A 107040-nucleotide genomic window follows, 5' to 3' on the forward strand; every position below is an offset into this window, starting at 1 on the left:
AGGGGTGGATAGTTCTATTTTTTACAGGCTCAAACATAAAGGACTAAGGAAGATGACGCAGGTATTTGACCCTGGAGGAAAGGTATATTCCATATCTGAACTGCAGAAAATGTTCGGTTTGCCTTTGAGCGGCTCCTTTTCACTCCTCCAGCTAAGGCACTATGCACTTTCGCTACCCAAGCCTGATATACAAACCACGAGGTATATGAAACTGAATAGCTCTGTTAGTAAATTTCAGACAGGGACGTTCAAGAATAAATACATTTATGACCAACTCTCATCCTTACCTGCTGAACGAGTATGGAAAGAAGTCACAAACAAGTGGTTAAAAGATATCCCTTTATTGGAAAACTGTGAAACTATATTTAAACATTATCATAAAACGTTGAAAATATTAAGATCCTCCATCCTTCAGGAGGTACACGTGAAGTTTGTTCATAGGGCTTACATCTCACAACAGCAGAGGAGTCATTTTGTCCTTGAAGTGCAAAACAGGAGTGGGCTCCTTTTTTCACAACTTTTGGTCCTGCAGACATATACAAAAATTCTGGTATAAATTGTTGTATTTCATCAAACTTAACTTTAATATCGGACTGCAGCTAGATCCCATCCCCATGCTGTTTGCTAATTTTGAGAGTTGGAACATCACACCAGCGAACTCACATCTGTTGCCCCTAATTACCCTGATAGTCACAGTGGCTAAGAAAGTGATTCTAAACTCATGGATCACACCACATATTCCAAAGGTAGCAGAGGTGGAATCGCTGCTGTTGAAGTATATGTTTTATGACAAATATGATGTGATAAAACACCCATAGGTATCTTCATCAAGATTTTACCAGGTGTGGAGACCATTTATAGATAGTCGCCCACAAATACTGAAAGAAGCTATCTACAAAACACTGGAAATCCGTCCAGAAGGAGCTAGATAATTACATTTCCCATATATAATGTACGAAACGTGATGCTGAACACCCCCCCCCCTATCCCTATCTCTCCCCCTCTCCCCCCCCACCCCATAGAAAAAAACTCTTATATTAAGTTAAAGTTATTCGTTTAATGTTATGTATAAAGAAAATGTCAGACAAAATGCTAATCTAACAAGGCGGGCTTACGAGATTTAGAGGCAGGCCTCTTCATCAAGTTACTCGAACCCCATGCCTGCGAAACTCAAGTATAAATATGTACAACTTGGTTAGAATTGATATCATACATTGTAATATTTTATTACTCATGTTCACTATTGTTTCATTTGGCATATGTCTGAAATAAACAGAATTTGAAAAAAAAAAACTGGGAATAAAATACCAACGAAAACAAACGTGAAACGGAAAACTTCAACATCCGAGTCCGAGTTGGCCCCCTCTAATTCGCCGTGCGAGCTTAATGTCCTTCACGTGCAGCGTGACCCTGTGTGCATGGACACTGAACAGGTAAGCGTCTTCGAAAAGCCACACCAGGTAGGCCTCAGCTGCCTAAGAAAGAGATGTTACACTGAAACCGGAGGTTTACACAGGAAAAGGAACTTTGGGCTTAAGTCAGTATGAATCGCTATTTATTCACAAAGCAGAGTGATTGCGCATTTAGACCGCACACAATGCGCAAGGAAAAATAGCGTCAGAAAACACGTATAGATCGTAAACACAATGCAGCTGGATATTGACCGTCGGTAAGCTGCTGTTTTGGGGTGGAAACCAGACTATTTCTGGATGGGTCCGAAAAAAAAAATGCAGGTCTGTGACAACAGCACTGGCCTTGTTCAGCCTGTGTCAGTCACAGATTAGTCTCTTCCATGTTCCGGAATTTGCGTACAGTCCTGGCCAACCTGTGGCTCTCCAGATGTTGTCAAACTACAAATCCCATCATGCCTTGCCACAGTTTTGCTATAAGGGAGTATTAAAACTGTGGCAAGGCATGCTGGGATTTGTAGTTTCACAACATCTGGAGAGCCACAGGTTGGCCCTGTCCTGGCATATAGATTTGGGGGGGGGGGGGGGGGAGCAGTAACCGGGTGTTTCCTCTTCATGGGTGGCGGATACCTACTTCTCAGATTAGCGATTCATGATGAATTAGGCCCTTATCACAAATACGATTCATAGATAGGAAAAAATAGTTACAGACAGATAATTTGAGAGGCAATACATGGTCAAACAGAGCAAACAGATCTTTCTTCCCCATAAATTCTGTAGGCCACTATTAATCATTCATTCACACAGATATGCCCTCATACGTACAGCCCAATCCCAGTGGTGCGTACTTGCACTTTGTGTTGCTACTTTTTTACCTCAGCTTTGCGCCTTTATCTTCATTGTGTAATTTCCTCGATTGTGCATTTTAGAGAATACTAATTGTATTGCTGTAGGAGGTATCTTGGGTGAAATTTAAAAGGGTGAGAGATTTGGTAAGAAATCTCCATTTTTTTTAAAAGCGGCAATCATTTACACGGCAAAATGAAACTGGTTCTGCAGTGTAAATGATTGGCGCTTTAAAAAAAGCTGGAGATTTCTTACCAAATCTCTCACTTTCTGAATCTCTCATCCTATTAAATCTCACCCCTTGTGTCAATAAACACCTCCTGCCGACTTCTGTGATCCACTGCTGCAACGGATCACTGCACAAAAACATGGTCAATCTGAGGGAGCCCGAGGCTGGTCATATTGGCCCAAGCTGTTCTGTAGCAGAGGCCAGGAAATCTGTGCTGGAAGATCCAGATCTGGGAGCTCTCAGAAAACACCCCCGTTTCCGGAACCTGCCTATCCTGCCCCCCTTATCCCGCTTCCAGTTTGCAGCAGGGAACTGCGAGAAATCTCACAATAGAGGGACGTTTCGTTACCTAGGCTGGTAACTTTATCAAAGGAGACTCTCCTTTGATAAAGTTACCAGCCTAGGTAACGAAACGCGTCAGGATACTGTCAGTTTGGACTCTGAGCTCTATTGCGGGACACTCCCAAAACCATATCTTGCCCAGCCTTTATATTCGGATTAATTTTCCATCCGTTCTTCACCCACTGGAAGAGAGCCTTGGGATACCACCACCAGCATACTCATTGGGAAGCCTACCTTCAGCCTGTGCATCTGTCTATACAACATCCAGACAGCGACATCCTACACAGCGGCATCGAATTCCCAGCATGGTATATGGACACCCAGCCTCCACAATCTCCAGTTAAACTACAGGACGGACTGGCTCAGGACATTTGGCAAGCGGGAGAATGCATAAGTATAGTGCTCAGGCCAACTATTCTTAAATTCTTTTTTATATGTGCTGATTTAATGTATTCATTTATAACCTCTTCATGTGTCTAAATGTATCAACCATTTTTACTATGTTTATCAGTGTTGAATAAATTTTACTAATTGTGATACCCAATTGACCATACTCAAACTAAGAATTTTTTTCTAATACCAACCTAGCGCTCCACTACCCTTTTCTTTTTCCTCACGTTTGTTTTCAAGGAACTGACCTTCCTTGGTGTGAGCTGCTTGGATCACAAGGCACTCCTTCTCTGTCGTCCACCTCCTACCTTCTGGTAGGAAACCAACCTTTTTCCAGTGTTATCAGGAGTATTGGTTTTGAACATTCCTTTATGCCTTGAGAAAGGTCGCTGTGTAATGCGTGTCTGTCTAATGAGCTCGGAGCTGAGCTGGGAATTCTAATTATAGTGGTGTATGATGTGATAAAGATCAGAGAGCGGGGACTGCGTAATAGGAGTTGTCTGGTACAGTGAGACTGCACTGGGGCTAAACACGGGCATCATGCCCACTGAAGTCATCAGTAAGTGGCCTGTACGGGATATACTATGTGCCTATTTGCACACAGACCCAATCCTGGGATGTCGCTCAGAGCCCCCCCATTGGCTGCAGGATTGCCGACATGCTGCAATGTTTAGAGGGTGAAACTCGACTCTGTTCTGCAAAACATGGGCACGCCGCTTGAAGGCATTGCAGATCCCTGTTATACTCAGGTGTTTGAAGCAGACGGCCAGCCTGCTTAAGTTTCAGCTTGTTGGCTGGTGCTTTAAACCATTCCGAATCGCAACCGATGGCTATGATGGAGATCGAGCATTAGCGCTGATTCTAGTGACACGTGATGGGATATACAGAGCAGAACACGGCCAGGATATGGGTGAGGTATACATGGCCGCATCAGATCTTAGTACAATACATAATTCTAAGATTACCCCAAACAGAATACAGCGAGCGTTTATGCCGCTAAGAAGCCTTACCTCCTGCAATGCCATCAGCGCTTGGCTTTGCCAGCTGAACGGCACTCCGTGGGAATACTCCAGGCAGACCTCTCTCACCTAAAACAGAAAAAGCAGACATTACTAGCAGAGCACAGAGTAGGGGAAACTGTTAGATGCAGAACAGGCAACACCATCTCACCAGGCGGTAGAACGGGGCCTTCCTGATCAGCAGCTTCGTTGATTTCTGGTACTTGCGTATTTCCATCAGTGCCCGAGTACCTGGGCGGTAAAACCTCCGTATGGGCAATGGCACTCTCTGGCTCGTGTCTGGTTTAAATTAGATAGAAGACAAAGAACAGAGTTTAACAGTCTCCCCTTTTTGGACTTCTGTAACCCGTTATCCAATACAATAAATGCAGCGAACATTCTGTGGACAAGCGTTGGACACATTACTGGTCACCACAGCAAGCTCAGTCCCACGCATCTCCTTTAGCTTTCGTTATTTATTCCTTACAAAAAAAATATATAAAAAAGACGCTTTCTCTTACTCTGAGATGTACCAGCCGAGGCTGCAGACACCTGCTGAGGATTGTTGGACTTCCTGCGGTTAACACTGGCTTCAGACACTCTCTTTTCCATTTTTAGGACTATAGCGCACCACTCTGCAGAAACAAACAATTTATGGGATAGCTTGATTGAACATTTAAAGCTTATCTTCTAAAAGCAGAGCTGATTGGGGGGTGGGTGGGGGGGGCAGTTGCATATGCCCTGTGGAAATGGGGCAGCATCTAATGCAGTCAATATAAAAATTATAAAAAAATAAATAAAATTTAAAATGATAATTTTTTATTTTTTTCCCAAAGTGCAGATTCTATTTTGGAAGACTTTCACGTAGCACACCACCGATTATCTGGAATTCGATGGTCTGGAACCTTAGACTGCGGAAGGGAGTTAGCTTGCGGCAGATTTTCATCATAATAACGATGGAGAAATGATCTGCAGTGTATGGGAAAAGATCTACAATCTGATCTGCGAGCTCAATTAAAACATTCAGTGCAATTACAACTCACAAAAGAAATGTAGAAAATATGCAAACGCCCTATTAATAAAACGCAACGGGTGTGAATTAAATAAACAAAACGAGAACGCAGCCAATGGGGAAACAGACGTCCCTTAGCAGCATCCGACAATGGTAACAGAACAGATTGGAATGGATTTGGAACAACAGGAGCGCAATCAATCAGGAGTTTAATAAGTTTGTCATATTTTGGTTCCAGAAGAGAACGTGTGCCTAACACATGTATGAACCTTTCCCCAAAGCACGTCGCTCCCTCACTCGCAGTACTGCTGCTACATACCAGCAATGACACAACTCACAAGTAGCGGACGTACATTGGAATGCAAGCTCACGTTTTCAAGGTAAAATGCTTCTGCGTCACTGATTGGTATTTCTTTCTGGAAGGATTGCTATAATGTGAAGAACGGTCTGATCTGCGTTACAATGATTAAAATTTTTTAAAAATAACACCGCAAAACAGCATCAATTGATCATAAAATCTATAGAAAGCATAATGTACCCTAATGGTGCCTACACACGTTGCAATCCCTGGGCATTTTCTAAGCGATCTCACCAGATTGATCCGCCATAGCGATAGCTCATCGCTATCACCCCGTGGATTAATATACAGCACGCTGGATAAATCTATTCAACCACCAGGGTCCCTGGGGTCTAACTCAAACTAAAAACATAAATTCCAAACGTAACTCACTTCATAGTTACCAGGATAGGAGAATTCAAATCAGCGAATCCTACACTAATTTATACTGTAAGTGACTCCAGGGGGGACTAATGCAAATGTAATATAATGCATAGGTACTTATATGTTAGTTGGGCACCCACTAAGCTATTTGCTTAGTGGGCTATTCTGCGTAGGAAAATCGCATCGCATGGGCCATTTTAAGGGCCGTGCGGTGCAATGCTCCTATGTAATTTATTCACTGCTCTCTTAGCCCCGGGGGATCACATCTACCGCAAAATCGCATGCAATTTTATAGGGTGTGCAATGCCATTAAATGAGCTACACAATAATATCATTGTATGATATACAATGATGTTTTAGGCACCCCACCACTATCCACGCCACCCCGAAGCGTGGCGAGCGGCGGCGGAACGCATCCTCCGACCTTTTCATACCCCCACTATCCACGTCGAGCCCGAATCGTGGCGAGTGGACGCGGAATATATGTAAAGTAATCCGCATGTGCTCGCCGCGCTTCGGGATCGGTGACTCGCTGTGCTCGACACACTATATAAAATCAACTCAACGCCGACGTGGCTAGTGGTGGTATGAAAAGGTCGGAGGACACGTACCGCTGCGCTCGCCACGCTTCGGGGTGGTGTGGATAGTGGGGGGGTGGGGTGCCTAAAACCTCATTGTATGTCATACAATGCTATTGTATAGCTAATGTAATGGCATCGTACACCCTATAAAATCGCATGCGATTTTACGGGAGGTGCGATGCGATCCCCCGGGGCTAAGAGAGCAGTGAATAAATTACATAGGAAAATCGCATTGCATCGCCCTTAAAATGGCCCATGCAATGCGATATTCCTAAGTTACCTTACGTATGCTAATTGGGCGCCCAACTAACATATAAGTACCAATGCATATAATGTTAGCGCTTATATAAATAACATTAATGCAGGTGACTCATCAGCAGCACTGACTGGCAGGAATAGGTTTTACTGCATTCACACACTTTGTGGTTATGGTAGGACAATCGCCCCATTGCTGTATATACAGTAGCAGGGTTATAGTGACACCTGGAGGCCAGAGGCGACACTACATTAATAGTGTTTAACCAGTAAATTGAAAAGGAAGATTTCTATTTAATCTTACACTACTGTTCGTTAAGAGTTAATGCACAGTATTTATAATAAGGGGATTTTTGTAAGAACTTACCATTCAAACCCCTTTCTCTGAGTCCAGTCCGGTGACACAGCTCACGATGGGATGTAGGAGGGTCCGCCAGGACCCAGGCACCTATGCTTCTAATTCTTTGGGAGCAGGCTCCTCCCTACTGCATCCCATAATGCCTCAGTTAAACTTCAACAGCACACTAGGATACACAACTCAGTACAATGCCTGAACATCATATATGCGACTTATAACACATAACATGGCAACCATGAACGGTACAAATTACTGAGCGTTAGGGAGGGATCGCTGTGTCACCGGACTGGACTCAGAGAAAGGGGTTTGAACGGTAAGTTCTTAAATCCCCTTTTCTCTTTCGTCCAGTCCGGTGACACAGCTCACAATGGGACTTTCACGAGCAGTCCTTTGGGAGGGTACACTCAGACTGCCAGTTCTCATCACTGCCCGTCCAAATGAAGCGTCCTCCGAAACAAACTCATGAAACCTGTAGAATTTTGTAAAAGGTGTGAACAGAGGACCAGGTGGCTGCCCTGCACAGCTGCTCAGCTGTGGCCCCATGCCTCACCGCCCATGAAGAAGCAACTGACCTTGTAGTATGGGCGTTTATGCGAGATGGCACAGGCCTACCTGCCTTACAGTAGGCAAACGCAATAGTTGATCTCAACCAGCGGGCTATAGTCTGATTTGAAGCAGGCCACCCAATCTTATGTACTTTGTACAAAACCAACAGCAAATCTGATTTGCGAACATCCTTTACTCTACTGATATAGATTCGCAATGCGCGAACCACATCCAACTTTTTCAAACTGTCCCTATTCCTCTTTCCCTCAGACGGGGGAAAAACTGGAGCACAATGTCCTGATTCAAATGAAAAGAGGAAACCACTTTAGGTAAAAATTTTGGTACTGTCCTGAGCACCGCCCTGTCATCGTGAAAAATCAAAAATGGTGACTTGCAAGACAAGGCACCCAATTCTGACACACGCCTAGCCGAAGCAATGGCCAATAAAAAAGTAAGCTTCCAGGTAAGGTACTTGAGATCAGCCGATCTCAGTGGCTCGAAAGGAGGTTTCTGCAGCATGGACAGAACAAGAGACAAGTCCCATGGTGCAACCGGCTGCCTGTAAGGAGGCTTAATCCTGGCCACACCCTGCAAAAACGTTTGTACCTCCGGCAGCAGAGCCACTCTCTTTTGAAAGAAAATGGAAAGTGACGAAATTTGCACCTTCAGAGACTGCAAACTTAACCCCGACGACAGGCCATCCTGTAGGAACTCCAGTAGCCTCGCTACCTTAAACCTGGAGGTATGAACTCTCTGCCTTTCACACCATCTGATGTAGATCCTCCACACCCTGTGGTAATTGGCCGCAGACACCGGTTTTCTGGCCCTTAGCATGGTCTGTATGACCTCTTCTGAAAACCCCTTTTTTCTCTCAACAAGGAGGATTCATACGCCATGCCGTCAAATTTAGACGAGCTAGGTCCTGGTGCAGAAACGGTCCTTGGCTTAGCAAGTCACCACGATTCCGTAGATAATCTCAGTATGTCTGAGTACCATGACCTCCTGGGCCAATCTGGTGCAACCAGAATGGCCGATACTCTCTGGTTCTTTATCCTCTTCAACACCCTCGAGATCACTGGGAACAGAGGGAAGATGTAGACCAGATTGAAAGACCAAGGAATTGTCATGGCATCCACCGCCCAAGCCAACGGATCCCTTGACCGGGAACAAAATCTCGGCACTTGACAATTGGTCCTGGACGCCATAAGATCTATGTCTGGCAGTCCCCATCTGTCTACCCCCTCCAGCAGGTCCGCCCTGCTGAGATAGTCCGCCTCCACAATCCGGATCCCCGGAGTGAAAACGTATGACAGTGCTGGAAACTGAACCTCCGCCCAGGTGAAGATTCTCACAATCTCTGCCATCGCCATCTTGCTCCGAGTACCGCCCTGGTGATTTAAGTATGCCACCATAGTGGCATTGTCGGATTGTACTCGTACTGGCAAACCCCTCTTGCCCCCAGTAGCCTGCTTGATAATGGCTTCCAGCTCCGAGCCCCACTGGACCGGCAAGGCAGTGGCTTTAGACAGTCTAGCAACTGATGCATCCACTAATGGGGCTTTCTCCCACAATTTGGTATGTTCCTCTGGCAAAGGGTACATATTAGCGAGGAGGCGTGGTTTGGCTGAGCACAGAGTAGGCAGCAGTTTCTCTTCGCTCCTCCGTACATCCTGAAATTTATCCTGTTTTGCTGTCACCGAAGTCCTTGGCCTCAGCAACGGGTGTGAGACATCACTCCCATTATCCTATCACCCTGCTGAGCTGTTTTTGGGACTATTTGGCTGCTGGTTTGGGATTATATACAGCCGCGGCCTGCTTCTCTGCTAAGATCCGGATGACGTCGGTCTCCTACTACACTAACAGTATTCTGCCTGCCGCCTCATCGCTGGGTGCTTTGTCAGGCAGGGTGAGAAGTGGCGGTGGCTCTCCGTACCTTTGAGCGGTGGAAGCGGGAAGCTGCCTCCTCTGGGGCGCAATGCCGCGGTCCGCGCCATCTTGTGCTTGGGGCTGAGGCTTCCACGTTTGCCCTGCATCGTGTGTTTAAGATCTGCAGTGACGGTCTTCTATCCTCTGCTGGTCTCCTGCTGTGCCACAACATAGCCGTGACTAAAGCGGTGAGCATTACCTACATCCGCCATTTTCTCTGACTGGTCTCTTCACCATCATTTTGGTGGCTGGAGCTGGGAGCTTTTAGCTGGATTCTCCCACTACTTCAACGGCTGGCAGTCCTTTATTTGTACTTAGTGGCGTGCTAGCCGCACCTAATTTATTCTCTGCTACATATACTGCCTATAGCTGGTCTTTCTGTACCTCCTGTCTATGATTATGGAACCATCTGCAAATGCTATCCTGCGTGCGCTCCATGCCTCATCTGCCCGACTCCTGCAACTGGACAGAATTCGGAGTGATATTCTAACCTCTCCTATTCATCCCACTCCTATTCATCCTGGACACTGCGATGTTATTGATAATGGAGATATTTATGTGATGTATGCTATGAAGGCTCTGCCTGCACCTATTTCAGATTCTATCCTGGCTATATCTACACCTGTCGTTGTGCCCGAAATCAAGGACAATAGCTGTGATACTCTCATGCACACTGATTGTGCTGCTACTTCCCTACATCCTCCTTATTTGTCGCTGGTGACTGTGATGAAAGCCTGGACTGTATCCACATATAACTGTACACTGTCCTTTGTTTATCTGTTATGTTTTCCATATACCTGCTGGTGTACTTCTTAGGGTCGCCATGTTTTCTAAGGACACTAAGAGCTGGCCAGATTAATGTTTTTGGAAATATCCTGTAACTGTCATCTTAACCCTGCTTGTATAAGTTATATTCTGTGAGTTTACATGCATCTTTATTGCTGAGCGAGATACCTTACTTTGCTTCAGGAGATTGTTGGATTCAATATAGCTGTTCTTAGGTCCATGCGTCTATGGCCCTCACTATATCCTTCTTTTGGTATTCTCTGTTTAGTAATTTTTGTGATGGGGAAGGAAATATATATCCTGCCCTTCCTTAGGGTCATATCCTTATAGCCCTCGATATATATCCTGCTCTTAATTTACAATCTGGGGGGGGGGGGGGGGGGGTGTTAGTTTATATCTGGGTGGGTATAGATTATAGATTAGACTTAGGTTTAGTAGTATAGTTAGTAGGCTAGGGGGGGGGGGGGATTAGAATGGGTATAGAGGTAATAGTGTTACGCGTTTATAGGGCTCCAGGTACACCTAAGTTGGGGGTGGGTAGTACAGGGTGGGGGGTTATGTGGGAGGTTTGTTTTGGGTCCTTGCGAGGTTTTCTTTTGTTATCTTATTTTTTTTTTATTAGGATTATGGGTCTTTATCTACATTGTCGGATATTTATTATATGATATACATTCATGGTGTCACACGCCGCCGTCCGGTATCTCCAGTACCCGGACGGTCGGCGGATGGAGAGCGGGGCTGTGAGGCTGGTGACGCTGCTCGGCAGCGTTCCAAGCCTCCCTCTCAGTCCGGGTGTCGGGGCGTTGCTAGGCAACTTCCCCGAACTTCCGCCCAGCAGCAGCACTCGCACGGCGCGCCTGACGTCATGCAGGCGGCGCCAATTTTGAATAAGAAGCCGACGTCTGCTGGGCACAGACGCCGGTTATAGCGTCTCCATACGCCTGCCCGGTCCCTGGCTCATCCCAGCGCTGCCCTATTTCCTGGATCCCTTCCAAGAGATCTCCTGTCTCAGCTGGATGTCAGCTTCTCAGCGGTTTCTCCAGTGACCTGTTCAGCTCCGCTGTAGGTCACCCGGGGTCAAGTAAGTGCTCCTTTGGAGCCTGGTTTATTTCTGTGGAGCCGCCGAGCTCCTTTTCTCTTATCAGGCTGTACCCATATTGGTTCCGCTCCCTTGCTGGGGCATTGGACCTGCTCCGCCGTGGGCCTAATTCAGAACATTATTCTTTCTGTCTTTTACCCTTGCTCTGGCCATCGCTTTCCTTTTCCTATCTGTCCTAGGCAGGGCCTTCCCTACCTATCCACTCCTGTTTGGGGTTTTGGGGATTCGCTATCTAGCATTGTATTGTATTCTTTTGGAGATTCCCCGTCAAGTTCTCCTTGTGTCTGCGACTGGGTCGTATTCCCGTTATTGGCCTGGTGCCGGCAGACAGGGGTTGTCTTTCAGTTAGGCCCGGTAGTTAGTATTTCCTTTTGAGTTACCCCTGACGATCACTTCTCCTTTGTCCATTCATAGACCTAGCTGCATCGGGGTTGGAGCGGGCTTAACTCGCTCCTTCGAACGCGGCGGCCACAGCTGAAGCCTAGTTCCCGCAGGGATTGGTCATCTGCTCGGGGTACTCAACAGAGTTAGTATAGGGTTCGCTGTGGCCGTCCTAACCGGCGGTCCCGGCTGCGGGCTCACGCCTGATCTCCCGTTCCCTGTTCCAGGTTACCAACACACTGTGCCTAGCGGCAAGCATAACACATGGTGCTTCATGTTGTGATATGTGATATATCCATGTAAATGTGCCTCCTCCTACTTCACTGTTTCCATGGACCTGGATGGCGCCTCCGGGTACTGGATGCATAGTGTGTTTATCTATATCCTGAAGGGTTGGCACTTACATATATGTCAAAAGTATACTTTGCTTATCTCTACCAATGTACATATAATATCCTGATTACTGCATATCTCCTGTACGCACCGTATCCTACTTAGCCGTCTGTAATATTAATATCAATGTTTGTCTTTTTCTTTTCTCTTCAAAAATTTAATAAAAAATACCCAATTTAAAAAAAAAAAAGGTTACATATTAGCATACCTTTTTGCCATCAACAATCTCTTATCAGGAGTCTTTCCTGCCTCATTTAAAAGAGATGACATTCCCTCATCAGAGGGAAAACACACAGGGTCCCTGCGACTCTTTTTAAACACACAAGAGACAGGAGTCTTTTCCTCCTCTGCAAGATTCAAAGTCTGCTTAACAGCCACAATCAAATCCTCAATGCCTGAAGTTAAAGCCTCAGTTTCATCACTCATGTCCCAACTCCAGTTCTCCTCACACCCACCATCATCATCATCCAAATCCTGTATAATTGGTGGTGTAGACACAGGGTGCCTAAGCACACTCTTATCAGAGGATTTTGTAAACTGCTCCATCAGGGCAGTCATCTTATGATCTCCCTGGGCAGTATCCTGCATAGCCTGCAGCAAAATGGGGTCTCCCTGAGCCGGGGTAAGTGACGCCCCAGACACCTGAGACGAAGTAAAGTGGCCAGGAGACCCTATCAAGGAATCCTTCTGCCTATTCAAAGCCTCAGTAAGAGCATTCATAGACCTGCCCAGCGCCAAAGCCCAAGCAGGTTCAGCTATCTCCGCTCTGGGAGTGCGTGACCCACAGGGAACAGCCTCACAGGACGGGCATAAATCCCCCTGATCCTCATGTTCACATGTAAATTTAGCATCACACTTTTTACAGTAAATAAACATGTCCAACGCTCCCTCCTCCACAGCACAATGCAAATGAACAGGCACCGCACAGAGCAATGTATCAGTGTACTTATCTGAGCTGCAATGGGGGAGAGGGGAAAGTGGACTCTTTTTTTGGGGCACTCTTGTGTTTTGATAGTAGTGTTAAAACTTAACTTTTAATGTATTTTCTTTAATATATGGCGGACCTACTTTGTCCAACAGAAAACATAAGACAGACAGGGACAGACAACATTTGTTTTGCAGTGAGCTTTAAAGAAATATGCTATGCAAATATATGTGTTCGGTATCCGAACAAATAGTTCTGGATGTCTCTAGCGAAGCTAATTGCTATGTCAGCTAGGTATCGTCTGAAGGGTGTTTATAGAAAATTAAAGGGAAAAGTTCCCTGTTTAGACTGAGATCTGCATGTTAATAAAATTTATATTCTTTTGACATAGTTTGGTATATAGGTTGTTTAAACAGACTGCGTTTATGGCAGGAATTGCTTGCTGTATTATGCGTCACCGTGGTTTAAACAAAACTATTTGTATATCTATAATTCTTGCTACCGAGTCCTTTCCTTTTGCAGTTATTAGATACTGTTTTTATCAAGTTTAGGAATAAGATAGGTAGAACAAGAATAAGTTGCCTTTCTCACACAATTACAATAGTAGGCACTAATATTCTGTCAGGCTGTTATACACAATTCGCAAGTTATTATAGGTGTATTAATGAGGAGATCCTGGAAGGATGTCGTCATATACACGTGTCGACTGAGGATGGTCAGGAGATCTGAACCACGGTTTGTCGGCTATAGACACAGATTGAACATAAACAGCTACTCCCGGCTGTTGCCACAATATTTAATCAAACCGACACAAGTATCTAAGTGATTAAGTGCAACCTGAACATGGTCAGCAACAAAAAGCTGACACTGAGACAGAATTGGCTCATTCAATCAGACTGTTCGACATCAATTGCACAGGCTACAGTTGGTACACTCAATAAGGGGATGTCACAATAATTTTTCAGTCAGCTGTGGGCAAATTGGAGATCCATCGAAATCATCATCGAAAGGAAACGTAATAAATTCTCTAGGGATAAAAAAGACTTTGCAACAGGTAACATCTTTCGTTGGAGAACTACACAGAGACCAGGAAGATCTCAAGAAACCCGTGAAGACTACACATCATCAGAATTTGAATCATCCGGTGAAGAACAAAGCGACACTCGAAACTATCTCCAGTCCAGAAAACACCAACCCTCTGGTGTTCATTTTTTGGACTACGCCAGGGGCAACTCGGGAGCCCGATACAATCCAAGAGACGGACCAGGAGGGCTAACAAGAAGAGAAAGACAAAGGAAAAGATGGGAATCGCCATCACCGAGCAATCACCAGATGCATACCAGACGGGGGAGATAACGGATCAACTTAAAATTATCAATTTATCTGACCGCATCCTGAATGCAACAGAAAAGAAAATCCTGGAGAGAGGCCTCTCATTCTCGCCATCAAAAGAATTCGACAGATTCCAATGGGAGAAAGACCTTAAATTATTCACCAGAAAACTTCTACTCAAAAAACATTTCAACAACATGGAAACAGATACCAACCGTGATCTACTCAATTCCTCACAAGAAGAAGAGGCACTACAAGCTTTGGAAGATCTGGCCGAAGAATCAGAAGACATCCCCACATTAACCTCTGTCAGGCCAAAGTGCAAACCTAAATCCAATTTTTTCCCCCCTGAGCACAACTGTCCAGAATTTCAAGTCTTTTCCAAATTAGTCTCCAAGGACCTTGACAAATTATTGGAAATCAAGAAAGTGTACAAAAAACGTGACAACCTCTCAAGGGAAGAAAGAACTGCCCTCAAGAATATCAAAAGCTGGACTGAAGTCGAGATTAAACCATCCGACAAAGGTGGGAATATAGTCATATGGCCTAAAGAGGAATACATGAAAGAAGCCCAAAAGCAACTGTCTAATAGAAACTGCTACAAACCCATTCTACTCAACCCTATGGAGAATTTCAAAATGGTGTACAAGAGACTCATAGATGGGGGACTGGACGAAGGAATTATTACTAAAAAGGAACACCAATACTTATGGACGGAACATCCAAAAATGGCTACTTTCTATCTATTGCCTAAAATCCATAAGAACCCCACGACACCACCAGGGAGACCCATTGTATCTGGCATAGGGGGAATAACAGAGAAAGCCAGCACCTTTGTAGATCTCCATCTGAGAAGATTCGTCCTACAACTACCATCTTATACTAAAGATACCTCCGATGTACTCAGAAAACTCCATGACACCAAATTGGAGGAAGGCCAATTATTGGTCACACTTGACGTCGAAGCATTATACACCAGTATTGACCACGAGCAAGGGTTGGCAGCAGTCCGCTACTTTCTTAATATGGAGACACAGGACGATTTCCAAGACTTTATCATCAAACTACTTAACTATACATTGAAATACAATTTCTTTACGTTTGATGACAAATTCTACTTACAGGTGAGGGGCACTGCTATGGGGGCAGCATGTGCCCCCACGTATGCAAATTTATTTCTAGGATGGTGGGAAAACGAGCACATCTTCCATGAAAGAAATGAGCGGTGGACCAAACATGTCATCACATGGCACCGCTACATAGACGACATCCTACTCATCTGGGATGGCGGTACAGATCTACTTTTGGAATTCATTCACAGCATCAACAACAATAAACTTAATCTCAAATTGACCCATGAAATAAGCACAGAGTCCATCTCCTTCCTGGACCTTAGAATCTATAAAGGGCATAACAACAACATCGAAACAGAACTCTACAGAAAAAGTACCTCTACAAACAGCTTATTACACCAGACAAGTTCCCACTTCCCGCCAACAATTGAGAATATTCCAAAAGGGGAATTCCTCCGCTTGAGACGTAACTGTTCAGATGATAAAATCTACAAACTTAAAAGCCAGGAACTCACTAAAAGATTAAGAGAGAGGGGCTACAGCCACAACTCCACCAAGAAAGCACAAAGATTCATACAAACAGTTAAAAGAGATACCCTTATTTTTCAATCACCCAAAACAGTTAAAACGGCAGGAGACACACAAATTCGATTTGTCGGTAACTTCAATGAAAACTGGAGAGATATTAAGAGGATTATCCAGACACACTGGCACATCTTAAAATCTGACCCAGATCTATCGCAACACCTGGAGGAAAAAGTAGCAATGAGTTGGAGAAGATCCCCCAATCTCAGGGACCATTTAGTGAGCAGTCATTTCACACGTACTAAACCCAGAACCCCAACCACCACCGGATCATTCCCATGCGGCACATGCAAAGCATGCAAACACATGCCCAAAACAACAGAAGTAGAAGACAGATATGGCAAGAAAACCAAAATCAAGGATTACATTAATTGTAAAAGCCAAGGAGTCATATATTGCATCTCTTGTGACTGCGGACCAAGATACGTAGGGATGACATCAAGGATGCTTAAACAACGCATACTGGAGCACCTGGGGTCAATAAGGAATGCAGAACAGGACCGCAAGAGAATGAAACAACTCACTACTGTTGCGAGACATTTTCATTTTAAACATAATGGCAACACCAGCACCCTCAAAGCATTCGGTCTGGAGCAAATACACCTTGGAATCAGGGGTGGGGACCTTACACAAGAACTCTTAAAACGTGAAAGTTTCTGGACATTTGAACTAGGAGCTCTGACCCCGGGAGGACTCAATGAACACATCAATTATAGTGTCTTCATCTGAGTACACACAACCTCCCAGCTATACACTCAGAGCAAGCATAAACCTCTAAATAAACTTTATAGAGTTTAACCCTACCAGATCATTACTACCCATACACTTGTGCCACACTATGAGTCACACCTAGTCCAAACAGTCACTCACTCATGGCATTACAAAGCCACAATACCCACTGTAAAAATAAGTTGGCAAGTACAAAACAAGAAGGACCTACTCACTGAACACATATATGATATGAGAAGGATCTCTCCCTCTAAGACCACCCTTTCATTTGATCATTACCTTGGCACCTTTTTTTCACCACCTAAGAAACACTCACGACTTAAATAATTTCGTCACTCCCCAATCGGGGGGTACACATATGGTATTAAACAGTCCATAACCAACTCATAGGCACACAAGCACAGCCTTAAAACATAATCATGTCCAATATCACATTACTCACTAGCCGTACACTTACTAATAATAAACTTACTAACATTTAAGCAGTCACTTAGTGTATTATTACTTTATCACCCCTCTCACCCTTTGTAACCATTCACTCCTATGATTTACACTTTGATTATTTCACCCCGTTACACCCCCACCCCATATATATGTAAGGAATATTATAACCTGCAGATACCTCGCTTGATACCAATCATTAACCCTTATAAACCGGGTTAGAGACAAGTCCCCCTAAAACCCTCCTTTTCCTCTTTTTCTTTACCAGTCATGTCAGTTCTGACTCCGCTTCTCTCAAGTAAGAGACTCAGTGACGCCATCTATCTTATCCCGTACACTTATATGTTTCTCTATGTATAAGATCACACGGCAGTAGGGTTACGGAATCCCCATTTGATTGCATAAACCCATTACATAAAAACTTGTCTTCTTCCTCCGGAGAAACATAGCGCTGACCTAATTGACGCCCCTAGAAATGGTCAGCCTATCACAGCGCAATACGTCACAGGGGAGTCTTCTAAGATATAGGGATTCCCCCAGACGGAGCTAGCGGTAATTCCATATCAATGGGGCTGACGTCAACGCAGACGATCAGCCAATCACCAACATACACCTCGAAGGGGAGTCTCCTCCCCAGGGGTTACTTTAGGAGACCTCACCTTCCTTACGGCACTCGATGTGAACAAGCCGTAGGAAGGCGAAACGCGCGTTATCCAGCACTCTGCCCGCCGGCGCCGACGGGACAGAGTCACTTAGACTGCAGGGCAATTCCAGCCACAAGTCATCTGCATGAAAGGGGATCCCAAACATGGAGGAACGCTGAATGGAGCTAACTACACACAGGGAATCCTCCTCCGTTGTACAGGTATCCCACCACCACTGAAATTGCTGATCTACACCGTCTGCCATGCTCTGTTGTATTAACAACATGGTAGCAGGTACCTAACAGCAAAAGTAGGAATGGTGCTTTTTTACTTATTTCCATCACACTGAGAACCAGTGCCTGTCCTCTCTCATTATTAGAGTCCGCTGCTGGAGCAAGACTTTTTTAAAAGCAGAAGGTGACACTGTTTCCATGTGAATTATTCTTTTGATATCCCCTATCCTTTCTCACACTCTCTTGCTAAATGAGAACCTATACTTTTCACTTCTGACACTCTCTCATTGGGAATACTGCGTGGCATTCTTGCATTGCAATGCCAGCATGATAACAAGGTAACTTTGCCCGCAGTTTACCCAACAGCAGAAGTGCAACTACTCTATCTCTCTCTGACCCCAGAGCGCAGAGACGGACTCTCTCACCCTGAGTTCAATGCACGTATGCAAAACTCAGGGAAATTAGTTGGTCCAATCTGACTTGCTGAAGGGGCCAATACTGTAAGACTGCAATTATTGCACAAACTGTATTTACACACAATTTATCGCTCCAGCAGAGGAGCAGATTGATTGAGTTAAAAGTGCATACCTGGATGGACCACTAATCAGCCATTGTTAATCCAGATATAGGATATTGTGTATAATTACTAACGTGTCATCGGCTTTCTTGATGAAAGACATTGTGTCAACAAATGGGAGAGATTGTTAAACGCCCAGTTGTTCATAATTGACTGACCTATTATTGAGGTGCCCTCTCATTGAATGTACTAACAGTAGCCTGTGAAATTGGTGTAGAACAGCCTGATTGAATTAGCCAATCCTATCTCAGTGTCAGTTTTTTCTACTGCTGACAATGCCCTGCTTTACTGAATTACTTGGATACTGTCGTCATTTTTGATTGAAACATTGTGGCAACAGCCGGGAGTAGCTGTTTATACCCAATTTGTGTCTATAGCCGATAAACAAATTGTTTAGGTTTCTTGACCACTCTAAGTCGACACGTGTTAATGACGACATCCTTTCAGGATCTCCAATTTGCCCACAGCTGACTGAAAAATTATTGTGACATCCCCTTATTGAGTGTACCAACTGTAGCCTGTGCAATTGATGTCGAACAGTCTGATTGAATGAGCCAATTCTGTCTCAGTGTCAGCTTTTTGTTGCTGACCATGTTCAGGTTGCACTTAATCACTTAGATACTTGTGTCGGTTTGATTAAATATTGTGGCAACAGCCGGGAGTAGCTGTTTATGTTCAATCTGTGTCTATAGCCGACAAACCGTGGTTCAGATCTCCTGACCATCCTCAGTCGACACGTGTATATGACGACATCCTTCCAGGATCTCCTCATTAATACACCTATAATAACTTGCGAATTGTGTATAACAGCCTGACAGAATATTAGTGCCTACTATTGTAATTGTGTGAGAAAGGCAACTTATTCTTGTTCTACCTATCTTATTCCTAAACTTGATAAAAACAGTATCTAATAACTGCAAAAGGAAAGGACTCGGTAGCAAGAATTATAGATATACAAATAGTTTTGTTTAAACCACGGTGACGCATAATACAGCAAGCAATTCCTGCCATAAACGCAGTCTGTTTAAACAACCTATATACCAAACTATGTCAAAAGAATATAAATTTTATTAACATGCAGATCTCAGTCTAAACAGGGAACTTTTCCCTTTAATTTTCTATAAACACCCTTCAGACGATACCTAGCTGACATAGCAATTAGCTTCGCTAGAGACATCCAGAACTATTTGTTCGGATACCGAACACATATATTTGCATAGCATATTTCTTTAAAGCTCACTGCAAAACAAATGTTGTCTGTCCCTGTCTGTCTTATGTTTTCTGTTGGACAAAGTAGGTCCGCCATATATTAAAGAAAATACATTAAAAGTTAAGTTTTAACACTACTATCAAAACACAAGAGTGCCCCAAAAAAAGAGTCCACTTTCCCCTCTCCCCCATTGCATTTACATATTGGACTCAGGGGAGCACCACCAACACACTCAGACCCACTATCCCGTAAGGGACATTACGTCTATCAAGTTGGTTATAGGCAACCCAGGCCAAACCCCACCGGAGTGGTGAAAGGGGTCCTCTTTGACCCAATTCACACTTGGCGGGAAGAACCTTGTGCGGCTCCCAAACCCCTTCTCCCTGATATATATACACATACTGAGCTGCCTCAGTCTCAGGGAGCCTGCACAGGCTGGAATAAAAGAAGAAAAAAATAACCTTACTAATCACCAGTGAATTACACAGATACCAAGGACTACACAACCAACAGACTTACCTAGGAGTGATATACCATGACAACCTTCAATCTCAGAGAAGAGCTATCAACAAGAAGCAAACGTAAGGAAGACACCAGTGACATCTTCTCCGAAGATAGTAACCCCACAACCTCCAACATCAAATGGGAAGAAGATCTACGTAAACTCAAACAACTATTGCAAAAACAAACCCGACTCAATTGGGACTTAACCACCTTGGAGAACTACCAAAAACAGAAAATAAGTCCCAGAGGCCTAAGACCAAGAGTTTTTCCCGCATACCCACTCGCTACAGAACAACTTAAACAGGACTGGGAAGCGTGTTTACTAAAGTGCTCTCAAGAACTTATCGGCATCCTCCTAAAACACAACCATCTCAACTTGGAGGATTGCAGCAAAGAAATTGACATTTTGGGCAAAGAATTAGTAAAGTGGGAAACAGACAGTGATTTCCAAAAGAACTTCGAAAAAAGCAAAAAGGACCTAGAAGAATACGAAAAAATCATCATCGAAAGGAAACGTAATAAATTCTCTAGGGATAAAAAAGACTTTGCAACAGGTAACATCTTTCGTTGGAGAACTACACAGAGACCAGGAAGATCTCAAGAAACCCGTGAAGACTACACATCATCAGAATTTGAATCATCCGGTGAAGAACAAAGCGACACTCGAAACTATCTCCAGTCCAGAAAACACCAACCCTCTGGTGTTCATTTTTTGGACTACGCCAGGGGCAACTCGGGAGCCCGATACAATCCAAGAGACGGACCAGGAGGGCTAACAAGAAGAGAAAGACAAAGGAAAAGATGGGAATCGCCATCACCGAGCAATCACCAGATGCATACCAGACGGGGGAGATAACGGATCAACTTAAAATTATCAATTTATCTGACCGCATCCTGAATGCAACAGAAAAGAAAATCCTGGAGAGAGGCCTCTCATTCTCGCCATCAAAAGAATTCGACAGATTCCAATGGGAGAAAGACCTTAAATTATTCACCAGAAAACTTCTACTCAAAAAACATTTCAACAACATGGAAACAGATACCAACCGTGATCTACTCAATTCCTCACAAGAAGAAGAGGCACTACAAGCTTTGGAAGATCTGGCCGAAGAATCAGAAGACATCCCCACATTAACCTCTGTCAGGCCAAAGTGCAAACCTAAATCCAATTTTTTCCCCCCTGAGCACAACTGTCCAGAAATTCAAGTCTTTTCCAAATTAGTCTCCAAGGACCTTGACAAATTATTGGAAATCAAGAAAGTGTACAAAAAACGTGACAACCTCTCAAGGGAAGAAAGAACTGCCCTCAAGAATATCAAAAGCTGGACTGAAGTCGAGATTAAACCATCCGACAAAGGTGGGAATATAGTCATATGGCCTAAAGAGGAATACATGAAAGAAGCCCAAAAGCAACTGTCTAATAGAAACTGCTACAAACCCATTCTACTCAACCCTATGGAGAATTTCAAAATGGTGTACAAGAGACTCATAGATGGGGGACTGGACGAAGGAATTATTACTAAAAAGGAACACCAATACTTATGGACGGAACATCCAAAAATGGCTACTTTCTATCTATTGCCTAAAATCCATAAGAACCCCACGACACCACCAGGGAGACCCATTGTATCTGGCATAGGGGGAATAACAGAGAAAGCCAGCACCTTTGTAGATCTCCATCTGAGAAGATTCGTCCTACAACTACCATCTTATACTAAAGATACCTCCGATGTACTCAGAAAACTCCATGACACCAAATTGGAGGAAGGCCAATTATTGGTCACACTTGACGTCGAAGCATTATACACCAGTATTGACCACGAGCAAGGGTTGGCAGCAGTCCGCTACTTTCTTAATATGGAGACACAGGACGATTTCCAAGACTTTATCATCAAACTACTTAACTATACATTGAAATACAATTTCTTTACGTTTGATGACAAATTCTACTTACAGGTGAGGGGCACTGCTATGGGGGCAGCATGTGCCCCCACGTATGCAAATTTATTTCTAGGATGGTGGGAAAACGAGCACATCTTCCATGAAAGAAATGAGCGGTGGACCAAACATGTCATCACATGGCACCGCTACATAGACGACATCCTACTCATCTGGGATGGCGGTACAGATCTACTTTTGGAATTCATTCACAGCATCAACAACAATAAACTTAATCTCAAATTGACCCATGAAATAAGCACAGAGTCCATCTCCTTCCTGGACCTTAGAATCTATAAAGGGCATAACAACAACATCGAAACAGAACTCTACAGAAAAAGTACCTCTACAAACAGCTTATTACACCAGACAAGTTCCCACTTCCCGCCAACAATTGAGAATATTCCAAAAGGGGAATTCCTCCGCTTGAGACGTAACTGTTCAGATGATAAAATCTACAAACTTAAAAGCCAGGAACTCACTAAAAGATTAAGAGAGAGGGGCTACAGCCACAACTCCACCAAGAAAGCACAAAGATTCATACAAACAGTTAAAAGAGATACCCTTATTTTTCAATCACCCAAAACAGTTAAAACGGCAGGAGACACACAAATTCGATTTGTCGGTAACTTCAATGAAAACTGGAGAGATATTAAGAGGATTATCCAGACACACTGGCACATCTTAAAATCTGACCCAGATCTATCGCAACACCTGGAGGAAAAAGTAGCAATGAGTTGGAGAAGATCCCCCAATCTCAGGGACCATTTAGTGAGCAGTCATTTCACACGTACTAAACCCAGAACCCCAACCACCACCGGATCATTCCCATGCGGCACATGCAAAGCATGCAAACACATGCCCAAAACAACAGAAGTAGAAGACAGATATGGCAAGAAAACCAAAATCAAGGATTACATTAATTGTAAAAGCCAAGGAGTCATATATTGCATCTCTTGTGACTGCGGACCAAGATACGTAGGGATGACATCAAGGATGCTTAAACAACGCATACTGGAGCACCTGGGGTCAATAAGGAATGCAGAACAGGACCGCAAGAGAATGAAACAACTCACTACTGTTGCGAGACATTTTCATTTTAAACATAATGGCAACACCAGCACCCTCAAAGCATTCGGTCTGGAGCAAATACACCTTGGAATCAGGGGTGGGGACCTTACACAAGAACTCTTAAAACGTGAAAGTTTCTGGACATTTGAACTAGGAGCTCTGACCCCGGGAGGACTCAATGAACACATCAATTATAGTGTCTTCATCTGAGTACACACAACCTCCCAGCTATACACTCAGAGCAAGCATAAACCTCTAAATAAACTTTATAGAGTTTAACCCTACCAGATCATTACTACCCATACACTTGTGCCACACTATGAGTCACACCTAGTCCAAACAGTCACTCACTCATGGCATTACAAAGCCACAATACCCACTGTAAAAATAAGTTGGCAAGTACAAAACAAGAAGGACCTACTCACTGAACACATATATGATATGAGAAGGATCTCTCCCTCTAAGACCACCCTTTCATTTGATCATTACCTTGGCACCTTTTTTTCACCACCTAAGAAACACTCACGACTTAAATAATTTCGTCACTCCCCAATCGGGGGGTACACATATGGTATTAAACAGTCCATAACCAACTCATAGGCACACAAGCACAGCCTTAAAACATAATCATGTCCAATATCACATTACTCACTAGCCGTACACTAATAATAAACTTACTAACATTTAAGCAGTCACTTAGTGTATTATTACTTTATCACCCCTCTCACCCTTTGTAACCATTCACTCCTATGATTTACACTTTGATTATTTCACCCCGTTACACCCCCACCCCATATATATGTAAGGAATATTATAACCTGCAGATACCTCGCTTGATACCAATCATTAACCCTTATAAACCGGGTTAGAGACAAGTCCCCCTAAAACCCTCCTTTTCCTCTTTTTCTTTACCAGTCATGTCAGTTCTGACTCCGCTTCTCTCAAGTAAGAGACTCAGTGACGCCATCTATCTTATCCCGTACACTTATATGTTTCTCTATGTATAAGATCACACGGCAGTAGGGTTACGGAATCCCCATTTGATTGCATAAACCCATTACATAAAAACTTGTCTTCTTCCTCCGGAGAAACATAGCGCTGACCTAATTGACGCCCCTAGAAATGGTCAGCCTATCACAGCGCAATACGTCACAGGGGAGTCTTCTAAGATATAGGGATTCCCCCAGACGGAGCTAGCGGTAATTCCATATCAATGGGGCTGACGTCAACGCAGACGATCAGCCAATCACCAACATACACCTCGAAGGGGAGTCTCCTCCCCAGGGGTTACTTTAGGAGACCTCACCTTCCTTACGGCACTCGATGTGAACAAGCCGTAGGAAGGCGAAACGCGCGTTATCCAGCACTCTGCCCGCCGGCGCCGACGGGACAGAGTCACTTAGACTGCAGGGCAATTCCAGCCACAAGTCATCTGCATGAAAGGGGATCCCAAACACGGAGGAACGCTGAATGGAGCTAACTACACACAGGGAATCCTCCTCCGTTGTACAGGTATCCCACCACCACTGAAATTGCTGATCTACACCGTCTGCCATGCTCTGTTGTATTAACAACATGGTAGCAGGTACCTAACAGCAAAAGTAGGAATGGTGCTTTTTTACTTATTTCCATCACACTGAGAACCAGTGCCTGTCCTCTCTCATTATTAGAGTCCGCTGCTGGAGCAAGACTTTTTTAAAAGCAGAAGGTGACACTGTTTCCATGTGAATTATTCTTTTGATATCCCCTATCCTTTCTCACACTCTCTTGCTAAATGAGAACCTATACTTTTCACTTCTGACACTCTCTCATTGGGAATACTGCGTGGCATTCTTGCATTGCAATGCCAGCATGATAACAAGGTAACTTTGCCCGCAGTTTACCCAACAGCAGAAGTGCAACTACTCTATCTCTCTCTGACCCCAGAGCGCAGAGACGGACTCTCTCACCCTGAGTTCAATGCACGTATGCAAAACTCAGGGAAATTAGTTGGTCCAATCTGACTTGCTGAAGGGGCCAATACTGTAAGACTGCAATTATTGCACAAACTGTATTTACACACAATTTATCGCTCCAGCAGAGGAGCAGATTGATTGAGTTAAAAGTGCATACCTGGATGGACCACTAATCAGCCATTGTTAATCCAGATATAGGATATTGTGTATAATTACTAACGTGTCATCGGCTTTCTTGATGAAAGACATTGTGTCAACAAATGGGAGAGATTGTTAAACGCCCAGTTGTTCATAATTGACTGACCTATTATTGAGGTGCCCTCTCATTGAATGTACTAACAGTAGCCTGTGAAATTGGTGTAGAACAGCCTGATTGAATTAGCCAATCCTATCTCAGTGTCAGTTTTTTCTACTGCTGACAATGCCCTGCTTTACTGAATTACTTGGATACTGTCGTCATTTTTGATTGAAACATTGTGGCAACAGCCGGGAGTAGCTGTTTATACCCAATTTGTGTCTATAGCCGATAAACAAATTGTTTAGGTTTCTTGACCACTCTAAGTCGACACGTGTTAATGACGACATCCTTTCAGGATCTCCAATTTGCCCACAGCTGACTGAAAAATTATTGTGACATCCCCTTATTGAGTGTACCAACTGTAGCCTGTGCAATTGATGTCGAACAGTCTGATTGAATGAGCCAATTCTGTCTCAGTGTCAGCTTTTTGTTGCTGACCATGTTCAGGTTGCACTTAATCACTTAGATACTTGTGTCGGTTTGATTAAATATTGTGGCAACAGCCGGGAGTAGCTGTTTATGTTCAATCTGTGTCTATAGCCGACAAACCGTGGTTCAGATCTCCTGACCATCCTCAGTCGACACGTGTATATGACGACATCCTTCCAGGATCTCCTCATTAATACACCTATAATAACTTGCGAATTGTGTATAACAGCCTGACAGAATATTAGTGCCTACTATTGTAATTGTGTGAGAAAGGCAACTTATTCTTGTTCTACCTATCTTATTCCTAAACTTGATAAAAACAGTATCTAATAACTGCAAAAGGAAAGGACTCGGTAGCAAGAATTATAGATATACAAATAGTTTTGTTTAAACCACGGTGACGCATAATACAGCAAGCAATTCCTGCCATAAACGCAGTCTGTTTAAACAACCTATATACCAAACTATGTCAAAAGAATATAAATTTTATTAACATGCAGATCTCAGTCTAAACAGGGAACTTTTCCCTTTAATTTTCTATAAACACCCTTCAGACGATACCTAGCTGACATAGCAATTAGCTTCGCTAGAGACATCCAGAACTATTTGTTCGGATACCGAACACATATATTTGCATAGCATATTTCTTTAAAGCTCACTGCAAAACAAATGTTGTCTGTCCCTGTCTGTCTTATGTTTTCTGTTGGACAAAGTAGGTCCGCCATATATTAAAGAAAATACATTAAAAGTTAAGTTTTAACACTACTATCAAAACACAAGAGTGCCCCAAAAAAAGAGTCCACTTTCCCCTCTCCCCCATTGCATTTACATATTGGACTCAGGGGAGCACCACCAACACACTCAGACCCACTATCCCGTAAGGGACATTACGTCTATCAAGTTGGTTATAGGCAACCCAGGCCAAACCCCACCGGAGTGGTGAAAGGGGTCCTCTTTGACCCAATTCACACTTGGCGGGAAGAACCTTGTGCGGCTCCCAAACCCCTTCTCCCTGATACTTATCTGAGCTGTAATCCTGTCAACGCTTCTGTGAAGAGACTGCAGACTGTGTAAAAATCACCCTGTCAGCTCCGTAGCACGGTGAAAAAGGCGCCAAACACAGGGCAGGAAGAGACCAAGTCTCTGCATCAGCGGGGAGACCAAACCATATGGTGCTTTCTCCCCCTTCAGCCGCTCCCGCAGATGTCTCTCTCACCTCCTTGTACCTCCCTCCATGGGACCACAATGGAGTTGTCCAGCAGCGCCGGACTCCTGTAAGGGACTTCACTTCCCTGGCGGGATTTCTGTCCCTAAACCCTTCAAGATGGTGGGCGCCATCGCGGGGGGTCCGTCCCCCAAGATCCCCTTCTGCAAGGAGCCGGTTAGGACACCCCCGGGGCGCAGGAAAGTCTCTATCCTAGAGAGACTAAGCACTGTGCAGAGGGAATAAAAAGGTGTCCCTCTGCACACAGAGAGCTGACAGGACGCGCTTCTGTCAGCCTCTGCTGCGCCTCAGTGTGTATGCACTTCTGTGAGAAGCGACACACTGGCAAACCTGCTCTAGCTAGTGCATTCATAAAATAACAAAAAACCTAACTATTCTGAAAAAAATCCAAAGAAAAAAGCGCAGCTGCAAAGCATAGCACCCACTCCTGTGGGCACCTAAAACTAACTGGGGCATTATGGGATGCAGTAGGGAGGAGCCTGCTCCCAAAGAATCAGAAGCATAGGTGCCTGGCTCCTGGCGGACCCTCCTACATCCTCCCATCGTGAGCTGTGTCACCGGACTGTTTCACCGTTACAGGTCCAGAGTCTGCATTTACGCTCATAGCTTACATTTTAATGAAAATTTAAAAGCGAGGTGTGGTTTTTAAATCAGAGCCGGCTCTAGCCTAGTCTGCACAGACCTGGGGAAGGGGAGAGGGTGAAAAAATATGGTTTGTCACGAGGGTGACATAGGCAGAACAAAAAGGGTTTTTGGGGCACACTTTTTAAAATGATAATGAATGGAAAGTATTTAAAATTTAACTTTTAATGAAAAACTACTACTAAAATATCAGTACGTATGAAATAACATTTCAAATATGAACTCTAAACATGATGCATAACAAGAATAAAGATCACAATTTGAACATTTGGTGGCGAATAATTTTTTAATTACACTGGCGTGAGAAAATACTGGGGAATCCTGTAATGGATTCTATGTACCAGGCAAAATGGCCGCTCACAAACAATATGTTGCATTGGGGTGTACTTGACGCATAACACTATCCCCCTTCGGAAGGATCAATGTGGATAAATAAGGCGGAATGACTTGACTGGGTTCTTAATAGAAGGAGAGAGAACAGAGTGTTAAAGGGTAGATAGCTCCCTTGGCCAAGTGTTTTTCTGCAATCCGGTGTATTACAGTTCCGGGTATTCCCCGTCGGTCACCCCTACGGGTACTGGCCCGGCCAAACACTGCTTAGCTTCTGAGTTCGGTATAAGAATCAGGTGTGCCAGTGAAGTACAGTATGACCGTAACCACACCATAGGATGAGAGTATAACCTGGTTGTCAGGAGGCTTATATGTGCTTCTGCTTTTTGCTGAAAAGTAACACCATGTCCTTTGTTGCCGATGGCCTTGCAAAGAGACTAGGTGTACCCCAGCAAATGAGAGGGCAGCGTAGAAGGTATAGGGTAAAGTGTGGGTACCGTGAAACCCCTCTTCTGCTACTCACCATCTATCATTTAGACATTGAATGGTGATTGAGAGTGATAGTGGTGTCACAGGAAACCCAGCGGAGTGAAAAGAAGATGGTGAAGGAATGTACCCAAGTCTCCAAGTAGGAGTAGTGAAATTGGTCTTCGTATTGTAGTCACTAAAGACCAAATTACACCCCAGGGAAGATATTCAATGGGTGACAACGCATGAATCTTTGAATACACATGCAGATGGATATACTGTCACCAATATGAAAAAAGAATATTTATTGGTACAGTATATAAATAGTCACAAGATTAATCCGAAGACAATATATGTGCGGTATAATACCATCTGCGTTAATACTGACACTATCAGCGTTGACACGATTGTTGACACTTAGCTCAGACTTCTCAACTTCAACACTCAAAATATGAGTGGGTGTAGTTACCTATACAAATGATGAAATTAGTGTCCAAATGTTCACAAGGTTATTGAAGCAAAATACATGCGGGATATAGCAACCCTGGATACTGTAATAGTACCGGATCAGTGTTGATACAGTTGTCGACACCCAAGAAACATTGATTGTACAGGTATATTAGCTGACCTCAGTTGATATAACAAGACCTGAGTTTTGAGCTGCCAATGTATTAGTGTTGACACGGTTGTCGACACTCAGGGAACATGCACGTTATCAAATTAAACAACCAGGATGTAAATGAGTGTTGTCACCTGTCCGATGGATTGGATTGCAGTGTCTGTATGATCACACGGTTAATAAGACAAAAAACATGTGGGGTATGGCAGACCCTAGGTGTTTTACTGGTACCGGATCAATGTTGACACGGTTTGTCTACACACAAAAAACATTGGTTATGCAGGTGTGTTAGCTGGCCTCTGCTAATCCTCAGATACTGGGGGTATTATAATGTTTGCAGAGTCAGTCAGGTGGTTCCAATAACGGTCAAGCTGTTTGACAGTGGTAATTAGCAGAGTATGAACAGACTGTTTCCCTTTAAGTCAAATCTGCTGGGTAGGTCTGGTCTTAAAGCAAAATAGGGGCAGAGTAACTCTGTCTCAGAAAAAAATCATACAGTGTAGTCAAAAACAGCAGAAACCCGTCTTTTAGTATGCGGGTCAGGCTGTTTGCACATTGATTGTCAAGTCAGATTTTGTTAAAGATGCAGGTAGGACTGTAAATAGCAGACAGCAGCTGGTGGCAACGGGGAGAGTGTCACTCTGGCCGGTCTCCGCTCGATGAGGTGTCTGAGCTGACAGTGACACGTGAGTCACGGCAGCTGTACACTCTCACTTGGATGGCGAGAGAACCGGGGTGAGACAATCTCAACCCTATGCTTGTGCCGCCGATACCTGATTTCCCGTGGGGGAGACAGAAGAACCGAAGTTTGCTCCCGTTAGCTGGCTGTCTCGTCCTGCAGTCAGTAGAAGCGGGGGGGGGGGGGGGGGGGCGCGCGTGTCAGGGGCGTCTCCTTTGACACGTGTTTCGCTTGAGGGCTTGTTCACAGTGAAGGGGAGGGTGTCACAGAGTGTGCCATTCACAAAATGAAGGATATCCATGAGTACAACACCCTAGTAATACTTAATGCAGTGGAACTTCTAAGATGTCACCGCCACACTTTCATATTGTGTGTGAGTAAACCCACCCAAGCACGAGAAGAATATACAAACTCCACACAGTTAGGGCCATGGTGAAAATGGAACCCATGACCTCAGCGGCACTCCATGGGATTTTTCAGAGTGCTTTTAATATCCCGATGTTTCGGGGTGTGAAAACCCGTTTTCATGGTGTACATAAACGGTTTATGTACACCTTGAAAACTGGGTTTTCACACCCCGAAATGTCGGGATATTAAAAGCACTTCGAAAAATCCCATGTAGTGCCGCTGCCTGTGTATGCACCAGTGACTACATGATCCTCCAGAAGGCACCCGGGTAATTGCTATCACTTCCAATGAGTGCCAGGCTGACTGGATGAAAATATATATATAGTTAGTTACAAATACCAACAGTGGAGGCTATGCCATTGGGGATGAGAGGTCCCATTACAGTTAATTATAGTAAGTATTAAGTAGGGTGATAGGCTCCCACACACTGTGGGGGTTATTCCCGTTCATTCTTTCTGACAAATTCCTTCTGATAGATAGATTAACCCCATAGGGGACGTTGCATGTTTGATGGACACCTGTATATATATATATATCCATAGATGCCTTCACAGAAGGCAAGATAGACTTTTATGAAAAGCAATGTTATTTGTACACCACAATTCCCCCTGAAGGGATTGGACTGTGCCACCCGGAGATTGCAAGAATATAAGGCCAAATCAATTGACCTTTCCAGAGAGCCTCGAGGACTGATCTGAACATAACCCTGCTTAATAAAGTTTCCCTGCACGCGCTGGGAGCGGGAAGGCAGAGGATCGCGTGCCAGATAACTATAAATAGGAGTGAGTTACCTGAGGAGAATAAGGGAACACTGCAGAGCTACGCAGCCGGATAAGCGATAGAGAGCTGTACTGGGAATGGCTGAGAGACTGACCAGCGTGTCCGGGACCTTCAGGGAGTGATCGGCGGCAGCAGGAGAGACCTCCGGCGGAGTTGAACTGAAGAAGCCGTCAGAGAGTTCCGGAGTCAGCCGCGTCATCGCCGGGCGGCATCTGAGGAGATCCCCGCTGCGAGATCCGGTCCGGCGCGTCATCGAGGAGGCGGAGGAGAGGTGAGAGATAGGACGGCCCTGTCAGAAGGAGGGAGCTGCGTCTTGCAGGCGGCCGCGTCATCCGAGGGGAGGACGGAGGAGGCCGCATCATCCAGAAGGCGGCACAGAGGCGGAGACCAGGCGGACTCTGTGGAGACGCTGACCAGCCTCAGCAGGAGAAGATGGGGTGTGGTGAGTGTTACCCAGCCCCACCATATTGAAGCCAGGTCCGCCCCTAACTGCCCATAATAAAGTCAAGGGAGGACTATGAGAACTGAGTGACAGGCAATGTAGAAAATGCTCAGTACAGGAGAAAAGGAGCAGTGTAATAGCTCAGCACTATAGAGGGAGTTATCCACTATAACACCAGCAGTCTGAGTGAGACAAATAAGCGCAGTGTATCCCTTATCAGCCAGAGTTAACCCTTAGGAAACCAGCTGACAGGAATAGAGTGAAGAAGCATTGCTGCATTCAGACACTTCTTACCTTTCTGCCTCTATATATCAATTTTAAGACAGTACAGCTGAGAGCAAGTACTTAGTATGCGGTACAGTGTTGCAGACATTACAGTTCAGTAGCTAAAGAACTGTCAGCATTAGACCTTTCAGTGGAGGTTACCTCAGGAACGCAGTAGTTATAGCATATAAGTATTCGACTGCATAAAAGAGACTAATTGTTACACATTCAGGCAGCACAGCGCATCTTAAAGGGATACTTCTTTATGCCTATTCGTTTCACACCGTGCAGCAAATTAGGTTGTGGAATGTATGCCCGTGCAACCCTGTCATAGTACCTATTAAATATTCAGCAGAGCAGCAGACTTTATGTAAGAAGAATTACCTCATTGGATACAATTGTTAAATCTTTCCAAGCTACTTTGTCATTACCAACTACACTGTGGGATTACAAATATTTGGTTATCACCTGGCATTTAAAAGGATTCAAAGAACTTACTTCAAGCACGTCGTGGAGACTTGTAACTTCTAAAGCCCCTATGTACTTGAATGACTGTGGAGTTCTAAAATAAAAGAAAAAAAAAAAACGTTAATCCTTCCAGCATTATAGATAGAGACTAGTGCACTTATATAGTATTCATATTATTGCGCAATAATAACTTGAAAGTATTGCAGGAGTTGTCATTGTAAACTGCGATGTAATTATTTTGTGAAAGTTAATAACCACTTTATTGGTTTTAGAAACAGCAGGTAGGGTTGCCTAATGATTTGTTTTAGGGCCCTGCAGGAGTGAAACAATTGAATTAGAGTCACCGGCTGTTGTTCCAGATCAATAAAATCTGAGTTGCAGTTGTTCTTGTGATTTATGAATTTGATATTTGTTTGTGAATAGCTATATTTGCTCTTTCTGTAATAAATTGTTTAAATCTTATAACTGATTGGAAGTTCCCGTGTCCTCTTCAATCCGAACCTGTAAAGAAAAGGATACTTACCTGCAAGGAAGAAAGAAAGGTATCAAAGCGTTAAAACGAGTTCAGAATATTACAAGTTCAGTTTTGGCGTCTACGGACAGGATAGAAAAATGGCGGAGTCAGAACCCCAAACCCCCAAATCAGCGAAAAGAAGAGTCCTCCCATCCCCGAGCGACATTGGAATAAGAAGAAGAGGAGAAATGACAGAGAACTCGACCATTACTATGCCTTATTACTTCGGGGCCCCATGGTTGCCCGTATACTCGGGAAATAAACGCACGGCGGGGACAACCACATTCCGAGACTTCAAAGACAGGATGAAGTCCATGTTTGATTTGGGTCATGTAAGCAATGAACAGCAAGTACAAATGCTGCTAGGACAGTTGAAAGGACCGGCAAGGAGAGAGGTGAAGGCGTGGATGGGAGAAAGGAAGGTCACGGTACAAGACATTTTCAAAAAATTGGCCAGTGTATTTGATGCACGCACCCCTGCAGATTTAAAGGGACATCTATACGCGAGGAAACAAAAACCACAGGAATCATTGAGGGACTTCGCCCTGGCGTTGCAGGAAGCCTCCCATGCGATTCAGGTGATTGAGCCAGGAGACAAGGATCAGGAGAATGAAACCCTGATTAACCTTTTCGTGGAGGGAGCTCGAGAAAAAACAATACGAGCACAACTCAGAATGTGGAGGAAACAAAATCCGGGTGGCACTTTCTCAAAATTTAAAGAGGCAATCTTCCAAATATTAGGGCTGAATCAGTGTGACGATGAGGAAAGCCAGGCGACAACAGATACGGAAGATGAAGAGGATGAGGTGAATGAAGAACCTGCACCTAAGATTTCCACCCGCGGGGGGAAAAGAGCTGTCACCCAGCAAGTACAGTCAGGACAAGAGATGTCCGGGCCTCTGGCAGAGAAGCTGGAAATGATTCCCAAAAGTTTGGCAGAGATGGGGAGAGAATTGAAGGACCTCCGACAAGAACAGTTGTTACTCAAAAGTAAGGGAAACAACGCCGGAGCTTCGGGCAGAGGCCGAGCACCCTGGACGACCACGGCCGGGAGAGGGAGACGGGCCACTGACCGATTCGACGCCCATGGGACTGTTCGAATTTACCCGGATGCCCTTCGGACTATGTAACGCCCCGGCGACATTTCAGAGACTGATGGAGCACTGCTTGGGCCACAGAAACTTTGAGATGATCCTTCTGTACTTAGACGATATTATCATCTTTTCCGGCACCTACGAGAAGCACTTGGAACATCTCGGGGAAGTGTTTGCCCAGTTGATTAAGAGTGGCCTGAAACTAAATCCCGCCAAATGCCACTTGATGAAACCTGAAGTGCAGTACTTAGGACATATCGTCAGCGCCAAGGGGGTTCACCCCGACCCAGAGAAGATAAGAGCAGTCACAGAATGGCCCACGCCAAAGACCGTCAGAGACGTCAGGAGCTTTTTTGGCTTTGTAGGCTACTACAGAAGGTTCATCCGCCACTTTGCCAAGATTGCCGCCCCTTTACATGTGTTGCTCCGAGGCTGGTCCGGTGCAGAGAGAAGAGGAAACGCGCCAGTCGAGTGGTCCGAATCACCCCAGCAGGCATTTGAAGAGTTAAAAACAGCTCTAGTTAGTGCCCCTCTCCTGGCGTATCCCGATTATGAACAGCCGTTCCGTGTGTACACAGATGCTAGTAACGCCGGGTTAGGTGCCGTGCTCGCCCAAGTGCAGAATGGACAGGAAAAGGTCATAGCTTACGCTAGCAGGGGCCTGAAAAAAACAGAGAGGAATCCTGAAAACTATAGCGCGTTCAAACTCGAACTGTTGGCATTGATTTGGGCGGTCACGGAGAAATTCCGGAGTTACTTGACGGCCGCCTCTTTTACCATTGTGACCGATAACAACCTGCTAGCACATCTAGAGACCGCACACTTGGGAGCTTTGGAACAGCGTTGGATGGCTCGACTGGCGAATTTTCGGTACACCATCACCTATCGCAGCGGGAAACTGAACACCAATGCGGATGCATTATCCCGTCTGCCTAATACGACAATCCCGGAAGCCGAGGACAAGGAAGAGAGAATTGAGATACCCACATTCGCCCCTATGCCTGCGAGCAGTCGTAGGAAGGCAGGACATTCCAGTCTGGTCACAGTAGCCGGCACCGAGATGGTGGAATCAGGCCCTGTCTTCGATTGGAAAAGGGTGCAAATGGAAGACCCAATCATACGAGAACTGATTGAAATTCTTAAAGCGGGACGAAAATTGTCCAAAGAGCAACGTGCACACACACCGCCTGAACTACTCAAACTCCTACGGCAGCGAGATAGATTGCAACTGAACAAGGATTTACTGGTCCGAACCCGATGTGACCCCGGTACGCATGAAAAGGTCACGCAAATTGTAATACCCCGACATCAAAGTCAGTCCATCTTGCAAGCATACCATAACCAGTCGGGGCATTTCGGAACCTGTAAAACCGAGGCAACTTTACGAAGCCGGTTCTTTTGGGTTGGCATGAAGGAGGACATTGACAAATGGTGCAGAGACTGTGCAGCCTGCACTTTGAAAAGGCGCCCGGATCCAGGACAAAGGGATCCGCTATGTCCAATCGAGACACAATGACCACTAGAATTGGTGGCCCTAGACCATGTCAAGTTGGAAGCTAGCACCAGCGGAATCGAATACGCATTGACCATAACGGACCACTTCACCAAATTCCTAGTGGTGGTCCCAGTTCGAGACGCTACTGCCAAGACAACAGCTCAATTATTCCTCAAACACTTCCTACAGCCGTACGGGACCCTCGATAGAATCCTTACTGACCGTGGACCCGCCTTTGAGGCTGCTTTATTTCACGACTTGTGTACCTTATACGGTTGTAAGAAAATACGCACCACCGCGTACCACCCACAGTCGAACGGCCTGTGTGAGCGGGCCAACCAAACTATCATTGGAATGCTCCGGGCACTGTCCAAGGAACAACGGAGCCGGTGGCCAAGCCTAGTGTCCAACCTTGCGTATATATATAACAACACCAGCCATTGCTCCACCGGATACACTCCCTTTTTCCTTATGTTTGGCCGCCATGGCCAATTACCAAAAGATTTGGAACTGTATCCTGAGTTCACAGAGACTAAAAGACCCACCAGTGACTGGGTCGGTCGACACCAACGTCGAATGGAATCCGTCAGAGAAGTTGTGGGCAAACGACTAGACAGCACACAGCAACGACAAAAAAGGAACTACGACGCTGGGAGGTGCGAGATCCCGCTACACATTGGAGAACAAGTGTGGAGGAGAAAAAATCGTAGGGAGAGCAAATTGGACTTTCGATGGGAGACTCAACCTTACACGGTTGTCAGCGTACCGACGGACGAGTTTCACAGTTATCAAATTCAAAAGGGGACCAGCGGGTCCCATCATCACTGTCGCCCGAGAACAGTTGAAACCGTGCTTAGCTACAGCCACGCCTGAGTCAGCCGAAGAAGTACTCGAGTCAGAAAGGGACGAGTCTCCTACAAATGCTGTTATACCCGACCCCATGGAGATCCTCATGCTTGTCTGTGGTCCAAGTATCAAAGTAAAGAGACAAAATAACCGCCTTTCGTCAAGACAAGAGCTTACCCCGAGTTCAGAACTGGAACAAGTAGCCCCGCCAGAACGAGACGAAAGGGAGGCTTCCACCTGTCCCATGGAAAGACCATTACGAAGCACTCGAGGAGTATTGCCCCTACGTTATCGTGTTTAGATAGACACAATTGTGTACTTTCCGAAAAAAAAAATAAGTGGACTTCCCGTGGAAAACCGGTGACCGGTGCGGGGCATTGCGCTGGTCCACCAAAAGGTGTGACCCCCTGAGGCTGGGTGGTCCCGGAGCGGTCGAGGTCCTGAAGAAAAGAACAAACGGAAAGCACTTTATTGGGATACAGATACTCTATTGGGAAGTGGAGAAGACTATATTTTAAGTCCATTGGAGTTATCAGTCAGCATAACTTGTTGCATGGGGACATGCAATATTCCAGCCGGGAAGAAATGTAATATCCTATAGTTATGATATTATATGTTGTTAACATGAACCCACTGCTTGCACTGTGATAGATAGATTAACCCCATAGGGGACGTTGCATGTTTGATGGACACCTGTATATATATATATATATATATCCATAGATGCCTTCACAGAAGGCAAGATAGACTTTTATGAAAAGCAATGTTATTTGTACACCACAATTCCCCCTAAAGGGATTGGACTGTGCCACCCGGAGAGTGCAAGAATATAAGGCCAAATCAATTGACCTTTCCAGAGAGCCTCGAGGACTGATCTGAACATAACCCTGCTTAATAAAGTTTCCCTGCACGCGCTGGGAGCGGGAAGGCAGAGGATCGCGTGCCAGATAACTATAAATAGGAGTGAGTTACCTGAGGAGAATAAGGGAACACTGCAGAGCTACGCAGCCGGATAAGCGATAGAGAGCTGTGCTGGGAATGGCTGAGAGACTGACCAGCGTGTCCGGGACCTTCAGGGAGTGATCGGCGGCAGCAGGAGAGACCTCCGGCGGAGTTGAACTGAAGAAGCCGTCAGAGAGTTCCGGAGTCAGCCGCGTCATCGCCGGGCGGCATCTGAGGAGATCCCCGCTGCGAGATCCGGTCCGGCGCGTCATCGAGGAGGCGGAGGAGAGGTGAGAGATAGGACGGCCCTGTCAGAAGGAGGGAGCCGCGTCTTGCAGGCGGCCGCGTCATCCGAGGGGAGGACGGAGGAGGCCGCATCATCCAGAAGGCGGCACAGAGGCGGAGACCAGGCGGACTCTGTGGAGACGCTGACCAGCCTCAGCAGGAGAAGATGGGGTGTGGTGAGTGTTACCCAGCCCCACCATATTGAAGCCAGGTCCGCCCCTAACTGCCCATAATAAAGTCAAGGGAGGACTATGAGAACTGAGTGACAGGCAATGTAGAAAATGCTCAGTACAGGAGAAAAGGAGCAGTGTAATAGCTCAGCACTATAGAGGGAGTTATCCACTATAACACCAGCAGTCTGAGTGAGACAAATAAGCGCAGTGTATCCCTTATCAGCCAGAGTTAACCCTTAGGAAACCAGCTGACAGGAATAGAGTGAAGAAGCATTGCTGCATTCAGACACTTCTTACCTTTCTGCCTCTATATATCAATTTTAAGACAGTACAGCTGAGAGCAAGTACTTAGTATGCGGTACAGTGTTGCAGACATTACAGTTCAGTAGCTAAAGAACTGTCAGCATTAGACCTTTCAGTGGAGGTTACCTCAGGAACGCAGTAGTTATAGCATATAAGTATTCGACTGCATAAAAGAGACTAATTGTTACACATTCAGGCAGCACAGCGCATCTTAAAGGGATACTTCTTTATGCCTATTCGTTTCACACCGTGCAGCAAATTAGGTTGTGGAATGTATGCCCGTGCAACCCTGTCATAGTAGCTATTAAATATTCAGCAGAGCAGCAGACTTTATGTAAGAAGAATTACCTCATTGGATACAATTGTTAAATCTTTCCAAGCTACTTTGTCATTACCAACTACACTGTGAGATTACAAATATTTGGTTATCACCTGGCATTTAAAAGGATTCAAAGAACTTACTTCAAGCACGTCGTGGAGACTTGTAACTTCTAAAGCCCCTATGTACTTGAATGACTGTGGAGTTCTAAAATAAAATAAAAAAAAAAACGTTAATCCTTCCAGCATTATAGATAGAGACTAGTGCACTTATATAGTATTCATATTATTGCGCAATAATAACTTGAAAGTATTGCAGGAGTTGTCATTGTAAACTGCGATGTAATTATTTTGTGAAAGTTAATAACCACTTTATTGGTTTTAGAAACAGCAGGTAGGGTTGCCTAATGATTTGTTTTAGGGCCCTGCAGGAGTGAAACAATTGAATTAGAGTCACCGGCTGTTGTTCCAGATCAATAAAATCTGAGTTGCAGTTGTTCTTGTGATTTATGAATTTGATATTTGTTTGTGAATAGCTATATTTGCTCTTTCTGTAATAAATTGTTTAAATCTTATAACTGATTGGAAGTTCCCGTGTCCTCTTCAATCCGAACCTGTAAAGAAAAGGATACTTACCTGCAAGGAAGAAAGAAAGGTATCAAAGCGTTAAAACGAGTTCAAAATATTACAAGTTCAGTTTTGGCGTCTACGGACAGGATAGAAAAATGGCGGAGTCAGAACCCCAAACCCCCAAATCAGCGAAAAGAAGAGTCCTCCCATCCCCGAGCGACATTGGAATAAGAAGAAGAGGAGAGTTAGGGCCATGGTGGAAATGGAACCCATGACCTCAGCGGCACTCCATAGGATTTTTCAGAGTGCTTTTAATATCCCGATGTTTCGGGGTGTGAAAACCCGTTTTCATGTTGTACATAAACGGTTTATGTACACCTTGAAAACTGGGTTTTCACACCCCGAAACGTCGGAATATTAAAAGCACTTCGAAAAATCCCATGTAGTGCCGCTGCCTGTGTATGCGCCAGTGACTACATGATCCTCCAGAAGGCACCCGGGTAATTGCTATCACTTCCAAATACCAACAGTGGAGGCTATGCCATTGGGGATGAGAGGTCCCATTACAGTTAATTATAGTAAGTATTAAGTAGGGTGATAGGCTCCCACACACTGTGGGGGTTATTCCCGTTCATTCTTTCTGACAAATTCCTTCTTAGATGGACAAAACCATGTGCACTGCAGGTGGGGCAGATGCAACATGTGCAGAGAGAGTTAGATTTGGGTGAGTTATTTTGTTTCTGTGCAGGGAAAATACGGACTGCTTTATTTTTACACTGCAATATAGATCTCACTTTGAAGTAAAACCCCACCCAAATCTAATTCTCTCTGCACATGTTACATCTGCCCCACCTGCAGTGCACATGGTTTTGTCCATCTAAGAAAGAATTAACCAAAATAACCAACCAAAATAACCTCCTGTGCTACTTCTCCGAGGGGAGAAGATGCATCCAATACCCCCGTGGTCCACCTGGCAGCTCCCCAGGAGGCTCACATGCAATTTTGGAACTTGATGTGACATTTTTTACATTGATTTATCACATGTATAGCAGTGGGGGCAGGAGAATAAAAAAAGAAAAGAAAGAAAACAGTTCATAAGAATGGGCGAGCACTGATTAGCTCTCTCAGCCAATCAGCAGCCCCCATTCTTTTCAATGTTTTTTTTTTCTTCTTTCAAATCTCCTGCTCGGAGGTCAGACCTGCTGGCACATACGTATGGAGGCACTCGGACACTATACGTCACCGGTGCTAGAACGCACCCGCCATGAGCCCCTGACAGGTCAGATTCCATTTTATCTTATGTTCTGCAGGTCTGACCTCCGACTCTGGTCATACACATGCGATTTGGTATGATTTCTCAGCACAAGGCGGAATCGGGCCCAAATTGCAAATTACTTTCAATGTCATCTAGTGTTCATTTTAGCACCTTGAGTCTTTCAAAACCACTGCAGTTCCTCCTCCCTGCCTGGGGTGTCGCATGCACTAAGTATCCAGTCACATTGCAGAGTTATATCGCCCTGTATGTATGAGCCGCACGCTCTCACAAGCAGGGCCCTCTCTCCTCATGTGCTCTTCTATCCATTCTCCCGCCAATGGCATTACATGGGATACCTACACCAGAACGGCGTTTAGTATTCCGGCAGTCATTATAGAAACCCCTACAGCGCTATAGTGGAAATGCCAACAAGGGCTCGGAAGGCACCCTAATCTTCTCCCCTACCCCCCAAACCCTCCCTTCTAGTATCCAACCCCCACCCCCTGGACTCTCACTGCTAGTGCCTCCCCCTCCGGACCCTAACTTCTAGTGCCTAACCCCTGCAACCCACCACGTAAGCCTAACCTTAAGTCCCCTTCTCCCCCACTAATACCTAAACCTAACCACCCACTCCCCTTCCTCAGCTGGCCACTAGATAGCCCCGCATTCTTACAGAGGGGGATCCTAATGAATTTGAAGTCCTGGCAATGGTATTGTGAGGGCAGTTGGGATGCTGGCATTGGTATACTGAACACTGGCATCCTGACCCTGTATTAGCTATATATGGTCTTGAAGCTTTGAATAGTTATGTACTCTGTAATTGGGCGCTGCCAATCCTGTGGTGCCATCTAAATGATAATAAAAAAATTTTATATATAAGTTTATACATCTACTGTAATGACCGGAAGATTGAATAAGTCATCCCTGGATAGACCTCTAATTAGGGATGGACATCGATGGTCTATATTTCAGAAACATCAATGTTTTTCTTCCAATGGTAGTGTTTTTGGCATTTAATGGTGCCCTTTCAATGTTTGTCGCCATCGAATGCTAATCATTTGATGGTGTTCCAATAGTGGCTTGTTTTTTCTAATTCCCAATAGCGGTGTCTGTTCAGGGAAACTTCCTAGGTTCCTTGGTCGCTGACTCTCTGCTTCAGTCAGGAGCCGGCTTAAGCTGGGTACACATCTATACAATCCCTATTTCTGGCAACCGTTCGGCCGACCGTACTCCCGTCGGACCACAAACAACAGCCAACATGCGCGTACACACCTGTACAATTTTACTTGCGACGTCTGATGTACTCCCGTCCAAACAGTCGCAAGAAAAAGATTGTACCACCGTACACACTGTCTCGATTTGGGCTATTGACACGTCACATGTGACCAAAATTATCATAATGGCTGGGTTAGGGCATAATTATAGCTGTCACCCTTTTACCTATTAAAAAAATAAAAATCGGCGTGGGGTCCCCCCCACAGCCGTGACCAGCAACTCTGCAGGATTGCTGATAGGCAACAGGGCCCACACTGACTCCGAGAACCAATCAGAGCACAGACTTCACCCTACAGCAAGAGCAGTCACTCACACACAGAACACACCACAGACACACCATCAGGAGGATTCAGAGGAGACAGTGAGGTCACAGAACTTTATATCAGCTCAGACTTTTGCGCATGCGCTAGTCATAACTTATTTTCACCATTGAATATTTTTGATGTGATGGTTAGTTACCATCGCATTGAAAGTTTCACTGGTAGAATACAAGCCATCATTTGATGGGGGGCTTCAGATGTCCATCCCTACCTCTAACTATAATATCATGGTCTGGATGAACTGGGGCTGCAGCCACGCAATCTATACCACGGCTTGGAGTGAGATCTGACCTGAACACTGGGCTACTGCGCCCCATGATCCTCCAACCATCAGTGATGATGGGCTGTAATGAGTGACGGTAGCAGGGTGGAACCTTCTCAGATCATTATAAAGTTACTATAAAAAGGATATAAAATAAAAAAAAAACTGAAACAGTTACCGGCTAACGTCATATCAAGGCGGCATCACCCAGCCGCAGAAAGCAGATATACAGGAATCAGAACGCACAGTCCACATAGCAGCCTATCAGGGAAGGGGGGCGGTAACATCAGGAATCAGAGCTCACAGTCCACATAGCAGCCTATCAGGGAAGGAGGGGGGCGGTAACATCAGGAATCAGAGCACACAGTCCACATAGCAGCCTATCAGGGAAGGGGGGGCGGTAACATCAGGAATCAGTGCACACAGTCCACATAGCAGCCTATCAGGGAAGGGGGGGCGGTAACATCAGGAAACAGAGAGGAACAGCAAGATAAACAGAGATAGGTCTTCTACCAAAAGAATAGAACAATAGGGTATCATTGTTTATATTGACCGGGAAAAGAGGGGTCATGTGCTTAGCTTTGGGGAGAGATGAAGTGAAGATAATGAGGTTTATTTCATGAGCCTTGGTGAGAGATAAAGTACCAGCCAAACTGATCCTCTCATTTTTCAGCCTGTAACATGACAGGAGCTGACTGGGTGGGACTTTATCTCCCTCCAAAGTACATAGACCCCCATAGGGGGTCATTCAATCGTCCGATAAAGTGCAGTTCTAGTGAAGCGGCATTTGTACCCTAGCAATGCCAGCCCAACTCGCCCCCTCTTCCCAGACGATACTTCCCCGTTTTACCCCAAAACGCCTCCTACCCTTATGGGGTAGCAAATACTTGGGCGAGATCCCACTGCAGTTCAGCCAGGGCAAATCAGTACTGCATCAACTGACTTCCCCCCCAAAGAGCATAAGTGCCACTGGCGCAGGGATTGGGGTGAATGACTGACACACTCTCCACACTGTGCTGCAGTATACGTGTGTGCTACATTATAAGGGATGGTTATCGACTTTCGATGTTCCAAAAACATCGACGGTTGGGACCTAGTGCTCAATGTTTTGGGCATCAATAGTGGAGGGTTGAATAGTTTTATACCATCGATGGATGGCTTGCGATGGTAAGGTTGGGGAGTGCATGCGCACTGGGTGCACAGCATTCAGCAGCATCGCTGCGAGCGGACCGCCCTGCCGGGAGGTGCGCACATGCGCGGAAGAACCTTAAACTGGATGGATAGTTAAAACATTTCTTCTGTGCCTGCACGCACATCCTGGCCAGTCCCGTTGCTCTGCGCATGCGCGGCAAATCAATAGAAGGAGCCATCGATGGTGGGTGGTAGAATATTTTATAACCATCAATGGTACTTGCTTTAAAAGCCAATGATGGCAACCATCTATGAGGGATGTGCCGATGTCCAGCCCTAGTTATAATCGGTTTACCCAGTTGTCCCCCTGTCCAAATAAGAGACAGCGATGACATATACATTACACACCCCTTAATGAGCAGAGATGCAACAACCTTTCAACAAAAGACTTCGGAAATAGCCCACGCATTGTAATGCATTATGACTTACTGTAGGTCGTGACTGAGACGTCACAACGTGGAGAGGGTGTGGGACGCAGGACGCCTGGTGCTGGAAGGGAGGAGGCGAGCGGAGCTCTGGGAAGCGGACCATTTAACGCTGCCGCCCGTTGCCGCCCTGAGCTGCTGTGCTGACGGGGAAGCGAGGAGCATCCGGAGAAAGGCACAGAGCTGCCCAGCGGCGCGGAGGAGATATTGGCAGCACAAACCTGGAAGCAGCAGAGTGCTTGGACACGAACGCCCACCCGCCACAGCACAGAAAGGAGACGCTGAACACCAAAGCACGTGAGTGCAGTACAGGCTGGAACAGCTGAACCCAGACAGGGGAGCATGGATTAAGGTTGGCTGTACTGAGGGAGCCTACAGTGAGATCCGAGGATCCGAGGAAAGAGGTGAGACTCTCCTTTGGAATATATAAGAGACTGCATATATCCTGCTACCTTAAAACCAGGTGTTATGTACGGACATGCTATCAAGCCCCATAATATGATTATGTATGGCACCTACAGTGTTCTGCGTCACCCCTCCCCAACTATGCATTCAACTGGTTACAGGGGAAAGATGGCTGGATACCCTCTGATAAATACACAATGCTAGAATAAAAATGTTGTGCTGTTTCACCCCACTCCAAAAGTCTTAAAATGCTAAAAGCTCCCTCTCCTGCTTGCCCCCTGTAGGACTCATCACCTGTGATCCAGATAAGAGATACTGTAATACTGTCTATACTTAAAAACTCCTGCCTATACATCCCTACTGGGAAACGCCTCTCCCAATGCCGACAAAAAAAAACAAAAATGGCGGTGAATCCACCAGCAAGTATTTTTAAAAATGTACAAACCCCGACAAATAAAACTAAAGATAGAACCTCCATCTCACCAAATATACAGAGAAATGCTGCTCAAAACAGCTCAAATCTGTCGGTGGCCACAGAAGAAGATAGCTTAGATGATCCTATTACTCTGCGTAAGATGCTTCAATTGATGTCAGAATTAAAATCTGACCTGGCAGGGGAGTTTAAAACCCAGTTCCAAGAAGTAACAAAAGAGGTTGCAGCATTGGGAGAAAGGACTGACCAATTAGAGAGAAAATTGGATATAACAGTTGAAGCACATAATGAGTTAAAAACAGCACATGAAACCCTACAAGGAGAAGTGCTTTTTCTCAGAGAGAAACTGATTAATGCTGAAGATCGTGCTAGGAGGAATAATATTAAAATCAGGGGGATCCCTGAAAAGATTCTAGATGCCCAATTAAACAAATACGCCTCAGATCTTTTTCACAATATTCTCCCAGATGCTCCAAGAGAACTTTTCATCATTGATAGGATACGCAGGTTACATAAACCAAAAACAGTGCAAGCTGAGCTACCGCGGGACGTAATTCTGAGACTGCACTATTACCATATAAAAGAACAAATTCTTTTGGCATCTAGAAATGAGGCTAGAATGGTAGAGGCACTGGGTGACCTCCAAATAAATGGGGCTTCCCTGTGAAGCTAATAGTGTCACACGAAGGAACGGTGAAAGTCTGGAGAACAGAGGAAGAAGCAAGAGAGGGTATAAATCAATGGAACCTGCAAGCAGCGAACAGAGGTGGAGAAAAACTAAGCTCGCTGCAACAAGAATGGACTACTGTAACTTGTAACTGCTACTTAGAAGAAAGAGAACGACAGCCTGTCTTGGTACAAAGTTCTGCTTATCCGTTCCTCATTTCAGGACTGGACATTGGGGGGGGGGGGGGGCGGGATGGTTGTGAAGCACCCTTGGTTTTTTTTTTTACTACAAGTAACTGCTGCACCTGCGAAGGGTTAATGTATATAGCCTAGTGATGAGTAGATCTAAAATCCGTAATCTTATGCTCAATATTATTTAAGCGGACAATATTTGGTCCTCAAGAGAGATACAAATAGGGCTAAAGATCTAGACCTCGCATAATATAGTAGGCAAAGCAGTTTATCTTGGTTTTTTTTTTTTTTTTTTTAGAAGTGACCTTTTTCCCTTTTGAAATGATTAACATGTATAAGTCAAAGATGGGTAGAGGTAAAAATTTGCAAACTTATGCTCAGTACCATGGCATAAGTGGACAGCATCTGGTCCTTGGTAAGGACCCATATAGGGCCTAAGAATTGGATCGTGTAAAGTAGAGCATGCCAGACTCTCTGTTCTCTTCCTTTTTTTTTTTTTAAGGCTCATAATGATTCTCACATCTATACGGCGCTCATATATGTAGCTGATGATACAGATAAGCTATATCCTGGGATCTTAGTATAATTAGGATAATATTCACCTTTCACGATTTAATCTATACTTCACCTAATAAGGTACAGGCTTTTCACTTAGAGGTATTTCCTTGTATGGAAATATATAGATAAGCACCTCTTAGAAAGATTTTTTTTTTTTTAGAGTGTGGATAATATCCCTTCTTTTTTCTCTTTGTACAACCCATCGGTTGGGTTAGATAAAATAGGTAAAACTCACTAAAAGGCACAAAGATTCTCACATTTAAAAAGAGATCCTGGTAGGATCAAAACACTTAAGCTACGTATCATGAAAAGATACTCTAAAATAAGCTATTTGGATCATATATGGATAAACACGATTGCCGAGCTTAAAAATAAGAATTAGAAACAGTATGGTAGAAGAAATATTGAGCCCAGCAGAAAAAAGCACATATCTGCTTCGTCCCCCTTTTTTTTATCTTTTCCCTCCCTCTTTCCTCCTTCCCTACACCCCTCGCCCCTGTTCGCCCGCCCCCCCCCCCCCCCCCCCCTTCATCACCCGTCATCGCCCTGACTTCTCTCCGCTCTAATGGGGAAGGTTGGGAGGAGACTGGTTTAATTTAGAAAGGAGCAGGTTTTTTTTAGGACCAGAGCAGACTTGGACTTAGGAGAGGGGGAAAACATGGTTGCTACCCCCTAATAATGTTCATGCAACTCTTCTTAAGAGGGGAGTTCTATGGTGCGAGAGATAGCACCTTATTGTGTCGGGTGATGGGAAATGTATGTTTTTTATGTAATGTTTGTATTGACAGGAGGGAAACTAATTTCAGAGATAGGAACTATGCAACAACATGGGTAGTTTGATAAAACTGATGTCCTTGAATGTAAAAGGCTTAAACTCACCACAAAAAAGGAGAATCTTGAAGTACTTAAAAGATCAAGATGTTGGGATCGCAGCACTTCAAGAAACACACTTTTCAAGGGCACAGCAACCCAACTTGTGTAATGGTAAATATACTGAAGCCTATTTTTCAAGTGCACTAAGGAAAAAGGCGGGAGTTGCTATCTTGATTAAAAAAGAGATTAAAATGGAAATAGAGCTAGCAGTAACTGACAAAGAAGGAATATATCTAATACTAAAGGGGAGCATTAATAATAAAAAAAGTCACAATTGCGTCGGTGTATGCACCAAATACTGCACAGGTTGGTTTTCTGAGAACCTTTTGGCAAAAGTTTAATTCAATAGCAGAGGGAGCTTTGTTTGTATTAGGAGACTTTAACTTAGTAAGAGATCTTAAAATGGATAAATCAGAGCAGAAAAACTTAAAATCAGGTGACAAATATAAAAGAGCGGTGGATAAATTTAATGAGATCACACACAGAGCTGGAATGTATGACATCTGGAGGGTACTTTACCCAACTGTCAGGGACTATACGTTCTTTTCATGTGTTCACAAATCTTATTCAAGAATAGATTTTGTCTTTACAGATAGAATCACTCTTCAAAACATAAAAAGAGCAGATATCCAGCCAAGAACGCTCTCTGACCATGCACCCCTCCTAATCCTATAGCAACAAACCCCTAGAAGTTGGCGATGTCCAAATTATATTTTTTCCTCACAAGATACCAAAAATGTAATAAAAGAAGCCTTGGAAGAATATTTCCTCTTTAATAATCCTCAACAAACTAATGCGACCAATATATGGTGCGCTTTAAAAGCAGTAATTAGGGGGAAAATTATCCAGATCACTGCCAGATTAAAAAAACAGGAAAGACAAGCCCTGATAGATTTTGAGGAACAAATTAAAGAACTTGAAAGAATCCATCAAGTACAACCAGATAATGATCAAATACTAAAGGATCTCCTCAAACTAAGAGAAGATCTAGAATTACTAAACATTAAGCAAATTAATCGGCAAATGGATAAATTTAAACAAAAATTCTATGGAGAGGCCAATGAAGCCAATAAATTTATGGCGAGGAAAATTAAAGGGACAAGGCTCAAAAGCTCAATAACAGCGCTATTCAATAAGAAAGGGGAGAAAATAATTAACCCAGCGGAAATGTCTAATATATTTGCAGATTACCTGGGAAAGCTGTATAATTTGGGTGAAGATAGAGAGACATTTCAACCGACCCCTCAAGAAATAGACATCTTTCTCGAGAAAATAGACCTACCGAAATTATCCCTGCAACAGAAAGAAAAACTTGATGCCCCTTGGAATCTGGGGGAGGTAATGGAGGCAATTAAAACCCTTAAACTAAATAAAACACCTGGGCCTGACGGATTTATTAATAATTTTTTCTTAGTATATCAGAAGGAAATAGCGCCCACCCTACTCCAAGTTTTCCATGAAACAAATAAAATGGGCAATTTCCCCGAAGATATGCTGGAAGCAAGGATAGTCATGATAGCGAAAGAGGGAAAATACCCCACAGTCCCCACTAATTATCGACCAATAGCATTACTTAATAGCGATATTAAAATTCTTGCCAAGGTGATTGTTAATAGGCTCACCCCAATTTTAAGAGACTTAATAAAGATAGAACAGGCAGGGTTTGTAAGGGACAGACAAGGCACACGTAATATATATAGAGCAATTCAGATTATGGAATACGCATCTAAGAAAGAGTTTCAGATGGTGGTTCTGTCACAGATCACAAACGGGACAAGACAAGGTTGCCCGCTCTCTCCGGTAATTTATGTACTGGCGATCAAACCACTTGCTGAAACAATTAGGCAATCATCAGAACTCACGGGACCGATAATAAATAAAAGTCAACATAAAATATTACTATACGCAGATGATGTGCTTCTCTTCCTTACAAACCCTAAACATACTTTGATCCCACTTATGAATATCATTAAAGAATTCTCGAGAGTATCATATTATAAACTGAATACAAATAAATCCGAAATTCTTCCATTAAATCTTGAGCCTAAAGACCGGGATGTCCTAAAAGAAAGATATAAATTCAGATGGAAAGAGAATTCATTGCAGTATTTGGGTGTCCATCTAGTATCCAAAGAAAAGAACCTGATAGATTTTAACTATACCCCCCTTCTTCATCAATTGAATACAAAAATTAATAACTGGATGAACATAGAAGTATCAGTATTGGGTAGAATTGCCATGTTAAAAATGTTCCTACTCCCTAAGGTATTATATCTATTCCGTGCCATACCAAAAGCTCTCCCCAAATACTGGATTTCTAGGTTTAATAGCATATTTAATAAATACATCTGGAGGAATAAACGTGCTAAAATAGCTAAAAAAATATTTGATGCTCCCTAAGGATAGAGGTGGCCTAGGTCTTCCGAACCTAGAGATGTACCAAGCGGCTACATTACTGGATCAAATTAAGGCAGTCTGTGGCCCTATGGGAAGGGACTAAAGATCAGACCCAGAATTAGATAATAGGCCATCAATCCTCTTTGACTACTTAATATGGCTCCCGCCCTCAGTTGGAAATCAATGCAAGGAGCTATCGAAGGGTATGAGAACTATACTTCACAATTGGTATAAATTTTTAGACACGATAGACACCCTGGGTTCCCCGATGGGTCACCTACCTTTGGGAGCTTTAACAAAATTAATACCAGATCTTAATCTGGAGTTATGGGGAAAGCTGTCCATAAAAACACTATCAGATCTGTTTGATAATGGACAGCTAATGTCATTTGACCAGATTAAGAATAAATTCGGAGTCCCAAACTCCGATTTTTATAAATATCTGCAGATCAGGCATTGCCTACAATCCGATATTTTTACCTCAAAGGAATTAACAGCTCTCCCTATAGAGTATATACATCAAATTTATGGGGTGAAGAAGAGGGGTGGAATCACCTTTTGGTATAAAATCCTATCACAAGAAAATAGAGAATATAATAGGAAAACTAGATGGCAGCAGAAGTGGGAAAAGGACCTGAATTTTGAATGGGACAATTCGCAGTGGACACAATTATTCAATACAGTCAATCATATGTCCAATTCTAAAATGCATATTGAAAGGTACTTTAAAATCTTCTATCAAACTTATTACACTCCAGCCAAGATAAATAGTTTCTCCCCGGACCAGCCAGATGGGTGCTGGAGGTGTGGGGAAAGAGCGGATATAAAACACATCTTCTGGTCTTGTGTGAAACTAGAAAGTTTTTGGTTAGATATTAAATAAGGAATTTGGTACTCACCGATAATTCCCTTTCTCCAAGGCAGCAGGGGACACTGCAGAGTCATGACGTATGGGAATAGAGTTGGTGCTGTGGAGTCGGCACTTTAAGATGCTTTTGAAGTGGCTGGCTCCTCCCCCCTCTATCCCCACCAAGCCCCAGTCTTAGTAAAACTGTGACCGAGAGAGGAAGAGAAACAAGTCAAGAAGAACTAGAAGGAGGAGGATATACAACATACAACATGTAAAATTTAATCAGATGAACGATCTGAGTTAGTAAGTAAGGTATAGATAACAGAATCATCCAACATAATAACAACATGAATGATATACTCATAGTAACTGAGTCCCCCTGAGGAAGGACCAACCTGTAGGAACATGTAGTAACCTATATAACCTGGTCAGAACACAGCGCTGGGAGGGCGTGCAGTGTCCCCTGCTGCCTTGGAGAAAGGGAATTATCGGTGAGTACCAAATTCCTTATTTCTCCCTCGGCCAGCAGGGGACACTGCAGAGTCATGACGTATGGGAAGAATACCAAAGCACTACTCCCGGGTGGGAGAGCGCTGAGATTCCCCCAGAACAGCCCTGCCAAAGGATGTTTCAGCCTTGGCAAAGGCGTCGAATTTATAGAACCGGGCAAAGGTGTTCGCACTTGCCCAAGTCGCAGCTCTGCACACCTGAGAGAGGGAAACCCCTCTTGCCAGGGCCCATGATGTGCTAACCGATCTTGTTGAATGAGCCGTAATTGTTGAAGGGACATTCCTGTCTGCATGTCTGTAGGCCTCTTTAATGGTGATGCACATCCAACGAGCCAACGTTCTTTTGGACGCAGGCCATCCCCTGCGTTCATGACAATAGAGAATAAAAAGACTATCAGTCTTCCGCAAAGCTGACGTTTTCTCCAAGTATATTCGCAATGCCCTTACAGCATCTAGGGAAGCAGAGTCTTCAGTGAAAGCTGGAATGATAATCGGCTGGTTAAGGTGAAAAGAAGAAACCACCTTAGGGAGAAAGGAACTATTAGTCCTTAATTCTGCCCTGTCAGTAAAGAACTGTAGGAAAGGAGCCCGACATGATAAGGCCCCTAGTTCCGAAACACGACGCGCTGAAGCTAATGCAACTAGCGTAACAGTCTTCCAGGTGACATATTTTAGATGTACCGAGTCTAACGGTTCAAAAAGGTCTGATTGCAAGTATCGCAAAACCACTGATAAGTCCCAGGGCTCAGTGGGTGATCTGAAGGGAGGTTGAAGCCTCAACACCCCCTTTAAGAACGTTTGTATCTCTGGAATGACCGCTACCCTGCGGTGAAAGAAAACAGATAGCGCCGCTAGTTGCACTTTCAGAGAGGCTAAACGAAGACCTTTGTCCAGTCCTTCCTGGAGAAATTCTAGTAACCTGGGTAGGCTAAACACCGCCTTAGGATAGCCAAGCCTTTCGCACCAGGAAATGTAGGACTTCCAAATCCTGTGGTAATGTGCCGAAGTCACACTCTTCCTAGCATGGAGCATTGTTGGAATAACCCTGGATGGGATACCTCTGCGTTTCAGCAATTCGGCCTCAACAACCATGCCGTTAAATGCAGAAGCCGTAAGTTTTGGAAGGTGAACGGTCCTTGGAGAAGTAAGTCTTCTCTTTGAGGCAGGAACCACGGGTTGTCTATTGACATTAGTCTTAGATCCGAGTACCATGCCCTCCTCGGCCAGTTCGGGGCAATTAAGATGGCTGTTGTTGTTTCCCTTTTCAGTTTCTTCAGAACTCTTGGAAGTAACGGGAAGGGTGGAAAAATGTATACCAGTTGGTAGTGCCATGGTATTGACAAGGCGTCGACTGCCACCGCTCCTGGATCCAGGGACCTGGCACAGTAGAGAGGGACCCAATGATTCAATCTGGAGGCCATCAGGTCTATGTCGGGGGTCCCCCACCGAAGCGTCAGTTGATGGAAGACCTCCGGGTGAAGGGACCACTCCCCTGGGAGGAACGTTTGGCGGCTTAGATAGTCCGCCTGCCAATTCTCTACTCCCGGAATAAATATTGCTGAAAAAGCCCTGGAGTGGGCTTCTGCCCATTCTAATATGGGACGAACCTCTCGCATGGCTGCCCTGCTTCTGGTGCCCCCTTGTCGGTTTATATATGCAACTGCGGTCACGTTGTCTGATTGTATCCTGATCTGTAGACCTTGAAGCAGGCTGTGAGCCTGTAGTAGAGTTAGTCTGATTGCTCGTAGTTCTAAGATATTGATTAGAAGCTTTGCCTCCTGCAGCGACCAGCGTCCTTGGAACCTGTGGCCTAGGGCGACTGCTCCCCAGCCCTTGAGACTGGCGTCTGTTGTGACCACTGTCCATGTGCAAGGGCTGAAACTGCGTCCTTGAAGCAGGTTTGGGGTGTGAAGCCACCAAAGCAGGGAAGAGCGGGCCTTCTGAAACAAGATGATGCGCTTGTGAATTTGAAGGTGTGAGCCCGACCATTGTGATAGTAGATTCTCTTGGAAAGTTCGAGAATGGAAGCGACCGTAAGGGACCGCCTCGAACGCAGCTACCATCAAACCCAAGAGTTGAGTGCACAGATGTGCTGAGAGTCTTTTCTGATGCAGTACCTGTCTGACCTTTGCTTGTAGGGCTATGATCTTGTCTGGTGGAAGAAAGATCCTTTCCTCTACTGTGTCCAATATGAGACCCAGAAATTGTAGGCGTTGTGATGGGTTGAGTTGTGATTTTTTGAAGTTCACAACCCACCCATTTTTCACTAAAAACTTGCAAGTTGTCATGGCATCTGCCATCAGCTTTTCCCGAGTTGGAGCTTTGAGGAGGAGGTCGTCTAAGTAGGGTATAATAGTTATCCCCTGCAGACGAAGAGCCTTGGTCATACATGCCATTATTTTTGTAAAAACCCGAGGAGCGGAAGAAAGTCCGAAGGGTAGTCCTCGGAACTGGAAATGGCGATCCTGTAGTGCGAATCTCAAGAATCGCTGATGAGGTTCCCAGATTGGGACGTGCAGGTACGCATCCTTTATATCTAGAGAGAGGAGAAATTCTCCCTTCTCCAGGGATGCAATAACTGACCGAATTGATTCCATCTTGAATCTGTGGTAAATAACAAATTCGTTCAGGGGTTTCAGATTTAAAATGGGTCGGACAGATCCGTCTGGTTTTGGGACCACGAAAATGCTTGAATAGTATCCCGTGCACTGCTGATGGGCAGGCACCGGGATAACTACTCCCGCCTCGAGCAGGGTTTGTATGGCCCCAACTAGGCTCAAACCTGCCTCTACCGATGGAGGTAGGCCTATTGGGAAGAACCTGTTTGGAGGTTGTGTGGCAAATTCCAGTTTGTACCCCTGAGAGATAATCTGGAGAACCCACGCGTCGGTGCAATGAGACCTCCATTCCTCCGCGAACAGTAACAATCTGGCGCCCACCTTGGGATCCCTAAAGTGAGCCGGTAGGCCGTCATGCCACTGGCTTGTCTGTGGTCTTTGGGTTGAGAGAGAGATTTGCAGTGGTCTGGGGGGCTCTGGCCCCTCTGCCTCGGCGGCCTCTGAAGGAAGAGAAACCTCCTCTGGCTCTCCCCCTGAAGCCAGCATTACCCCGAAAGGACCGAAAGGAAGGACTTACAAATTGCCTCTTGGGTGCAGGAGCTGAAGAGGGCAAAAAGGTCGACTTCCCCCCCGTGGCCTGGGAAATGAGCTTGTCCAATTCTGGTCCGAAAAGCATATCTCCTGAGAAGGGGAGGGCTTCCACCGCTTTTTTAATTTCCGGTTCGGCCTGCCAAGAGCGTAGCCACACAGTGCGTCTAGCCAGGACGGCAGAAGCTGAAACTTTTGCTGCTAATGTGGAAACATCAGAGGCTGCTTCCCCAACATAGGTAGAAGCGTCCCTGATACATTCTGCCAAGGATAGTAATTCCTCCTTGGGAGTATCCTGTTCCAGGCCCCTAATCAAATCAGCGGCCCATGTCTCCATTGCTCTGGCTACCCATGAGGAGGCGAGAGCTGGACGTAATATAACACCTGCGGTAGTGTAAATATTTTTGAGAGCACTATCAAGACGTTTGTCTGGTGCTTCTTTAAGCGATACCGCTCCCGGAATGGGGAGGGTGGTTTTCTTTGATAAACGTGACAATGAGGCGTCTGGAGTGGGGGGAGTCTCCCATTTAGCTCTCGACTCAGCCGAAAATGGGTATAAGGAATGAAATCTTTTCGACATCTGAAACTTCTTATCAGGTGTCTTCCAGACTTTTACTAAGGGGTTATCTAATTCCTCAGAGTCTGGAAAAGTTATTGGCTGTTTCTGAACCCTGCCAAAAATAGATACCTGAGGCGGTATAGGCGAGTCAGCAATATTAAGAGTAGATCTGATCTCTCTTATGAGACCCTCAATGCCCTGAGCATCCTGATCATCTATATCATCAGTAGGTACATACTGGTAAGGTTCGTCTATGTAGTCAGGGTCCGGTTGGTTATCATCATCTGTGACAAAAAACACTGAAGTAGCCTTCCTTTTCCCAGTTCCTGGAGAGGATGGCCTAACCTGTACTGAGGCAGTCACCGACTGCTGCAGGGAATCCACTGTGGAGGAGATTTGAGTCAATTGGGACTGAAAAACCTCCCTGTCCCTTTTTGATGCCGCTAGCTCGGCTGTGAGGTTAGCCAGAATAGCCTGCAAAGCCTCTGGGGACTGTAAGGGGGACTGAGGTAAAGGTGACTGGCTTACACTGTTTCCCTGCTTAGAGGCATAGCATGACTCACAGAGGGATACTCCCTTAACATGCTGAGTGTATTGACCTTTACAAGTCTTACAGGTGTAAACCTTTTGGGCTGCTTTAGAAGAAGTGGTCCTGTCAGCCATGACAAACAGTGTATAACAAGTAACACACACTCACACAGAAATAGCAAATACAGGACAGCTGAAGGATAGCTGAGGCTTGTGCTTCGATAGGAAGAGAGGAGCCACAACCCTCCCAATAAAGGCTGCCAATATATATATAATGGCGCCCCAAATTCACCCCCTAAGACTCACAGTGTCCCTGTGATCGTCAGGGAGAGCGCTGACAGTCGCAGATGCTGGAAAGCCAGGTGCTGCCGGTCACAATGCACAGCGTGCAGGAGACTTGCTGCTGGTAACAATGGCGCCGCCGGAGAGAAGGAGAGTAAACTCCTCCTCCCTTCTGGCGTGTCCTTCCCGCGCTGAATCAATGGCGCCAATTTTAAAGTTAGCAGTAATGGAGACCGCCGCGAGCACTGTACGCTGCGGCTGTCTCCGTCTCCGTCGCGGCTGACGCGCTCACTATCAGCCGGCCCCCTGCTAATGGCGCTCAGCGCCGCTTACCCGTAGGCAGCTCCTGGAGTACGGGGGATAAGCCCTGGACCCGTCCTGCTAAGCTGCGTGCAGCCGCTACGGATCCCCAGAGCGGTGGCTCTGGTGGCCTGGGTACCGGAGGAAACACTGCGTGCAGTGTCGACCGGACCCCTCCAGGTCCCACGTAGCAGGCAGATGCCTGTCCTCAGTAAAAATTAAAAGTTTAAAAGAAAAATTATAAGAAAAAAATTGAGTCTCCCTAAGGAGACTCACACGCAGTGACCGACTCCATCGGGCACTTTTACTAAGACTGGGGCTTGGTGGGGATAGAGGGGGGAGGAGCCAGCCACTTCAAAAGCATCTTAAAGTGCCGACTCCACAGCACCAACTCTATTCCCATACGTCATGACTCTGCAGTGTCCCCTGCTGGCCGAGGGAGAAAAAATTGCTTTCTGAAAGTTTGAGCACTGCGGTACAATTAACACCACATCTGATATTATTACATATTTTACCATCAAACTTAAACGCCTCGAGGAAATACCTCTTGAATCAAATAATCTCCGCAATAGTTGCTACTATTGCCCAATTATGGAAACAGGAACAAGTACCATCCTTTCAGAAGTAATATATAAGATTGAATATAGCTATACGATGGAAACTTTAGGGAAAAGTTATGGGGATAGAAAAATAAAATTATGGTCAGACTGGGAAGCCTCTCGGAGGAGAACACTAGATGTGAATCTCCAAATTCAGGGTATATAGAAGAGGATTGGGGATAGAAACTCCCTTGTTGTTGCATATACTCTTACATTTATTTATTTATCTATTTAGGTATCTATCTAGATATTAAAAGAAATTCTGAGAATTAAATGGAAGATAAGATATAAAAACGATCCACCCTGTCAATAATATGTGTAGTTTGTTTAGGTGTATAGGTGTTGTAAAACTGTTTGTATATGTCAATGTCCTAGTGTTGAATATTATGTAATGTCTTTGTTTGAAAGGCCAAGATTGGAAGGCCTAACATGTTTGTCATAATCTTTTAAAAATGCAAATAAAAATTTATAAAAAAATAAAAAAAAAGGAAATCGCCCACAGCAACCAATCCTCTTCTGGCTAGCATTTACGAATTGCATTCTATAAAATGAGAGGTAGACGCTAATTGGTTGCTACAGGCAACGTCCCCACCATTTTAAAACCCAGAGACAGCATGGAGTCCCTGCCTAGCGTCATACACGCAATGTCCCTATAACTGCGGCGTTATGCCGGAACCCGCTACCTGTGCTCACCCACCAGAGCAGTGACCCCTCCCTCCAGCCAACGCTCACTACGTACCTGGCGCCGCTGACTTCCGCGCTGCTCCCTTTGTATATAAACATCTGCCCACAACATGCTCTGCCCGAGCTGTCCGTCATCGGGGCAGGGCCCGCAGGCAACCAATGGGAGAGGCGCTGCTTTTTTCCTCTTCATGAACTTGAGTGCAGCGGGCGGGGTTGCACAAACATTCGCGAGCAAGGAGTAAAGTAAAAAGAAAACTAGAGCTGGAATTTGACGAGGCTGAAGTTGGCTTCTTATTCGTAAAACCCACTCACAGCGTATCTAAACAATAATTTGATGTTATAGGGCTATTTCACACACTCCGGCTCCTGACGGACAGCAAAATCCCGCACGGCCAGGAAGCCGTGCTGCACACATCAGTTTAGAATGGAGCGGATGGCCACAGCCCGGCAGCCGTCCCTTCCAGTGGCGGGATCCAGCTGCAACCGCACGGCCGGGTCGTGGCCATCCCCTGTGAATGGACACAATAGTGTCCATTCACAACTACTGTGCACGGCACGGCTTCCTGGCCGTGCGGGATTTCGCCGTCTGGCAGGAGCCGGACAGTGTGAAATAGCCCATACTGTTCTGCACCAACACACAACACTGCAAGCACCATTAGCCCGAAGTGGTAACCCATAGAGATATTGAAGGGATATTGATCCCCCCACTCGGAGCAAAGACAGTGGGCAGTATTCAATGAGGCTGATTCGCCATGTTTTATGGAGATTTTGTGCTATTTTCGTGCTGTACGGCGATTTTTTTACTAAAACGGTGAATCACCCTATTCAATGACCAGATGGCGAATACATTTCAAGGTTTTTATCGCCATGATTCACAGAGTAGCAATCGCTATCTTTTTATGGTGAAGTGGAATGTGAACTTTTAAAATAAAGTGTTTTGTTTTTTACATTTGGTGTAAAAAAATCAGGAATTTTATTCTGAGGGGCATGCTATTTTTATTCATGTGCAGTAAGCACATGAATATATATTTAATTTAAAAATATATATATATATTTTTTTACACAGCAGCCAGCTGGGAGCCGAGCCGCTCATTAGATATTCATATATTCACTGCACCCGATCATTACATATGCACGATCGGGTGCAGTGAATACCTGCTCCCCTGCTGGCTATCCCGGGGGGGCAGCCTGTGCTGCCTGGCTCCCAGGGAGCCCACCTCCCCCCCACAAACGTTCTGGGGCAGGCAGGGAGACTTCCATCTCCCTGCCTGCCGCCGTCCTCAGGCTCCCTGCGGCATCGCCGCAGGAGTTAAAATTCGCCGGTCTGGGGCAGTGAGCCCCTGACTCGTTGAATACTGTAGCCGGCGAGGCTCCGGAACGCGGCGGGCAGTGGCGAATGTGCAGCGAATCCTAAACAGGAATCGCTGCACATCGTCAAAATTCTCATTGAATACTGCCCAGTGTGTATACAGCTGCTTCAATTGCTAAATTGCACCAATTTTGTGTAGTGCCAATCTTGGATAGTGCACACACTGTGGCTCTATCACACTGTGACTCAAGAATTGCAGATGACTGAATTAGCACACTGAAAGTAACTGACTGAGAGCATTAGATGCACAGGCCCCCGCACCAATTCAAGTCTATATATAAACAAGTTGAATATGGTACTCACAAATCGCTGCCTCCTGTTATAATATTGGTCAGAGCCATCAATTTGGTAACTAATAGAGTGATTACATATGCATGCATGCTGGGGAGGAAATGGGCGGGCAGCTGACATCCAGTGATGTCAGCTGGCTGCCCCCACCCCAGCGTCACAGCCTCTAACATAGGTCCCCGTGCGAACGAAGCGCCGCACCAAACAGCATGATCTGCTGCCACCAATATTTTACTCTCATTGCTTTCTGCAATCACATGCTAAATTTTGGTGTGCTAAAGCAACACAGCATACATGGGAATAAAGCAGCACATGTATATTTAATCACATTTTTTGTTCTTTTGGGATAAGCAGAACCAAATAAATACTTTCACACATGAAAAGAACAATTATGGAAATGTTCATTAAAATGGTGACAATGACATTGTAAACAGTGAGTGGAGCAGACAAAACTGCAATCCAATGAAGGACAAGTTGTCCCACTCTACACCCAGTGATAGCTCCTTCCCCCAAGTAACATACAGCACCAGCCCTAACCCCTCCGCAGCGTAATACACTAACCCAGGGGTTACCAAACTTTTTGAAATCACGGCACCCGGGAGTATTAGAAATTTTCCGTGGCACCCCTAGGCCAAAAGTTTCTTATTGATTACTTAAAATATATATTAAATTAAATAAATTGTGTTTATATGTGATCCTTAAGCCCAGTTATGTTGTGAGGGACAGTATACACTCCGGTTTGTTCAAATATTTTATGATTGGAAGCCACAAGCACTGATTTTCCCTATTACATTGACCATAAATAAAATGAATTGGACCTAGACCACCATCCCAGGGCACCCCTGCAAGTGTTCTGAGGCACCCCAGGGTACTGCGGCACACAGTTTGGGAACCACTGCACTAACCCCTTACCTGAGGTAGTGCAGTCATGTCCAAACTATGGCCCTCCAGCTGTTGTGAAACTACAAGTACCATCATGGCATGCCACAGTTTGCCAATAGGGAATGCTAAAACTATTGTAAGGCATGCTGGGATGTGTAGTTTCACAACAGCTGGAGGGCCATAGTTTGGACATGCCTGCACTACCTCAGGTAAGGGGTTAGTGCAGTGGTGTGGGTGGGGTAGCGGGTGGGTGCTGTATGTCACTGGGGCTGGCAGTTGGGTGGGTGCTGCGTGTCACTGGGGGGGGTTGCACATATGATCATGGGGGGGGGGGGGGTGTAGAAGGGGCTACCCAGTGATCATATATACTCCTCCCCCCCCGTGAGACACAGCATGACCCACCCCACTCCTCAGCCCCAGTGAGTACTCCCCCTCAGCGACCTACAGTCAGTAACCAACTTGGGCTCCCCCCTGCCCCATCTATGTAATCCCACACCCAACCAGCATCAAACATATGACAAGGACAATTGGACAAATTACCCATTTTAAACTAGTCCCCCAGGCACCAAGAAAATGGCGCCGGAGCCCGGAGAAAAAACCCGCCAAAACCCCCCCCAGGCGGTTGAAGCACACACACACAGCACTCACATTACAGTCCTGGCTGGGCTCCCGGCTACTAAAATAAGCCTCTGTCTTCTGCTCCAACCTACTCTGTCCCTCCAGAGGCAGTGAGTGAATGAATGATAGGCTGCGCAGCGTGCGCACTAGCTGGGTGACGGTCGGTCGGTCAGTGAGTGAGTGACAGCCTGCGCATAAGCCTGGATCCCTCCTCCGTCCCATGGGTGACCAATCCTCATAGCAGGAGGGGGAGGCACTAAACTACCTGTCAGTCACAGACTCACACAGTGCTGCACTCCACCGCCTGGTCTCCAAGGCTCCCTCTATGCTCCGCCTCCACCCATCAGCCAGCCAATCCCCGCCCTGTGTGCCGATCGGCACTCACTCACAGTCACAGTCGCCTGTCACTCAATAATATAGACTTTAGTGTCAAGCGGCTGTGACTGTGAGCACCGAGCGGCGCACATAGAGACTCACTGACAGCCAGGCTCATCAGCGGCAGCATTGAAAAAAATGGGACGAGCCGTGCAGCGCCCCGGGCAGTTGCACGGCTCGTCCCCCTGTAAAAACGGCCCTATTAGTTAGCACTTTTGTTACCCAAACTCCTGGCCATCTAGTCTTCTCTGGCGTTTACATATATTTTTATTAAATAGAACTATCTTAACATACAAATAAATAAATAAATAAATATGACAGACACTAGCTAGTTTCCCTGAAAATAACGTTTAAATGTTGGTAAGTACAATACATCATACAAAACATTAACTGTTGGAAGTTCATTTATAGACACTGTCTTAATTTTCTGAAACATTATAATTGAGAGCGGAAGCTGTAGTGAACACGATTAGTATATCTGCAGCAACAATACCAGTCATCATTACATACACAGCTGTGCTGATCCATGGAACATGGAGAAGATCCACTGAGTCTGAATCAGTGGGCAAATCACGGTGACGGCTGTGCTTTCAAGTTTTTGTGAGGTATGCATACATGTACACATACCCTCCAACTGTACCGAATTTGCCGGTACAGTACCGTTTTTTAACGGTCTGTACCGGCAAATTAACCCTGTACCGAATGTACCGATTTTATTGAATTGACAGCTGGGCAGAGGGCTGTCTGTGCGCTGCCCGGCTGGATCTAGTTTTTGCCATATAATCAAACAAGCGGCAGCAGCCTGGTCCGACGCTGTTATTATCAATTCTCCCTAGGGCCTAGTCTGGACGGCCGCGAGCCAATAGGAGCTCGCGGTCCGGCAGCCGCTCATGATTGGCTGACGGACCGCAAGCTCCTATTGGCTCACTGCCGTCCAGCCGCGGACGAATTGAAAATAGCAATGAACCAGGCTGCTGCCGCTGTTCAGTCGTACCGGCAGCCATCTTACTACACCCACCTGTGCCCTGGGTATCGTAAACAATAACACGCGTGACGTGGGGGACCGGCCAGAGCCATGAGCACCAGACACGTGACATGCCGGTAAGGGAACGGGGCAGTATTATGTGGGGCACGGTAATGTCACGCAAGTGCGTGCGGGGTTCCTGCAGTTTGCGTATGGGGAAAGTGAGGGCGCTCCTCGGGCTCCTTTGTGTGAATGCCTGCCCAATGCAGAGAGCTGTTGGTGACCTGTGTGAAAGCAGGAGGCCGGGGGCACAGTGCTGTGGGTGTCCTATGCGAGAGCAGGGAATATTGGGGATCACTGGTGCAGTATCCACTGTAGTGGGGGTGTAGGGAGCTGCCCTATGTGAGAGTTCATTGGGGAAAAGTATTGGCAGTGGGTAGGTGGGACCTGGATATTTTATTTTAAATGGCCAGCCAGTACACATACAGAGGGATGGCCACGCCCCCTTTACCAATGGTCACACCCACTTTACTCATGGCCACACCTCCTTTCTGGGTGTGTACCGATTTCCACCCTTCAGATGTTGGAGGGTATGTGTACATACTGCATGCACACATATAACATACATACAGAAACAGCATAGATACACACAAATAGCATAAGTACATACAGCATGTACACAAAGAAAAACATAGCATAGATATACACACACACACACACAGCATGCATGTACACATAGTTTTACACAGATAGCAAAGATACACAGACACACATAGCATAGATATTCACAGCATTTGCACACATACAGGCAACATATACATACAGACACATACCATGTACCCACATACAGTACATGCATCATACTGTATACATAGACACAAAGCATGTAAAAAACACACACACAGCATATACTGTACAAACAAACACACACTCAGCATTCACCCCGTCCCCCTATTAGATCTAAAAAAATTCTGCACATTGTACTTGCCCAGCTGATGAGCACAGTCTCTGCTTCCCCCCGGCCAGCAGCTCTCCTCACAGCACAGTTTTTCTTCCCCCGTCAGCTCTCCTCCACACACAGCAGTCACGTGGGTGGAGTTCAGCCTTCGAGGAAGTACACGCTGCATGTGCAGCTACAGTATCTCCCCCTACTGTCAGCCAGCCTGGCCCCAGCGACAATCATTGATGGTGCAGTGGTAATATAAATGTAAACCTCCCAAAACATTGGTAGTGCAGTGGTATTCTAAAAAAAACGCCCCACAAATCATTGGTGATGCAGTGATTATATAAATGAAAGCCTCCTAAATCATTGGTGGTGCAGTGGTATTATTAAAAAAACGCCACACAAATCATTGGTGGGGCAGTGGAAATATAAAGAAAACCCTCCCAAATCATTGGTGATGCAGTGGTATTTGTTTAATATACTTACCAGCCTCAGAAGACTTCGCAGGCTGTCCCAGGCTCTGTGCTGCTTGCAGGCTGCTTCTCTTTCCAGGGCTGTAGAAAAGAAGGGCGGGGATGGGAGTGGCTGGCCCGGGAGATCTCATCTGCATCACATTGCAAACAGATAGGAAACCTCAATACAGGCATCCAATCTACACTATATCTGAACAATCTGCACTATATAGACTGGGCTGCCCTGTCTATCTGATTTTCGATTTCTGCTGACACGGGGGCGCGCATCGGGATAGGATCTGGATCGCAAGGGTTAAAAACCCTTGCGATCTGCATGCGATCCAGATAAGATTCTGACTATATAGTCAGAATCGTAAAGAGATTGTACCCGTGTGTACACAGCATCAGTTTTATTTTCTAGCCCCTCGGTATTATGGGGGCTGTAGTCATTCTGTTCCTCAAATGGGTAAGCATTGAAAGAGAATCACTACAAAGGCCACAATGCTGTGCTCCTATAATTCCTGTTGGCTGATGAATTCCCAAATCACTGGCGCTCACCAGACGGATTTCCGCCCAGACAGGTAGGGACCAGGGTCGGGGAGTCGGGGACTGTCTGTGCTGCCTGCCGCAGCTGCGGTCAGGTGTGGTTAGCGACTGTGTTAATATTAGAGTGCGCCGCCGGGTGCTGTGCTCGGAGAAATAGCGGAGCCGCTGTCATGAAAATGGTCCCAGCATCCTCTGCACGTCTTTTGGTCGCTGGGATTGCTGGGACTTGTAGTAAAACCTCTGTCGGCAGCCTCCACCGTGCAGTGGTATGTTATCCTCCGCTGTAACTCATAGATACCACATTGCCATAAATGTAATGTGACACATTGTTCAACCCTTGTTTGACTCGATATAGAACTAATAGTGGTCAATGTAAAACTATCAGAAGTATATCTCCCCGGCCTATATCATAAAAATAGGTTTCATTATGGAAGTTATCGCTCTTGGCACAGTATAGCAGTTTAGCTGATGCTGGTTCAGCATAAGGGTGGGGACCACTACCATCAGTGCATTGTGTATTGCATCTGCATTCTATAGATAGTTAGCTTGCGAGCAGGGCCCTCCTACCTCTATGTTGGTTTGTTACTACCCAGTTTGTTTTATCACTGTCTCCTATTGTAAAGCCCAGCATAATATGCTGTGCTATATAAGAAATTAAATAATAGTGTTTTTATTATTACTAGGAGTCAAGTCTAAGGCATACTTGCCTACTTTTGAAAAGCAAAATGAGGGAGATTTTAGATGATCGCAAAATGCACTGAGAGCAGCGTCGCGCATCATTATATACATACATATATAGAGATCAGTGGACCGGCACTCTGTTTCTGCTGCCGGGGTCAATATGCTTGCCTGGGTGCCTGCTTCAGTGTACATGTGTGCCAATGTAGATTGCCGTAGAAAGCGTCACTCCAGGGCTTGTGATCAAGTTAACATTTATTGGGTCAACGCCGTTTCGGGCCTCCTGATGACGGGCTGAGGCCCGAAACTGCATTGACACAATAAATTTCCCCTTGATCACTCGATCACAAGCTCTGAAGTGACGCTTTCTACAGCAATCTACATATATACATACATACATTATATATATATATATATATATAGATAGATGAAATTATAAAGTCGGAGTATGGAACAAACCAGAGGACTTAGTTCTGCGCGCGCCGAAGGCGCGCGCTCTGCAAAAGGGGGTGTGGCCACGGGAAAAGGGGCGTGTCTTTATGTGAAGTGTACCACACCACATACCACTTATACACCACACTAGTCGGACTCTTTATACTATCTAGTACTAGTGCCCTTACACATTGTACCACACAGTATGAGACAAAATTCAAGGACAAAGGGACAGGGAGAGTGACATCAGAGAGACAGGGGAACACAGAGAGAGTGACAGCAGGGACACAGACAGCCACATATGTACTGTATATTGGGCATCATGGTATGTGGCATATGCTCATTATACATATGCCACACACAGTGATGCTCCATTATACATACATGCCGCACACCGTGATGCCCATTATAAATATGCCGCACACCATGATGCTCATTATACATGCCGCACACCGTGATGCCCATTATAAATATGTCACACACCGTGATGCTCATTATACATATGCCACAGACCGTGAATCCCATTTTACATATGTCACACACCCTGATGCCCATTATACATATGCCACACACCGTGATGGCCATTATACATATGCCACACACCGTGATGCCCATTATACATACGCCACACACCGTGATGCCCATTATAATCCCAACTGGCTCCTCTCCAATCTGTCCTCAATGCTGCAGCCAGGCTTATCTTCCTCTCCCGCCGCTCTAACTCTGCTACTCCCCTTCAACAAAATCTGCACTGGCTTCCATTCCCCTACAGAATCCTCTTCAAACACCTCACACTCACATACAGGGCCATCTCTAATTCCATTGCTCCATATATCTCTAACCTCATCTCCATTCATACACCCTCCCGCCCTCTACGGTCAGCTGACGACTGTCGTCTCTCCTCCACCCTGATCACTGCTTCCCATGCTAGAGTACAGGACTTTGTCCGTGCTGCACCCCTTCAGTGGAACGCACTCCCTCGCTCCATTAGACTCTCCCCGACCTTGCAAAGCTTCATACGGGCACTGAAAACTCACCTATTCATCAAAGCGTACCCTTCCACTGCATAAACTAGCTGGTTCTCCGACCCCTTGCCTGTTTACATCCTGCTATCTAACCACCACCCCTCGCTTGCACCTCTTGTAATCCGTCTGTCTCCCCTTCCTACTAGATTGTAAGCTCCTCCGAGTAGGGCCCTCATCCCTCCTGTTGTCAAAGCCCTCTTCTCTTCACATGTCACTCACAGCTCTCCTTTACTCCAACACTCAGTGACCATCTTTGTCCACATACTCATCTCCATCATTGGCCTCAAGCCTCTAGTTGTATGTTGATTGGGTCCTCACTACTTACATTTAAGCGGTAATGTGTATTGAACTGTGGTGCTCTTTATTTGTACTGTATTTTTGTTATTTATTCAATGTTATGCCAAGTTTTGTCTCCCTGTATTGTTCCTTTGTACGGCGCTGCCAAACACTTGTGGCGCCTTATAAATAAAATTATAATAATAATAATAATTATAAATATGCCGCACACCGTGATGCTCATTATACATATGCCACACACCCTGATGCCCATTATACATATGCCACACACCGTGATGGCCATGATACATATGCCACACACCGTGATGCCCATTATACATATGTCACACACCCTGATGCCCATTATACATATGCCACACACCGTGATGGCCATGATACATATGCCACACACCGTGATGCCCATTATACATATGTCACACACCCTGATGCCCATTATACATATGCCACACACCGTGATGGCCATTATACATATGCCACACACCGTGATGCCCATTATACATATGTCACACACCCTGATGCCCATTATACATATGTCACACACCGTGATGCCCATTATACATGTCACACACCGTGATGCCCATTATACATGTCACACACCGTGATGTACATTATACATATGTCACACACCCTGATGCCCATTATACATATGTCCCATACCGTGATGCTCATTATACATATGTCACACACCCTGATGCCCATTATACATATGTCACACACCGTGATGCCCATTATACATATGTCACACACCGTGATGCCCATTATACATATGTCACACACCCTGATGCCCATTATACATATGCCACACACCGTGATGGCCATTATACATATGCCACACACCGTGATGCCCATTATACATATGTCACACACCCTGATGCCCATTATACATATGTCACACACCCTGATGCCCATTATACATATGTCACACACCCTGATGCCCATTATACATATGCCACACACCGTGATGCCCGTTATACATATGTCACACACCGTGATGCCCATTATACATGTCACACACCGTGATGCCCATTATACATATGCCACACACCGTGATGCCCATTATACATATGTAACACACCGATGCCCATTATACATATGCCACACACCGTGATGGCCATTATACATATGCCAAACACTGTGATGCCCATTATAAATATGCCACACACCGTGATGCTCCATTATACATATGCCACACACCGTGATGCCCATTACACATATGTCCCACACCGTGATGTCCATTATTCATATGCCAAACACTGTGATGCCCATTACACGTATGCCGGACACCATGATGCCCATTATACATATGCAGAACACCGTGATGCCCATTATATATATATATGCCACAGACCGTGATGCCCATTATACATATGCCACACACCTTGATGCCCATTATACATATGCCACACACCGTGATGCTCTATTTTACATATGCCACACACCGTGATACCCATTATACATATGCCACACACCGTGATACCCATTATACATATGCCACACACCGTGATACCCATTATACATATGCCACACCATGATGCCCATTATATATATATATGCCACACACCGTGATACCCATTATACATATGCCACACCATGATGCCCATTATATATATATATGCCACACACCGTGATGTCCATTATACATATGCCACACACCGTGATGTCCATTATACATATGCCACACACCGTGATACCCATTATACACATGCCACAGACCGTGATGCTTATTAAACATACCAAAATAGACGGCTCCGGTAGTCAACCACATGTTCTTGCCAACAGCTGTCCTACTGATTTGAGAAGATTAGCGATATAATATAGTGGCTTAGACCGTGCCCGCCCAAAAAGCAGAAATGACAGAATGACTATAGTAAGCTATCCCATGTTCATTATTATTTCACATAACAGTAGTCATGGGAACATGACAAACAGGTGACAAGCTGTATGAAAGCTTGTCAGTGGCACACACTGCAACCTACATACACTTACACCATATATATATATATATATATATATATATATATATATATCTTTTAAGTGCCCCTTGTAGGAAGGCAGGCCGGCAGGCAGCTAGAAAATTAATGTGGCATGACGACAGGAGGAGTGGAGCATGTCTTGGGACGGAAGCCAGTCGGGGACCAGTGGTGGGGGGAGAGGTGATCGATAAGAAGCAGGCGTAGTGAGTGGGGGAGAGGAATGCAGCTTACAGTCAGTTAACTTTAAGCTTTTACTTACTGGCTGCTGCGGCTGCTGCTCCATACACAGCTGAGACGTGTCTGACTGTGACACTCTTGTGTGCTCCCGGCTCCTGCTGCCCGACTCACTGTCTGCCAATGTCTAAGTCCACTGCCGCTGCCAGTGCCGCTCCTGCACGCTCAGGCCAGCGCTACCCACACAGCCCCGCGGTGGCCTTCCTAATTACGTCACGGCGTCGCGCATTTAGGCCCCGCCCCCACAATGACGCGTTCGCGCATGCGCATTACGTTTTTATTGGAAAGGGGACAAAAAAGCAGGAGAACCCCAGGGATTTGCGGGAGGCGGGAGAATGATTGGAAAAACGGGAGACTCCCGCTAAATGCGGGAGGGTAGGCAAGTATGGTCTAAGGTCTGGGCTCTTTGCCTGCCTTTTGCATGTGGGAATGGTGTGGTAGGGGCAGAACATCTGCAACACAAACATGTCTCCATGATATTGCTAAAATTCTGCAGAGGACCAAGAGATGGCACCGATAGTAGTGGGCCCCAGGTTCAGAACGTGTATCTCAGCTGTGTTATTTTGGAATGCTCTGCTGTACTGTATGTCTGAATGCATTTGGCTGACACCAGCTTTGCATGTGTCATGGCCACAGAAAATGTAACAATGCTTGCTGTTGCTGCAACAGATTGTGGGCGGGATGTATTAAACCAGAAATGCTTTCAGGGATTTTACCGCATTTTCAAATGTACTAAAGCCCAGGCAAAGTGGCTCCAATTCGAAAGTTATTGCTAGCCTATGAGCTGCTTTCCCCATATAATACTATTGGAGAACGAGTCACTGATTCTACATCCAGTCTGTGCATACACACTTTTTTTGTAGATCTCCAATCTGCATTTGCTGAAACAATCTACTGAAAGGAGGGTAATTGTGTATTATCAGGATGCCCAATTTGCCTACATACGCCGGCGTAGAGATCGCATCGCGTGTGATCACATGCAATGCGATTTAGCACACCTCCACTATGCACGTCACCCCGAAGCGAGGCGAGCGCACGCGGAACGTGTCCTCCTGACTTTTCATACCCCCACTATCCATGTCAGCGCAGAGTTGATTTTATAAAGTGTGGTGAGCGCACGCGGAATACATGTAAAGCAATCTGCGTGCACTCACCACACTTTATAAGATCAACTTCACACCGACGTGGATAGTGGAGGTATGAAAAGGTCGGGAGGAGGCGTTCTGCATCCCCTCATGGGGCACGCTGTGCTCGCCATGCTTTGGGGTGATGTGGTTAGTGGGGGTGTGCTAAATCGCATTCGGGCATGGTGCCTCGCTGTGCTCGGCACACTATTCTATTCTCCCGCCACACCCTAGTGGATGGTAGGGCATGAAATACCGCCTGTCGGCACATGTTGGCTCAAAAAAATTGAAAACAGCATATTGACCTTTTGACTGTCGACCTTGTGTTTGTCAACCTAATGATGCTGTTGATGAACCCCATGTCGACCTTCCTCTTGTCGACCTAGTGACCATATACCGACTTGGAATACCTACAGTAATGATATCCAGTTATAGGGCGAGTGAATAGTTGGAAGTGTTTCTGCCATCGACAATGACGTTTGAGTGTATGTGACCATAGCTTGTGAACCATCAGTGTTCTTTGTGTGTACATGTGCAATAGAGCAGTCTTGCCAGGTTAGTGTTTATCCCTCTGGCGTATTACATTACAAAACATTGGGTCAGATTCAGAGGTACATTGGGACAGATGTATTAAGCTTTAACAAGAGATAAACCCCCAGCCAATCACCTGCTAACTGCCATGTTACAGCCTGTGTTTGAAAAAAGTCAGTAAGGAGCTGATTGGCTGGACGTTTATCTCTCCTTATCACGATTGCATTTATCTCTTGTTAAGGCTTAATACATCTGCCCTGTTGTGCCAAACAAGCAATGAGTGATTGACACTGTCACTTACTGCTTATTCACTAATAGAGAGCCTTGAGATGCCAACTAGTATGACCTGACCAAAGTGTCTGTCACTTTGTCAGCCACTGCTACCTGGTGTCAGCAGCAGTGGTACCAGTGAGCTAAGCCTGAGAGGAGACAGGACCAGCTTAGACTCCTGATACTGTCTCATTGTCAGTAACAGCTGCCAGCGTGTCAGTGTTAAGCACCAATGTCACCAACAATTTTGACGATTGATAGTTAATGCAATCCCCGCCAATAATGCAATCCCTGCCACAGCTATTTATATCACTCCACCCTTATCAGCCCAATCTGGTGGGAAAAACTATTTGGTAATGTATGGGAGCAAATGACAATCACCCAATCTTAAGGAGTGTAACCAGCTTTACTCTCCTACCCCTTTCACACAACCTAATTTCCCGGGTTGGGACAGCAACTAGCGCTGGTGTGTAAGGTTCCCGGGCCAAAATCCTTGCAAAAATTGCCGGGATTCCAACCCTGCTATGGAGCAGGGTTGTTCCTGGGTTCAACCCGGGGTCCTGGCCAGTGTGAAAGGGATAGGGGGTACTTACCCGAGTTGCCGGTCCTCGGTGTGCTGTCAGGTCGGGGATCCACACAGGCGGCGGGCGCAAATGACAGGAAAGGAGGTGGATGAAGATGACGCAGCTCTCCTGTGCTCTCACTGCCCCCGGAGAGCTACATCATCTGCACCCACCGTCTGACCTGTCATCTGCGCCTGCCGCCTGTGTGGATCCCCGGCCTGTACCGAGGTCCAGCGACAGGGGTGAGTACTCCCTGCCACGAGCACGCCTCCTCCCTGCCTCATTCCTGTTCCCTTCACACACCAGAAAATGCAGGGACTTTTCTGGTGTGAAAGGGGCCAACCCAGGAATGGCCAGGCATGATCCCTGGGCCATATTCTCGGGTGGGTCCCTGCATTTTCTGGTGTGAAAGGGGTATCACAGAATGTATGGGGCAGTGGACTTGACTGGGTCTGCCTACTGGCTAAGTAGCACTGTGAGTGTGACATGCAGAATTAAAAAAACATTGGTACTTGCATGGGTTTTGGGGACTGCTACTAGCATATTAAGGCTGGCATAAAGGCAGAAGAGTGGCATTGGAAGTGCTCTTATGCTGGGTACACACCAGGACGACTAGGGCCCGATCCCCACAATCTAGATCCAATTCCGATCAATTGGATGTAGATTGTGTGCTGATTGGGCCCTTTTCTGACCTGGTGTGGACCGATACCGATCCGATGCGCGGTCCCGTGGGTCGGTCGGTCGTTATTGAGATCCTACCTGCTGCAGGTAGGATCTCAATGACGACCATACAGCCGGGTGCGGGTCGCCATCGGATCGGACCCGCTCACGGTGCACATCGTGAGCGGGTCGTGCCCCCCCCGCGTCACCATGAGCGGGTCGGACGAGATACTGACGACCCGCTCACGATGTGCATCGTGAGCGGGTCGTCCTGGTGTGTACCCTACATAACTGGTTGCCCAGGGGGGAGAAAGCACCTACCCCTGAGTCTGTCCCGTGTGATTCATGAGTTTATCATGTTTTGTTTTTTTTAAACAGACTTGTTCATACTTGACCATCCCAGTGGGCATGGAGGGAGAATACGAGCCATACGATGGGATGGGGTACACTACAACAGTGTCCATGTCGACATAGACACCAAAAAACCTTCATGTTGACAATTTGCTTGTCGATTTCTTGGTCATGTCAACTTAATGGTGTCAACCTTTTTGATGTGTCGACCTGTTGATTGTCTACTAATAGTGGTCGACCTTTTGATTGTCAACCTAACAAACCATACCCCTATGGCATACCTCCCAACTTTGTAGCTGCAGAAATAGGCTGCGCGAGCGTCCAAAAAGGGGGCGCGGCTTGTGTAAATGAGGGGCGCGACTTGTGTAAATGAGGGGCGTGGCTTGTGTAAATGAGGGGTGTGGCTTGTGTAAATGAGGGGCGCGGCTTATGCAAATGAGCCGCGTCCCCATTTTCGTCCGGGAATAGACGCTGTGCAATTCTGTCAAATTGGGGGGGCTCCCAACTGGCACCCCCCGCAGCGGGACACCTCCGGCCGCGGGTGGGACAGCGGGACAGGACCCGGTAATCGGGACTGTCCCACTGAAATCGTGAGTGTTGGGAGGTATGCTATGGGGATGGTAGATTTCTACTGAGGGGCACTGATGCACATGTGTTGGTTATTCTTCCACATTACTCACAGTTACTGTACTGTTTTTTCAGATTTTTGGTATATTTAATGTTTACAACTACTGCATTGCAAGTGTTCTTTCTTCAGTGAGCTTTCATAGAATATAAAACTAGTAAGACAATTTGGATATCAAACAAGATAGAAATAATGTGTACAGTTTCTCCTAAGCTAATGTGTCATTAACTTTTTAACAGATGACCCAGTGATCGGTACGTAAACATCCAGCTTCCCAATTTAACCATGAAAAATTCAAGTAGTAAAACTAAGAATGACAAAGAAGGCAATACAGTAAATTCCAAGCCAAAGAGACACTACAGAAAGACAGAAAATGATTCTCCAAAGGAGTTACCGCACAGGAAGCTCTCTCGCATAGGAAAGGCTGTGAATGAAAACTCTGATACAACAAATACATGCACTAAGGATCAGGCTAAGTTTTCTTGTGAGCATTGTGCGAAACAATTTAACAGAAAGCCAAACTACATTGTGCATCTGAGAACTCACACTGGAGAAAGGCCTTACATATGTAGTGAATGCGGAAAATGCTTTACACAAAGCTCCAGTCTTTTTAGGCACCTGAGAGTTCACGCTTGCTCAGAATGTGGGAAAACCTTTACACAGAACACACATTTTATCACTCACACGAGGATCCACACAAGTGAAAGGCCCTACTGCTGCAGAGAATGTGGCAAACATTTTTTGTTCGTCGGGAGGCTTGCCACCTAGCAACAGCTGGTGGGTTAGGGTGGCAAGCCTCCCGAATGCGCAGAAAGGTAAAGTGAAAAAAAATTTTCACTTACCTTTCCCCTGCTCTAGGGAGCGGGTCCGGGTGCCGGGCGCGTGCACGCGCCGGGCGCGCGCGCGCACGCTGGTCACGTGCACGCTCGCGCTCTCCTGAGCACAGGATCCCGCCCCCTAGCTTTAGTTTTTTCTTCAGCGCGACAGAGATGGAGGACTCTGTGTCTGTCTCAGCAACAGACACACTGTACAAGTCCCCATCTGTCAGCAAGTGGGCAAAAATGCCCAGAAAGAGGAGGCAACAACTGTCTGAGGACAGTTCCTCCTCAGAAGATAATATTATTATTAAGAGAAAAAAGTGCACAGTCCCTGTCAGCTCTGAGGGGAGCAGGGACAGCTCCCAGTCTGAGAGGGAGACACCTGGTGGTCAGCAACAGTCTCCCTCAGTGTTTCCTCAGAAAAAGGTGAGGAAACACACCACAAAAAAGAAACATACAGACAATGTTTCTCACAGAGACGCCCGTACGGGAGAATACGTCTCTTTCCCGGGTATTGCCCGTAGCCGGAATACCCAAATGGTGCGTGACATACCACCATCTTCTGCCCACGGCCGGCAAAAACACACTGCCTCTGAACGGCAGCAATTGCTAACCCAGTCCCATAAGGGTTCTAGCAAGCAGCATGCGCTGCCTAAACCTCACGACTATAGTGAGACAGTAACCCCTCAGGTAGACTGGGAGTCAGAGGAGGTTACTAGAACGTCCGCATCCACTAAAAGGGGCGAGTACAGCGACCTGCAGATGGCCAGGGTACAATTGGCAGGCAGAACGCCACCCAATAAATTATACGCCTCTCATTGGGCACTTAATGAACGCTCAGAGGTTTATAATTTTGCCCAGTTAGCATTCAGAACTGCTCTGGTAAAAGAGGACGAAATGGTTCTAAGAAGCCATACGGGCATTCCAGATATACCAGCCCTATTTGCTCCCGAAATCGACCCGGCACTCAGCTCACTAATAGGGGAAAAAACCCAAAGTGACGCTAATGATAAGCTATTAAGGAAAATACAGCTGAAAGTGGCAGATGCAGCTGGTCCCCTCCTCTTTGTCCTCGATAAGGCAGAAAAAGAGGGAGAATGTGGGGGTTCTCTAGATTCCCTAATAGCATCTAAGAACGCCCTCCTTAAGGCCATTAGCAGAGCCACTTTAATGATTGGCCAAACTTTTGATTATATATCAAATACCCGCAGAGTACGCTGGCTCACAAAGGCGGGTTTAACTAACCTCGCACCTAAGCCCGTGGAGGTACCCAACCTGGCAGATGGAGACCTGTTCGGTCCAGACTTCATTAATGAGGTTAAGATAAGATACAAAGCCCGTAGATCCTTCTCAGATCTCAAAGGCCCCCAATCCTCCAGAAGACCCTTTTCCCAAGAGGGTCGAGCTGCGTCAGCCAGTGGTTCGGCCCGAGACTACAGTGGCGCCACCAGAGGATCGAGAGGAGGCTCCTACAGGACAAGACCCACGAGAGGTGGAACGTCCTACAACAGGAACCCCTCAAGGAGAGATACAGGTTATGGTAAGTCCCGTACACATAACCCCCCACCTTGGCCTCTCACAAGCTGTAACAGTTTGGAAAACAATATCCACAGACAAGTGGATTTTGAAAATTATAGAGAAAGGGCTATCCCTACCTCTTATCCATTTTCCGCGCCAAACATTTCCCTGTACAAGGAACTGCAGCCCACTGCTAGACGAAGTGTTGTCCATAGCACTATCCCAGGGCAAGATAGAATTAGCAGACATAACCAAAAAAGGTTGGATCAGCCACCTTTTCCCTATAAGAAAAACAGATGGCACTTACAGACCCGTCCTGAATGTAAAAAACCTAAATCGCTTCATAAGAAGACGCACATTCAGGATGGAGGGCTTACCAGAAGTCCCATTCCTACTTTCCCAAAACGACTACTGTATCAAGGTAGACCTCAAAGAGGCCTTCCATTCGATACGGGTCTGCAAAAACCACAGAAGATTCCTAAGATTCTTCTGGAAGGACACACTATATCAATGGACGGTGATGGTCTTCGGGCTGTCGAACGCACCGTACACTTTTACTCGTCTGATGAAGGCGGTAGTGTCTCACCTCCGTCAGAAGGGCATCCGTTGCCTAATATATCTGGACGATCTACTTGTAGTTCACCCAGACAGAGAGACTCTCCTCTCACAACGGGATCTAACCACGACCCTTCTCCTAGATTTGGGCTTCGCCATAAACTACCCCAAATCAATCCTGGTCCCATGTCAGTCAATAATATTCCTGGGATTCCTAATAGACTCCACTTCCTTCTCGATATCAGTCCCACCAGAGAAATGGACGGAAGTACAGACAGTAATTTCTCGTACCCTCCATCGCCAGCTGTCGATGAGGGACTTAGCCAAACTCATAGGGAAAATGAGAGCTCTGGGTCCCGGATTTCTGCAAGTCCCTCTCCTATGCAGATTTTCCCAATTCCTCCTAGGGAACCTACTCAGGAAGGGTTTTTCCTGGAGAGAGAAAATCCAATTAACCCCCCCAGTTCGAACAGAAATAGAGAACTGGACAATTCTTCCCTTACCAACACCCAGACCTCTATTGGACCCAATACCAAACATAATAATTTCCTCAGACGCTTCCCTGACGGGTTGGGGGGCATGCACACAGAACAAAGCAATAAGGGGAGTTTGGTCCACCCAGGAAACCAGGTTCCACATAAATCTATTAGAGCTGAGGGCGGCCAAACTAGCACTACACTCCCTCATTCCTCCCCAATCTCAAGGGATTTCGGTACAGATCTGCTTAGACAACAGGACGGCAGTTTCGTACCTGAACAGGATGGGAGGCACCAAATCTCTCCATCTCTGTCTAGAAGCAGTAGAGATTTGGAATTGGGCAGTCCAGAGGAACATTCTCCTCACAGCCGTTTATATACCGGGGGAATTAAACGAACTGGCAGACTCTTTATCCAGGGACCATCTTTCTTTAGACAGAGTAACCCTCAGACCACAGGTTTTCCAGAACATTATCAAAACGTTCGGAATCCCGGGGATAGACCTGTTTGCGACCCCATCCAATGCACAAGTTCCTACCTTTGTCTCCAGGGTATGGCCGAAGGGAGCATCACACATGGATGCTATGTCCTTCCCATGGACAGACCTTTCCCTTCCATATGCATTTCCCCCTCCAGCCTTACTGCTAAAAGTCCTACACAAGATCAGGATAGACAGAGTACCCCACATAATCCTGGTCTACCCAGTCTGGCCCTCCAGGATCTGGTTCCCTTTAGTCAATCAGTTGCGCAAGGGACCCAAGATCCCCCTAGGTCTCCCCAGAGAATGTTTCAGGGGACCCCAGACCTCCTCCAGAAACTGCCACAATCCATGTGGATAGCGACATTACTCGGCTATTAGCAAACGCCAACTTATCTTCGGCATCAGTAACACTAATCAATGCCTCTCTGAGACCCAGAACTAGGGCCAGATACCGAGCTATCATTAACGAATACAGTACATGGGTAGCTACTCGGTCTCAAGCCCTCTCTTCCAATACCCTCAACTTAGCCTTAGACTTCTTAGCAGCTAAGTTCGAAGCTGGCCTGGCATCTACTACCATACGCTCTTACGGCTCGGCCTTAGCATTATTGGTCCCCGGTCTTACAGAGAACAAGCTCTACCTACGTCTTCTGAAGGGAGCTTTCCTCTCCAGACCATGTGGTCCCCGCTACTCTAGCACATGGGACACCGAACCATTTTTACAATTCCTAGCCTCCATAGGCCTTACATCGGATATGGGTATGTTATCCAGAAAGCTAGCATCCCTACTAGCCTTAGCCTTTGCTGCGAGAGGCGCTGAACTCAGCCTCATACACATGTCAGACCCATGGCTGACACAAACCCCATTAGGCTTTCACATAATCCTAAAGGGTCACACAAAAACCAGCTCTCTAAGCAACCCGCTGGTAGAGTTTGACATACTGAAAGACCATTCAGATGAGGACCTGTGTCTAGTTACATGCTTGACACATTACCTCCAAATGACATCCCCGATTCGAGGCGTCCATTCCCAGTTATTCATTACATGCCGGAAACCCTTCCGTCCTGCTAGACCATCTACTATCCGTGGATGGATAGTAGCCGCAATGAACCTGGCCGGAATAGACACATCAACCTTCAAATGTCATTCAATTAGGGGTGCAGCCGTAACTTCCGCTGCAGCCAAGGGCTTACCTCTGCAATCGATAATGCAAGCTGCCCGTTGGTCATCCAGCCATACGTTTGTAAAACACTACTGGAGACCCACTGATCCTCAAAGGATCGAGTTCATTAGAGCAACCACCAGGTATGTGGTAGTCTACCCACCAGCTGTTGCTAGGTGGCAAGCCTCCCGACGAACAAACAGTAGTTTGCAGGAATCTATGACCTGCAAACTTCCTTTGTTCTAGGGAATAGGATTGCCACCTAGCAACAGCTCCCACCCAACCCACCCTAGACCTTGCTAGGTCCGTTGGTTACTCTAACTCAATTCTATAATCCTGTAATTCTCTTCTGCCCTTCCAGGCGCACCAAAAGGCCAGAAGAAGCCGCAGGCACAACCAGCTAAGGAGAACAAGTAGATCCGTCTGGCTCATCCGCCCACAGTTTCAAGTCGACCACTTGGTCCTTCTCATTGGACTCTACCTTCTATAGACCGTATTGCTGGTCCTAGTTAGTCCTTACTAGTTCTTGTTTCACTTACGTGATTATGTTCAGTAAAATCCTTCGTTGCACCTAATTCTCTTTGTCATTATTCCCTAATAGTTTGACTAAGGTGTTCCATCCAGATGTTCTAATTGGGATTGCCATCGGCGACCTTCCGAAAAAACTAAAGCTAGGGGGCGGGATCCTGGGCTCAGGAGAGCGCGAGCGTGCACGTGACCAGCGTGCGCGCGCGCCCGGCGCGTGCACGCGCCCGGCACCCGGACCCGCTCCCTAGAGCAGGGGAAAGGTAAGTGAAAAATTTTTTTCACTTTACCTTTCTGCGCATTCGGGAGGCTTGCCACCCTAACCCACCAGCTGTTGCTAGGTGGCAATCCTATTCCCTAGAACAAAGGAAGTTTGCAGGTCATAGATTCCTGCAAACTACTGTAGCAGCAGTTCAAACCTGGTAAAGCACAGGAAAGTTCACACAGGAGAAAAATCATGGCATTGCACTGTGTGCTGGAAGAGTTTTTCCTGCAGCACACAGCTTCGAGCGCATTTTAGAGTCCATACAAAAGAGAAGCCATATATGTGCAGTATGTGTGAAAAAAGCTTTAGCAGCAGCTCCAACCTGGTTACTCATCAGAGGGTTCATACAGGAGAAAGGCCATATGTTTGTACAGAGTGCTGCAAACGCTTTACCCAAAGCTCCGCACTTTTACAGCATCATAAAACTTATGTCAAAGAAAGACCCTGTGTGTGCCCCGAGTGTGGAAAATGTTACACAGATGAAACCAGCCTCGGGAGACACCAGAAAATCCACACAAATGAGAAATTATTTACATGTTCGGAGTGCGGAAAAAGTTTCAGTGGCAACTCCGCATTGGTTAAGGCCCCCATACACTATACAATTTTGGGACGATTTCATCCGATTTCGGCACTTTGGGCCGATAACCGGATGAAATCGCCCCAAAATCGCAGGTGTGTGATATATGATCCGATCCGATGCGCGGTCCCGTGCGCATCGGACCGGATCAGGGAGGTCGGACGGTCAGCACATAAGATCATCCGACCTCCCTGTATGCTATGCATATGCCTGCCCACCTGTCAGGCATATGCATGCAGACACCGGGGGGCGGGGGAGCACGGCGGGCAGACACACTGACCTGGCCGGCATGCTGTGATAACAAATAGCAGCGCTGCCGCTGCGGGACGGGACGCACAGTGGCGGCTATTAGATTTTTAAAATACCTGTCAAATGACCGGCTGTTCTGTGATTGGCTGAGAGCTAATTCAGACCCGATTGCAGGGAAAGTTTGTTCTCAAAATGGGCAAAGCCATGTGCACTCCAGGTGAGGCAAATGTAACATGTGCAGAGTAAGCTTTAAGGGTGTTATTTTGCAGAGTAAATACTGGCTGCTTTATTTTTACACCGCAAATTAGATTTCAGTTCAACACACCCCACCCAAATCTAACTCTCGCTGCATATGCTACATCTGCCCCACCTGCAGTGCAGCATGGTTTTATCCATTTTGAGAACAAATTTGTCACGCAATCCGGTCTGACATGCCCAATATTTAGTACTGCAAAGAATGAGGCATAGGGAGTGAATGGGTAAGATAAAGGAGAAGAAGGGGAACAAGGGGGGGGGGGGGGTTATTAATGGAAGAGTTGGGAGGGATCAGGGCTATTTATCAGCAGGCTCCAGCAGGAACTGAGGCCCTTATTCTAGTTCACTCTTTCTGACAAAATATTTACTAGATGGACAAAACCATGTGCACTGCAGGTGAGGCAGGTGTTACTTGTGCAGAGAGAATTAGATTTGGGTGGGGTTCTACACCTGCCTCACCTGCAGTGCACATGGTTTTGTCCATCTAAGAAATATTTTGTCAGAAAGAGTGAACTAGAATAAGGGCCTCAGTTCCTGCTGGAGCCTGCTGAAAAATAGCCCTGGGAGGGATGGTAGGAAGAATGGAATGGGAGGAAATAGGAAAGAGTGAGCAAGAGCTAGGTGAGAAAGAAGAACTGCATTAAACGGCAGATGCTAGGCAAACGTACCCTGTGATGTGCAAACCATGGGGTCCAGACTGCATGGAACCTGTTTTATAGTATTGCTGAGAAGCCCAGCAATATACTCCATTCTTGGTTGGGGGGCAGATCGTAGTTTTAAGCGATGGCAAATGCAGGCAGGAGGTGGTATGCACCTTCTTTTGCATTTGCTCTTTTATGGATCGCATATAATAAGCTTCTGTGAACAGCTTATTATATGAAATAAATGCTGAATCAGGCCCTGTATATATTATCATATGTTACCCTTTATACGGGATTCCATAGTGCTGCCTACTTACAGTAAGTTATCATATTGAGGTATGGTGGAAATTTCCTTTAACAATCACAAAATAGAGCATTAGAAGAATTCTATTTTACTTCTGACAAATAAGCACAGGTGATGGAACAGGCCGACTGGAAGCTGAAGAATGCAGATGCACCACTACACTCGCCATTCCTACAAATGGAATCGGTACATCTATCAGAATGAACTTAGGTCTACAGTCATTAGGTGGACCCCACTAGGTCGACTGGTAAGAAGGTCGACATGGGCCAAGGTCGACATGACTTAAGGTCGAATTTGCATAAAGGTCGACATGAGGAAGGTCGACTGGTCATAAGGTCGACATGGGTTTTTCACTGTTTTTTTATCCGAATGTCGACACAGTCGACATGGACACAGTTGGCAATGAGAATCTGACCCTCGCATAGCTCACTTCACTCGCAATGCTTCGGGCACGGTGGCTCGCTTAGCTCGTCACAGCTTTAATAACCTCCTCCACGCCCTAGTGGATGGTAGGGCATGAAATACCGCCTGTCGGCACATGTCGGCTCAAAAAACAGTGAAAAACCCCATGTCGACCTTATGACCAGTCGACCTTCCTCATGTCGACCTTTATGCAAATTCGACCTTAAGTCATGTCGACCTTGGTCCATGTCGATCTTAAGTCAGGTCGACCTTCCTGCCAGTCGACCTAGTGGGGTAGACCTAATGACTGTAGACCTAAGTTCATTCTAATAGATGACCGCTTCCCCTACAAATGGGGTGCAAACAGCACCCACACTTCCCAGGTTGGGGTGCAGCGACCTGTGACCACACACTCTAGTAAATACAAATACAGGGGTCTCAGCACTCACCTTAATATACAAATATTCAAATAAATAATGGAGTTTTAGTTCATGAATTGATAAATGCATTTTTAAGCTTGCAGCCCATCGCCAAGGGACCCCATTTCACTACAAGTCCTACACTAACAATTAGTCTCTTAAGAGCCTTGCAACTGCTTACACATTATAGCTAAAATGAACATGTGTTTTTTTTTTTTCTGGTTTAGAGCTCACCTGCCAACTACCTTATGGCTCTTAAAGGTGAGACAATCCCCAACACAACACCTGAATTAGTATTAAAGTGGCAGCTGTCACAGGTTTCAGTAAACCTCTGATCGTCTGATGCTCCCACCATTTTACCCCTAACAAATGAAATCCCCCCTTCTCCCCCTCCCCTTGGTACCTGAAATAAACAAACGGAGTCATGTACTTTTGGCGAATTAGTGGTCACATTTATTAATTTGCTTACAAATATATACTGTTACTTGCTTCTGTGGTGAAGCTAAGCACTGCGGTCCACCAGCCCTGTATCGTAACTGAATCAAGCCGCCCGGGGGGCCAGGGACCCCTTCTCGCAACTTAAAACCTGTAACCGCCCGGGGTCACCCTTCACGTTGCCCCCCGACGCCAGGCCTTGGAGCTCTTCACCCCCTTAGCTGGGGGGTGCCTCCGCTTCCTGGCGCCATTTTGGCTGGCCCGCAGTACTTCCGCCTCTGTTAATCTATGTTCCATTGCATCATAATTCTGCTTGTTGTTCGTTCTTCCTTCCTCTTGGGGTGGGCGGGTGGGACAAACACTTCTCAGGTATTCTGCTCCTAATGACCCTCCCCCTATACCTGGCCTTCCTTAAGTATGGTGATACGCCCTGGGGAGGGGTCACTTTACCTATTTCTTCTCCTGCCCTCCCCCCTTGTTACCTTCCCACTTTCCCTACTGTTCCCCACTGCATATGGGATTACAATGGTAATGGAGCCCATCCTAGTAGTTTATTGTCTCTCGCGTCTAGTCGACGCTCGCTCTCTTTAAACCTCTGATCGTCTGATGCTCCCACCATTTTACCCCTAACAAATGAAATCCCCCCTTCTCCCCCTCCCCTTGGTACCTGAAATAAACAAACGGAGTCATGTACTTTTGGCGAATTAGTGGTCACATTTATTAATTTGCTTACAAATATATACTGTTACTTGCTTCTGTGGCGAAGCTAAGCACTGCGGTCCACCAGCCCTGTATCGTAACTGAATCAAGCCGCCCGGGGGCCAGGGACCCCTTCTCGCAACTTAAAACCTGTAACCGCCCGGGGTCACCCTTCACGTTGCCCCCCGACGCCAGGCCTTGGAGCTCTTCACCCCCTTAGCTGGGGGGTGCCTCCGCTTCCTGGCGCCATTTTGGCTGGCCCGCAGTACTTCCGCCTCTGTTAATCTATGTTCCATTGCATCATAATTCTGCTTGTTGTTCGTTCTTCCTTCCTCTTGGGGTGGGCGGGTGGGACAAACACTTCTCAGGTATTCTGCTCCTAATGACCCTCCCCCTATACCTGGCCTTCCTTAAGTATGGTGATACGCCCTGGGGAGGGGTCACTTTACCTATTTCTTCTCCTGCCCTCCCCCCTTGTTACCTTCCCACTTTCCCTACTGTTCCCCACTGCATATGGGATTACAATGGTAATGGAGCCCATCCTAGTAGTTTATTGTCTCTCGCGTCTAGTCGACGCTCGCTCTCTTTAAACCTCTGATCGTCTGATGCTCCCACCATTTTACCCCTAACAAATGAAATCCCCCCTTCTCCCCCTCCCCTTGGTACCTGAAATAAACAAACGGAGTCATGTACTTTTGGCGAATTAGTGGTCACATTTATTAATTTGCTTACAAATATATACTGTTACTTGCTTCTGTGGCGAAGCTAAGCACTGCGGTCCACCAGCCCTGTATCGTAACTGAATCAAGCCGCCCGGGGGCCAGGGACCCCTTCTCGCAACTTAAAACCTGTAACCGCCCGGGGTCACCCTTCACGTTGCCCCCCGACGCCAGGCCTTGGAGCTCTTCACCCCCTTAGCTGGGGGGTGCCTCCGCTTCCTGGCGCCATTTTGGCTGGCCAATTTCCGCCAATGCTAGGTTCCTAGAACCGCAGCCCGCCACATTCCCGTGACCCTACGCCAACCTCCTGGCTCTACTCCGCCATTTGTACTCCGCTTGTTCTATCTAATGGTTATGTTCCCGGTTATCTTTCCTCCTCCTATCTCTTCCTTACTATCTACTTGCCTCTTACCTAACCCAGCAATATGATAGGGCACACCTCCTGGCTTTGGGAGCCCAGACTAATAGTTTACGGTCTCTCCCGGCTAGTCGCCTCTCACTCCTATCAAACCTTTGAGCGCTAAAGAGACTAAGAAACCCCACCCCTTTAAACATCCTCCCTCCCACCCCTTCCCTTTCGAAGGGAAGGGGTGGGAGGAAGGGAGTGAAGCTAAGCACTGCGGTCCACCAGCCCTGTACATAACTGAATCAAGCCGCCCGGGGGGCCAGGGACCCCTTCTCGCAACTTAACCTGTAACCGCCCGGGGTCACCCTTCACGTTGCCCCCCGACGCCAGGCCTTGGAGCTCTTCACCCCCTTAGCTGGGGGGTGCCTCCGCTTCCTGGCGCCATTTTGGCTGGCCCACAGTACTTCCGCCCCACAACTCCACCGCTACTAAGATCGGGAACAGCTCTAGCAGCAGCATGTTTCTGGTCAGTCCTGCTTCGTCCCAGCTCTGCGGCCACTGCGATGTGCCCCATTCTCCCTCGAGGTATGCCCCAAAACCACAAGAACCATCAGCGTCTGTCCAGGTCATCAGCCTGCCCGCCCCCTCCGATCCTTAGGCATCTGCAGGTGGAAGATGAAGTGTTGCACTGCGAGGTGACATAAAACATGTTAGTTTGTACTGTGTGTAAATACGTTGCACCATGCAGTCTCCCAAACCTGAGCAATAATCCTAAAATGCCACCTTCCCTGCATTCTCCTTTTTCCATTTCCGACCTTGCCTCTATCCGTATACAAGTGACTGAATAGCTACCCCCCTGGAAATTTGTAATGTCCCATTAAGCACCGTTGGCATTGGACATTGTTGGACTAAGCTTGTTCAGTAAATGGTGCATTACCTTTGTTCTAAATGACCGTGAAAGAGAACTTGTACTAAGCTTCAAAAGAAGGGGCTGTTATCCCTTGTATTAGCATAAAGGTTATAAGATATAGCCACCACATTGCTGGCAGGTGCACTGCGCATAGGTCTTCCCTGCTAAGGCCAAGCATGTACCCCTTTAAAAAAAAAAAAAAAAAAAATTTAACTTCCAAACTTAGTTGCTGTGAGAACTATGGTTCCACCCCTGTGCCCTAATTAAATACATTACTTCTTATATAATTGCATGAATTGACTTAACAAAATTCTAACAGCAAAGGATTTTTTATAAAGCAGCAGATTAACCCCGCGCTTTTCAGGAAGCAACAGTAAGTTTGGATCTGCCAAAGATATAACAACAGTCTAATATGAAGTAAAATGCTTATCATGCACAAATGTAATGAATTCACTTATTGATATCCTGTACTATTATTATTATTGTACATACATGCACGTAACAATGAACTTACTCATTTGTATGTGACACCATATTATATTACTGACTGCAGCTTAATCTAACCTGTTACCATATATCATTCCCCCATTCAGCAACATATTTATAATACTGTCTATTATACCCCTATGATGCCTTGCACGCTGAAAATTGCACTGCATAATTAATTTTCCTGCCTTATTTTGCATTATATTTAACATTAAACAACATAATTTTTTAACATTAAAAACAAAAAATGCGTTCCCATATTTGGATTCTGCCTATCTACGCATATGCTTTGCCGTATCCTAATAACACTCTTAAGCAATATTATATTATGTTCTGAAAACTATGTCATTCCCCTAGTACATATGAAATGACACAACTCGGCGCTCATCTGTAATCATACATTTCATGTTTGTACGGCGCTGCGAAACACTTGTGGCGCCTTATAAATAAAACTATAATAATAATAACCATATTAATGTGTTATTGCACAAATTATACATTTGTTTATCATTGCTAGGCAGCCTGCTGACTCCATTGTATGCTCTGCTTAGTGGGAGGAGTAGATGAATGGATTGTATTGAAAGGATACCTCTATCATGATCTCTACATGCTATGCCATGTAAACAAGCCCTCAGTAATTTAATTAGGGGGAGGGGGGGATTGGACATTTTTTGCAACTTGCCTGAACATTGGGCCTAATTCTTTGCTGTTTTGCTAAAGGCTGCAGCGAGTATAATAATAATAAATCCCTAAGTACTCGTTTTTTTGGCCTTAAACTGCTAGAAGTCTGCATTGAAAAAACTTCAGCACTGAATCCCAACTGTACTGTTAGGTAATAGGTGTAAAACTCTATTAGGTGCTTTGAATAACAGGGGGAAAGTTACCCAGCATAATAGAAAACATGTGGTAAAATTCTATCTGCATTAAAGATTGAATTCATAAGATTACAGAGACATTGGGAGTTTGTGACATCAGATGGTAGCAGGGTGCCGAATATGGAATTAAGTAAAAGAATATGAAGGGATACAAATGCCAATAAATATAGATACTTATAATATTTCTGCTGCTTTCTGGATGTTCTTGCTGGTGCCCGCTGCTGCTGGGAGTCGGGTAAGGAGGGGACGGGCTGCGCTCTGGCTGTGAGTACGGCCCTGGGGATGCTCCTACCCGACTCTGTGTGTATGTCCCGGCTGCTGCTGCTTCTCTTCGGCGCTGCTGCCCGCTGCTGGAGTCCTGTCTTCTGCCTCTTTCTTCCTCTCGGCCGGCCCGTTCCACAGCCGAATGCTGCCCTCCTGGTGCCGATCTCAGATCTCCTGCTGCTGGAGCCCTCCTTGCTTTCTTCTGCTGCTGCTCCGGTCCCTTAGATCTCTGGATCTCTTAGGACAGTCCATTGCTTCTTTTTAACTTTAAAGCTGCTGGTGAGTCTCCACAATCCTTACGGTGTGCCCTCTTGCTTCTCAGGTATTCTGCTCCTCGGACAAACACTTCTCAGGTATTCTGCTCCTAATGACCCTCCCCCTATACCTGGCCTTCCTTAAGTATGGTGATACGCCCTGGGGAGGGGTCACTTTACCTATTTCTTCTCCTGCCCTCCCCCCTTGTTACCTTCCCACTTTCCCTACTGTTCCCCACTGCATATGGGATTACAATGGTAATGGAGCCCATCCTAGTAGTTTATTGTCTCTCGCCTCTAGTCGACGCTCACTCTCTTATAAATGAGCTTATCTAGGGTGCATGACAAAGCTATGATCACAGTAAAAGAGGTTCATTAAAAATGAACCCATGCATTAACCCAGATAGAGAAGTACCAACACACTCGCCATTCCTACGAATGAGGTGCAAACAGCACCCACACTTCCCAGGTTGGAGTGCAGTGGCCTGTGACCACACACTCTGGTAAATACAAATACAGGGGCCTCAGCATAATAAACTAACTTAATATACAAATAATGAAATATATATGTATGTAGAACAGACCCTTGTTTCGCGCTCCCAGTTGTATGAATATTTGCTGTGGGGGGGCTGCCTTATTTACAAGATCCCCTGTTGGGGGATGGAGAAAACATGGAAAACAATTGTAAGATGGTGCCCCTTTAATTGACTGTTTGGGAGTTGTGGACTGCGCACTCAAAAAGAAGGTGAAGTTGTTAATGTAGGTATGGATGAACAAAACAGTACTGTGGTGTTGGTTAAAATGTTTATTGAAAGATATATAGGGAATGCATATATAGCGAATGCAAGGGTTACTCAAATGAGAATAGGTGGGAGTGATGCAGTTCAATTGACAGGCAGGATACCTCTGCGTCTCACTGGGGGGATGGGCTGTGACAGCGGGGTCCTGACCCTGTGTGGTCTAAGAGTGCTGTGTTCGGGTGTTCGTGGCACCCTACTGGGACATTGCCTCATCAGTGGACTTACCTACTGACCCATCTGCACACAGGGGGAGACATAAGTCACGGCCGTGACCTATGGTGAAAAGGGGATCTGTTTATGTAAAACATCCATTTGCGGCCAAATTAAAAGGTTTAGCATATATATTTAGTGTGCACCTGCAAACTCCTCCTCCTGCTTGCTGCACTACAAGTCTCAGCAGGTAGCACCTCATATGTCCAGGGTGTGCAGTTTAGGGCCCCTCCCCCTATGTACTATATATTGTGTATTCATACACACTGGAAGGTACTAGAGACGCCTTCCTCCTTAACTAGCACCCCACCCACCTGTCCCAGATTGATTTTAAATAGGTTGAAGTCCCAACATTCAAGACTGCACACCTCAGCTTGGCACTATGAGGGTAAGTCCTACTATACATATATGCTGAGTTAGTTTGTGGGACTGTGTTTGGGGTGCTGGGCTCTTTGGGCTGCTGTTGCTGGGCTGCTCCATGGCATCATATCGTATACTTTCAATCACCCCTTTAGTTTGTTTAATATATATGTAGCACCCTTCACATTTATTATTACTTCTTACCTAGGTAAGTCCTATCACATATAATTTCCCCTATCCCTTTTACTATCACTTTAATTTCACACTAATGTGATGCCATGGGGTGGTTCTGCTGGGCAGGCCTGGGGGGCCCTGTGCCCTGGACCTGTCCCAGAGTAGTGTTAGGGACTTGTCCTATTGAGGTAACCTGGATGCGGTGGACAAGCCCATACTAATGGCCATTACTATGCTAATAACCTCAAATGCAATATAGCAAGATATTAAAAGGTTTAGCATATATATTTAGTGTGCACCTGCAAACTCCTCCTCCTGCTTGCTGCACTACAAGTCTCAGCAGGTAGCACCTCATATGTCCAGGGTGTGCAGTTTAGGGCCCCTCCCCCTATGTACTATATATTGTGTATTCATACACACTGGAAGGTACTAGAGACGCCTTCCTCCTTAACTAGCACCCCACCCACTTGTCCCAGATTGATTTTAAATAGGTTGAAGTCCCAACATTCAAGACTGCACACCTCAGCTTGGCACTATGAGGGTAAGTCCTACTATACATATATGCTGAGTGTTAGTCTGTGGGACTGTGTTTGGGGCGCTGGGCTCTTTGGGCTGCTGTTGCTGGGCTGCTCCTTGGCATCATATCGTATACTTTCAATCACCCTTTTAGTTTGTTTAATATATATGTAGCACCCTTCACATTTATTATTACTTCTTACCTAGGTAAGTCCTATCACATATAATTTCCCCTATCCCTTTTACTATCACTTTAATTTCACACTAATGTGATGCCATGGGGTGGTTCTGCTGGGCAGGCCTGGGGGGCCCTGTGCCCTGGACCTGTCCCAGAGTAGTGTTAGGGACTTGTCCTATTGAGGTAACCTGGATGCGGTGGACAAGCCCATACTAATGGCCATTACTATGCTAATAACCTCAAATGCAATATAGCAAGATATTAAAAGGTTTAGCATATATATTTAGCGTGCACCTGCAAACTCCTCCTCCTGCTTGCTTACCTGGAGATACCCCTGGCTTCTCCAATGGCACTCAGGTGTCAGCTATCCCTCCTAATGCTGAACCATCTATGCCTCTCTCAACTGCACAACACTTTTATTGGCAAGCTGCTCAATCAGAGGTCTGTCATTCAGGTGCCAACAGGGAGGGGTAAATCTGGTTAGGAAAAAAAACAGTTTGTATCCCTATTGCACACTGAATGAGAAATATACATATAATAATCAGATAATACAGAGATCTTGGTTGCATATATCTGCAGATATAGGGTTAAGCCCCCAGGCCGTACGTCAAGGCATCTCTGTCACTGGGGGTCCTTAACACTGGGTATGGGTCTGGGGTGTGGGCCCCCAATATGCCGGCAAAGGCTGACTACTCCAGGGCAGCACACAAATGAAAGTTAGTAGGTGTTAAATAAGAAGCACATAAGTGCTATGTAAGGAGGTGAAGGTGTGGTTAAAAAAATACATACAATGTGATAGGGAAAAACATAAATGTTAATAAAGTGTTAGGGTGTGTCAACCTGGAGCAGACCAGCCATACCAACAAAGAGGGAATCACACTCCCAAACCCATCCCATGCACAATAACAAATTTATGGGCCTAATAGCCCAGTGTAAGGCCACATGATAATGGCTTACAATCTGAATAATGCACGTGTGACTTGTATTAAAAGAAAATGACGTGGGCCCCCCTCCCGAACGCAACCAGACCCAGACTCAAAGAACCGGTCCTGGTTTTAGAAATCCAGGGGACAAAAAACATAGGGGATCCCCAGGATTTCTAAAACCAGCACCAGGCTCAAGGGCCAATCCTGGTTCCAAAAATATGGGGGACAAAATGAGTAGGGGTCCCACATAATTTGGCAACCAGCAACAAGCTCAAGCAGCCACAGCCAGGGGAAACTTTATATGCAAGTTTTCCGGCCAAAGCATTCATCCCCGTAGCTGGTCAGCCCGGGCTGGGATCCTGGAAGAGTGGGGACCCCCCCCCCCCAATATAGGGGAATCCTGCCCTCCAGAGTTACCGCTGAAGCCGGGGCTGTCCCCGGTGCCCCTGGGGCAGTGGGCATCAGGCTGATAAATGGTTAATATTAGATTAAACTATTGTGTAATGTTGTGGAACTACAAGTCCCAGCAAGCCTGCACCACATACAGGGATTTAGAGAACCACAAGTCCTAGTATACGGGGCATTGAAGGACCCACTGAGTCTTGTTCCACAACATGACCAATAGTGAAATAAATCACACACACGAACAGTATAACTTTATTACATACTATATTTATTCACACATACATTACCTATGGATCCCGAAGGCCTATCCTCTTCTCCATATAGAATCCAAACAAGTACGAAGGAAGGAAAGAAAAGAACTCTCTCTTTTTAAGGGGCACAACTTTAGTTTGTTAAGTATTATTGTATATTTAAAAATTAACTTTTATTAGGTTTTAATTTAAAATATTGGGAGCCAACTATAAAGACAAGACCATTTTACATACATACATAGAAAACAAATCTCACCTGTCAAGAAAAAAATCTCCTAGGCAGGACAATAAAGAAATTTTTAAAATCTATATCACAGTCAAAGTTACTGTTAATATCTGTAGTATGGCATCTATATTACTGTATAATTTAGTGTAGATGAGCTACATACTATTGATAGCAAACTAGCGAGAATATCACCTTGTGAGGGAATATCTAATCTGCTTGTAGTGTGATATTACCTCACTTGTTATATTTCAATCAGAATACACTGAAATACTGCAAATGGCAACATAGAGATCAAAAATTTGAAATAATGTTGCAATACCGTTACCAGTATAGTTCAGAAAAACATGTTATGCAATGAATATAGGAGATATAATAAACATCAGTGCAGTAAATGGCTGTAAATCATTAAACCACTATTCTTGTTAAGGATATAATAACATAACTCCTGAAGACTTTGGTAGATCAAAAGTGCCTTGTTGTGCTACAGCGTACATATGTGTAATTAGTTGGTTAGTTTAGCGCAACACATTTGTGTAAGAAAAATCATATAGGAAAGGGCAGAGGCGTACCTAGATAATCGTGGGCCCCATAGCAAAAGTTTGTAAGGGCCCCCTATTTAGCAACTGATGGTGATAAATGTATGTAAAACATATACTCAGACAGCAAAGATGGGCCCCCTTAAGCTCTGGGCCCCATAGCAGCTGCACCCCTTGCACCTATGGTAGTTCCGCCCTTGGGAAAGGGAGAAGAAGAAATCTCCTTTAAATCTGCTGCTACTGCTGCTGCTTGCAGGAGGGTACACCTGTGCCAATATAGCAAGTGAGCGAGTGCATGCAGATTTTATTATGCCTACTAAAGGAGTCAGAGGGCTTCTGCTGTTGAGGCTCAGTGTGCAAAACCACCTGATTAACACTAGGTCCTTTCAGGAAAGCTACACACACTTAAGCTCCAATGAGAGAGCCCAGAAAAGGTATGGATATAAGGTATCAAGGGTAAACCCTCTTCCTAGTCACAAATGCTGCTTTTTACCCATTTGCCATAAGGCATTGGTGGGATCCAAACAAGTACCTGTAGCACACATCAGATAAGCTGAATTTTATTTTTAACACAGTATGGGCAAAATGTGTCATCGTTTTTGAAAGATTGAAGTGTTATACAGTATTGCCTTATTGTATACTGTATGTCTCTTTTCTCCTCATGTTTCTATACATCCGCTAATGGAGTATATTACAAGGAAGATTCCAATTTAAGGAGATCACTAAAATGGGAAATGATACATCTCTAGTACCTCAGAAATAAACTACACGTACAATAATTAAAAAAAGGAAGATCCCGCTAATAATGAGATCTGGGACCTATGCCCAGTTTCGTGCCCAATTTCTACCCAAATCCTTGTTGGTCAAAAGAAATTGCAAGTGAGTCATATGTACCTGACCCCCCTGTGCAGGTTTCAAGTGTCATACTGTTTGACCAACGCTGTTTAACCCTTGCAGAACACCAGCTACTTATTCAAAATGATGAAATCTGGGACCCATGCCCACTTTACTGCCCTATTACTGCCCAAATCCTTGTTGGTCAAAAGAAATGGCAAGTGGATCATATGTAAGTGACCCCCCTGTGTGGATTCCAAGTGTAATATTTTTTGACCAACGCTGATTAACCCTTGCAGGACACCAGCTACTTATTCAAAATGATGACATCTGGGACCCATGCCCATTTTAGTGCCCTATTTCTGCCCAAATCCTTGTTGGTCAAAAGAATTTGCAAGTGGGTCATATGTAAGTGACCCCCCTGTGTGTATTCCAAGTGTAAAATTTTTTGACCAACGCTGTTTAACCCTTGCAGGACACCAGCTACTTATTCAAAATGATGAAATCTGGGACCCATGCCCACTTTACTGCCCTATTACTGCGCAAATCCTTGTTGGTCAAAATAAATGACAAGTGGGTCATATGTAAGTGACCCCCCTGTGCGGACTTCAAGTGTCATACTGTTTGACCAACGCTGTTTAACCCATACAGGACACCAGCTACTTATTCAAAATGATGAAATCTGGGACCCATGCCCACTTTACTGCCCTTTTACTGCCCAAATCCTTGTTGGTCAAAATAAATTGCAAGTGGGTCATTTGTAAGTGACCCCCCTGTGTGGATTTCTGGTGTAAAATTTGTGGTCCAAGACTCATTAACCCTTGTAAAAGTGATTGTTCTGAATAAGAAGCTGGAGCTCCAATAAGAAGTGATTAAGAAGCCAACTTCAGCCTCGTTGGAATTTGGGGGTTGTGAGAGACGACACCCTCGCTGCACGTGATGGTTGTAGTATTGCAGCATGCATTTAGTTTGCGTGGTAAGTTTGGTAAATCTTCCAAATATTAAAAAAAGTGATGTTGTCCCTAGCAACCTACTGTATCTGTCTATCATTTCTGTATTGCATCCTACAAAATGATAGACATACTCTGATGGGTTACGATTGGCAACATCACCTCTTTTAATTTTTCGAATTTTAGTAAATTTACCCCTTAGGGCAAGATTTATCAAGCTTCATAATGCAGGGCTGCCTAACCTCCCGGAATGGTCGATGTGACATAGGATATGGCATTGGATGGTAATTATAATGGCATCGGGGGCTGGAAGCATCGAGGCCGGTTTTGCGTTCAAACCTCCAAGAACACAGCTAATGGAGGTTTGGCCAAACTGCTTATACACAGATCTGTTGAATGCAATACATTATGGAACTTGCACATTGTGGGCAATGCCATCTTTAGCTAGGCTTACCACACTGCCCCATTACACGGGGTCACCAATGAACTACACAGGTTATTGGGCACTGAATTTACAGAAGTAGACTGGAGAGACACAAGGTAGCTGGAGCTGGTGAGTCAATGGAGGGCTGAAGATACAGAAGGGGGATGGAGAGACACAAGGGAGCTGGTGAATCACCAGGCAGCTGGAGAGACTGAAGGTGGCTGGGTAGACACAAATGAGCTGGAGCTGGTCAGGAAATGATGGGCTGGTGAGTCATCAGGATCCTGGAGAGACTGTTAAAGCATGAGAAAGACTTTTTTTAACCAGAATTTCTACATAAGAGGACATTAACATGGTATCAGTGTACCGCTGCACCCAGCACACTATTATATTCTCCCGCCCGCCCTAGTGGATGGTAGGGTATAATATACAGCCTGTCGGCACATGTCGGTTAAAAATAAAAAAAACTTGATAAACTCATGTTTTGACTGTTGACCTTCCTTACCCAATGCTTGTGTGGACCTGCTGGCCTTAGCCATGTTGACCTACAGTATTTCATGTGTCAACCTAAGCCGTGTCGACCTACTGACCATATCCAGTTGGTCATCCGGGTTAAAAGCACACATTTACTGACAGATGAACCTGTATAGTCATTTTTAAATGTTAGGAAATGTGCACTCTAGTCTTGGAAGCCCAAAATAAAGTACATTAGTCCCTCATACACCAGCCTGACTTGTCTGAGGCACAAGTCGGACCTGATTTTCCCTTAACCTCCCCAGCATCCCTTCATCCGATTTGGCGTTTTATCTCACGTATATATTTTATTTACAGTTTATTATATAGAGCAGCAGATTCCGTTGCGCTTCACAATAGGAAACAACAGTGATTATAGAAACTGGGTAGAAACAAACCGACATAAAGGTAGGAGGGCCCTGCTCGTACGCTTACAATCTATAGCACTGAAGGACTCGCGGTGAGCTGTTGGGGGGAATTCAAGGGACATTTGATGCGATAAATCAGATGAAGCCGCGACGTGCACTGAAGGCAGCAATTCCAATTTATCTTATGGGAGCAGAAGGTTCAATCTCCAGATTCGAGGTGCACGTGGCTTCGGTTCGAATCCAATGTCAAACACACGCGACTTGGCCACTTGACCGAATTTCTCGGGCGGCTCAGTAGCATTTGGGTGAAATCGGGCCAAATCCCATAAGTGGATGGCCACCTTAAATGCATACATGGGCAGACTAGATGGGACAAGTGGTTCTGATCTGCCATTACATTCTAGGTTTCTATGGGGTGTGAATCAAAAGGTCTATAGTGTCTCGGTCAAAAGTCAATATATCGACAGGTGCAATGGCAATGTAAACCAAAGGTTGACATTAAAAAGTCGACGTGAGTTTTTCACAACTTATTAGTGTCAATGTCAACACTTGTCAACATGGACCCCAATCATTTCACGGGGCGTGCTTCGGGCATGGGAAAAGTCCCATCAAAAGGAAAAATAAATTAAAAAAAATTGTGAAAAACTTATCTTGACATTTTCAAATGTCAACCTATCATTCGGATATCGTTTCTATGTAGGGGGGCTGATTGACGATTATGTTCAGACATAAGCATTTAAAATGTTGATACACAAGGGAGATGCTTCATAAGATTATGCTTCATTGCTTCTTTCTATATACTTTTATTTTTTTTAAAACATTTTTATTGGCAGGTTAAATAAAACAAGTAATAACCATATAAATTTGCAGAATAACAGTCAACTTCCATGTCAATGTGACAAAAACCCAGAGCTTTAATGTCCGTGCTCTGCAACAGGATTATCTGAGGTCATAAATTACCTGTCACGGCTAAAGGGCTGCATGGAGTCGTGTGGTGCACAGAAGCCGGAGACGGACCAGGAGGAGTAGGATTGAAACGTGCAGGTTTAATAACTGATTTCATAAATGATAACCTTCACTCAAATACTTCTTTAAGTGACAGTTGGGATAAATTAAATAGAGTCCAGCACAATATTAATAACGAGCAGGTAAATCTGGAAACGTGTACTTGAAGAGCCAGAGTACATAGAGGAAGATCCGGAAAGAGGTTGATTTGATGACAGAAGAAATGGATCCGGATGACTGAAAGATGATGGAATGAATGAGTTGTATGAAGGAGGGCAGCGGAAAGCTGAGCAGGGTAATTCTGGGACACAAGCAGGAACAAGCACTAGGTAGGACTTGCAGCATTGGTGTCAGGAGAAAACTTCCTTGTAGCAAGATGCAGGGAGCAAGGCACCAGAGTCAGGAGAGAAAGAGCCAGGATCCGGGAATCAGCTAGGAGTTGTGAATGGCTCCAAAGACTCATTGCACTGACACTGAACAGCCTAGGCAGATTCCTTATATCCCCAGGGGACGGCTGCCATTGGCTGTCAGCGCAGGATGAGGAGGGAACCTCCACTCTGGGCCAATCTGTCTCCTGCCCTCAACCAAGATGGCGACGCCGGCCTCCCGGCACCACTATCTGCAAAGACACCGCTACCCGACGCTCCCCTGCTGCCGTCCCTACCCAGAGCTGCCGCTACCCGCACACCGCAGACCGGAGCCTGCACACGCTAGCCGGCGGCGGGCGCGGACGGGTGAGTACTGTACCCGCCGCGCTCCGTCGCGGCTACGTGTGACATTACCTCCTCCAACGGTGTATAAAACTGGGAATAAGAGACTTCCGCTTCCGCCCTCCTATGAAGCGGTACTAGGGAAGGACTGCTCCCCTGCCAAAGCCGCTATACCGCTCCCGAATCCGGCACACAGCCTCCCAGCACCAGCCCGCCACGACCGCTAACATCCGCTGACTTCCCCCATGCATGAAGCGCTATCTCAGCGCTATGCCAGCTCCAGCCGCGAAGAAAAATAAGGAGAAAGAACGCCAGGCTCAGGAAGCCAAGATGGCGGCGGAGGCCGCGACGCATTGCGCTGCCCCAGCATCACCCAGCGCACATACCGGCGCACACTCCAGGGGACATCTCTCTCCCACAGCACCCATACAAACAACGGAGGAATTAAACCCACGCAGTGAGTACACTAACCAAGACCGGTCTCTCCCTGCGCCCACCTCCCCTGTCACATATAGAGACATGGTCGAGGCAATAAGATCAGCAATAGGCCCCCTGTTGGAAATACAGACAGCCTCCATTAATAAGCAGATTGACCAGCTCCAACAGAGAATGCTGGCTAACGAACAGACGACATAGTAGAGCTTAAACAATCCTTGCAAACAGCCACAAAAGAAATAAGCTACCTGCATAACAAGGTCCAAGATCTCGAGAATAGATCCAGGAGGTGTAACCTCAGGATCATAGGACTCCCTGAGGCAGTGAAAGGACAGGAACTCTTTGATTTTATACGGATAACCCTGCCTGAATTACTACAAATCTCTGATAGATGCACAGACCTTGTTATAGAACGTGCACACCGTTTGGGATCTATGCGGCCACAAGAGGGAGCCAGACCCAGGGCTGTGATATTTAAACCCCTGAACTTTTTGCATAAAGAACTAATATGGTCCACTTCAAAAAGAATGAGGGATATCACCTGGCAAGGAAACAAAATCTTGATTTTTCAAGACTATTCGGCGGAACTTTCAAAATCCCGCAGAGACTTTGCCCCGATATGTTCTAAACTAATTCAGGACGGCACAAAATTCGCGATGCTTTACCCAGCGAGACTTCGCATATTCGAGGGAAACACCTATAAAGATTTTACCTCCCACATGGACGCCGAGGCATACCTTAAAGAATCTGGCGCAGCATCACAACATGCTTCGGGCTGGGCGGACGACCCCTGATACCTGGAACACTCGCAAGCACCAAGATTTCCCCATACCCATTTCAGTCTACAAAGGGACATTACGGGACAGCTACACTTTAATACTCCTATGACAGCAACAGAGATCTGGACTGTCCCCTGCCTAAGTTGACGCTGGAGACACACAGTGCCTCAGTACCAGCCAGGCATATTCATGTCTATACCCTGGCGATTTCAAATTAGACAGAAAAATCCCAGGCACACAAGTTAATGGTTTAGTGTATAACATTTTTAGCTTTAAAATGTGTTCTGGAAAGCAATAATTCACTGTTATATGCACATTGTCGTACCCACTCCAGCTCTACCCCTCTCTCCCCCCCCCCTCCCCCCATTTAATATTAAAAAATATATATATATATATATATATATATATAGAGCCTGTGGCGGGCGCAATGCGCAAGAAAACCTCGGTTTTCTCTTCTTCATAAGCGGTTGGCTTATTGGTTAAGGAGCATATCCTCCCTGTTATGTTTACATGTCTGCAAAGATGTGTAGGTTATTCTACTTATTGCTTGGAAGTCACATTATAACTAGACTTCTACCCCCTTCCCCCCTCCCTCTTCTTTACCCTTCAGCACCACCGTACCGTCCAGACGAGTTTCAAAGATATGTCTGTGTAGTAACTATGCTTCTTATCAAGTTTACCACCTTTTATGTACCGTGATGTCAGATATTTCAATTGGTAGTTGGAATGTGGGTGGGATTAACTCCCCACAAAAACGTAAACAAATTTTAATGTACTTGAATAAATTACATCTCGATGTTGTATGTCTGCAGGAGACCCATCTGACACAAGCCGAAACTGCAAAGCTTCAGATCCTCCAGTGGCAAATCCTCTCATCAGCTCCTTACAACTCCAAAGCAAGAGGAGTCGTGGTCCTGGGTAGGAGACAGACCCCAATGACAGCCGAAACACTTCTATCTGACCCAGAAGGCAGGTACACTCTCTGCCGTATAACTATGGCACAAACACAATTCATTATACTTAACATATACGCCCCCAACACCTACTCTAAATCATTCTTCCAAAACATTCTGAAAATCCTCACCCCCTATATGCACCTCTCTATTGTGCTTTGCGGAGACTTTAACCTGACATCACATCCTACCTTAGATAGACAATCCCCCTCTAACAGGAAGCTCCCTAGACTAGGTATACCTACCCTAGCAGAAAAATTACACCTACTCGATATGTGGAGACTGTTCCACCCCACTGACCGAGATTACACATGTCTCTCAGCTGCAAAAGGGACGATATAGATTATATCTTGACCTCATCTAGCCTCCCCCCCCAAGATACTGGTACCCCAGATAGAACCAATATCGTTATCAGACCATGCGATCATATGGTTAAAACTCAAATTATCCCCAGAGAAGAGCACATGTATAAATTGGCGCTGCCCGTCTTCATTAGCAGCTTCAGACTCTCTAAAACAGAACATCTTACAGGCATGGGACAACTATGCAGATGACAATAAAGACACAGCGGACACAAACCCCACACTCTTTTGGCAGGCCTCAAAAGCAGTCCTGCGCGGAGCAATAATATCCCATACCTCACATAAAAAAAAAACACTTGCTAAAGAATTCTCCCAAGCACAATAAACCCTCACCGCAAAATTTCTTGAATTTAAACAATCTCCATCCCCCTCTACAAAGCTAAACTACCAACAAGCCAAAAATTCCTTTGAGGGATTATTTGTTAAATCCAAATCCCTATATACATTCACCAATAATGCAAAATTCCACAAATATGGAATTAAATCTAGCAAATTACTCTCAAATCTCCTAAAAGGACACAACTCCACAACAATTATACACCCACTTAAACAAAAAGATGGAACCATTACCAAAACTAATGCTCAAATAGCAGAAACACTAAATGACTTTTATAGCTCCCTATACTCAGCCCCTACCAGCGACAAAAGTCAAGCTGATGAATTTTGGAGAGACCTACCTACACCCCAACTTTCACAACTATCAGCAGAATCACTTACCCGAGAATTTTCCTTATCGGAAGTTCAATCTGCCATTTCGAGCCTAAAACCAGGAAAGGCCCCTGGTCCGGACGGCCTGACGTCCGAATATTACAAGACACTTGCTCCTAAAATAGCCCCTATATTGGTCAAATTTTACAATTCCATCCTCACTACAAATACCGCCCCGCCCTACTTCAACTCAACCACGATTAAAATACTCCCAAAACCAGGAAGAGATCTCTCAGATCCTGGGTCATATAGGCCGATATCGCTTCTCGATATCGACTATAAACTTTTAACAAAAATGATTGCTGAAAGGCTGAAACACCTCCTACCGTCCCTAATACACCCTGACCAGACAGGATTTGTAAAAGGAAAAAACCCAGTCACAAACATTAGAAAGGTGCTATCGGTGTTGTATCAATCCCAGTTGGCCGTGTCGGGCGCCTCCCTAGCGATATTATCGCTGGACGCGGAAAAGGCGTTCGACATGGTCCACTGGGACCACCTACACACAGTATTAAAGAAATTTTCCTTTCCCACTAAATTTATGGAACTTTCAGAAACATTATACCGTAACTCTACCTCTAGGATCATGTGCAACGGCACCTTGTCAAACCCCTTCCCCATCTTAAGAGGAACCAGACAAGGATGCCCGCTTTCACCCCTACTCTTCGCATTAGCTCTAGAACCACTAGCTATAGCTTTGCGTCAGTCTCCCTTATTCAGCGGTATCCCAATTGGACAGGTAGACCTTAGAGTTTCTTTATTCGCAGACAACATGTTGTGGTTCCTGTCCTCCCCTGAACATTCCCTGCCAACAGCCTTTTCAATAATTCAGCAATTTAGCTCTTTTTCAGGCTTTAAAATAAATGTACACAAGTCCGAACTGATGATATTAAAAGGCCCCCCTCCACTCTTCTCAGATAGAGACGACCTCCAGGTTATTAAATGTAAATCCACACAACTAAAATATCTAGGCATACAAATCCCAGCACACATTTCAAATCTATATAATTTAAACTACACATCACTGATTAACAACCTCTCCAAATCCATGGATACATGGACCGACCTCCCACTCTCCCTGCTGGGGAGGGTGGAGGTCATAAAATCAATGATTCTGCCCAAATTAATGTACGTTATACAGATGCTGCCAATCAAACTGACAAATAAAGACATCCAAAAACTAAACTCACGCATGGCGCAGTTCCTATGGAATAAGAAAAAAGCAAAAATTGCATTACACAAATTACACCTGCCCAAGGCTTTGGGCGGTCTCAATGTGCCAGACCTACATCAATACACCAAATCCCTGCTTTGCCGCTTTGCCCTAGGTTGGCTAGTAGAGATAGATACTTTCTCGGATTCCGCAGTGGACTGTGCCATGTTCACACCATACTCTCCTGGAGCCCTCCTACATGTCCCCCGCACACAAATCCCCCCGCACATCTTCAACAACCCTCTCTTTCTAGACACATACAAGGCTTGGTGGTCTGTCTCCCACTCACTTGGACTGGACCCTCAAACGTCCCCATGGATCCCCATCTGGGGTAACCCTATGTTTACCCCAGGGGTGGATAGTTCTATTTTTTACAGGCTCAAACATAAAGGACTAAGGAAGATGACGCAGGTATTTGACCCTGGAGGAAAGGTATATTCCATATCTGAACTGCAGAAAATGTTCGGTTTGCCTTTGAGCGGCTCCTTTTCACTCCTCCAGCTAAGGCACTATGCACTTTCACTACCCAAGCCTGATATACAAACCACGAGGTATATGAAACTGAATAGCTCTGTTAGTAAATTTCAGACAGGGATGTTCAAGAATAAATACATTTATGACCAACTCTCATCCTTACCTGCTGAACGAGTATGGAAAGAAGTCACAAACAAGTGGTTAAAAGATATCCCTTTATTGGAAAACTGTGAAACTATATTTAAACATTATCATAAAACGTTGAAAATATTAAGATCCTCCATCCTTCAGGAGGTACACGTGAAGTTTGTTCATAGGGCTTACATCTCACAGCAGCAGAGGAGTCATTTTGTCCTTGAAGTGCAAAACAGGAGTGGGCTCCTTTTTTCACAACTTTTGGTCCTGCAGACATATACAAAAATTCTGGTATAAATTGTTGTATTTCATCAAACTTAACTTTAATATCGGACTGCAGCTAGATCCCATCCCCATGCTGTTTGCTAATTTTGAGAGTTGGAACATCACACCAGCGAACTCACATCTGTTGCCCCTAATTACCCTGATAGTCACAGTGGCTAAGAAAGTGATTCTAAACTCATGGATCACACCACATATTCCAAAGGTAGCAGAGGTGGAATCGCTGCTGTTGAAGTATATGTTTTATGACAAATATGATGTGATAAAACACCCATAGGTATCTTCATCAAGATTTTACCAGGTGTGGAGACCATTTATAGATAGTCGCCCACAAATACTGAAAGAAGCTATCTACAAAACACTGGAAATCCGTCCAGAAGGAGCTAGATAATTACATTTCCCATATATAATGTACGAAACGTGATGCTGAACACCCCCCCCCCCCCCTATCCCTATCTCTCCCCCTCTCCCCCCCCCCCACCCCATAGAAAAAAACTCTTATATTAAGTTAAAGTTATTCGTTTAATGTTATGTATAAAGAAAATGTCAGACAAAATGCTAATCTAACAAGGCGGGCTTACGAGATTTAGAGGCAGGCCTCTTCATCAAGTTACTCGAACCCCATGCCTGCGAAACTCAAGTATAAATATGTACAACTTGGTTAGAATTGATATCATACATTGTAATATTTTATTACTCATGTTCACTATTGTTTCATTTGGCATATGTCTGAAATAAACAGAATTTGAAAAAAAAACTGGGAATAAAATACCAACGAAAACAAACGTGAAACGGAAAACTTCAACATCCGAGTCCGATCTGGCCTCCTCTAATTCGCCGTGCGAGCTTAATGTCCTTCACGTGCAGCGTGACCCTGTGTGCATGGACACTGAACAGGTAAGCGTCTTCGAAAAGCCACACCAGGTAGGCCTCAGCTGCCTAAGAAAGAGATGTTACACTGAAACCGGAGGTTTACACAGGAAAAGGAACTTTGGGCTTAAGTCAGTATGAATCGCTATTTATTCACAAAGCAAAGTGATTACGCATTTAGACCGCACACAATGCGCAAGGAAAAATAGCGTCAGAAAACACGTATAGATCGTAAACACAATGCAGCTGGATATTGACCGTCGGTAAGCTGCTGTTTTGGGGTGGAAACCAGACTATTTCTGGATGGGTCCGAAAAAAAAATGCAGGTCTGTGACAACAGCACTGGCCTTGTTCAGCCTGTGTCAGTCACAGATTAGTCTCTTCCATGTTCCGGAATTTGCGTACAGTCCTGGCCAACCTGTGGCTCTCCAGATGTTGTCAAACTACAAATCCCATCATGCCTTGCCACAGTTTTGCTATAAGGGAGTATTAAAACTGTGGCAAGGCATGCTGGGATTTGTAGTTTCACAACATCTGGAGAGCCACAGGTTGGACCTGTCCTGGCATATAGATTTGGGGGGGGGGGGGAAGCAGTAACCGGGTGTTTCCTCTTCATGGGTGGCGGATACCTACTTCTCAGATTAGCGCTTCATGATGAATTAGGCCCTTATCACTAATACGATTCATAGATAGGAAAAAATAGTTACAGACAGAGAATTTGAGAGGCAATACATGGTCAAACAGATCTTTCTTCCCCATAAATTCTGTAGGCCACTATTAATCATTCATTCACACAGCTATGCCCTCTTACGTACAGCCCAATCCCAGTGGTGCGTACTTGCACTTTGTGTTGCTACTTTTTTACCTCAGCTTTGCGCCTTTATCTTCATTGTGTAATTTCCTCGATTGTGCATTTTAGAGAATACTAATTGTATTGCTGTAGGAGGTATCTTGGGTGAAATTTAAAAGGGTGAAAGATTTGGTAAGAAATCTCCATTTTTTTTAAAAGCGGCAATCATTTACACGGCAAAATGAAACTGGTTCTGCAGTGTAAATGATTGGCGCTTTAAAAAAAGCTGGAGATTTCTTACCAAATCTCTCACTTTCTGAATCTCTCATCCTATTAAATCTCACCCCTTGTGTCAATAAACACCTCCTGCCGACTTCTGTGATCCACTGCTGCAACGGATCACTGCACAAAAACATGGTCAATCTGAGGGAGCCCGAGGCTGGTCATATTGGCCCAAGCTGTTCTGTAGCAGAGGCCAGGAAATCTGTGCTGGAAGATCCAGATCTGGGAGCTCTCAGAAAACGCCCCCGTTTCCGGAACCTGCCTATCCTGCCCCCCTTATCCCGCTTCCAGTTTGCAGCAGGGAACTGCGAGAAATCTTTTTTTTTTTTACTTATATTTTTTATTATTGTTTTTGAAGCAAAGTGTACAATGATACATTTGTCAACATGAATTCTATTCAGGATCATCTATGCGTAGTTTGAAAAAGAGCTTTCATATCATTTCATCTTCCCTCTTTACAGATATATGTTAATGGCAGGAGTAATATTACATAATCCCTATGCGTTCTACTCTGAACGGAGCCCCCAGTTGGTCTTATGTCTTTGTGTCCTTCCGGGTATGGTCTGTTGGCCTTTTCCCGTTTTTCCCAACTTATTCACAAGGACAATTCCCTGATTTTGTTTGTTTAATTTAGTTTGTATTCCCCCTCTTTTTTTTTTCCCTGTTCCTTAGATTAATTAGGTGCTCCGTTAAGAGAAAAAATCATAGGTTTAATCCAAACTCATAAAAACTAGATCACTAAACATACAGCAAATAATATAAAATTTACAAAGTAATTAAACAACAAATCATATAAAACGATATGGAGCCCCTATTATTTTGTCCATTACGTAGTAGGTTTTTCCCGCCTATCTATCCCCTCTCTCTTGTTTGATTTAAATTATATTTATTGGGTCTTCGTGTAGTACTACTTTTGTTTCGTACCAACTTGTTATTTGAAAACACTGTCTTAGGTGTATCTTTATTGTAGTTGGTTGTTTTTCTATAATGGGTCCCCATGTCTCAAAGAGCTCTTTCACCCTTTTTTCTTTTTGGAGTGTCGCCTCCACCCATTCCATACGGAATATATAAAAAAGTTTTTCCTCAAAAAGTTTCATTGTGGGAGCAGATCTGTCTATCCACCTGTGGAGAATGCTTTTCCTAGCCGCAGATGAAATTGCCAGTAACATTTTTTTTCCCCCTTTGCTATCTTTGTTTCCCTCCCTATTATCCCAAAGACCGCCCACTCTGGGGTTAGTGGAAAAGTGTGTGCCAGTAGTTTTAGTGAGAACTGCCATACTTCCTCCCAAAATTTCTTGATCTGTTCGCATTTCCACAGGCAGTGAAACAGATCTGCACCCACTCTATCACACTTTAGACATTTACAATTTGGTGCTATCCCCATTTCAAACCTCCTTTTCGGTGTTAGATATGTCCGGTGAGAGATGTTGTAAAACATTTCTGTGTACATTATTGCTGGTATAGTTTTTACTGAATCTTCCAGTGATTTTAACAGTTTTTCTAACGTGAGGTTTGGGAAGACTTCTTTCCATTTTATTATGCCTGTTTTTATTTTGTCATAGTCCAATGGCTGGTATAGAAATTTATAATGGGCTGTTATGATTTTCTTGTGTGGGACCTGTTTTTTTAGGAGTATATCCAGGGGGTTATTCAAATCTCTTATTGTTAGGTTTTGGAGTACCTGGTTTGTGTAGTGTTGGGCCTGTATGAATGTGATATTGTGCGTAGTGAAGGGGCCATATTTCCCTGCCGCCTGGGCATATGTCAGGGTTTTACCCCCTCTACATCCATCATATGCTCTATTCGGCTTATGCCTTGCTGTTTCAAGTTTTTAAAAGGTTTTCCTGCTTTTCCCTCCTGTAAATCTGGATTTTGTAAAAATTTTATGAATTGTGATTTGTATGGGTTTATTTGCATTCTTTTCCTTAAAATAAACCATAGTCTTCTAGATGACATTAATAAAGGGTTATTCATTATTTCCGGCCCTATTTTTTATTTTTCTAAGTGTAAAAAATTAATAAGATTAATGTCCCCTATAAACTCTTGTTCTAGGGATGTATTTGTATAGATTTCTGACTGCTGTATCCAATCCCTCAGGTGCCTCAGCACAGCTGCTTGATTGTACCACGTCACGTTGGGGAAATTAAAACCTCCATTGTTTCGTTTCTGTTGCATCTTAATTAAACTGATTCTTGCCTTCTTATCTTTCCAAATGAAGTCTCGAAACAATTTATTTACTTCAGCTGTGTTTTTCTGTGTTAACAGAAGAGGTAGGTTTTGGAGAGGATACAGCAGTCTAGGTAATGATATCGTTCTTAATACGTTAAGTCTACCTGTATACGACAGTTTGAGGTGTTTCCATCCCCTAATTTCTTTTTTTAATTGGATTATGGCATTGTTTATATTTAAATCATGTAAGAGTGTTACATCTTTGGGGAGATAAACCCCTAAGTATCTAATCCCTTCCTTCGCCCATTTTAGGTTTATATCTTGTGCCCACTTGGGTTTAACAAATTTAGTGTCTAGGGTCATTGCAATAGAGGGACGTTTCGTTACCTAGGCTGGTAACTTTATCAAAGGAGACTCTCACGAAACGCATCAGGATACTGTCAGTTTGGACTCTGAGCTCTATTGCGGGACACTCCCAAAACCATATCTTGCCCAGCCTTTATATTCGGATTAATTTTCCATCCGTTCTTCACCCACTGGAAGAGAGCCTTTGGATACCACCACCAGCATACTCATTGGGTAGCCTACCTTCAGCCTGTGCATCTGTCTATACAACATCCAGACAGCGACATCCTACACAGCGGCATCGAATTCCCAGCATGGTATATGGACACCCAGCCTCCACAATCTCCAGTTAAACTACAGGACGGACTGGCTCAGGACATTTGGCAAGCGGGAGAACGCATAAGTATAGTGCTCAGGCCAACTATTCTTAAATTCTTTTTTATATGTGCCGATTTTATGTATTCATTTATAACCTCTTCATGTGTCTAAATGTATCAACCATTTTTACTATGTTTATCAGTGTTGAATACATTTTACTAATTGTGATACCCAATTGACCATACTCAAACTAAGAATTTTTTTCTAATACCAATCTAGCGCTCCACTACCCTTTTCTTTTTCCTCACGTTTGTTTTCAAGGAACTGACCTTCCTTGGTGTGAGCTGCTTGGATCACAAGGCACTCCTTCTCTGTCGTCCACCTCCTACCTTCTGGTAGGAAACCAACCTTTTTCCAGTGTTATCAGGAGTATTGGTTTTGAACATTCCTTTATGCCTTGAGAAAGGTCGCTGTGTAATGCGTGTCTGTCTAATGAGCTCGGAGCTGAGCTGGGAATTCTAATTATAGTGGTGTATGATGTGATAAAGATCAGAGAGCGGGGACTGCGTAATAGGAGTTGTCTGGTACAGTGAGACTGCACTGAGGCTGAACACAGGCATCATGCCCACTGAAGTCATCAGTAAGTGGCCTGTATGGGATATACTATGTGCCTATTTGCACACAGACCCAATCCTGGGATGTCGCTCAGAGCCCCCCCATTGGCTGCAGGATTGCCGACATGCTGCGATGTTTAGAGGGTGAAACTCGACACCGTTCTGCAAAACATGGGCACGCCGCTTTAAGTTTGAAGGCATTGCAGATCCCTGTTGTACTCAGGTGTTTGAAGCAGACGGCCAGCAAGTTTCAGCTTGTTGGCTGGTGCTTTAAACCATTCCGAATCGCAACCGATGGCTATGATGGAGATCGAGCATTAGCGCTGATTCTAGTGACACGTGATGGGATATACAGAGCAGAACACGGCCTGGATATGGGTGAGGTATACATGGCCGCATCAGATCTTAGTACAATACATAATTCTAAGATTACTCCAAACAGATTACAGCGAGCGTTTACGCCGCTAAGAAGCCTTACCTCCTGCAATGCCATCAGCGCTTGGCTTTGCCAGCTGAACGGCACTCCGTGGGAATACTCCAGGCAGACCTCTCTCACCTAAAACAGAAAAAGCAGACATTACTAGCAGAGCACAGAGTAGGGGAAACTGTTAGATGCAGAACAGGCAACACCATCTCACCAGGCGGTAGAACGGGGCCTTCCTGATCAGCAGCTTCGTTGATTTCTGGTACTTGCGTATTTCCATCAGTGCCCGAGTACCTGGGCGGTAAAACCTCCGTATGGGCAATGGCACTCTCTGGCTCGTGTCTGGTTTAAATTAGATAGAAGACAAAGAACAGAGTTTAACAGTCTCCCCTTTTTGGACTTCTGTAACCCGTTATCCAATACAATAAATGCAGTGAACATTCTGTGGACAAGCGTTGGACACATTACTGGTCACCACAGCAAGCTCAGTCCCACGCATCTCCTTTAGCTTTCGTTATTTATTCCTTACAAAAAAAATATATAAAAAAGACGCTTCCTCTTACTCTGAGATGTACCAGCCGAGGCTGCAGACACCCGCTGAGGATTGTTGGACTTCCTGCGGTTAACACTGGCTTCAGACACTTTCTTTTCCATTTTTAGGACTATAGCGCACCACTCTGCAGAAACAAACAATTTATGGGATAGCTTGATTGAACATTTAAAGCTTATCTTCTAAAAGCAGAGCTGATTGGGGGGGGGGGGGGGGGCAGTTGCATATGCCCTGTGGAAATGGGGCAGCATCTAATGCAGTCAATATAAATATTATTAACCCCTTCCCGACATTTGACGTACATTTACGTCATGGTCGGGAAGTA

At 45.3% G+C, this 107040-nt stretch overlaps 2 protein-coding genes and 3 long non-coding RNA genes across 6 annotated transcripts; 2 read left to right on the top strand and 3 right to left on the bottom strand.

Annotated features, from left to right (window-relative positions):
* Positions 1 to 325: 325 nt before the first annotated feature.
* LOC146067998 (uncharacterized) lies at positions 326 to 1813 on the bottom strand. The gene is made up of 2 exons (XR_014472947.1): positions 1309 to 1813; positions 326 to 526 (listed from the first exon to the last, which is right to left on the bottom strand). It is a non-coding gene; the product is annotated as an uncharacterized LOC146067998 (long non-coding RNA).
* Positions 1814 to 4728: 2915 nt separating this feature from the next.
* On the bottom strand, positions 4729 to 62861 carry LOC146068053 (uncharacterized). Of its 2 annotated transcripts, none has more exons than XR_014472952.1 (5): positions 62716 to 62861; positions 38656 to 38719; positions 32572 to 32635; positions 5598 to 5678; positions 4729 to 4849 (listed from the first exon to the last, which is right to left on the bottom strand). It is a non-coding gene; the product is annotated as an uncharacterized LOC146068053 (long non-coding RNA). The 2 variants fall into 2 exon arrangements; XR_014472953.1 differs by having other exon boundaries at positions 5580 to 5678.
* Positions 62862 to 72275: 9414 nt separating this feature from the next.
* On the top strand, positions 72276 to 85252 carry LOC146064296 (uncharacterized). Its single transcript, XM_083177610.1, has 3 exons — positions 72276 to 72733; positions 77933 to 78368; positions 85163 to 85252. Exons 1-3 carry the CDS (start codon positions 72276 to 72278, stop codon positions 85250 to 85252), a joined length of 984 nt encoding a protein of 327 aa, XP_083033736.1.
* Positions 72991 to 77648, top strand: LOC146067896 (uncharacterized). Its single transcript, XM_083179208.1, has 2 exons — positions 72991 to 74348; positions 77363 to 77648. The coding sequence occupies exons 1-2, from the start codon at positions 73052 to 73054 to the stop codon at positions 77416 to 77418; spliced, it is 1353 nt and encodes a 450-aa protein (XP_083035334.1). The 5' UTR covers positions 72991 to 73051; the 3' UTR covers positions 77419 to 77648.
* A 14885-nt stretch (positions 85253 to 100137) lies between the features above and the next one.
* On the bottom strand, positions 100138 to 101630 carry LOC146067976 (uncharacterized). The gene is made up of 2 exons (XR_014472945.1): positions 101126 to 101630; positions 100138 to 100338 (listed from the first exon to the last, which is right to left on the bottom strand). It is a non-coding gene; the product is annotated as an uncharacterized LOC146067976 (long non-coding RNA).
* Between the last annotated feature and the right edge of the window lie 5410 nt (positions 101631 to 107040).

This window comes from Crinia signifera, chromosome 1 (assembly GCF_055691185.1).
Source record: "Crinia signifera chromosome 1, ASM5569118v1, whole genome shotgun sequence".
NCBI classification, from domain to species: domain Eukaryota; kingdom Metazoa; phylum Chordata; class Amphibia; order Anura; family Myobatrachidae; genus Crinia; species Crinia signifera.

Excerpts from the sequence above, each read along its gene's own strand:
- LOC146067896 (XM_083179208.1), top strand. The coding sequence starts at position 73,052 with ATGCCCAGAAAGAGGAGGCAACAACTGTCTGAGGACAGTTCCTCCTCA. Across the intron at positions 74,349-77,362 it reads AAGGAGAGATACAGGTTATG|GCGCACCAAAAGGCCAGAAG; the intron begins GTAAGTCCCGTA and ends CTGCCCTTCCAG.
- LOC146064296 (XM_083177610.1), top strand. The coding sequence starts at position 72,276 with ATGAAAAATTCAAGTAGTAAAACTAAGAATGACAAAGAAGGCAATACA. Across the intron at positions 72,734-77,932 it reads GAATGTGGCAAACATTTTTT|CAGCAGTTCAAACCTGGTAA; the intron begins GTTCGTCGGGAG and ends AAACTACTGTAG. Across the intron at positions 78,369-85,162 it reads TCAGTGGCAACTCCGCATTG|ATTGAATTCATAAGATTACA; the intron begins GTTAAGGCCCCC and ends TCTGCATTAAAG.